Here is a 144,179-nt window from a genome sequence, read left to right on the forward strand (position 1 = left end):
ATGACTGGTTTGTATTTTTAGAAGAGTGGACAGGGAGATCTCACCAACCCCTGCATGAGTATCCACTACAGAAACTTCCCCTCTTTTCTCCCTCAGAAGGGAAACCTGGCTTTTCTTCATTCCTGAGAACTGCCCATAGTCTAGGAACTCACTGGGAAGAAGGAGGCAAACCAGGAGAAAGGAACGTTTGGCCTAGGGCATTGTTGGGAAATCCCACAAAGTACTCTGGACTCTTCCTGTATTTCCATGAATAATAATTGAGTAAAGCCAGGTAAACACAGAAAAGGATTTCTGATGAAATAGAATGACTGCAGAAATAGGAGAGGATATTAACTTTTCATTAGTATATTCAGTTAAAGAGGCTATTAATAATTGTAAAATAAGATGGGCAGCTATAAAAGTGATAAGAAAAAATGCCTATAATGCTAAAATATTTATTTTACAATTAGATAAGATTCTTTAAAAAATCTTTATTTAAGCAAGTTAAACAAAGCTAAGGCAATAATTTTGAAAGTAAACTAATATGTACTTTTTAAAATTATTTCAAAGTCACAGGTAAATGTGACGAGGTTTTGGGGTAAGGTGGGGGGTCCAGAGCTGATGACCAAGAATGAATTCTTGAAGACATCTTTGGTGCAAAAAGGTGATTTTATTAAAGCACGGGACGGGACGGGACCCATGGGCAGAAAGAGTTGCTCTGGGGTTGTGAAGAATGGCTGGTTTTATATTATGGAGTTGGGGGTAAAGTCAGAAGGAAGGCCTCTGATATGCTAAAGAAACTCCTAAGATACCTGAGGCCTTGCTATTGTCAAGCTAAGGTTGTTTTCCCTCTTGTAAGGCATTAACAGTAGGATGGTAGGGCATTCCTGGAGAACTGTTGTAGTCTGTATTTGCCTCAAGCATTTGTCAATGGGCTGCAGGTTATAAGGAAATTTAATTTTACCTGCCATTTCCTTCTCCATATCACTGTGGAAGGGTGATGTGGGGCTACAAGTTTCTCGAGATTAGGCTATTGATAAGATTGCCTTTTTCTTGTAATTTACCAAGGCATTTGTAAGCTGATGGAGACCCATGTCCTGTATGACTGCGATCTCTATCAGTTGGCCACTTGTTTTCTTTCCTTTCTTTTGTCCTCGGGCAGCCAGGAATGCCTAAAGAATGTCACACACATCCCACCTTGGGGGGAGCGGGTGTGCCAGTTTGTACTTTGTCCTCTGCCCGCCCCACGCTACCTCATGAAAGGGAACCAGAAAAATAACAGACATCATTCTAGATGGATGTTTATGTTAGGAGGCAGCAGCAATTATTAAAAATATTCTACTAATTTTCACAATAACTCATCAAGTAATTTTCATTACTTTTTTTTTATAAATGAGAAAGAGTATCTCATTAAATTTACTTTATTTGATAAGGGCCAGTATGTGGCAACACCAGAATTATAATAAAAGTCCACCTGTGATATAGAAAGAGAAATACTGCATGATCTCACTTACATGTTACACTAGGAAGTAGAGATTAGGATGGTGGTTGTCAGGGGCTGGGGGCGGGAGGAAATGGGGAAACACACACACACTCACACTCACACACACTGGTAACTATGTAGAGGTGATGAACAGGTTTATTAGCTTGCTTGTGGTGATCATTTCACAAAATATACATGTATTCAAATATCAAGCTGTACAGCTTAAAAGTTTATAATGTTTATGTCAATAACATCTCACTATCTCAAAGCTGTTAAAAAACTGAAAACAAGTATGCCTATGAGGTGTGTGTGTGTGTGTATCAAAGGCAGAACTGGAAGAGTCTTCTCAGTAGCGTTAAGGATCTGAAAAATGGGGGAATTGAGAAAAGTGTGTAAGGTATGTCTCTGGGTTATTTCTCACACCTGTATGTGAAGCTGCAGTTACCTTTCATTTAAAAAAAAAAGTTGAGGGGCACCTGGGTGGCTTGGTCGGTTAAGCGTCCGACTTCGGCTCAGGTCATGATCTCACGGTCCGTGAGTTCGAGCCCCGCGTCGGGCTCTGTGCTGACAGCTCAGAGCCTGGAGCCTGCTTCCGATTCTGTGTCTCCCTCTCTCTCTGACCCTCCCCCATTCATGCTCTGTCTCTCTCTGTCTCAAAAATAAATAAACGTTAAAAAAAATTTTTTTTTAAAAAAAGTTGACAATTTTGGAAATTCTTCTCTAGGGTACAAGTTTTCCTTCGGTTTTGTATCCTCAGCTGAGCTTTGCTTCCAGGTGGGCAGGGCCCAGGCAGAGGCACAAGTATCCAGAAATCTGTCGGTTTTTCCAGAGGACTGGGCACTGGGCTCAAGAGAGCTGGGTGAAGAGAGGAGAGATTGCAGAACTGAGCAGGGGCCCAGTCATCAAGCCTCCTTTATACAGGTAAAGAGAGTGATGTAGGGGAACAAAGGCTGAAGGAAATGACAGATAAAATAAAATTTCCTTATAACCTGCAGCCCATTGACAAACGCTTGAGGCCCGGAGAGTACAACATTCCTCCAGAACTCCCTACTGCCTTAAGGTTAATGCTTTGCTAGAGGGAAAAAAACCCTGAGCTTATTAGCCAGGCCTCCAGGATCCTGAGTCTTCTTGAGCATATGAAAGTCCTTTTGGCAACTTCCCCCTGACTTTACCTCCCCCAACTGCCAAGTATATAATCAATCACTCCTCATAACTCCAGGGCAACTTTTTCTGCCCATAGTTTCTGTCTTTGTGCCTTACTTTTTGTTTAAAATTTTTAAATGTTTATTCTTGAGAGAGAGAAAGAGAGAGAGGGAGAGAGAGAGCATGAGCAGGGTAGGGGCAGAGAGAGAGAGAGGGAGGCACAGAATCCAAAGCAGGTGCCAGGCTCTGAGCTGTCAGCACAGAGCCCGATGCGGGGCTCAAACTCATGAACTGTGAGATCATGACCTGAGCTGAAGTCGGATGCTTAACCGACTGAGCCACCCAGGTGCCCCATGTCCCTGTACTTTAATAAAACCCCCTTTTTGCACTGAAGACATCTCAAGAATTCTTCCTTGACCTTGGGCTCAAAACCCCAACACATTTCCACATCAGAAAGCACTGAGAATTTCTCTAGAGGATCACAAACACACTATATATTTACAAGTGTGAAGAGTAAGGGAGAGGAAGCAATTGGATTGGCTTTCCTAGATCCCTCTGGAAAAATGATAATGAGGTCTCCTCATTTCCTTTTCTGTCCTGAAGCGGGGCAGAGACATCATCTGCTGTCCCTGACTACAGAAGTGACCCAGATGTGGCTATCAAAAGGAGGATTGCCTGATACACTTTGGACACTTGTAATTTCATAATTTTGCACATACTTTCGTTATTATGATCCTATGAAGCTTTCTGCTACTTCTAGAAGATATTTTTGTATTTCCCCAGATTACTCATTGTAGCAATAGGGTGACAGGAAAACAGAGGTCAAAGGGAAATTTTAGAAGAACAATTTCCTCCAGTTTCCATGGATGAGTGCTGATAGAGATGTGTGAATGCACGCACGCATGCACACACACACACACACACACACACACACACAGGTTCTAGAAATATTCACCTTGGAATCCCTTGTGTTATCAAAGGTCATCCAGAGATGAAGCAGATGGGAATTTTGTGGACAAGCAGAAATGAGAGCAGATCCTGTTTAACCAACAGCCCACTTTTTCTCTCTGTAGCTCTGAACGTAGTTAAGAAAGAGTTGGAAATGAAAAAGCTAAAAGACACAGGGATCCCACCAAGCCTCAAATGGACATCCACTGCAGAGATAACTCCCCTCTTATCTCACTGAAGGAGGAAAGCAGGATTTCCCTCTTCCTTCCTGAGAACTTTCAAGTCACTGCAAAAGGAAAGCTGACCAGGCAAGCAAAACACTTACCTACACCATTGCTAAGAAATCCCATGATTGTACTTCTCGTACTGTATCACTGTGAATAATAACTTTTAAAGCTGGGCCAACATCTCAAATGAATATTTAACTTCAGTGAAACAGAATTACTGCAGAAAAAATAAAAAAAAAGACTAGGTACCTATGCAAAAAAAATTAATTTATTTTACAATCAGCTAAAATTTAAAGAAAATTGAAATTCTTTAATGAAGTTATTTTATTTCTTAAAACAAAATGAAGGTACTAATGTTGAAAGAAAGCTAATATGTATTCTTAAGATCATTTATTTTGGTCACAGTGAGAGGGAGCCAAAAAATGAAGACACCTTATTGGATCCTGTTTATGTACTAGAAAACATTGTTTGTTAATTTTCACAATTCTATATCAGGTACTTTTTTTTTCTTTTCTTTTTACAAATGAGAAAACTGAATCCCACAGAATTTCATGAGACACTGACACAGCTTATATTTTTTAGGAATTAGAGCAATTATTTATAATATTTATTAATAATTTGAGACACTTAAGATGCTTTATTTTTATTTTTTAATGTTTTATTTATTTTTAATTTTTTTTGAGAGAGAGGGAGAGACAGAATATGAAGCAGGCTCCAGGCTCTGAGCTGTCAGCACAGCACCCGACGAAGGGCTCAAACCCATGAACTGCAAGATCATGATCTGAGCCAAAGTCGGACGCTTAACCAACTGAGCCACCCAGGTGCCCCTAGATGCTTTATTTTTAATGACATTTATTTTCTCACAATGATCCTAAGTACAGTGCAGTTTTCACACCAAGCTTATTTTAAGAAAATAAACACAACATTAATGTATGTTATTCAAGGTTGCATTTGCTATGTGTGGAGAGAGGACAGGAACTCAGACACGCTGAACATAAACTTCCGTTCTTACTATTTATGATATTTTCTCATTTTCTCCCGAACTCTTTGATGAGTAAGAGGCATCATGAGAACACTGACACACCACTAAGGGTTCAGTCTTTAGTGAATAATTCCTACACTTAGGTCTTTGATAATACATCAAAATTGTTGAAAAAATTTCCTTCATCTTTTTAGTCATGACAGAGGAAATGGGATTGTAACAATCTGGCAGAGTTGTTCCGTCAATAATGATCTTTCTTTATGAGGCATCAGCCCTTTTTTTTCCGTTGGGACTATGGAAAATTATGAACAGATATTCTTTCCTAATGCAAACATCACACTGGGAAAAACATTCTTCAAGGCAAACTGTACACCCTGCTAATGAATGAAGGTGTTCACGTAGAGAAAAGGGAGGCAGCAAGGGACACACGGTGAGACAGACTCAGTGCATTAGGTGTACCTAAGGCAAACGCAACTACAAAGAAATAAGTAGGGGTGTAAGAAGGTTCAAGAGCTTGGCGAGCACAGAGTCATGGGGGTCAGTATATTTCCCAGGGTTGAAATACAGAAAAGCTTTCTGAGAAAAGGAACATGAAGAGAATTTATAGATGAGAAACCTATAGTTTGTGACATTGTAAAAGGAGACGGTGCCAGCCTTGTAGTCTAGGAAAACTCCAACACAATGGGGAGGAACAGGCAAGGCCAGGATTAAGATGAAGGGGTCAGAGAAGGAGGACTCCTCAAAAGCATTATATTCAAGTTGATTCTGTAACCCTTTAACGCAGTAGCCATATTAGGTTGATACCCAGAGTAAACATATTGGTAATTTTAAGTACGTCTAACATGAAATTTCATATTGGATTCTGGGCATGTTCTATCATATACCCCCCAAGATCAAACTCCCAGTAATGTTTCCCCGAACTGATAATCAGGGGGCCCGGGACACCATAATCGCTGTTACACGCATTATATGATTTCCAACAGCACATATCTCTCATTGGTCTTCGTCCCGTAGAAATGCCAAAATACGTCGTATTTTGGGGTCAGTGTGGAATCACGTGAGCTGCAAAAAAAGTACAGGGTTGGGTGAGGGATATGACATAGCTTTATTTGTGACCCTGTGAGAGGGATCTGATCTTGGGAATAACTGGAGTGGGAACTATGAAAAATCTGTCTTCGGGGAGCAGTATAACACTGAAGAAGCACAATATGTACGTTATGTGTTACAGGGGAAAATATGGGTCTCAGAACATAAGACCTACTAGGAATGAAAAATTCTGAAAGATGGTAAGTACAAGGTGGCGTGATGATACTGATATCTCCTTACCTTGCTAGTGCTAAACATGTGTCGGCTCTCAAAAAACAAAAAACAAAACAAAACAAAACCCCATAATCAACATAAGCAAGGGAGGCAGCCCTGAAATCTCTTTCCCCTGAAGATCAGGGGAAAGACTGGGGATGATGGTGAGATAGTGAACTGGTGAAGGAGAGTATGAACCAGACACCCAATGAAATTATGACCATATCATCAGCACAGGACATCCAGTCTCCTTTGTCTTCTCTCTCCATACCCAGAAATTGTGCCCTTTTCCCCATTTAGCCCCTGCCATCACAAGACTCCCACAGCCACCCACTTGCTCTAACACTCCTCACCTTTTTTAAAGGCTTGTATTATCTCTTTCAGATCAAGAGCTCGGAATGTGTTCCTTTGTCCCTTGAGAAAAGTTTTTGGTTTCTTCAGACTCAAGACCCTGCTCCTAGGGATGACAAAAATTGAACCCCACACTTCTGACTTTTTGTCCCTCCACACAACTTTTTATCTTCACCCCATTGAAGCGCTTGAACCCTGAATACCCTGAGAAAGAACAGGAAACTTGTGACCTTAGAGTCAGGGAAAAGTGTTCACACCTACCCTCTCTCAGTTGCCTTCTGTGTGACCTTAGGAAGGTCTTGACCTCTCAGAGGCACAGTTTCCAAAATTAAATCATGAACCTCTCCCTCTCTAAATCCTAGAAATCATGCAAAATTACATGAAATAATGGATATAACAAAACAAAACTTTGGTACCTTTAAAAAAAACTTAAACTCTGCTTCCCAGCAGGAAAGCCCTCAGAATAACATCTGAGCTTTCAGGTTTTCTGGGAAAGTTTGCAAACACTTGGAACTTGAGCACCAAACTAACGATGGCCTGAATTTCCTGTGTTAGGAAAAAACTCGATGTTGTCACATAGGTGTGCAAAATTGAGACACAAGGATGCCACCTTTCCAATCTGGCTTCCAATGTATGAGATCAAGATGGATCACTTGTGTATACTAGGGCCAAAATATTTCTTGAGATTCGAGTCTGTTTTTGGAAATCTAAGAGCTGCATAGAAGGTCTCTTCCATTCCAAGGGCAGAAATTTAAATATAAGGGAGCTGTCTCCAACTCTGGGTGCTTGGCAGATAAAGAAGATATGACATTCCCAGGATAAGCCAAGCGCCTAAGAAATATGAGAACCTGAGTTAGATATGGGCATGCAAGGTGAATAAAAGCTATCATGTCACAAGGGTCTGCCACGCCTTAGCCTTGATACTGCTACTGACCCAAACTGTGTGACTTCCCACCACCCAAATTCTCTACCACAGAGCCTGGTCTATTCTCAACAGTTACAGAACACTCAAACCACAATTTGTGAACAGAAATTTCACATAAAACTATACATCCAAATTGTCCGGCCCTGAGAAATGTTTTATTCTAACTGATCACCACAGAACTCTAATGCCTTTAAACCTCTTTCACCATCTCTGATCCCCCACACATACCTTTCCATGAGGTGATTCACATCCTAGGGAGAAAAGGGAAAACATGAGTCAAGAGGTAACAGGTCCTCCCCACTTACAAAGCATCATCACATCCCCACCAACCCTACGGTGGGAATAAAGATGGTCCCAATGTGAGAGCAAATAAGTAAAGATAAGACCCAGGCTAATCATTCCAGAAGACTCATGTGAGGTTGTCAGATTTCCTAAAAGGTAGAAACAGCTTTGAGCCTTGTGGAAGTAAAGCATGAAGCTTCTAGTATCTGGAGTGGAGACATATTTACGAGGAAAACAACAGTTCCATAATTTTTTCCCCAAGTGCATGAGATGATATGAATAATGCATGGCTCTTTCATTTATTCAATAGAAACGTAAGGGGATTTGCTATTATTTGCCAAACAACAGGATAGTCTTTGGAGAATCAAAGATGAGTAAATAATATCCCTCAAGAGGTTTCCATGCCTTTGCTGAGGATACGAGCAATATATGAAGGTAGGCATTTTTCAAGTCTCTCTTCTCATTACACGCTATCTGTAAGTGACCTTGTCCACTCCCTTAAGTTCAACACACACCCATGTCCACTTAATTTCCAACCCTATGTTTTTACTCAGTTTTGTCTCTTAAACGCAGGTTAATGATTTCAGTAGTGAACAGGCCACAGAAACAAGTAGGTTAGGATGTCTAATATGTAACTTACCATTCACCAACCAAACCGTCTCCTCCCTTACACTCCATTGTTCATAAGGTTGCCAATATCCATTCAGTCACTGTCCTAAACATTACAATATTTACAACGCACTTCAGTCTCCACCAAGCAATTCAGTCCACATTCTTTGTCTAATTTTTTAAAGTTTTTATTTAATTATTTTTAATTTTTTAAATGTTTTTGAGAGAGGGAGAGAGAGAGAGTACAGGAGAAAGGCAGAGAGAGGGAGAGAGAGAATCCCAAGGAGGCTCCATGCTGTCAGTGCAGAGCCTGACACGGGGCTCGATCTCACAAACTGAGATCATGACCTGATCTAAAATCAAGAGCTGGACACTTAACCAACTGAGCCACTGAGGCGCCCCAAGTTTTTATTTAACATTCCATTTGGTTAACATACATACATAATACATACTCATAATACATACATACATAACTCATACATAGTATGAGTTCAGTTTAGTCCACTTTCTTAAAGGTTTTAGCCATCTGATTTTCTTTATCATCACAGATATTGCTTCATTTGTTTGAACAAATATCTACCAGTATATTTGATGTCCTCTACCTCAGACTTCACGTCTCTCATGTCACCAAAAACTAGGCCAACAGGTGGGTCTACAAGGGCCATTAAAAATAAATGCTCTCTGTATTAGGGCTTTTGTGTTGTATATGACAAAAATCAAAACTAGATTAAGTAGAGAAAAGGATCTGGGGGCAGTTATAACTTTAATGAAAGCTTAATTTTGAAGCTCAAACCCTGTCATCAGGACCCTATGTCTTTCTCCAAATTCTACTTATTCCCTCTTAATTGACTTTATTCTCAGTTCATAAAGGAAACATGAATCTCCTGATATAAACTCCAGAAGAAAAAAGAACTTCTCTTCCCAATTAAAACAAAAAAAACCTCTTATGGCTGCATGGCACTGCCCTGCATTGGATCAGGTGCCCATATTAAAAGTATCACTGTAGGGGCGCCTGGGTGGCTCAGTCGGTTAAGCGTCTGACTTTGGCTCAGGTCATGATCTTGTGGTTTGTGGGTTCAAGCCCTGTGTTGGGCTCTGTGCTGACAGCTCAGAGCCTGGAGCCTGCTTCAGATTCTGTGCCTCCCTCTCTCTGCTTCTCCCATGTTCGTGCTCTGTCTCTCTATGTCTCAAAAATAAATAAACGTTAAAAAAATTGTTTAAATCATGTATCCAATAATTAAAATTGGTATTAAAATTAGTATTAATCTGAGGTAGATGATGATAGGGTAAGAGGCATGCTGTAATCACTTGAATAACCACTATGGGGGAAAAAAACTAACACTGAAACAAAACAAAACAAAACTCCCACAGAAATAGGAAAATTTAAAATTAAACTTAAAATATTTGTTTAACTCAAACAAAGCTAGTCAAGGGAAACCAGAACAATGAAAACTACAGGCAACATATGGAAAGAAAATAGCAATATGATAAATTTAAATACAACACCAAAAATTGTATTAAATGTTATTGTTTTAACATCCCAATTAAAAGGCAATGATTATACGGGTGCTTGGTGGCTCAGTTGGTTGAGCATCCAACTTTGGCTCAGGTCATGATCCATATTTTGGATCCAAAGACACAAATACAGTAAAAAGATAGAAAAATATATACCATGCAAGCAGTAATCACAAGATAGCTCAAGTATTTATATTAATACTAGACAAAATAGACTTTAAGACAATAAATATTATGAGAGAATGAAAGGGAAGTTTCAGAATGATAAAAGGTTCAGTATGTCAAGAAAGGATATAACAATTATAAATGTATGTGTACCTAACAGCAGAGCTTCAAAATACACAAAGCAAAACTGAAAGGATTAAACAAAAATAGACAATTTAGTAGTTGTAGATTTCAATAGCTCACTCTCAATAACTGACAGAATAACTTGTATGAAAATCTGCAGATACAGAAGACATGGATGATACTATCAACCAACTTGACCTAACTGACATCTATAGACTATTGTATCTAACAAACGCAGAATATACGTTCTTCTCAAATTCATATAGAAAAAGTTTGTGGACATACACTATTTTAGTCCATGAGACAAGTATCAATACATTCAAATACTGAAATAATAAAATATGTGTTTTCTGACTGCAAAGAAATTAAATTTGAAATCTGCGGCAGAAGAAAAAGTGAGAAATCAAGTATTATTAAATTAAACGCACACTTTCTAGGGATTTACCCAAAGAATACAAAAATACAAATTCAAAGGGATACATGCACTCTAATGTAGCATTAGAGCTGCATTATCTACAATAGCCAAATTATTGTAACAGCACAAGTGTACACTGACTGATGAATGGATAAAGATGTGATATCTATATGTAACGGGATATTACTCAGCCATAAAAAAAATGAAATCTTGTCATTTGCAACAACATGGATGGAACTAGAGAGTATTATGCTAAACGAAATAAATGCAATGCATTTATATCATTAAATACTATTATCAGAAAAGATGGTCTCAAATAAGTAATGAATGTTTCTACTTTAAGAAACTAGAAAAAGGATGGCAAACTAAACCCAACACACACATACTCACATTCATGCGTGCATACACATACATACACAAAGGAAACAATAAAGATAAAAGCAGACACAAATGACACAGAAAGGTTAAAAAAAACCCTAAAGTCAATGAAATAATAGTTGATTCTTGAAGAAAATCAAGAAAGACAAATTGACCAAAGACAACTAAACTGACCAAAAAAAAAAAAAAAGAAAAAAAAAAAGAAAGAAAGAAAGAAAAAGAAAAAAGCACACCACCAAAATCAGGAATCAAAGAGGGGACATTACTGTGAGTGTTGGAAAAGCTAGAGGTATTATAAGTGATTATTACGACCACCTTTATGTCTATATATCAGGCAACTTAGAGTGGAATGATCCCTACAAAGACATATATTACAAAAACTGACTTAAGAACTTCAACAAAATGTAAATAAACCTAATACATATTTTTAAATATTATTTTAAGTCTTTTACAAAAGAAAAGCCCAGAATGAGATGGCTTCACTGGGTGAATTCTATTGAATGTTTTAAGAATAAATAATACTAGTCCTTCACCACTTACTTTTTGTTTGTTTGTTTTCAGAAACTAGAAAAGGAGGGAGAAGAAAAATCTTAGTTCATTCTATAAGGGAAGAACAAGTCTCAGGATGTGAAGTTCATTTGTCTGTGACCAAGCTGAATCGGGAAGAGGTACCAGATAAGTCCTTAGCACTAGATCACAGATAACAGAGGCCCATAGACTATCCCTGGATACGAAGCAAATTCTCTCCACAGTCAGATTTCTGCACTGCACTTGATAAATAAATATGCAATTGTTCCTTGCTATTTATTCCTATAAGCTCTGACAGAGATGCAGGAAAGGGGTACTCTGCAGGGCCAAAGGAACCTTAGAGTCACCACCAGGAAGAGCAAAGCAACACAGGAGAGAAGGAAACTTGGTCTTCATTTTTCTCAAATCTCAGGTGCTGGCGCTTCTTCCCGAGTCTTACCTGCAGCATGTCCATCGTTGACCCCTGCAGCTGATGTTCCAGATCCGAGATGAGGTCGGTCAACAGCTGGCTGTGCCGGGCCAGTTCATCCTCAGCTTCAGCCAGGCTGCCAAGAACAGCTTTCTCCTCGTTTTCCAAATTCTGCAGCTCCCTCAGCTCCTCATACTCCAGGATGTCCTTCAGTTTTTTAAACTGTGCCTGGATACTTTGTCTCTCAGTTTGCATTTGTTTCTTCAGGAATGAGAAAGAGAGAGAGGTACCTGGGCTATCAGGCCGAGACTAGGAACCAGAAAGAGAACTCCTTTCTTTGGAAAGTTCTCACAGGGAAATGAAATAGAAGCCAGGGAGCAATCCTTGGGAAAGCTAACTTTTCCTATCATCTTTTCTCCATCACATTCCAAAATAATGGCCTCAAGTTTGCATTATTGAGGCTAACCCTGAGCCCCAATGGGATCCCTGGGAGTGGCTTAGCTTTCACACAGCTGTCTAGGACAACCAAGTCTCCTCATATTATTCTTGACCCCCACCCCTTCACCCTTGGCTGAAAACTGAACGGTGCGGACAGAACCATGAGTCATTGCTAAATGTCTTCCCCTAGAAAGAGAAAAGACTCAAAATCACAACAGGAATGTAGCACAGAATTCACTAGCCATCTTCTATGTGAATACCTCCTTCTAAACATCTGTGTTCATTTATAATAGGTTCACTTCTCAGCCCCAACCCTTATCAGGGAAAGGATAAAGAAGAGGACCAATCAAATGACTTTTGGACATAGAAACTATCAGGGAACAAAAAGGAAGGAGGCTCTTTGTTAGTAAGGCCCAAGGTCCTGTCTAGATTTTTGTCAAACTCCCTCAGGAAACATCTCCCACCTTCCAGGAAGTTCTCTCTTCTCCGATACCAGCTTCCAACATCCTAGTTTCCTGCTGGTCTTCCTTCAGCTTCCATAGAGCTTCCTGGAGCTTCTTCTATGAGACAGGAATCACACCATAGTCAAGCTATGAGATTCCTCAGCATTAGCATAGGGTATAAATGAGGGGAAAAATCAGGCTGATCTCCGAAGAGACAAGAGTTTACAGAACCGGTGAAAATAGCAATTAGAATCCATGAGTTGGAAGAAAACTGGAGGTGGTGGTGAATGTGTTCTTTAAGACTCAGGTGATGGACATCACCATCCCCTTGTCAAAAGAGTGACTGATTCTCTTTGTACCAGAAGAACAAGCTGAATCCTGCAGCCAGGAAAGAAATTACATCTCAATCTACCCTACTGTTCGACTGTTCGACGGAGTGATGAGAGCCTCTCTTGGGCACGAAATCTCCACCCATCTAGCGCAAGATACAAAAGTATCTACTTTTGGTTAAACCTGTGTGGTAGGGTTACAGAAAGTTGTAATTGAATGGAACGGCCAAAAATGTTCTTTAGGCAAAAAACAAAAACAAACAAACAAAAAAACTGTCTTTCAGGTCTTGGAAGGTGAGAATAGAAAGACAAAATCACAGGCTTGGGCACAGCTCTCGGGTCTATGGTGACAAGGGAATGCAAGTTGAATACAAAGTGCTCATCAAGTATCGTTTTCTGCCCTGTATTTCCTCCATCCTGGTCTCTTACCTGGTAGTCCTGGGCAATCTCCTCCACGAGGACCGTGTGGTGACCGCGGTGCTCCTGAGACCGTTCGCAAAGCCAGCAAATGACCTTCCCATCCGTCTTACAGAAAAGCAGAAGTTTCTCTTCATGGCGCTCACAGAGATTTATCTTCTGCCCCTCCTCGGGGCTCACCTTGACCTCTCTGAGCCTCTCCACTATGTTGGCCACATGCCAGTTAGGCCGCAGCTCCCCAGTACAGTACCTGATTCGGCACACAGGGCATCTGCTTTCCCCTCCTTGGTTAGTCGTGGACTCCTTGGTCTTTGCAGTGATGCAGGCCTGGCAGAAGCTGTGGCCACAGTCTAGGCTCAGGGGCTGTGTTAGGATGTCCAGGCAGATGGGGCAGGTCACTTCCTCCTGTAAGCATTTCAGGAGTTCAGAAGCCATAGCAGCTGCTCCCTGTCCTGACTTCTGTGGCTCTTCTTGCTCACAGATCCCTGCATGATTGGGAAGGTTAAAAGGGGGCAGAATAAGAAAGGTAGGAATAAAATTACACTAATTGCGCAGAAATCGAGGACAGGCCAAAATCATATCGAAGGACAAGAAAGAAAAGGTGGAGAAACAAAAAAGGAGCGTGGGGACCTGGTAAACAGGACTTTTCTGTTTCAAGTGCATTACTCCTGGTTCATGTGACATGACAAATCCCATCTTTATCTGCGACGACTATTATTTTCCTTTTATTTTACTAAGCAAAAAGATGACCTGAGGCCTCCTCTACCAAGACCCTTGTGTGACCTACCATCTCTCTTGCTTTTTCTTTGCCATCTCCAAAACACAGCCCCACTGTAAAAAGCACCCATCCACATATGCCTTTGGGTTTTTATACCTGTCTTTCACTCAGCATGGATACTGCCCCTGACATCGGTATGACTCACTCTTACACTTCAGTAAACTCTCAACAAGTTCTCTTATCAAAAAATCCTGCTCTAACTTACAGTGTAACCATTGACATCACTTACGAGAAGTTTGCAGTGATTTCTCTTATCATGACATAATATATGACAGTATGTTTGTGTACACGGCAAAAGCAAACCCTTCATCAGACGTGTGAACAGAGGTGGTAAGTGACTTACAAAGATCATTTATCTTCAATACAGAGTTGGGATCAACTTAACGTATTCAAAGCCCTCCTACAGAGGTCTGTCCCCTATCCCAAAGAGCTCATCAAAGGCAAACAAAAGGACCCAATTAACACCCAGAACAATGGAAGGTGTGGGGATGAAGAGATCCAGACCAGCTGAGAGGTTCTGGGAAGTCCAGTGTTTATAACCAGTGAGATTTCAGCGTGGCCAGGAAATAAACCAGGGCCATTAACAGGAACCTAAAGGTGTGTATGTAGGGGGACAGTAGGGGAGATGGTATATACTCATAGGATCATATAAGTCAAATACCTGAAAAAAAAAATAGAAACACAGATGAAATGTTAGTCTTGACAAAGAAGTCTCAAAATATTGGGCAAGTTTATTGAATTAATTATCATTAATGATGAATTAAATGCCAGCAACTTGACTAATACCCATAAACACCAAAACAAGTCTAAACAGAGTGTTTAACCTAAACGAGCAAGGGGGGGGGGGGAGAGGGGGAGAGAGAGAGAGAGAGAGAGAGAGAGGGAGAGAGAGAGAAAGACTGAGAGAGAGGGAGAGAGAGAAAAATCAAGAAACAGACTCTTAACTATAGAGAACAAACTGATGGTTACCAGAGGGGATGTGAGTGGGGGATGGGTTAAATAGGCAAGGAGGATTAAGGAGGGCACTTGCTGTGATGAGCATAATGTGTTGTATGAAGCGCTGAATCACTATATTGTACACCTGAAACTGATATAACACTATATGTGAACCATATTGGAATTAAAATTTTTAAAAACAGAGGGTTTAAACCACTATGGACTTGGCATTCATAAATTAAATAATAGACCACACACACATACACACACACACACATACACAGCGTGTGCAAGAAGATGTGGAAAACACTAGTAGAGAGATGCACATACTATTGGGAAAACAAATAATGGGGTAAATAAAGGGTTATCCAAGAATTCCAACTTGAAAACAGAAGGGTTGAATTGAAAGCTGAAGAAAATGAAGGAAAGATGGGATGAGACAGGGGACACAATGTACTGGGTAGAGGAAGTGATCTGGTCAGAGAAAACATGTCACCTTGTATGAGTTTTAAAAGGTCAGTGTGGCTGGGGTGCAGAAAATTGCTGGGCCTTTGACATCACATGAGCCTTCAGTGGCCATCAAATAGAACACTCCCCAAATTACACAACGTTTAGGGAATCTTTTCCAAGAGCAGGGAGAAATTATCAAGGTTTTCTCATCAGAGAAGAGTAGGAGTATATTTAGCTCTGCACTCAGGCTGTGTGACAGATTAGGTGGATTCAGTGTGGAACTGGGAAGGTCAGGTGGGATGCCCACACAGCAACTCGGAGAAGGAGGATGATAGCTCGAGGGACAAGTTGATGAAGGAAATGGAGGGCAGCAAGTAAGAGTGAGAGATAAGATGAGGTAAAAGGATAGGGTTGGGAGTTGGGAACAAGGGGTTAACATCAGGCTTGGGATCTTTCTTCTGGTAAAGGTAACACTGGTTTACTCTTCTGGCGGGTAGTTTCTTGTTCGTTTTTCTGGGAAACCTACCAGGTTACAATGAAGCGGAAGGTCAGCTGTCTTGCAAGGCCACAATATTAACAGCAAAAATGGCTTGATGTGTAAAGTGCATTGGGACTAGGAAGACTTTATACACACCTTAAATGCCGGCTGGTAAGCAAAGACTCGCTTTTCACAAGGGGATTGTGACTCTTAGGGCCAAATAGGTCTTGTTTAGGCCCCTGGAAGCTGTACTCATGGGATTTCACCAGGTAATCAGCCCTTTGTAGCACTAGGATTATGGATGGCAGGTTCACCCACATCTACCTAGTCTGGTTTCTTAAGAAGCTGAGATACCAGGGATAAAATACCTCCTGTATCACTGTAAGGGCCATCACTGATGGCTCACCTAAAGCAGCCATGCCAGCATGCTGTGCCTCCTGTCCTCTGGCCCCCAGATAAGCTAAATGAACCTGGAGGTTTGCGTCTTGTCAGGTTGCATGGATGGAAATGGTGACCCAAAGTGGAAACTACTGCCAGTGGTCAGTCACCACAACTGCAGCTGGTGGGTGTCACACAGTGGTAGCACAATGACACTCATTCTCTGATGGCTCTGTGGCCACAGTCTAGATTCAGGGGTTCTGTCAGGAGCTCCAGGCAAACAGGGGTATGTGGCAAAAAACAGAGAAAGGGAAGATCTCAGTAATGATTAAGGTTCTGATGGCTGCCAAGGTTTGATGGTAAAGAACGATCTCCAGTATGAGACAACCGATAAGGTTTCCCTTTGCTCCACACAAGGGAGGGGAAAGCTATGAAGGCAGCATGGAGATAAATTTAAATCTACTAAAACTGTCCACTCATGCCACGTTCATCATGCATAAAGGAAACCTGATGAGAATAAGGCAGCCATGCCCTGCAAATATAATCCAGCTAATGGTAAAGATACCGAAAATAGTTCAAAGACCATATGAAGTAAGCCCCCAGCTGGAGAGACCATGGGTCAGATGAGGCTCTGACAAACAGGAAGATGAGAGGTAGGTATCTTATCAGAGGTAGATATTATATTATATGTACCTATTACATAATAAAATCTACCCCTATTACATGATAATATCTAGCCAAGCTATGTTATGAACATGGAGTGAGCCTCCAGTTATTTCTCATCCCATTCAAGATACAATCAGTGCAGAGAAGCATCAAGAGCCTTCTACGGGAGGGAGCAACAGCGAATGCATCCTGCTGTAGGGCTGTGGGGTTTATTTTCACACTAGGGCTATAAGGAGCTAATGACAAAGCAGCTGCTGTCACCACTGACACAGGAGGAGGAATGGGCAAAGGGGCTGGAGTTGCCATACATGGGGGAGGAGCTCACTGCTACTTAAGCCGTGACCCAAGGGCTCTGTGGCAATCTGGGAGATAGATACGGGAACATGAGTGGTATCTGCCTGATAGAACTCCCGGGTCAGCTGGCTGCCACAGGTGTCAGGACCCTACTCATGGGTCTTCTCCATACATCTGAGCTCGTGAGAATGCAAACTCGACGTGTTCCAGAGGCGAGAGCTAAGGACAAGCAAAAGGACATAAAAAGACAATTAACTATGTAAAAGTCCAAAGAGTAAAGATACACACAAAATTTGATTCTTTTGTGACTAAACCAAACTGTTTCTCTAAGTATGATGAAGCCACGAGTTATGGACATATATGGGAAAGAGTCACTTTGCTTAAGTAGAATGGGAAAAGAAAATTGTGCTGTTTCATTTGCCAGGTAGTCATCTAATACTATTTAATATGAACTCCTTATAAAACTAGCAAAATGAAAAAGGAAGCAGAAAAGTAAACAAATCGATTCTAAAACCCTGTGATCATTGGCATGACAAGAGGTGTACTATTTGAGTTCAGAAGTCGGGTGCCAGTCACTGACCAGTGGCTGAGAGGGGCACAAGGAATATGCAGCAGAGGTAATAACCTCCAAAATCAGCTTTGATAAAGTGACGTTTGGTCAGATGAAGTAAAGTCAGGCAAGGTGGGAGAAGAGATCTGACGTGACGGGTGTCCCCCATCCCGCTGTAAGGGGGATGCAGCTGTACCTCCTATGGAAGGGGGTGGAGTAAACAGAGGCTCCCCTGCTGTAAACTCCCTTCCCTCCTGGCTCTCAGGATTCTCTAACATACTTCTTCCCACATCTTTTTACATCGTTAACAACAATCAAACTCATTTTGTTTATTAAAAGTTAGAAAAGACCCCACGTCTGGAGAATGCTCCCCTCACTCCTGATCTCTCGGGCAACCTGTTTCCGAGGCAGATAAGGCCCGGGAGAAGGATGAGTAAGGTTGGTCATTCTCAAGGACCTTCTAGACGAGTTCACAGATGAAGGCTGCAGGGACTGCCGGTTATCACCCCACCAAGCTCCTAGGCACAGACAGGCCAAGGTAGTGAGAATTTATCTAGAGTCATGCAGAAATACTTTATTGTTAGGCGATAGGCATTCAAACGTTAGGATTCAAAGATCCTTCTGCCTTCGCTCTTGCTGTGGAGAGCAGGAACTTTCTACCTCTGAAAAATGGAGGATTCTGGCTTGTCCTCAGCAAGGTGCAATTCACACTTGCAGAATGGGAAGGAGAATCTCCAGGGTAGACTCTGCCTGGAGAAATGAAGGTTCCTTCCAAGAAAGAACAAAGCCCTTCCATTCCAGTCTTCACAGCTCCCCTCTTTGAGGACTGCGCCTCCTCCAGCCGGCCTTCCCCACCCTCCCCGCCCCCCACACCCCCTCCCCTACTTGCACCCCTACCGGGCACTCTCAGCAGGAAGGCTGCAAGCTGGGCGTTGCCCCGCCCTTCACAGCAGCTGCGAGACCCCACGTTAGACTCACCCCAAAATTCGGATCTTCTCCCCACCTCTGCCCTCCGCAAACTACTGCACACAGCTTCCGACACCAGGGGAGAAGTCGTGCCTCGCCGAAGAAGAGTAGAGGCAGACGTGGTCAGGATCCTGTCCCCAAACCAGGCGCTAATCTCCGCTGAGACCCGGAGGAGCAAAGTGAAAACGGAAGTTGAATTCTTGGGGGAAGGCAGGACAGGAGGAGAGGCCACCGACCAATGGGAGGCCTCCGCATAGGAACCCCCGCCCCCCCCCCGCCCCCCAGGAAAATGACCAGGTTTCCGAGCCGCGGCCGGATGGGCCCGGGATTGCGCTCCTGCTGCTCCCGTGCTTTATCAGGGTTAAGGCGGCCTTTGGAGAAGGAGGCTTACCCGAGCAGTGTAACTTCACACACACCTGCGTTTCCTTTTTCCGCTACAAATGAGCTGTCATGGGGAGGGAATAAAATTTCTCCTTTCCCACAAGGAGGACTCGCACTTGAGGCTGGCCTGGGGCGGCCACATGGGCAGGCTGTCTAACAGTTCCGCATCCCCCCGCTGGGGTCTGTGAATCTGACCGGTGTGTGTCCTCATCGGCGTGTGAGAGGGCAGGACTGTGCAAATCTGGCATTACCTCACTCAGGTGGTCAGTCAGGGGCTGTCACAGAGTGGTAGCACAGCGAAGCTGACCTTCAGATTGTGGATTCAAGACGGCCAAAAATGACGCTTTTTCTACGGAGGCTGGGAAGATGGAGCTGTTTCAAGTGTCACGTTGGGCAACGCATCTAATACTTTTCAGCATATAATCTCTAAAATCCTAGCATAATAAAAACGAAGCAGGAAAATAATCGTGAAGGTTAATGTCATGTGTCAACTTGACTGGCCCCGAGGTGCCCAGATTAAACATTTCTGGGTCTGTCTGGGAAGTGGTTGTTTCTAGATGAGATTATCATTCAAATCTGTCGACTCAAGTTGTCTTCACCAGTGTTGTTGGGCATCATTTAATTTGTTGCGGGGCCTGAGAAGAAAAAGGGATTCATCCCTTTTATTTCCTGCCTGCCTGCCTGCTTGAGCTGGGATACAGGTCCTCTCCTGTCCTTGGACTGGAATTTACACCATTACCCACCCCAGATCTCGAGGCTTTGGTCTCGGACTGACTTACACCACCAGCTTTCCTAGGTCTCCACTTCGCAGCCACCAGATCCTGGAACTTCTCAGCCCCAAATAATCATGTGAGCCAATTCCTCATAATAAATCTCCTTCATATTGGTTCTGTTTCTCTGGAGAACCCTAACAATTCTGAAATTCTATGTCAAGTGGCATCGGTGGTGAAGTGTGATAATGACAATGATAACGAAACAGGGGAGCTGTGCAGTTTCAAAGAATGCATGCCAAACAGTGATGTAGGAGAGCCAACTGTACAAGGAGGGTGTTGTAAGAGTGATAATGTTTAACATTTTTTTTTAATTTATTTTTAAAGGAGAGAGAGAGTGCAAGCAGAGGAGGGGCAGAGAGAGAGGGAGACACAGAATCTGAAGCAGGCTCCAGGCTCTGAACTGTCAGCACAGAGGCAGAGGCAGACAGAAGGCTCGAACCCAGGAACGATGAGATCATGACCTGAGCTGAAGTCAGACGCTTAGCTGACTGAGCCATCAGGTGCCTCTGATAATGTTTAAAAAGTCAACTTTAATCCCAAAAGACCTGGTCAGATAAGAGGAAGTCACTGTAAAAAAAAAAAAAAAAAAAAAAGGAGTTTTGATGGGATCTGCAGTCTGAATGAGTCAGTCTGGAGTGTAGCTGTCATTCACAGGAGGAAAGGTAGTTAAAATAAAGAAGCTTTCCTACTCTCGCTTTTCTCATGGGTCTTAGGATATTGTTAACATGCCCCTTCTTCTGATGTCCTTTCATATTATTTAACACCAAACAAGCATCTCATTTTGTTTTATTAACAGTCGTCAAGATGCCCCTTATGGAAATCCTTCCTATGTGCTCTGGCTGATCTCCCAGGTGAGCTCAGTTTCTGGGTGGCAGCAATGACCCAAGGAGAAGGATGAGCAAAGTTAGTAATTTTGTGTGTGTGAGCTGCTGGAGATCTCGGAGTTTGAATTTGGAAAACTTGTAGAACTAGAAAACACCAAAGAAGCTGTAGAGGGACTGACTGTCACACCATTAAGGTTCCCAGACCCGGGGACAGGGTGCTAGGAATTTATGTGGAGAGCACTGCAGAAATCCTACATGATTAATACTGACAGGCGTTAAATTGTTAAGCTTCAAAGAACTTTCTGACTTTACCCTACTGTCTTCCTCATAGCATCTTTTGCATCCCTGAGCAAAACCAGGCCTCTCTCTCTCTTCTGTTCCACTCAGTGCACAACTGGTCCAGAGTCCTGGGCCATGGCCCACAGAGATGCCATAAGTTCTTTATCTAGGGCTTCCTTTGTTTGAATTTCTCTCTGGCAGTCCTTGCTGAAACAAGGGTTACTTCTGGAGGTGAGGACTCAGCCACTATACCTTGAGTTAGAAAATGAATATGCAGGGCGCCTGGGTGGATCAGTCAGGTGAGCGCTGATTTCAAGGTTCATGGGTTTGAGCCAGGCATTGGGCTCTGTGCTGACAGCTTGGAGCCCGGAGCCCACTTCGGATTCTGTGTCTCCCTCTCTCTCTCTGCCCCTGCCCCACTTGTGCTCTCTCTCTCTCTGTCTCTCAAAAATAAACATTAAAAAATTAGGGGAGCCCGCGTGGCTCAGTCGGTTAAGCATCAGATTTCAGCTCGGGCCATGATCTCATGGTCTGTGACTTTGAGCCTCGCATCAGGCTCTATGCTGACAGCTCAAAACCTGGAGCCTGCTTTGGATTCTGTGCCTCCCTCTCTCTCTGTCTTTCTCTCTCTGCCCCTCCCCGGCTTGTGCTCTGTTTCTCTATCAAAAAAAAAATAAACATTAAAAAAATTTAATTGAATATGCAGAAGTGCAAAGCAACAGAGAGAAATGCAACAGGAAACCTACTGTATTACTGATATTATCAGTGGCAATATCAGTGGCCACCCCCAACTTCAAGTTTCATGAGGTTAGGCAGGGACCTTCCCTATTTTGTTGCTTATTGCCTCAGATCTATTAGAAGTCATTTCATATAAAGAATGATAAATAGATAGATACACAGATATATAATTTTAAAAATATTTTTAATTGAATGGAACATCTTGATGATAAATCATGCTTCTATACACTGTTCTTGCTCTGAACACAGTTGCTGCCACATCATAGAATTCAGTTACTCTTCTGGTATCAATAACATATATTGGATTCCCCTTTGATCATTTTTTATTGAAGTATAATTGACATACATTATATTAGTTTAGGTGTACAACATAATGTTTCAACATTTGTACACATTGTGAAATGTTCACCACAATAAATCAAGTTCCTATCTATCACCATAGGGAATCAAGAAAATGTTTTCTTTCCTGTGATGAGAACGTTTAAGATTTACTTTTGTAGCAACTTTCAAATTTGCAACACAGTATTATTTGCTATAGTCATCAGGCTGTATGTTACATGAGTTATTTTATAAGTGGAAGTCTTTACCTCTTGATCCCCTTCATCCATTTTGCCCACCTCCAAACCCCCATCTCTAGCAACCACCAATCTGATCTCTGTATCTATGAATTTTGTTTTATTTGCTTGTTTGGTTTTTTAAATTACACATATAAGTGAAAACATATGGTATTTGTCTTTCTCTGTCTAAATTCACTTAGCATTACACCCTCAAGGCCCACCTGTGTTGTTGAATGTCAAGATTGCATTCTTTTTTATGGCTGAGTAGTATTCCATTGCATATATCTCACATCTTTTTTATCCATTCATCCATTGACGGGCTCTGGGTTTGTTTCCACATTTGACAAATTTTAATCAATTTTTCACATCTCCTCTTTTCTTCCTACGGTTTACGTGGATTGGTGTTTTATCTGTTTCCACCGATATACTTTAACCACGTTAACTTTTGCTTTATTTACCCTAAGATTTTCTCAAATGCAAAAAGTATTAAAAATCCACGGGCCAAAGGGGGAGATATTTCATTAGATTCCTCTGCAAGCAGGAGATGTAATGACTGGAGGGGAAATACAGAGCCCCAAGAAAGATTTCTTTTTCCCGGTAACTCAGAAGATAATAAGCTGGAATGTGGAACATAGACACGTACTCCGCTCTGGTGAGAAAATATGTTTGGTGGGAGAAGCATAGTAAATTCAGATGTTCCGCTTGCCCAAGTTTTCAGGTATCTTGACAGGACCTGACCTCGCCACTGATTTCTCTCAGCTGCAAAGCTAATGTTTCCTAAGAATGTCTCAAGATACTGACCATGGATGTGGGGTCATTTCAGAGATTCAGATGAAGAGGAGTAAAACCATGGATATTGGATCTGTGCAAGGATTGGCAAAGGAAGAAGTACTGGGTAGAGAAGAGGTCCTTGGGTGAGGAAGCTCATTTCTTGTGAACACTGCAATCAATACCACTATGCTGCACTCGTCACACAGCGAGACTCTGAGCTCTCCAGTCCCCTCCAGTTTTAACCAGATATACGTAAAAACACATCTATTCCTACTATGTCTGCATTAACCATCCTACTCCATCCCATTATTCCCTTTCTGAAATATGTGGGAATGCAAAATGGTATAACCACTTTGAACAAAATCTGGAAGTTTGTATAAAAAAGAAAAAAAATACTAAAATTCAACAATTGAACTTATAGCTTAGGATACCCAGGACAAACAAAACTTGTTCTGTTTCCACAAACAGAGGTATTTATTCTAATAAAACAGTACCTGTTACCTATGCGTCAACACTATGAACCTTGAACAATTGTAAGAACAAAACAAAAAAGATGAAGGCACTAGAGAGTGACAAACACTAGAATCTACAGTGTAATCGACCATGGGAAGAAGGGAATACTACTGGAGGAGTTTCCTGGTTTTGTGGGTTTTTATTTGAAAGCAAACCTCAATTAGTAGTAAGTAGGACATTAAAACTCAGCAACATACAGACTTATTAACTTGAAGAGCAAGAAGAATAATTTGAGGATGTACCTGCAGCTGAAAAATGGCAAAAGAATGTCTGTAAAAGAGAGATCCAGAGAAGGAAATCCCAAACTGTACGTACACACTCAGCAACAATCAGAACTACACATGTTTGAGACAGATACCAAGTAGCCCAAATAGAGCTACAAGAACTGACTAGAGATTTCACCTGCTGCAAAATGCAGGGCAGAATTTAGGACTTGAGTTCAACCAAGTTAACTACCTGAAGAAAAAAATATTCTCCAGAAAAATTAACAGAATCCAGAGTCTTTACATCCCATTCACAATTCCCCTGGGGGAATTTTAGGTACATGTTAAAATTGTTTAACATACAAAGAAAATAGAAAACATGGTCCATACTCAAGAGCAAAAGCAATCAATAGAGATCAACTCCAAGATAATCCAGATATCATATTTACAAGGATTTACAACAAAAAAAGACAAGGACTTAACAGTAGTCCTTAAATCTAAGGTTAAGGTTATGAAAGAAAATATGGTTGTACTAATGAGCAAATAGGAAATGTCAAAAGACAAATAAAAATAGTTTTGTTAGTTGAAATTCTAAAACTAAAAGCCATAATCACTCAAAAAATAATGTAGGACTGGCTTAAGAGAAATTCAGGATCACAAAAGAAAGACTAAGTGAACTTCAAAGTAGATTAATACAAATTATCCAATATGAAAACAATGAACAGAGCCTCAATAATCTGTGAAAAAAAAATATCAAGGTACTGACATAGGCTTAAACCACAGAACAACTACTAAAATACAACAATAACAAAACTATAAAGGTAGTTGAATTAAATGAGAAACAAAAAGGTAAAAAGTGCACATTCATTTTACATACATGCAGAAAAGCATGCACAAAGACATTCTAAAATAAAAGGAGAAAGGATGGAAGCGGGTAAGCTCAGGTGTAGATGAGCCCAGGACAAGAGGTGCCACACAGAAGTGGATGAGAGACTAAGAAGGTTCAGGAGCTCGGTGGGCACAGGGTGATGGGGCCTGGACAGTTCAAAGGATTAAAATATGGATAAGCAGTCTGAGAAAAGCAACATTTAGAAAATTTGTAGATGAGTGATCCATGGTTTGTGACATTGAAAAATGAGACAATGCCTGCTTCATAGTCTAGGAAAACCCCAACATGACAGGGAGGAACAGCCATGGAAAGAGTCAAGACCTTGGGATCAGATGTGTAAGACTCCTCAAAGGCTTTATACTCAAATTTATTCTGTAACCCAATAACCCAGTAGCCAAATTGAGGTTTGTATCTGGAGAAGACATTTTGATAATCTGTGCCTTGTCTAACAGCATATTTTATATTACGGAAACATGTTCTACAGTATACTCCTAGGATCCAAGCAGTCTTCTTGGACACATCTATTTCCCAGTAATGTTTCCCTGAAGAGAAGTTTTGGGAGCCCAAGATACCATAATTATAAAATTTAACAGGCCAAATTGGCATAGGTATTACTTGTCTCTGATCTTCTGAAAGGACAAGGTTTAAATTTAGGTTGATTGGATTCAGTGTGATGTCCACTGTAGGGAAAAAAAAAATTATAAGATCAGGTAAGATATATGAGATAGATTTATCTAGTGAAGAGGGACCATGGGAAGAGACCAGGTAGAGCTTGTATTATGGGTTGGGGAAGGGGGCAAAACACTGGAGAAATGTATTTATATATATATATATATATATATATATAGAGAGAGAGAGAGAGAGAGAGAGAGAGAGAGAGAGAGAAATATATAATATTATATATATTATACTAAATATATATAGAGAAATATATAATATTATATATATTATACACATATATAATATAGATAAACACATGGGGCGAAGATCATGAGATCTCTGAAATCACAAAAAAATTCTTTAAAGTAAGCTTCACACCCAGCACAGAGCCCAACATGGGACTTGAACTCACGACCCTGAGATCAAGACCTGAGCTGAGATTAAGAGTTGGACGCTTAACTGACTGAGCCACCCAGGTGCCCTGAAATCACAAATTTCTGAAAGGGGATCAGAACCCAGGGATTTGAAGAACCAGTAACTTCTTACCCCAGTAGCACTGGACATGTGTTAGCTCTGAAATGATAAAAGATTCAATGATGTTGATTAGAAGCAAATGATTAAGCACCAATACCTATCTCTTCTCCAAAGAAGGGCCAGCAGACGGGAGCCCTGGTAGACCATAAACTGGTAATTGAGATGATGAACTGGACACCTAGCTATTCCCCCTTAGATATAACCACATCTCCTAAAGCAATATCCCTCCTTCTCTGAAAACCCTCCTTTCTATCCTCTCTTTGAAACTATACCAGCTCCCCAGTTAAGTCCCTGACACCACAGGGCTCCCATACCCGCCCTCCTGTCCTGGCTCTCCTCACCTCTATGTATGCGCAGCATTGCCCTCAGATCTGGAGCATGGAATGAACTCTTCAGTCTTCTTGAAACAGTTTTTGGCTTCCTTAGTGTCCAGATCTCACTCCTAGGCATGACAAAAAAATGTTGTTCCTGTATCTCTTTCCTTGTATCCTAACAACACAGCTGCCTTCCTCTCTCCTTCCATGCCACTGATGCACTTGATCCCTCCTCCCTCAGAAGCCTGACCTGGGAGGAAGGGAGAATCCTGATGCTGGAGCCAGAAGCAATGTGCTCATGTCTCCCTTCCCATTTGCCATCTGTGTGACCTTGGGAAGGTTTTCATCTCAAAGAAACAGTTTCTTCTTCTAAAAATGGAATAATTAACCCCTTTCTTGATACCTCGTGGACATAATAGAAAATTTGATGAAATAATGTATAGAAAAAGCCTTAGCTACCTCTAAAAAAGGTAGGCAATATGTCGGAAATTCATCACGGTGGGTCTTTCATGGAGAGTTCATAGATGTGTGCTCCCAGGCAGATAGATCAGTAGTGAGGCTGAGGATCCTATCTATGATGTGAGATCCATAGGTCTCTTTTTGAGAGCCTGTGAACTTGTGCCTTAGTCCAAAGCCTGAACCCCAGTGGTATGACCCACAAATAACATTGGAGATTTCTGGTGTTCTGAAAAAAGTTAAAAACCCTTGGTAAAGGAGAAGTATGACCACCAAACTACAAAGGTTAGTATTTCATGTGTTTGTAAGGAATTTAATGCTGTCAGGTGGATTGGCAACTTAAGCCACAAGAAATACACTTTCCCATATAAGCTTCTAATGTGTGTGAACGGGAAAAAATTAATTATATCACTAAGGTCAAAGTCACTAACCCTGGGGCTCATGTTTGTTTTTGGAAATCTAAAGAGAACCTTGTAAAATGACCTAATCTTTTATTTAAAAAAATTTTTTAATGTTTATTTATTTTATTTATTTTTTTTTATTTTCAACGTTTTTTATTTATTTTTGGGACAGAGAGAGACAGAGCATGAACGGGGGAGGGGCAGAGAGAGAGGGAGACACAGAATCGGAAACAGGCTCCAGGCTCCGAGCCATCAGCCCAGAGCCTGACACGGGGCTCGAACTCACGGACCGCGAGATCGTGACCTGGCTGAAGTCGGACGCTTAACCGACTGCACCACCCAGGCGCCCCAATGTTTATTTATTTTTGAGAGAGAGACAGACAGAACATGAGCAGAGGAGGGGCAGAGAGAGACAGAGACAGAATCCGAAGCAGGCTCCAGGCTCTGAGCTGTCAGCACAGAGCCCAATGTGGGGCTCAAACCACAAACCGTGAGATTGTGACCTGAGCCAAAGTTGGACGCTTAACCAATTGAGCCACCCAGGCTCCCCAAATGACCTAATCTTTTATATTCCCATGTAAGCAAAGTAACTATAAAGGAACTGCCCTTATAACCTATTTTAGGACTTGATGAAGCCCTCCATGTGATAGGACAAGCACCTGTGGAGTACAGGAAGAAGAGCAAGGACAAAGTGAAGTCACAGGACTCTAATAGTGAAATCCCTGATCCTTATTACCCTGACTGGCCCTACCTCTGTGACCTCCAGCCACTGAATTCACTAGCATAGAATCTCGTCTATTTTCAATAGATAAGGAACACTTAAATCCTTGTCTATGACCAGCAATTTAAAAAATACTACATCCAAATTTCCCTGATTTGGAAGATTTTTCATTCTGATTGACCACCAGATCACTCTTATGGCTACAAACCTTTCTTCAGAACACAAAAGTACAACTCCTGGTCACCCATACGCACCATTTCATGATTCCACTCATGTCCTAGGGAGAAGAGAGAAAACATGAGTCAAGGAGTATAAAGAGTAACGCAGGATTAATTAAAGAAAAAATAGAAAAACACTAGAGAAAATCAGGGAAATCAAAAGTGAACTATTTAAAAATATCAACACATTTGACAGATTTTATACAGACATACCATGAAAAAAGAGAAGAGAAATTATTAAAATCAGGAATAAAAGGGAAGACATCACTACTGACTTTTGCAAAAATTAATAAGAATATAAAGGCTATGAACAACTATATGCCAACAACTCATATAATCTAGATGAAATGGGCAAATTCCTCAAAACACAGAAACTACCAATACTGATTCAAGAAGAAATAGAAAATCTGAATAGACCTAACACATGTAGTGGTTAGATTGGAAATCAAGAACTTCCTACAAAGAAGTCAGGCCCAGATGGTTCCAGTGGTGAATTGTAATAATGGTTTAAAGAAGAAATAATTAAAAAAAAATACTTCACAAATTCTTCCAAAAAATGGAAAAAAAGGGAACAATCCCCAACTCATTCTATGAGGCCAGTACTACTATGATACTAAAATGAGACAAACATCAGAATTAAAGTGAACTACAGGCCAGCATTTCTTATGAGTATAGAGGTAAACTTCACCAAAATACTAAAAAACTGAATCCAGCAAAATATGGAAGATTATCTATACACCATGGCCAAGTAGGATTTATCCCAGAAATGCAAAGTTGATTTCACATAAGAAAAACAATTAATGTAATTCATTATATTAATAGAATAAAAGTAAAAGTCACATGAATAGACACAAGGAAAAAAACATTTGACAAAATTCAATATCCCTTCATGAAAAAAAAAAAAAAAAAAGAATAGTAACAGCCCACTAGAAATAGTGGAGGAACTTCCTCAGCCTGACAAAGGGAGTCTATGAAAAACTCAAAATTAATGAAGAACTAAATGCTTTTTCCCTGAAATTAGGCACAAGAATGTCTACTCTTACTACTTCTATTTAAAGTGGTACTAGAGGGACTCCTGAGTGGTTCAGTCAGCTGATCTTGACCAGCTCAAGTCAGGATCTCACGGTTGATGGGATTGAGCCCCACATCAGGCTCTATGCTGACAGCACGGGATTCTCTCTCTCTGCCCCTCCTCCACTCTGTCTCTCAAAAAAAAAACCTTTTTTTTTAAACAGCAAAAAAAAAAAAAAAAAAAAAAAAGCCCATAACACTATGGTACTAGAGGTTCTAGTCAAGGCAATTAGCCAATAAAAACAAACAAAAAAAAGCATTTATGTTGGAAAGAAGTAAAACTAGCTCTATCTGCAGAATACATAGCTCATATACAGCAAAACTCTGTTCCATACAGTGCTTATTGGTAACCTCTTCCACTTCTTAAATTTCAGCTCACATGCAGGTGTCACGGATCCCAAACTTTACATAACCTGATCATGGCCTATTGTCTATAATCATGTATACAGGATAATACATCACACAATGAAGAAGAAACAGGTACTAGAATCTCAAAATATCTAAAATATAACCTACTATTCACCAACTAATTGTTTTCTCTCTTATGTCCATTTGTCAAATACGGTACCAATATTCATTCAGTCCCTGTCCCAAACACTAAAACACCCTACCAAGCCAGTCCATTCCACATCCTTAACTTCTTTCAACTAATTTGCATTTCCATATCATCACCACTATGGATTTATTTGTTTTCAACAATATATACCAATATATTTGGCCTTACCTTTAAATGCCACCAGCTGGGTTCACAACGAAATCAGAGGAATAGTTTTGCTTCTCTGTATCAGTATAGTTTGGTCGTACATGACAAAGAAGCCAACTAACATTGCCTTAAACTCCTCGCCCCACCCCACCCCCCCAAAAAAAAAGATGTGGCCAGAGAGGTACTATTTCAGTCACAGATGGATCTTGAAGCTCAAATACTATCATGTATCTAGTCTTTCTGTGTCTCATAATTCTCTTTCTTCTCTGTCTGTTGACTTTATTCTCAGACTGTAATTGATAGCAACTTTAAAATCTCCTGGTTTACATTAGTTTCAGTGATATAATTCCCATGCAAAAGGACAACTTTCTTCACTGTGACAATACATTCTGATGCTCCAAGCCACTGACCAAAATTGGGTCATATGCTCACCTGCATGGTTTGTGGGAATATAGGAATTAGGTAAACTAATTTAGGTAAGATTAACCCATCCACCCTTGATAATGTTGATTTTCTCAGTCCCAAACAAGTAGATGTACAAAAATAGACATATTGGTGTGTCATCAGAAAAAAAATCCCAGGTGTTGTTACGAGAAAAAGCCAAAGGATACTAAGCAGATAAAATAATAAGTGCCATCTTCACTCCATCATTTAATTGCCTATCATCATTCATACATGTGTAACTCTACAAAATTTCTAAAACGAAAATGACCCAATATAATAACTATGACAAAAACATTAAGAAGTACTTCCTTTCCTAAGGGAAAGAACCTAAAATCTCATCTAATTTTTCATCCATTTTCAAATACAGCATGTCTCTGTTAGCTCATTCTTCCCAGTCAGTATTGAATGTAGCCCTCATGCAAACAACAGCCCCTCTAGCAAACAATAGACATATAATGTCCAAAGAACAACAATGAAGATTTGGATAAAAAGAGCTGTTATAAGAACTTTCAGTAGACAGGTTATGAGGGGACAGCACCACAATCAATAGTATATATCTTAAGATTTTGGAAAAGAACATCCAAATTCCCTAATCTAGTAAAAGAGTAAGTTCCTCCCTCTTACACTGTTGGTGGGAATGCAAATTGGTGCAGCCGCTCTGGAAAGCAGTGTGGAGGTTCCTCAGAAAATTAAAAATAGACCTACCCTATGACCCAGCAATAGCACTGCTAGGAATTTATCCAAGGGATACAGGAGTACTGATGCATAGGGGCACTTGTACCCCAATGTTTATAGCAGCACTCTCAACAATAGCCAAAGTATGGAAAGAGCCTAAATGTCCATCAACTGATGAATGGATAAAGAAATTGTGGTTTATATACACAATGGAATACTACATGGCAATGAGAAAAAATGAAATAGGGCCTTTTGTAGCAAAGTGGATGGAACTGGAGAGTGTGATGCTAAGTGAAATAAGCCATACAGAGAAAGACAGATACCATATGGTTTCACTCTTATGTGGATCCTGAGAAACTTAACAGGAATCCATGGGGGAGGGGAAGGAAAAAAAAAAAAAAAAAAGAGGTTAGAGTGGGAGAGAGCCGAAGCATAAGAGACTGTTAAAAACTGAGAACAAACTGAGGGTTGATGGGGGGTGGGAGGGAGGGGAGGGTGGGTGATGGGTATTGAGGAGGGCACCTTTTGGGATGAGCACTGGGTGTTGTATGGAAACCAATTTGACAATAAATTTCATATATTAAAAAAAATAAATAAATAAATAAAAATAAAAAATGCAAATGGAAAAAAAAAAAAAGAGTAAGTTCCTTGGTTGGCCCATTTGTCATTCTTTGAAGATTTTATCTAAATATGGGATGTTAATCCCACAAAACTTATAATGTTTATCTACTGAGTATTGTTTTTATTACAAGTAAACAGATACAACTTAAGCTAGCTTAAGTGAAACAAATGCCTGGACAAGTAACATAAACACAATAGTTGTGTGAAGTTGGCAAGTGAAAGAGTTGTGAAGAGCTTGTGGATGAATTATAAACAAGGGAAAAGGAATAAATAAGCCTACATAGTTTTTTGTTTTACTCAGATGTAATTAAAATACCATATAATTCATCTTTTATAGTGCACAATTTAGTAGGGTTTAGTACATTTATAATGTATATTTACCATCACCACTATTTAATTCCAGAACAATTTCATTATTGCAAAATGAAACTGTACACTCATTAGCAACCATTTCATAATTGCCTCCTCTCCAGAGCCCCCTGACAACCAGTAATCTAATTTTTATGTCTTTGGATTTGTCAACTACAGACTTTATATAAACAGAATCCTATAATAGGGAACTTTTGTGTCTGCCTTCTTTCACTTATGTTTTCAAGGTACATCCACGTTGTAGCATCCGCTAGTGCTTAATTTCTTTTTAGAGCCAAATAATTCCATTGTTTGGGTATAACACATTTTGCTTGTGCATTCTTCGCTTAATGGACAATTGGGTTGTTTCCACTTTTGAGCTATTATGAACAGTACTGCCATGAACTTCTGTATACACGTTTAGTTGCGGACATAGGTTTTCATTTCATAGGTATGTACCTAGGAATGGAATTGCTGAGCCATACGGTAACTATCTTTAACGTTTTGAGGAACTGACAAGCAGTTTTCCAAAAGTAGCTTCACTATTTTACATCTTCACTAGCAATGTATAAAAGTTCCAATTTCTCCACATCTTTGTCAATCCTTGGTAATGTCCATTCTTTTTTTTTTTTTTTTTGGTGGTATTATCATTGTGGTTTTGATTTTACATTTCCTTGATGGCTAATGATATCAATCATCTTTTCATGTGCTTATTGACTATTTATATATCTTTTTTGGAGAAATATCTATTCAAGCCCTTTATCCATTTTTAAATTGGGTTGTCTTTTGATTATTGAGCTGTTAGAGGTTTTTTATACGTCATGAATACTAGGCCTTATCAGATCCATGATTTGAAAATATTTTCTCCCATTCTGTGGGATGTTTTTTCACTTTCTACATGGCGTCCTTTAAAACACAACAGTTTTTAATTTTGATGAATTACAATTTATTTTATCTTTGGCTGTTTCTATTTTGGGTGCCATATCTGTGAAGCTATTGCCTGGTAAAAAGTCACAAAGATTTATACCTATGTTTTCTTCTAAGAGTCTTATAATTTGTGTCCTTACATTTAGATTTTTGATCTGCTTTGAGTTAATTTTTGTATATGGTGTGAAGTAAGAGTTTAACTTCATTTTTTTGCATGTGGATATTCTATTTTCCCAGCCCAACTTATTAAAAAGACCTATTGCAGTTTTTACCAAAATTTGTTTGGTATCATAATCACTTAGAGAACCTGGTAAAAAATGCAAAAGCTATCTTACTACAATGGGCCTGAGGAGCTAAGGTTTTTTTTTTTTTATTTTTTAAATTTTTATTATTATTATTTTTTTACTTTTATTTATAGCACTCTAGGTGATTCTGATACAAAAAAAGAAAGGTATGATGCAAGCATCAGAGACAAAGGAAACCAGCCAACACATGAAAATCAATTATCCTTCTGCTTGATATCAAGAATAAAACAAAAGAAGTGTTTGGAAATCCAGCAAAGAAAGGCAAGAAGATATACAAGAAGTCAAGCAAAAATATGAAAAGTCTGTAATTCCCTGAATGACCATCATGCTTCATGCTCAGGACCATAGTCAGACTATTAATGCTTAAAAAAAAAAAAACTTGTCTAAATTTTAACATTAGTTCAAATTGTTCCCTCAAGTCTGTAGATATATAGTAGGGGATGCCTGGGTGGCTCAGTCTGTTAAGCATCAGACTCTTGATTTCGGCTCAGATCATGATCTACAGTGGTTTCATGCACCACCTTGGGCTTTGAGCTGACAGCACAGGGCCTGCTTAGGATTCTGTCTCTCCTCTCTCTCTGCCCCTCCCCCACTTGTGCTTTCTCAGTCTTTCTCAAAATAAATACACTTTTTTTAATTTAAAAAAAAAAGTGGGGTGCCTGGGTGGCTCAGTCGGTTAAGTGTCCCACTTCAGCTCAGGTCATGATCTCACCGCTCTTAAGTTCAGCCATGTGATGGACTCTGGCTGATAGCTCAGAACCTGGAGCCTGCCTCAGAGTCTGTATCTCCCTCTCTCTCTGCCCCTCTCCTGCTCACACTGTCTCTTTCTCTCTCTCAAAAATAAACATTAAAAAAAATTTTTTTAATTAAAAAAATAATAAAGATTTGCACCAGCATGCTTTCCTGACACCAGCAACCTTTCCTGGCACAGACACATTCACACTTGCACAGAGATTCACACGACTCAAGTATAATACTTTCTATGCATATGTGTGCCGATCCTCACAAGAAAAGGCTCAGTATTCTATCTCTTTGTGTTAAAAAAAAACTAACAAGAGAAGTTTGTGATAATAAATACACACTTTTTAATTAAAAAAAGGATATATTTCTGAAAGCTGAAAATTCATGTATTTGCCTGTGGCTAAGATGAATGAAAAGAACTAGACAAATGTCCAACACTAGATCAAAGATAATAGGAGCCTAGAGAATATCACTGGATACCATAGATCTTCTGTCCAAGGTCAAATGTATTCCCTTACTTCATAAAATAATAAAGTAGGACACTCCCCTGGAATGCTTATATTCAACTGCCCATGATATATATCTCCAATAGAGAAGGGCTCCAGAAGACCAAAGGAACCTTTTAGTGTCAACACCAGGATTAGAGCCCAAGGACACAGAAAAGAAGGTAACTTAGACTATGTTTGAAGAATTCCAGACTGAGGGATTCTTCTTACCTGCAGCAGGTCCACTGTTGGCCATTCACTGCGATGCTCCAGATCTGAGATAAGCTCTTTCACCAGTTGGTTCTGCTGAGCCAGATCATCCTCAGCCTCAGCCAAGTTATCCAGTATTCTCTTCTCCTCTTCTTCCAATTTTTGCAGTTCTCTCTGCTCTTCACTGTCCAGGATGCTTCTAAGCTGATTAAATTCTGTTCTTATCCTTTGTCTCTCAGTCTGTATCTGGTACTGCAAGGTTGGACACACAAGAGAGGTAAAGAGTCTATTAGCCTGAAAGCCTACCGTGGAAGGGATTAGAAGCCAGTAAAAGAAATATTTTTCATTGAGTTCTAACCGATAGGAGAATAAGGGCACAGGGGCAAATTTTGAGAAAGCTGGGTATTTTTCCTGCTATTTTCCTTTCAGTACATACCAAAACAGGCCTCAGACTGTCTTATCTAGGCCAACCCTGGGATGAAATGCAAAACCCAAGTGAGTTTTTACATTTAGGAGCGCCCGGGCGGCTCACTGGGTTAAGCGTCCAACTCTTGATCTAAGTTCAGATATTGATCTCAGGGTTGTGAGTTCAAGGCCCAAATCGGGCTTCGTGCCGAGCATGCAGCCTACTTAAAAAACAAAAACAAAAACACTAAATGAGGTTTATGTTGTAGATAGCTGTACTGAACACTCATGCCTGCCTGCATTACCATGTTCCCAAGTTTGAACCTGGGGGGAAATCTTGGTCCTTTGCCTAGTGTCTTCCACTGGAAGTGTTGGAGCCTCACTGGAAAAGAGGAATTGAAGACAGAATTTTCCACTCTTCCTTGCCAAAGAGTCTGTCTTTGTACTCAATTCCAAATACCTGCATGTACTTGTAACATATCCACTCTCCAGCCCTCAACTGCAACAGAGACTGGACAAAAAGGAGAACTAATTAAATGGCTTCTGGATGCATTCTGTGCCAGGGAACAAAGAGGAAGGGTCTTCCTTGTGATTTGAACTGAAGGTCCTGCCAAGATTCTTTTGTCCAAAACCTCTCAGAAAGAGTCTCCTCATACCTTCCAGGAAGTTCTCTCTTCTCTGATGTCAGCTTCTAGCTTCTCAACTTTCTGCTGCTCTGTCTTCAACCTCTCCAGAGCAGCCTGGAGCTTCTCCTATGAGGAAAAAGTCACATCAAAGTCAACCTATGAGTTTTCTCAGCAAAGAATAAATGGGGAAGAAATCAGGCTGATCTCAGAAGAGACCAGGTTACAAAAATTGTGATTAGAATCTAGGATATGGGAGAAAAGCTAAGGAGAATACATCCTTTGTTCCTGGGCGACAGAAGTCACCATTCCTCACCACAAGTAGCCTAATACTCTCTTTTCATAAGAGATCGACTGTGCTGCGGCAGGAAAAATCCTATACTTACTGGCACTCTTTCTACATCCAATCCACAGTGTTAAATAGCAACCATCCTGCTGAGGGGGAAAATGAGAGCCAAGCTTGCGAAAGGAATTCCCCATCCATATAAGAAAAGGGCAAAAAGGAAAACCTCCCACTCATGGCCAAGGGTCTAGGCTCTAGACTCTAGGCTTATTCTTTACGTAAGTGTAAGGAACATACAGAAATGTCCTTCAAGCATTGGAAGCTGAGCACAGTGTAAGAGATACACATGGAAAGAGATTACAGGGTGCCAAGGTGAGTAAAGAAGGACTGAAGGGTGACATTTCCCAAGTACCATCTTCTACCTCTCTCCCTCCGTCCTGGGGCCTACCTGACATTCCTTGACTACTTCCTCCACAAGGAATGTGTGGTGACCATGGTGCTCCTGAGACCGCTCACAAAGCCAACAAATGATCTTCCTATCTTCCTTACAGAAGAGCAGGAGTTTCTCTTCATGGCGCACACAGAGGTCTCTCTTCAGCTCCTCCTCTGGGCTCAACTGGACCTTTCTGATTTTCTCCACTATGTTAGCCAGATGCTGATTAGGCCATAGGTTTTCAAGGGAGTATCTGACACCACATACAGGACAGCTGTTTTCCCCTTCTGGTCTGATCTCTGCCTCCTTGGTGTTTGCAGTGATGCAAGCTTCACAGAAGCTGTGGCCGCAGTCTAGGCTCAGGGATTCTGTCAAAAGCTCCAGGCAGATGGGACAGAACACCTCGTCTTGTATGTTCAGGATTTTTAAAGCCATAGTACGTGTCCACTGGCTTCTTCCTGTCCTTACTCCCGAGGCTCTTCTTGCTTAAAAGACTCCTGGATGGCTGAGCAGATCGAAAGGGGATGAGGTAAGAATGGCATGAATAGCAAAGATTCTAATTGTGCAGATACTAGGGATCAACCAAGACTAAAATATTAAAGGACAAAAAAGAAGAGGGGAAAAATAAAACAGAAATGAAATTCAGTAGCCTGGGAAAGCTGCTAATGCTTCAGGCTTCTGCATTTGTTCTCCTTTCAGCCTGGAACTGACCTCCCCTTGATTTTTGCATGACTTCTTAATACTTCATTCAACGCCCTCTTTAAATATCATCTCATCAGAAGGACCTAATATGATTACTTTATCTACAGAATAATTACCAATATATTATCTGTTGTACATTTGCCATCTTTTTCTTACTATCACTATATAATATATATCTTTTCCTTAAATATCCTACTCCGAAAATGTCATCTGCACATAGATCCAACACTTTGTTTTTGTTCACTGCCGTATCCCTAGTGCTTAGAACACAGGAACGTAACCTTTGATCAATACATAAAGACCCTCCTCATTTCTCCATAGATGATTAGAACTTTTCTTTTTCTTTCTTTTTTTTTTTATCACACTTTGTCTTTTTGTTTCATTGATTCTCTGTTCTCCAATGGGTAAACTTTGGGACCACAGATATGGTTTCAACGTAAGTGCTTACCTCCAAATGTACCTGTCCCATTCAGAACCCCTCCATTCCCTCATATTCACTCCCAGAGACACTTACAGAAACTGCAAGGGCTATGACAGAGAAGACATTTTACAACTAAGAATTTTAGAACCAGTTACAATTTGTAAATCACATGACCTATTTATTCTTTATACCAAAGTCCTTGAGAAATCAGAGTACTTTCTTTATCGAAATGTGTAAATTGAATGAAGTAGCTTATGAAGATTATTTCATCCAGTAAGTTGATTTGGGGTGAATACAATTCCTCAGGGTCTTCTTTCAGAGGTCTGGAAAGTATGATAAACACTACCACCCAGAGGGGCATGTTTTGGGGGAACTAATAATTTCCCAAATAGGAGAATATCAAAGATATCTCCCCTTAAATAAGCAAAGGTTGACCTAAAAGGTGTGAGAAGGGATATGGAATGAGAAAGAGGGAAAATATATTTTAGAGAGAAGAAGTCACCTATATGAATGCCTTGTTGATGGAAGATACATCTTCTATAGCTTTTAAAATGCCTATGGGGCACCTGGGTGGCTCTGTCGGTTAAGCGTCTGGCTTCAACTCAGGTCATGATCTCATGGTTTGCGAGTTCGAGTCCCACGTCAGGCTCTCTGCTGTCAGCACAGAGCCCACTTCAGATCCTCTGTCTCCCTCCGTCTCTGCCCCTTCCCTGCTTGCACTGTCTCTTTCAAAATAAATAAATAAACTTAAAAAAAAAATGTAAATGCTTATATGGCTTAGGGCCTGAGTGGCTCAGTTACGTGTCTGATTCATGATTTGAGCTCAATTCGTAACCTCAAGGTTCATGAGATTGAGCCCTGCATCAGGCTCTGCACTGACAGCATTAAGCCTGCTTGGGATTCCTTCTCCCTCCCTCCCTCTCTCTGTTCTTCCCCTGCTCATGGTCCTCTCTCAAAATAAACAAGTAAACAAAAAAAAAAAAATAGGGATGCCTGGGTGGCTCAGTCAGTTAAGCATCCAACTTCGGCTCAGGTCATGATCTCACAGTTCATGGGTCCAAGCCCCACATCGGGCTCTGTACTGTCAGCTCAGAGCATGGAGCCTCCTTCAGATTCCATGTCTCTCTTTCTTTCTTTCCCTCCCCCAGCTCATGTTCTGTCTCTGTCTCTCAAAAATGAATAAACATTAAAAAAATTTTAATAAAAAAATAAAAATAAAATAAAATGCCTGTATGGCTGGTGTGCAGAGGGTTTCTAGGCTTTTGGCATTAATATGCCTGCAGGGACCAAAAATGTGACTTCCTAAATGATGCAAAAGAGACAGCTTATTTCCAAAGATCAGGGATCAGTGAGGAAAGGCTGCTAGAGGAAATAGAGAAGCAGATGAGGGTAAGAGAAAAGGTAAGATAAAAGGGACAGGACTGGGGTTGGGTTGAATGTATGGGAACAAAGGGTCATCGTCAGGCTTAAGTCCTTTCTTCTCATAAAAAGGACATTGGCATTACCTTCTCCTAGCACTTTGTTTTGTTTTATTTTTCACTTATTTTCAGTAAGCACAGACCTCAGCTTCCACAAGTGGGTTGTGACTCTTGTAACGAAATTTGTGCTGGTTGGGGCCTGGAAGCTATGCTCAAGGCTCATACAAGGCAATCAGCTTATTGGACCAAGACTTACCTATGCTATGTTAGTTTCAAACATATCCACCAGATCTTACAAATGACCTGATGAAGGGGATACGGTACCACCTGCAGCACTGTACAGACCCTCATTGAGAGCTCACCTGAGGCAGCCATGCTGATATGCTGTGTCTCCTGTCCTGTATGCCCCAGCTAAGCTAAGTGAACCTGACTGCTTCTGTCCTGCCAAGTCACATGAGTGGGAATGGCAAACCAAGCCAAAAACTATTGCTGGTTGTCTGTCAGAAGGCATATCACACAGTGGTGGCATGGGGATGTTGCTGATTCTTAGAACCTGGACTCATTCTAGACAAGGAACTATGAGGCAAAAAAAAAAAAAGAAAGAAAAGAAAAGAAAAAGAAAAAGAAAAAGGAAGATCTCAGTGGATATTTTTGTCATGATACTTGTTCTCATAGATTGAATTGTATCCCCCACGCTGATGTCACCGGTGTGAATGTAATCTTGTTTGGGAAATAGGCCTCTGCAGATGTAATCAAATTAAGATGAGGTAATACTAAATAAGGTAGGTTCTAAATCCAATGACCAGCGTCCTTTAATAAGAGAGGGCACACCACACACAGGGAAGACAGCCATTTGACAATGGCAACAGAGACCAGAGCAATGCAGCAACAAGGCAAAGAATGCCAAGGATTGCTGGAAACCACCAGAAGCTAGGTGAGAGACATAGAAGAGGTTCTCCCTCAATACCTACAGAAGAAACCAACTCTGCGAACACCTTGATTTTGGACTTCTGGCCTCCTGAACTGTGAAAGAATAAATTATTCCAGTCATAATTTGTTACAACAGGCTTCGGAAAATAATTTGGAAAGGTTTGATGATGAGGTTTGTAACAAACTATAATCTTCCCTTTGCTCTAAAAAGAGAGAATAAGGGCATAATGAAAGCTGTGTGGAGATAAATTTAGGTCTAGAAATATACTCACTTCTCCAATCATCCATAAAGTGAAACAGAAAGCTGTGGGCTGACCAATGTAATCTAGCCAATGGTACAGACACTGAAAATTGTCCCAAAACCATATGCTTTTAGCTCCTAGCTCCAGTGACAATGGTCAGATCAAGGCTCTAATGACTGGCAAGACCAGAGGTTTACACAACATAATGTCCACCCTTGCTTGCAACTGAAGCTATTAGCCAAAAGTGGGGCTAACAGGAGTGGGGTTCTCTGCTATCTTTCACAGTATCCAATCAATGCTGAGAAATACCTAGAGTCTACAGGGGTGTGGACCATGCATTCTACCATGGGGCTATAAACCTTCTTTTCACAGTGGGGCTATAAGAAGTTGATATCAAAGCAGTTGCCACCACACTGGCCACAGAAGGAGGAAAAGCCCCCATGCATAGGCAGGGACCTCTCCAATGTCCAAGAGTGACCCGAGAGCCCAGCAGCAATCAGGAAGATAGGAAGGGAGTACAAGTAGTATCTGCCTGATGGAAGTCCCAGGTCAGCTGACTGCCACAAGTGTCAGATGATCGTATCCTACACTTGATTCTTCTAACATCTGGACTCTGATAATGCAACTCTGCACATCTTTGCAGGTTGTATAGTAAAATAAAATATCTCCAAGAAGTGGAGTGCAGGGAAAGATGTTCCTTAAAGTTTCCAGATGGCATCCTAGACACTTCCCTTGGTTTCCTAGGCCAGAAACTGCCAGTGGGCAAAGCAGGACCTGTTTTTGACATGGAGAGACCTGGGCAACTCAGGTTGCATATAATGCAATCTCCTCTCCCCATTCCTCTGTATTCAGAGTTCCTACTTCAGGAACTCCTTAGAATCCAAAACTAAATATGTCACCAATCCACACTATTCATGACCCTCTCTTCAAGAGCTCTAGCTCTCTGGTAAATATGTTTTTGAAAAATCATATTTTTAAAAAGTCTTTTTGTAGCATAGGACCACTTTTTATAAAATTGCTTCTGGCCTCATTAGTTCATCAGAAGTTGCTAAGAGTGGGGCGCCTGGGTGGCTCAGTTGGTTAAGTGTCCAGCTTCAGCTCAGATCATGGTATCACGGTTCATGAGTTCAAGCCCTGCGTGGGGCTGTGTTCTGACAGCTCAGAGCCTGGAACCTGCTTTGGATTCTGTGTCTCCCTCTCTCTCTGCCCTTCCCTTGCTCACGCTCTCTCTCTTTCTCTCTCTCAAAAATAAAATAAACATTAACAAAAATTTTTTTAAAAAAGTTGCTAAGAGTGTTTTCTTCACGTTAGTTCCAATCATTTCCACTGCCACCATCCTGGAAGGAGCCACCTGTGTCTCCTGCCTGAATTCTGGAAAATCGCTCTCCCTGAAACTATCACTGATTGCTCTTCTTCAGTGTGCTGCCATGGCTGTTCTTATGTCACGGACCAGAGTGCCCTTCAAAGCAGACACCAGTCCTGTCTATTCAAATGCATGTCGTCCAATATCAGCTGGTCATCATTATGCTCTAGGTAAGGCCACATTAGACACCTCCTCCTACTGTCCTACTCTTTCCCAAAGCCACCTCCTTCTCTTCCCCCTGCATACTCTACCCCAGCCCACACTGGCCTCCTTTCAATCGCAGGAAGAAACCCATGCTAAAGCCTTTAAATCCCTCACATTCTTAAGATTCTACTCAAATATCTCCTCACAATGAGGCCTTCATGAAAACTACTTAAATTTGCAAGGCCTTTACCATGTCACTACATTCAATACTTAAAAACTGTTCCCCAGTAATATTAGTCACCTTCTTGTGTACATATCAGTTATCTGTTTGTTTACAATCTCTCCCCAACCAGACTGTAAGTTCTTATATGTATTTAACATTTACTGCAAGTTGAATGCATATTCATTGCACTTTTTTTTTTTTTTTTACAACAGCAGTGTTAGTTCCTATGAATTAACTGTTTAAGTGAATAAATAAATAAATCCATTTCATCCTATGGGTTGGGCCTTGTTTTGGACCCTGGGGAGACAATCAGTGTCTGGGCAAAAATGGACCCATTTCAGGAGCAAAGCATAGGCTCCCAGGAAGACCATAACCATGACTCCTGAAAAGTGGGAATACAGGACAGAATGGGTGTGTCAGAAGGTATGTAACAAATCCATCAGTGTGCAAATTGCTCACAGGTGAGCTCAAGGTGGGACACAGTCACCATCAGTCACGGAGCAAATTTCTTAGCAAGACCATTGGATCTCTGGGCCCCTTCTGAGCAATAATCAGCTCCTGTTAATTAGCTCTGAGTAAAGAACAATAGTGAGAATTGAGGTAAGCATGCAAAGGTGTGTCTTCAGAGAAGAATGAGGAAGAAAGAACTCTCAGGCAGGTAAGGATGTGGGGTCAGTGGACTACTGGAAGGAAGTGTATGCTCTTCAGGGAAGCGCCAGGAGACTCCTGAGACTGAACTTCAAAGGACACGGGATAAAAGGGGGCCACAGAGGCAGGTGGCAGGCCAACAGCTGAGATTCAGGAAGGCCACAGACCACCCCGCAGCTGGTTCTCCGTAAGGGAGTGAGAGAATCCTCCTCTTCAATATTATCCAGCCATGTCCCCAAAACTCCATTCTGTCTCCTGCCCCACTCACTCTAGGAGCTTGGGTTGCTATACGTTTGGAAAACAGGGACCTCTTTTGTCAGCTTTTCTTCAAGGAGGTAGTGGTGGGCAGAGGAGAAGACACTTTCTATTCATCTTGGAGAAAGAGAGAGAGAAAGGGAGAGGATTCCAGTTCTCCTCAGCAAGGTAGACAATTAAAATTATAGAATAGGAAAGGGACGAGTGAAGATGGACACAGCCCAGAGAAAGAAGGGCCCCTCCAGGAAAGAAACAATGCCCTCCACCTCTTGAGAACTCCTTTCTCTCCAGGCCATCTGTCTCCAGAATCTTGGCTTCCGTCTGTCTGCGCTCAGAGCAGGAAGCCTGAAGACTGGCTTTTCTTCCTTTCAGAGCAAGTCTGAGCCACATACTGAACTCACACACCTTTGCGTAGCACCTTCCTTCTGGAGTCTCCCACCCTCTGCCCCTCCCCCCAACCTCCCCACGCACCTTGAGGCCCCAGCGGAGAAGTCTTGATTCCTGATTTTAGTGGCGAAGCAAAGCCAGGGCGGGCGTGGTCAGCATTTACTGACTGAACAGGGAACAGGCGCTGGGCCTGCATGTAGCAGCTCCTGACCAGCCGACTGGGAAGTGAAAGTGAAACCTCAGGGCTGGCAGGAAGAAGGAAGGGGAAGAAGCTTCTGGGCCCAAGGGGCTACAGTCCTGTAGGGCCACTGGGTATGAAATGTTTTACCTCAGTGGTTCTCTAGTGGGGGAGGGAGGGTTTGCCCTAAGGGACATTTAACCAACTCAGAGGACAAATTTGGCTGTCATAACTGGGGGATGCTACTGCCATCTAGTGGGTAGAGGCCAGAGGCACTGCTAACCACTCTGCAATGCACAAGACAGCTCCCACAGCAAAGAAACATCCAGTCCAAAATGTCTACAGTGTGAGGCTGAAAGTCTGTTTTAACCCTCTCTGCTTCCTGGGCCAGCTAGGAACCAAGGGTCTCCTACTCCTTTCATGGTTGTGCACAGGCCCTCAGTTTGGCCTTCCAATTTGATCCCTTCAGGTACCATGTTCCATTTGCCCCCAAAGAGCACACCACCACCTCCTAGGAAATAGATGGGACTTGGGCAGACGAGGGATGGAGGGTTCTGGAAGAGTTGGCTACAAAGGACCAGAAGAGCTTTTTGGAGTATTAGAAATTCTCTGAAGTCTATTTGTGTAGTAGTCACACAGGTGTAAAACTTTGTCAAAACTAATCAAACTGCATACTCTATATATTTTTTAAATGTTTATTTACTTTTGAGAAACAGAGTGTGAGTGGGGGAGGGGCAGAGAGAGAGAGAAAGACAGAATCCGAAGAGGCTCCAGGCTCTGAGCTGTCAGCACAGAGCCCAACGCGGGGCTGGAACTCACAAGCCGTGAAATCATGACCTGAGCCGAAGTCGGAAGCTTAAGCGACTGAGCCACCCAGGCGCCCCTCAAATTGCATACTCTAAAAGGGTGTATGTTATACCCATAACACATACCACAACAACATTGATTACAAAAGAAAATTATGTTTTCTGTTTCATTATTTTTTTGATTTTTTAATTTTTATTTTAATTCCAGTTAGTTAACATACAGTGTAATATTAGTTTCAGATGTACAATATAGTGACTCAACAATACCATACATCACCCAGTGCTCATCCCAACAAGTGCACTCCTTAATCTCCATCACCTATTTAACCCATCCCCACCTTGGATGGAAGGAGGAGCAAGTTTGGTGTGTTTGGGAATCTCCAAATAGTTTCATGGGACACTACTTGGAGCTCTAGGTAAGCAGAAGAAAGGCCACAAGATGTGGACAAGCGTCACGTCATCAAGACTGATTTCCACAGGCAGGGAGAGAGATGGGGAGTTATCTGAAGGAGGATGACAGCCACCACCTAGATCCCAGTGCGGGAGTAAAGTGTCAGCTTGCCAGGTCCCCTGACTTCCCTCTCATCGTGCCCACAGTACCCACACCGTCCCACGGCAGGGCCCAGCGGGGCTCTCTGCTCTTCGAGCTTGCACTCGCAGAAGGAAGTCAGAAGCCTGGGTCTCTTCAAATATCAGCATGCATGAGGCCCAATGCACATGGAGGATAATTGTGTACATCTTGTAATTTTTATTTTCTTATAAAGCTTTTCTGTTTTTTTTAATAGACTTTGTTCACAGAATTCTAAAGCTTATTAGTATAGAATTATGTATTTTTTTTTACTATTTTTAATTATCTGTAATGAACTACTTTCATCCACAATTTCATTAGTTTGGGCTACCTTTTGCCTTGTTAGTTTGTGTAAAATGATCACCTAATTCTTTCTACTGAAATTTAGTTTCATATATTTTATATGTTAATATACTCTTTCAAAAGCAAATTTCCCTGGGTGAGGGAAAAATGATCACCTAATTCTTTCTACTGAAATTTAGTTTCATATATTTTATATGTTAATATACTCTTTCAAAAGCAAATTTCCCTGGGTGAGGGAAGATGGAGGTTTGCAGACAGGAAGGGGCTGGGCAGCTCTCTAAAACTGGAACCCTCGGGGCGCCTTCGTGACTCAGTCAGTTAAGCGGCTGACTTCAGCTCAGGTCATGATCTCCCGGTTTATGAGTTCGAGCCCTGCGTCAGGCTCTGTGCTGACAGCTCCGATCCTGGAGCCTGCTTCGGATTCTGTGTCTCCCTCTTTCTTTCCCCCTCCCCAACTCGTGCTCTGTCTCTCTGTCTCTCTGTCTCTCTCTCTCTCTCTCTCTTTTTCTCTCTCAAAAGTAAATAAACATTAAAAAAAAGCTTTTTAAAACTGGAATCCTTGACCCAGCTTTACAGAACACCCTGTGCTGTTGCATTTGCCTCCAGTTGTGGTCCTTTGAGAGCGAATGATTCAGAAGGGAAGGGGCAGGAGATAGGACACTGCTGATACCAACCAGCACAGCACAGTGCAGACTCACAGACTCCTGGGCCCCAGCTCCACGGACGCAGCTCCAGCCCATCTCCAGAAGACATTTCAGAACATTTGTATTCATCAGTGCCAAGTGGCACATTCACCGAATGAAGAGTAAAATCCGAGGTCTCTGAGAATATGTGAGGGACCACAGATACCACCTGCAAAATGTGATGTTTGCTTCAGCTTTCTTACAACACAATAGAAAGGTATTCAGGGGTGACTGACAGCTCAGAGCCTGGAGCCTGCTTCAGATTCTGTGTCTCCATCTCTCTCTGCCCCTCCCCTGCTGGCACTGTATCAAACTCTCTCTCAAAAATAAATCAACATTAAAAAAAAGGTACTCGTATCCCACATTAAATAGAAATATTCTAAAATTGTCTGAGTGTGTTCAAGATGACCACGTGACACAATAGCATTTCTGGTAGAAAGATAATTAACACTTATTTATGTACTATGAGGTGTCCCCCCACCCCCCAACCAAACAACTTGAAGACAATTATGACCATGCTTCTTAAGTCTCCAATATTCTCAAGAATAACTTAAAACATTTAGGAGATAGTACCTCACCTGTAGGGTCTCAGCTACAAAGCAACCCTGAGGAGAAAAACAATTCCTCTTTCCTACCCGAGGGGGACTAGATGAGTCACTTGCACTGGGTGGTGCACAGCCTGAGAGAGGCACTGCAGAGGGGGGAAGGTTGAAGGTGCTGAGATTAACAAAAACAAAATAGATCTGGGGTGCAGTCAGGATCAAGAGATTGCCCAGCATCATCTTCAGATGAAATGGAAAATCTCTAGAATCTCACACAATTGAGTGCAGATCCTATGTTTATTCCAGTGAGGGTCTCAGGTTCCCAGGGTTGAAAAACTTCTGATCGCCATTTGGTGATGGCTCTGTATACTGCTGCTTGCTCCTTGTCCATGAACAGTCTTGCAGACTGAAGGTTCCTTATGCCCTGAGATTCTCCTGAGCCCACCCAAACTTTCCATGGTGGATACCACATCCCTAATTATGACCCAGCATAGTCCTAAGGCCCCAGAAATAAAAGATGGCCTTATAACCACATATACTTTCAGAGATGATGGGAAAGAGAAAGCCGTAGGATGGATTCCTGGATGGTGAGAATCCACACTTGATGCCCACTGGATTGTGTATTTTGAATTCAGATTGCTTCTCTGGTCTTTTCTTCAAAATGGAAATTTTAGAAGCAGCTCACAGCAGAGGGCGCCATTTCTTGGGCCAGGATGCTCTGTGAAAAGATCATGGCCCTTAGCCTGGAGATTTCTTTGTTGGGGTTTGCTAACAAGCCCCCCCCTTCCCCCCCCCCCCAACCACTTTCTCATCTTGAACTCGGGACTAGGAATTTCAGAGGATGAAAGACTTGAATATCCCTGGAGAGTTGCCTGTCAATAATTCAAGAGAGTGTAGGATGTCCCTAGTGAGCCAGAGCCTCATTGTTGCAATATACTGACTGGTATGCAGGGGTCTAACAGAAATAGACAGAAGCTGATTTCTGCCAGTTTCCATGGATGAGTGCTGGAGATAAGGGTGTGTGTCCACACCCAGAAAGGCTGGATATATCTGATTTGATATCCCTTCCCTCATCAAAGGTCACCAGGAGATGGAGGGGTTGAAGACTCCCTGGCAAAGAAGGGACCAGAGCAGAAACTGCTTGGCCAAACAGCCCATTAATTCTATTTGTCTCATTTTAGGTGTCGGTAAAAGGATAGTTGTCAATGAAAATGCCCAAGACCTGGGGATATTACCAAGTATGGCAACACCATTTGACCTTCTCTGTCACTGGAGACTCAGAACAGGCCTTTCTTCATTCCTGACAGGAAAGAGTGAGGCTCATCAGGAGAGGAGAAACACTGACCCACTTACACCACTGCTGAGGGCACCCGTGCGTCCCAGCACTCCGGAGTCTTCCTGTGTCACTGTAAGTCCTAATGTGAACAAGCCAACTGAAAAATGGAGACTTGGCTGGGCAAAGAAAGGAACAAGTTTCTAGTGAAACATAATTACTGAGAATTAGAAAAGAATATCGGACACTTGCAGTTTTAGTTCCAACATGTAAAGAATTTAAAAGCCATTACTTCCAACTTTACAGTAAGAAAAAAACCGAACAGAATGACTAAAATCCAAAAGACAAGAAATAACAAGTGTTGGTGAGGATATGGAGAAAAAGGAACCCTCGTGTACTGTTGGTGGGAATGCAAAGAGGTACAGCCACTGTGGAAAATAGTATGGTGGTTCCTCAAAAATTTTTTTAAAAAAGGGGGTGCCTGGATGGTTCAGTCAGTTAGGCATCCAACTCTTGATCTCAGAGTTGTGAGTTCAAGCCCTATGTTGGGTTCTGCACTGACTGCGAAGCCTACTTAAAAAAGTAATAATAAAACTAGGACTACCATATGATACAATAATTCCAGTACTGGGTATTTACTCAAACAATATGAAAACACTAATTCAAAAAAAAAATGTATGTACCTCTGTGTTTTTCGTAGCATTATTTACAATAGCCAAGATATCGAAGCAACCTAAGTATTCATCAATAAGTAAATGAATAAGAAAATGCCATTTGCAACAAAATGGATGGACTTAGAGTGTATTATGCTAAGTGAAGTAAGTCAGACTGAGGAAGACAAATACCATGATTTCATTCACATGTGGAATCTAAAAGAGCAAAATAAAACAAAACAAATGAACAAACAAAAAGCAGAATCAGACCTATAAATAGAATAAGCTGGTGGTGACCAGAGAGAAGGGGGGAGGGATGATGAAGGGGAGCGGGAGATACAGTTCTCCCGATATGGAATGAATAAGTCATGGGAATAAAAGGCACATCACAGGGAATATGGTCAATGATGTTATAATAAGTTTGTATGGTGACACATGGTAGCTGTACTTGTGAGCATAGCATATACCATATAGAGAAGTTGAATCACTATGTTGTACAGCGGGCACTAAAGAAACATTGGGTGTCAACTATACTAAAAAAAAAAGAAGAAGAAGAAGAAGAAAAAGGAAGGAAGGAAGAGAAAGAAAAGAAAGAAAGAAAGAAAGAAAGAAAGAAAGAAAGAAAGAAAGAAAGAAAGAAAGAAAAAAGCTGAACAAACAACATCAATGTCTTTTCCTGGGTGCCACAGAGAACTGAGGCCATAGGATAAACCACCACCCTCGAATCTAGAGTCAGAAGATAGGTAAATGCAGACAATAACAGCCTCCATCTACTTACCTAGAGAAGTTGCATGAGTCATCAACTAATAGGTGCATTAAAATGGTAATTTTATTTTTTAGTAATTTTTTCCGTTTATTTATTTAGAAAGAGACAGAGACAGCATGAGTGGAAGAGGGGCAGAGAGAGAGAGAGAGAAGGTCAGCACAAGAACCCAATGTGGGGCTCGAACTTGGAACCATGAGATCATGACCTGAGCCGAAACTGAGAGTGGGACACTTACCAACTGAGCCACCCAGGTGCCCCTAAAATGGTAATTTTAATGAATTGCTAGAGGCCAAGCCTGGATAGCTTGAGAGTGAGAAATTCCTGGGAGAAACCAAGTTAGGGGACTACCTCACACAGTCTGGGAATTTATTTCCAAGAAAACCAAATCAGGTCCACTAATGAAGAGCCAAGGGGGAAAAAGAAAATCTTGTCTTTTCTCTGGCAAAGGGAAGGTGAAAGAACCATTATGAAATATGTCTAAAGAATTCCCCACAATAAAATGAAATGCAAGGGAAAAAGGAATGAAAAGGGGGGAGAAAAGAAAATATCCAAAGAATTGTGGGTCAATTTCCTAATATGTAATATATGTTTAACTGGAATACCAAGAGAAAAAAAAGAGAATGGACCAGGATCACAAAAAGTATTCAAAGTAAAAATGGCTAAGAATTTTCCAAAAAAAACCCCAAAAAACAAAAAAACAGCCAACATCAAATAAGAGATCTAAGAAGCTGAGATAACGTCAAATAGGACAATTTTGTGTTAATTCTACACCTAGAAAATGAATATCACATCACTTTTTAACTATTATGTTCAGTTTGCTTAAAAAGGCAGCAAGAAATAAGATATAAGGAAGTTTTTGTTTGAGAATAAAGTTTGTTTGTTTAGTTTTTTTTTACAATGATGAATTCTTTTATAATCAGATCAAATTTTAAAATTATCTATGATTAGGGCACCTGGGTGGCTCAGTCAGTTAAGTGGCTGACTTCGGCTCCGGTCATGATCTCACAGTTTTTGAGTTTGAGCCCCGTGTAGGGCTCTGTGCTGACAGCTCAGAGCCTGGAGCCTGCTTCAGATTCTGTGTCTCCCTCTCTCACTGCCCCTCCCCGACTCACACTCTGTCTCTCTCTCTCAAAAATAAATAAACATTAAAAATTTTTTTTCATTATCTGTGATTTTCTAATCAACTTACTCTATTTCTTGAAATAAAGCCAAGGTAACAATGTTTAAAATAAACCAAACTGCATTCTAAAAAGGATTCATTTCAAAGCATAAAGAAAGGAAGCCAGGATAAAATCAATCAACAGCTATAGATTTAGATAAATAGATCACCTCAGTTATGAGCTATGTTTCACACTGCAACATGCCTTTTTTCACACCCACGTGACAAATACCCCTCTCACAAACTGCATAGCCAGGAGGACTGTACTGTAAGCCTAGATTTAAGGTCAGTTCAGAGATTCCAGAAGAGATAGGATTAATAATGAATGTGGGTACTGTGGGCAGGCTGGAGAGGCAAGACAGTGAAGGAGACATGCATGGTCTCAGTCATGTCTGGGCACTGCTCTCCCTCCACTGGGGCCCCTCACACAAACCCACACAAATACAAGAAACCACCCACCCTCCACATGCCATCAGAAGATATATATCTAAAACTCCATCTACTTTTTTCGTTCTCATTCTAACACTATTTTCCACACTGGCATCACCTCTTTTCTGCCCTATGGCCTCCTGATGATTTTCCTGATTAACACACTCTACATACCCAACATACATTCTTTACAGAACAACCAAAATTATCTTCTGCAATGGAAATATGATCACGCCATGTTTGAAAACAAAACATTTCCTTGGGTGTCCGTTGCTTTTAGGTTTACAATTTAATTCAATTTTTTTAATATTTATTTTTGAGAGAGAGAGAGAGAACACGCTCTTGTGCACACACATGGATGGGGGAGGAACAGAAAGAGGGAGACCAAGGATCTGAAGCAGGCTCCACACTGTCAGCACAGAGGCTGATGTGGGGCTCCAACTCAGGAACCACGAGATCATGACCTGAGCCAAAGTCGGACGCTTAACCCACTGAGCCACCCTGGCGCCCCTTAAACTTAAGTTATTAACAATGTCTACCTGGCACTTAGTGAGGGGATCACGGAGAGTTTCTGGTCTTAGTTAAAGCCGATCATTGTATTCCATTCCTGCTGCCCTTCTTACAGTACCTCACCAGAGTCAAGCTCCTTCTCATGTCATGTGGTTTTGTCTCCTGAACTCTCTGCCCCTCCTAATTTACTTAACCAAGTCCAACTAATCCTTCATATCTGTCATTAAAGTCTCCTTCTTCAGGTAGGTATCTTTGACCATGGGACCCAACAAGGTCCATTATCACAAGTGTTATTCAAATGCTTATTTATATCTTTATTTGTAGTGTCTGTTTTCTCAAGTCAGCAAACTCTGAGTTTGCATATTCCTCTCATATCCTAAAAAATATGTGGAGATTGAAACGAAAAAGTACCATTTTCAAATACATCTAAAGAAAAAAGTGCTTACATATAAAGTTAGCAAAATATGCATTAGATCTGTATGCTGACCATTAGAAAATGCTGTAGAAATAAGCCAAAGAAGACGTAAATAAATGGAGAGGCATACTAGGTTCATGAATCAGAAGACTCAGCATAATAAAAAGATCATATATCAATCTTTCCAAATTTTATCTATATATCTAATGAAATTCCTATCAAAATCCCAGCAACATTTTTGGTAGTCATAGACCCACTTATTCTAAAATCTATAAGGAGAAGCAAAGGACCTGAAATATATAGAACAATTTTAAAGAAGAATGATGTGTGAGAAATCACTCTACTTGAAGTTAAAGCTAACTATTTAGCCATAATAATCAACAATAGTGTGTCAGTGGCAGAGGATAAATGCAGAGATCACTGGAACAGAATAGTAAACCCCAAAACAGGCCTACATAAATATGTCCACCTGATTTTGGACAATTAATTATACAGAAGTAATTTAATGGGGGAAGAACAGCTTTTGTCAACAAATGGTGCTGGAGCAATGAACAATCATAGGCCAAAAAGAAGGGAAGGGAAGGGGAGGGAAAGGAAAAGAAGGGAAGGGTAGGGAAGAAGGGAGGAAGGGAGGAAGAAAGAAAGAAAGAGGGAAAGAGAAAGAAAGAAAGAAAGAAAGAAAGAAAGAAAGAAAGAAAGAAAGAAAGAGAAAGAAAGAAAGAAAGAAAGGAGGAAGAAAGGAAGGAAAGAAGAAAAATGGAGAGAGAAAGGGAGGGAGGAAGGAAGGAAGGAAAGAAAGTTAACTCAAAATTGATCATAGATTTAAATATAGAATGAATACTCATAAAACATTTGGAAGAAACAGAAGAAAATCTCTCCAAAATCTGGAGCAAGATGAAGAGTTTTAAGATGACACCAAAAGCACAACCTGTAAAAGGAAAAAATCAATAAACCGGGCTTATCAACTTAAAAACTTTAAAAAGTTTTAAAAATTAAAACTTTTTACTCGGAGAAAGTCCCATTAAGAGAATGAAGACAAGCTATGGGCTGGGAAAATTTATTTGCAAACCACACATCTGCCAAAGGCCTTACGTTTACAATATGTAAAGAATCCTTAAAACTTAGCGGTAAAAACACAACGAATTCAACTAGGAAACAGACAAATTACACAAACATATTTCATTGAGAAATATGTCACAGGAGAAATGTGACAAACAAGCACATGGAAAATGCACATCATTAGCAATTAGAGAAATGCACATTAAAACCACAATGGCATAGCTATCAGAGTGACTGAAATAAAAAATACCGATGACAAAAAAAAAAAAAAAAAAAAACTAGGACACCAAATGTTGGTGAGGATACAAAGAAACTAGATCACTCACGTGTACCGGTAGAGCCACTCAGGAATACAGACTTCTGGCTTCTTATGAAATTAAATATTCATTTAGCGTGCAACCCAGAATTGCACACTGAAGCATTAATCTCAGAGAAATGAAAACTTACATCTACACAAACACCTATGCATGAGTGTTCATAGCAGCTTAATTCATAGCCCCAAACTGGAAACAACTGAATCGTCATTTAACATATGAATGTTTAAAAACACTATGGTACATCCCTTGTACATCCATGGTAGAATAACAGGGAATTCTACACAATAAAAAGAAATAAACAATAAATTGATACACAGAACTATGTGGATGAATACCAAGCAAATTATGTTGAGTGAAATAAACCCAGTCTCTAAAGGTTATGGGCTGTATGATTCCATTTACGTATCATTCATAACAAAATTTTAGAGATGAACACCCAATTAGTGATTGCCAGGGGCTAGGTATGGAAGGAGAGGGATGTGGATAAGGCAACAAAAGGTATCATAAGTGGTGATGAATAATTCTGTATCATAACTATGGTGGAGGTTCTGTGAATCTAACGTCATAGAATTATTTACAACTACAGGCATATATGCTCACACACACTCACACACACACAAAGAACTATACACACACAAGCACACATACAAATCGTACACATAAAACTGATAAAGTCTATTAAGTTCTGTGGTTTGTACCAATGTCAACCTTACAGTTCTGATATTGTGTTAACTAACATGGGGTGTTACCATTTGGGAAAACAGGTTGATAGAGAGAAACATGAACTTCCAGTACATAGTTATTATGCAACTTTCTGTGAATATATAATTATTTTTATTTTTTTTTAATGTTTATTTATTTTTGAGAAAGAAAGAAAGACAGAGCATGAGCGAGAGAGGGGCAAAGAGAGAGGGAGGCACAGAATCCAAAGCAGTTTTCAGACTCTCAGCTGTCAGTACAGAGCCTGTCGAGGGCCTGAAACCCATGAACCATGAGATCATAACCTGAGCCAAAGTCTGACGCCCAACCGACTGAGCCACCCCGGTGTCCCTAATTAATTCAAAATTAACAGATGTTTTGTAGGGGCACCTGGGTGGCTCAGTTGGCTAAGTGTTCAATTCTTGATTTCAGCTCAGGTAATGATCCCAGGGTTGTGGGATGGAGCCCTGCATTGGGCTCCATGCTAAGCATGGAGCTTGCTTGGGATTCTCTCTCTCTCCCTCTGCCCTTCTCCTCTGCTTGCATGCACTCTCTCTCTCTCTCAAATTAAATTAATTAATTAGCTAATTTAAAAAAGATGTTTTGCAGTTGTTAAATGTGAAAAAAGGTATCTTAAGATGAATGAAAATAAAAAACAATAATTATAATAGCAAATATACATAAGTATATGTTTAACGACATTCTAAGCATATTACATATAGTAACTCATTTAATCCTCATAAGAACTCTATAATGTTTATAAAGTAATGCTAATTTAGAGATGAGAAAATGAAAGTAATGAAATTAATATGAATAATACTCAAATCCTTGCTTATAGTCAATTTTCTATGATTAAGCAATGTAATAAGACAGAAAAGATATACATATAGCTATTAATGTATTTAAATGTTAAATATTTAAATCAGTTTATAAAAACAATAAAAATAAAAATTTATCTAGACATATTGGATAAATACTTAAAAATGAGACTGAAAACATGTATTGTTATAATACAATTTAAAATTAATGAAAAGAGATAAGGAGAACCCAGAGTTTTGAGAGTTAAATGGCAAAACCAAAAATAACTAAAATCATCTGGGGGATTTAGTAGTCAAGAGCACAACCTGACAAATAAAAATAAAATGGATTTGTCTTTGCCTCTGACATTTTCCTTGGTAGAGTTTCTGTTTCCCCATCTGTAATACCTATTTTATGAAGTGCAAGTGAAGGTGATGTGAGGTAATGTATATAAAATGTTTTGCATGGGACCTGTAAAGTAAGTACACAAATGATTGTTACTATTACTTTATAAGATGAAATATGGTCATCTAATATATGTTTAACCTCAATGTCAATTAAAAATATAAGTAAAAATTGCAATATACAGCAACTTCTTACTCAACATGTCTCCAGAGGCAAGGGAAAAAAAGCAAAAATGAACTACAGGACCTCATCAAAATAAAAAGCTTCTGCACAGCTAACGAAACAATTAGCAAAACTAAAAGGCAACTGACAGAATCGGAGAAGATATTTGCAAATGACATATCAGATAAGGGGTTAGTGTCCAAAATCTATAAAGAATTTATCAACCTCAACATCCAAAAAACAAATAATCCAGTGAAGAAATGGGAAAAAGACATGAATAGACACTTCTCCAAGAAAGACATCCAGATGGCCAACCGACACATGAAAAAATGCTCCACATCACTCTTCATCAGGGAAATACAAATCAAAACCACAATGAAATACCACCTTACACCTATCGGAATGGCTAACATTAACCATCGGGCAACAACAGATGTTGGTGAGGATGCAGAGAAAGAGGAACTCTTTTGCATTGTTGGTGGGAATGCAAGCTGGTGCGGCCACTCTGGAAAACAGTATGGAGGTTCCTCAAAAAACTAAAAATAGAACTAACCTACGACCTAGCAATTGCACTACTAGGCATTTATCCAAGGGATACAGGTGTGCTGTTTCGAAGGGACACATGCACCCCATGTTTATAGCAGCACTATCAACAATAGCCAAAGTATGGAAAGAACCCAAACGTCCATCCATGGATGAATGGGTAAAGAAGATGTGGTATATATATACATACATATATGTATACACAATACACAATGGAGTATTCCCTGGCAATCAAAAAGAATGAAATCTTGCCATTTGCAACTTCGTGGATGGAACTGGAGGGTATTGTGCTAAGTGAAATTAGTCAGAGAAAGACAAAAATCATATGACTTCACTCATATGAGGACTTTAAGAGACAAAACAGATGAACATAAGGGAAGGGAAACAATAATATAAAAACAGGAAGGGGGACAAAACAGAAGAGACTCATAAATATGGAGAACAAACTGAGGGTTACAGGATGGGTTGTGGGAGGGGGGATGGGCTAAATGGGTAAGGGGAACTAAGGAATCTACTCCTGAAATCATTGTTGCACTATATGCTAACTAATTTGGATGTAAATTTAAAAAAAAAAATAAAACAAGCTAAAATAAAAAAAATTGCAGTATAATATGTTTGTCCTTTTAAATGGCAAAAAAAAAAAAAAAATAAGGAAAACTGTGCAACTCCATTATTAGTGCAGAGATAAATTATCCTCATCCTTTCTGAGGACATTTTTATAAGATTCATTAAAAAAAATCTATAAAATCTGCAATAGCATATCTAGGACTCCATCCTGAAAATAAAAAATTGAAATACCCAGAGTAAGATGTATGTTCAGGGAAGTCTTATTTATATAGTTAAAAATGGAAAGCTCCAAATGTCCAATAATATTTAAAATGTATGAAAATATATATGCAAAGAACAACGAAGGTAAAGCAATACACCAAACTGTTACCAGTGGTTTCCTCCTGACTAGGGATTTTCTTTATATTTTTGTTGTTTTCCAATTGTCTTACATTGAGTATTTACATCTTATATTAAAAGACAATATGTAAAACTTTGATATGTGAGCATAACTCGTTCTGGAAACATGCTTGTAATCCAAAGCACTTGTATACCAAAGCAAATTTCAAGAACCCTTGGCTCCGTTGTGATCATGTGACATTGGGCGTCACGTACTACTCCAATTGCAAGACATTGCTCATTTATCCAGTTAAAATTTATTAGAAATGTTTACTCGTCTTGCAGAACACTCATAGAACAAGTTATTCGCAATCCAAGGTTTTACTGTTACTTACAAATAATTTATCTAAACATATCTGGTCTGTAAACTTAAGTGGCAAATAGAAGTGAGCCTTAAATTTGTAAATATATAGTCATAATGCTATGCAAAAAGGGCTTAAAATAATAATGCTTCATTAAATATAGTAACACTCTGCAGTAAACTACTTCATAGGCATAGTAATTGATTGTATAAATGCATATGTATTAGAAACGATGCCAACAAGTACTGCCAGAAAACTAGTTATACATAGTGGAAAAGAAACATATATAGTACAATCAGTATTCTGTTTATGTATCGTATGATACTATTTTCCAGGTAGATAAAGGAGTAGATCAAGCTTTAGATACAGATGGAGATAAAATACAAACACAGACTCAGATACAGGAGTACATGCAGATATAGAAGTATATAGATATGGATAGATAGCCATAGAAGACAAATTTTTAACAATAAAATTATTCAGGGGCTGTAAAGTTTATGGGTTTATGAGTTCCATTTCATGTTTGTCTTTTTTCTTAATTTCTAATATTTTCTACAAGAAACATAGATTTTTAAAAAGATACATATTTTAAAATGAAATATGGACAACACACTATCTTGCTCAGGAAGGAAGTATCAATTAAAGAGCATACTGGGCAGGAGATGTGGTTGGAGAAAGGACCACAGAAGAGAAGAGATGAGAGGTGGGCATGGAAGGAGGAATAGGAGTTTCCCACAAGCTGATGGAGGTTATCCCAAGGCAGATCAGGGACATGGAGAGCATGGCATGATCTGGGGAAGGTGAGGCATTAATGGCCCAGTGTGTCTGATGCTCGGGTTGCTTGGAGGTGACATGGCAGTGCTGCTATAAAGGAAGTCAGAAATCAGGTCATTAAAGGCCTTGAATGCCCTGCTGAGGAGGGGATCATTGAAGAACATAGCCTGACGTTGAGATAGGAGGGTCCCTGTTCCCAGCACACACCACCCCCCAGAAACTACAGGAGAGACCATTTTCAATCCCCTCAGTCTCCTCAGGGGTTTTTCTGCCAAATACAAAACACAATTCATTTATTTTCTCTTATTACAGACATGCATGCTGATCGGATATAAATTATAATGTAATAGGAATAACTGCAAAACACAGGGATCACTGATTCCAAGAATATCATTAGCCAGAATGAAGGCCATTAAGGAGTAGAGGTTTGTATGTGATTGTCTATAAACATCAGGAGATGTCTCAGAGCTTGAGAAACTCAGTGAGAAATAGCTGAGCAAAATCCCAGGCCAGAGCACGGCTCTCACTTCATCCATTTCTAAAGATCATCCTAGAGTCATTAAGGACATATGACTTCTGAAAATCAATGCATCCTGTCCCAGGGTCTTTGCAGGAGTGGGCTTGCTCAGTCCAACATGGTGCTGAGCTCAGTTGTTTTGACAATGAAGGAGTGAGTCCTCCAACCTCCCTGGTGGTCTTGCTCCATAGACAGAACCCACTGAGCTTTCTCCTGGTGTTTCAGCTTATCTCTCCCACCCACCACTTCCACAGACCACTTCACATATGGCTAGAGATTCCGAAAACTCAGTTCTTCAACCAAAGTGATTTCTGCTTTGTAAACAACATGTGAACCACCTGCTCTCTGATTTGCTTGGTCTTAATCCCGTAAATGATGGGATTCAGCATAGGTGGGGCAAGCATGCAGATGTTGGCCAACAAGATGTGGGTATGAGGAGGAATGTGGCGTCCAAACCGCTGAGTAAGTGTTGTGAAGATCGCGGGGCTGTAAAAGAGGACAATGATGCAGACATGGGAGCCACATGTGTTAAGAGCTTTGTGGTGAGCATCTCGGGAAGGGATGTGGAAGACAGCACGGAGAATCAGCACATAGGAAACAAAAATTAGCACCACATCTAAAACCACTGTTAACATTAGGATGGAAAATCCATACCAGATGTTCACACGAATGTCATTACAAGCATATTTGGCCAAGCCAATGTGTTCACAAAAGGTGTGTGGAACAATATTATTTTGGCAGAAAGTCAGTCTTTTCAAAAGAAATACTATGGGGAAAAGTGTACAGAAACTTCTCAGAATTATAGTCACGCCAATTTTTCCAATCAGTGCACGTGTAAGAATCGTGGTGTATCTCAGTGGGTAGCATATGGCAATGTAGCGGTCAAACGCCATCACCAGCAAGATCCCTGACTCAGACATGAAAGTGCAGTGGATGATGAAGAACTGAGTTATGCAGCGATCCAGGGATATCTCCCCAGCACGGAACCAGAAGATGGCCAAGGCCTGAGGTACTGTGCACGTGGAGAGGACAACATCTGCTCCGGCCAGCATGCAGAGGAAGAGGTACATGGGTTCATGGAGGCTACGCTTTGTGAGGATAATGCAGATGAGCAGGCTGTTCCCAAGCAGGGTGATGACATAGGAAACGAAGAAGGGGATGGAAATCCACACATGCTGGTCCTCTAGCCCGGGGATGCCCAGCAAGCGGAAGATTGTATGGCTAACAGCAGTGTGGTTTATGGTTGTCATGCTTGGAGCAGATGACCTGGGATCTCACTTTCTGTTCACAAAGAGATGAAAGAATTATTCTAATATTCCTTGTGAATATTAAGACTTTTGTCATATCTCACACTCTTCATCTTCTCAGAACATGCAAATAGGAAATACGCAAGGATGAAGGATATGGTCTGCACCACAGTGAGTGACAGTCAATTATCCTTACCTCCAACTAACCAAAGTCAGAGACATTACTGTCTGTATTTCACTTTCAAAGAGGATTATGCATAAATAGAGAAACTCATTATTCATGACTGGGAAGAGTGTAAAAAGATACTTGAAACTGACTAATTTAGTAGACAAGAGGCAGCATAAGAAAAGGCGAGCATACCAATCAATGCACAGTATGTTCATGAAACACTTCCAGCGTAGGGTGACAGGTGCATAGGGACTTGCACAAGCAGTGAAGAACCTGATCACAACTTCATACTTAGACCTCACCCTTCACACAGGACACAGCCATCAGATGTCTTAAAGCTATTAGTGTTGAATGATAACCCGTGAAGGTTTATTGGAATAGTAATTGAAGAGAATGGATGCTAAAAGGTAAGTTGGGTTCCAGGAATAGAATGGATCTGAATGTAATACAGCCACAGAGGAATTAAACTAATATTTATTAAGCATTGTTTTATGCCAGGAATTGCAGTATGCACATTATATGTGGCATTTTGTATGCTCTTCATGTAGGGAGCAGACATCCACTCTAGGGAGTGGATATTGTCTCCATTTCACACCTAAAGAGGGACTCAGAGAATATGAAATTCTTGTCCAATTTCCCAATCAATAATTGATAGAAATGAGTTTGAAATTTCTCCGACTTCAGTGCATACAGTTTGCTCATTTGTGAAGAGAATCAAGAGAACTTCAAGAGGTAACAGGGCTTGTGTGTCTCATGTTCATACCTTGGGGAGCTAAGCCTAGAAATGACTGAAAGTGGAAAAAGAAAGGCATTATTTCTGGGGATGGGGAGTCGTAGTACTTGACATTTCTAAGATTCTTCTGATAGAAACTAACATGTAATTTTACCATTTGTTTCCTAATACACCTTCCTTCATTCATTAGCTTAATCATTCAGCAAGCTTATCTGGAGCATGGGCTGTTTTTCAGACATCATGTCCTGTGCTTGAGTCCTAACTGGGCTTATAGATTGAGAGAATTGTGGGTAGGTAAGCAGATGAGAGCAGTAAAATGTTACAGGTGTAATGGGCTCAGAGGGCACCTCCTGAGAAGACAGCCATGTCTAATCCCGTTTTCACCAGAATGAAGAAGAAATGGAACCAATAATAAAATACCTTCATCCTGGGGTTTCTGAAAATGTTAAATGACAAGGTATCTTAAAATATCTAGCTCAGGGGCTAAGATAAATCTTATGCTCACTAACAGTATTTCTTCCACTCCAGCTCCCTCTTTTGGTGCTGCGATTTTTCTTTCTGGGGAGGAAAATCGGCTCCTGGTTTTTCACACCTGCCGAGATGCCCTGGCCCCTTTCCCAAAATTCCCTCCAACATCTGGCTTGGGGCAGGTGACCCGTCTGCTGCCATTCTCAAGGCTCTTTTCATGGTTTTCCAGTAGGGGTCCATAGTCTAAGTAAATGTGTTTTCTGTTTTCTCATCTCTCGTAGAACTATGAGGCACCTGCCATTAACTGGATTGCTTCTCCTGATTTGCCACCCTACAGGAACTTCCATCTGGCCCATACATTCTCAGCTACCCTCCCAGACCTCACTTTCCACAGCTGCTAGAACCGATCAGATTTGTGCTTCTGGTCTTTACCATTCTTTGTCCAGATGTATCAATAGCCTCCAAGAGGCCCGTCACCTCCGGCCTTTTGGGGACAGAACACCAGCCCAGTCCTTACGTGGATCTCGGAACCTCTCCACCCCCAGATGTCTAATTCACTCACCAGCCTTAGGCTGAGTCTCCAGGAACAGAGGCCATGAGATCCATAATAAAAATTGGCTGGTGGGTCAGGAGTTGGGCTGTTTATCCTCTCTTGTGGAACTCTGGAGGGAAGTATTTATACCAGGGCTCCGGGGACAGAGCAGGTCTCCACCAGCCTCACCTTCTTCCCAAATGGGCTGGGTCTCTAAAATCATTTCCCATTACCCTCCCTTCCCCCTGACCCTCTTACTCTCTTGCTTCTCTCAAGATGCTCTGATAAGAAAGCCTTTTCTACCTAATCTAGTCTTGCTAGAGGCTTATTTAATGAATGTTGACTCATTTTCAAAGGGAATATTAAATACTCACAATTACTATGTACCAATGATTTCTATTTGTAGTTTTTTTCCTCACAAAAAGACTTAGGTTGAAGTTATATTCATTCCCTGGATTTTAATAAGTTGGAAATTTTAGAATCATGAATAATGATGTTTAAGTATTGCCCAAGAGTATATGAGCATTTATAAACTGTTAACATGCTTAACAGTTAGTGGAAGAGGTGTGAGTCTTAATTACCTTAAACATTTGTATTTTATTTGCCTGCTCCCTTTGGCGGCTGTTAAGATTTTTCACTTTATCTCTTTTTTACTTTATCTCTTTAGTGTACACAGACACAGTTTATTGATTTGTATTCTCTTTGAGGGTCAATGAGCTTTTGTAATCTGTAAATTTATGACTTTCATATAATTTGGAAAATTCCAGTAATTATTACTTCCAAAATTATTTTCTACCTCAGTCTCTCATCTCAATTTTGGGATCCCAACTACATATGTTAGACCTTCTGGCATTGTTCCATCAGCACCTGAGGGGCTCTTCATTTTTTTTTTTTTCTTTTCCTCTCACATCTTTAGTTGGAAAATTCTACTGATAAATCTTATGGTTAATTATGAGAAGTACAACTATCAAGGTCAAAGAATAAATGTATTCATAGATTTGTTAGGTATTAAAAGTTCCCTCATGGTGGTTGTACCATTGCCATCTGTCATTCTGATTGTTTATCAAGTGTGGCCATTTGCAAGAATGGCTGCCAATAATTCTTCCCTTGGCTGCACACACAAAGCAATTCCCCCAATCATGAGGTGTAGTCTATTCTCTGACCCATCGAATCTGGGATCACCTTATGACTTGCATTGGCCAATAAAATAGACTTGAAATGAGGTGTGCATTCCAAGGCATATGGACCTGGCAACTTCCATTTTGCCCTCTTGGAGGCCAGCAGCCATTTAAAAAGCTGAGGATAGACAAATGAATCAGAGAACATGTGGAGAGAGATCACACAGAGGACAAGAGAAGCATACCAGCTGACAACCATAAAGGTAAGGGTTTTGCTTTAAAAAAAAATTTGTTTTAATGTTTATTTATTTTTGAGAGAGTGAGAGCACAAGTCAGGGAGGGGAAGATAGAGAGGGAGTCAGAGACTCGAACTCAGAACTGGGAGATCATGATCTGAGCTGAAACCAAGAGTTGGAGGCTTAACCAACTGAGCCACCCAGGTGCCCCTAGTTGCTTCTTTATAGCATAAACATGAACTGTTCTTGGCATACAGTAGGCACATGATAAATATTTATCGAATGAAATATGACAGAATGAATAAACTTTGAGCAATAGAAATACGTGACTTCAGTTGCTGGGTGTCATTTAAGGTGCTTGGATACCCTGAAATCTGGTGATTCCCCAATCAGGGAGAGTTTGGCAGAGTTTCAGAATGTTTTATGGGTGTTGGATGATGCCAGGGAATGGGATTTGGGAGCCTCTCACTATTCAATTCGTCGAGGAATTTATCAAGAATTCCCACCTCGGGGCGCCTGGGTGGCTCAGTCGGTTAAGCATCCGACTTCGGCTCAGGTCATGATCTCGCAGTTCGTGAGTTTGAGCCCCGCATCGGGCTCTGTGCTGACGGCTCAGAGCCTGGAGCCTGCTTCAGATTCTGTGTCTCCCTCTCTCTCTGCCCCTTCCCTGCTCATTCTCTGTCTCTCTCTGTCTCAAAAATAAATAAACATTAAAAAATATTTTTAAAAAAATGAAAATTGCTTAAAAAAAAAAAAAGAATTCCCACCTCAGCCTGGTACTTCAGGCGGTGAGGCATTTCACTGCAGGCTACATTTACAGCAATATTTCCCATTTCATTTTTTGTAACTGCTCCTCAGACACAGTGCATAATTCATCCTTCACCCCTCGTTTGTCATGCCATGCACTTCTACTACCTCTGCATCCTTACACTCATTGACTTTTTGCCAAAAATATCCTGTTTGATTTTTTTTGAGTCATATAAAATCATGAAATTTTTACTTTAATTTTTTTTAAGTTTATTCATTCATTTCTACAGAGACAGTGAGCGCGAGTGGGGAAGGAGCAGAGAAAAAGGGAGAGAGAAACCCAAGCAGACCCTGCACTCTCAGCACAGAGCCTGAGGCAGGGCTCAAACTTACAAAAACGTGAGATCCGGACCTGAGCCGAAACCAAAAGTCAAATGTTTAACCAAATGTTTAACCGACTGAGCCACCCAGGTGCCCCCTGAAACTGTCACTTTAAAATAATAGTAATGAAATGCAAAAAAAAGGACAACTGTTGCTAGTGAGGTTTAATTTACTTTTTCTTTGCTCTTTTATATATATGTTTTTACATTCATAACCATACTATATCTTTTATAGAGATTTATAATAGTTATTATATTTCAAACATACGATTTTATGGATGCAAAAGACATCAATTTATGATAGAATCATATTTTACCCATCCATTTCATAACTGTTTTTAAATTTTTAATAAATTTTCATTGTGATAAATGTATATAACATAAAGGTTACCATCTTGATCATTTTTAAATGTACTGTTCAGTAGTATTAAGCATGTTCACACTGTTGTGCAATCGATCTCCAGAACTTTCCATCTGCAAAACTGAAACTCTATAGTCATTAAACAACTACTCATTCCCTGCTTCCCCCCAGCCACTGGCAAACATAATTCTTTTTGTCTCTATCAGTTTGAGTACTCTCAATATCTCATATAAGTGGGATCATACACTATCTGTCTTATGACTGGCTTATTTTATTTGTCAAAACGTCCTCAGGTTTCATCCATTTTGTAGCATGTGTCAGAATTTCCTTCCTTTTGAAGGCTGAATAATCTATTATATGTAGAAACAACTCATTTACAGGTTCTCAGACCCAATTCCAACATGGGGGAGGTCCTCCACAGAACACAAAGCAATTCTAGGCAATGACCAGGGTGTCCAAGAATTAACTTCATTCTGACACCACCTTCCCAGAGATAGCATCAGATTCCGCAGATTACGTGTTCAGTCCTACAAGACTACCTACCCCTGCCCCCATCTGAGACACCAGGTGCAAGTCCCAGGCAGTTACCTGGGCTTCTGACTTGTACAACCACAACCTCCTCCTTAGGTTCTTTTAAACTCAGGAAAACATTTACATTTGTCAGCTGAAGGATGGAATCAGCATCTTCATGGAAGAGATGCGTAGGATGAGGTATGGAGAAAAAGCGAGGAAATTCCAAGCTCTCTGAGTGCACCACTTTGCCCCAAACACCTGCTGTTCACCCAGTCCTTTTGGGTTTTTATAGAAGCTTCATTCAAAGTCATGATTGACTAAGTCATCGGCTATTGGCTGATTCAACCTCTAGCCCCTCAGGATGTCAGGGGTGGGACTGAAAGTTCCTACCCTCTAATCACAAGTTAGTCTTCCTGGCTACCAGCTTCTTGGGTGGTGTCCAAAAGTCACCTTCATTAACATAACTAAAGACACCTTTATTACACTTAATCACAGGAAATTCCAAGGGTTTTAGGAGCTGTGAGTCAGGAACCTGGAAAGAAGACCAAATACATATGAGGAATATATTTTGGTTGTCTGGATGACCAAATACATACGTTTCTAATAAATCACAATATTGCAACCACATCACGTTTGTCCATTCATCCATTGGTTACGATTTAAGTTGCTTCCACCTTTCGCCCATTACCCACAATGCTGCTATGAACACAGGTATACAAATATCTCTTTGAGACCCTACTTTTAATTCTTTCGGATATATACCCAGAGTGGATTTGCTGGATCATGTGGTAATTCTATTGTTAATTTTTTTTTAAAGAACCACCATACTGTTTTTCATAACACCTGCACCTACCAGCACTGCACAAGGGTTACATTTTGTCCAACACTTAAAATTTCCTGTGGAGATATTTTGTTGTTTTTTTTGTTTGTTTGTTTATTTTGTTTTTTTTTTTAATAGCAGACAACCTAGTAACCCTGACTCACAAAGGTAATGTAAACAGATTAAGAAAAAATGTAAATCTTCCCACATAAATATTAAAGCGTTATCAAAAATGCCAAAGTTTAAATGACTTGCTCACTAAGGCATGTATTTAAGTTCAAGTTTTTTCTAAATTATGAAGGAATGTATTTTTTTAGAGTTAGTGTTTTAAACATATACGGATTTTCAAATTATTTGTGCTGATTTAAAACGGGATGAATCTTTACTAACTACCATTCAAATGGAAACAAGACTATTTGGTGCACTAATGCTAACAATGCTAACATGTGTAAACCTGATTTGGGGATGGTATTGTGGAGGAGGGGATGCGCAGGCTTGGAAAGCCATAAATATCTGACCTATAGATGTGGGTCAGAGGGAGAGATACTAAAAGGCGGCTCTGCTTCTGGGCTCCCTGGGGTGATACCTGTCCTTGAGACCTTGAGGCAAATATATAAACTCACCCATCACTCTAATAATTCCTGTGGTGATTCATGCCATCCTAACCCACAGGAACTCCACTTGAAGCAAATAGGTGATATTTTCTTTCTATGGAGTATAATTTCAGGGTGGAAGACCCTAGCCAGACTGTATGTTATTGGATCTAAGCCAGGTGGTTAGCAATATTAGGACTGTCGTCGACAGTGAAGTTGACAGAGTTGGAAAGACTTGAGCAGTTGTATGCTAGCGCCATAGTCACTGGCTGGCAAAGTCAACTGTGTGCAGGTCTCTCAAACGCACCATTCTGTGACATTACGCTGACAATGCGAAATTGGCCATAGTAGGAGAATAGGCACCGTGAAAACTGGCAAATACTACAAATTAGGGCCCTGTTTCTATTCATTTTTTTAATGTATTTGTTTATTCATTTTTTTATTTTTCTATTTGTTTGTTTATTGGTGAGCTGGTTTACCAACATACCACGACACTAGACTCACAAATAAGGGCTGTCCAAGTAGAGTGGAAAGTATTATCTGGGGGGCAGTATGAATATTCTGGGCATGAGGACCCTCTTTAGATCTCAGGGTGCCAAAGATCTCTGAGCCCCTCCAATGACGTTCCACGGTGGCCTCCGATCCTTTTTATTATAAACATCCAAGGATTTAAAGGGGCTTATTTATTATTTCCTTGTCCTGATCCTTCATTACACTCATCCAATATTTGCCACTCGGTTGTTTTGTTAAACATTTTGAAGACTTACACCGTGCTTCAGCATACTGGGTTCTGGAAACACACAGAGAAAAAGGATAATTTTGTGAGCCCTCACAAAATTCACTATTAATCAGAGGAACATGGCCAAGTAGTCAGATATGCTCCTATCTGAGAAAGGGCTACTGACTGACCAAACTCCTTGTGAAAACAAGGGAAAAGAAATGGTTTACGGGGAGATGTATCAGTAAGCACATTCCTGACATACTGGGCAAATGATAAGAACTTCCCTGAAAAAAGGTCTTTTTCTCAGCAAGACAAAGCAGGGAGCTAGAGGTGCATTGTCCAGGATTGTGAAAGTACCTGGATCAAGGCTAATGAAGGATTCATGAGGCATCTGAGAAATTATCTTCAGTGACCCTGAGCTAAACAATCAGCCACTTTAGTACATGCAACTTCAGCTGTACAACAGACCCCAATTCTGGGCCTCTTAGCCTCTATATTCTTCCTCACAGTAGAAAAACTCTCTTTGCTCCCCCCAAAGTATCCAATGAATACCACTGTTTGTAATCTCTTCAGGCTCTTATTCTGCTTCAGATTCATCTCCTTTTCCTGCTATTTTTTCACGAGCGTTGCATGAACAGCCGGCCACCAACCTCAATAGTATTATCATGTCTATTTTCAATCCTTCCATCTCCTCCAGCAGGATAGCTTTCCTCAGGGATGTGTGTTCTCAAAGCGGTTGTGTGGCCACTGAATGACCTGGTGGTAGTTGTCCTCAGCAGGCAGGTCCTCACAAGCCTCTACTGGCAATTCTTTCACATGATTTATTTTCAGTGGTTTCACCGTTACCGAGAGTTATAGGGACAGAAACAGGAGGGGATTTTCCTACTGCAGAAATAAAATGCAGAGATGAGGAGAGTAGAACCCAGAGAGGGAGACAACTATGTTGACACGTACTCACTGTGTGCTAATATTTGAGTCACACACTAAGTCAATGCAGAGATGATGATGGTTGTTTATCTGTGAACTTCACCATAGCTCAGTTCAGATCCTGAACTTCTCACTATCTGAGTTCAGCACCAAGCTCCTCTCCTGAGAGCGGAGATAGGGATGTCAGGTTCAACACACAGTCAGAGAGGGCATGGAAGTGAAGCCCTAGAGTGTGGCCTGGATAATATTGGTGGGATTTCAGACAAGTAATTTCCAAACCCATATTCTATTACCCCTACTCTTCATTCTATAGCAGAAAGGTTAGGACATGGCTACCTGCCCAGGGAATGCCTTTGTTCTGCTCTTTCTCCGACCCCCTAATCATAGTCAGAAAAACCTTCTCAATTTCATTCAGTTCAGAAAGGTCTTTTGCCCCTTAATCCACTCACAGAAGATGAAAGAATGTATAGTAAGTTACAAAAAAATCTTCCATTCCCAGCTATATTCCATGGAGCTGTGACAATGTTCTTGAACCTCGAAGTCCTATTTGGGAAAATTGGTGATGACAATATCTATTGCCTTGTACTATTACAAGCCATTACAGATGCCATGGGCAGTATTTTTATATCAGTGCCTATCACTGAGATACAAAGGATCACTTTCCAGATCTTATCTATTTCACTGGGCTAGTAATCCTTCGGTTTATGTTACTAATGTAAACACTTCAGTGTCCAGATATTCTAGTCTTTGTTAGCTTTCCCCCTTCTAATCTATCCTCAACTCAGCTGCTAGATTAATATATCCAATTAATGTTTTCCAGTTTCTTTTTTTTTTTACATTTTATTTACTTTTGAGAGAAAGAGAGACAGAGCATGAGTAGGGGAGGGGCAGAAAGAGAGGGAGACACAGAATTGGAAGCAGGCTCCAGGCTCCGAGCTGTCAGCACAGAGCCCGATGTGGGGCTCGAACCCACGAACCATGAGATCATGACCCGAGCCGAAGTCAGTTGCTCAACTGACTGAGCCACCCAGGCACCCCAATGTTTTCCAGTTTCTTAACTCATCATGGCTGACCATTTACTCACAGATTAAATCCAAGATCTTGAATTTGTACTCTGGGCAAATATGCTTTGGCCACCATCTTCCCAAATTTACACTGCCACCACCACACGGAGCTGAAAGCTGTTTTGTTTTCCCCAGAGTTCAACCCATTCAATGTTATCCATAACTAAGGCCCAAGAGTCAAAATAATCTTATATTTGTCTCCATTGTTTTATAACCATGTCATATGTCAATAGCCATATACAATGTATACGGTTCATCGTACTAGGCTGATTTTCTCACTTCTTCTTTTACTTTAAAGTTCCAATTGACATCCCCGACTGTGGTGTCAAAATATGCATATGGAAATATTTTACTTTCTTTCCCAACATAAGCTTTCAACTTAAATTTTTTATCATTACCTTAGTCAACACAAACTACAATTCAACTTTCGTATTTCTTAGTATCATTTTTAGGTAAGGTAGCTATTGAAGTCTTTTCCTACATTTTGAGTATTATGAATTTCTTTTGACTCTTTTGTAATACCATTTACATTTCAAATGGTTCCCTGACTTGTCTTGGAATATCCATTATTGGTCCAAACTAAAAGAGGATAGTCTCTAGGTACTGTGATTGACAGGATCAAATTGTTGGTGGCCATTAATAAAGTATAATTTTCAAAGACTATACATGCTCCTTAGCAGATCCAAAAGCTCACAGATTGTTTTGTGCTGTCAGCGCATGGCCACTGGCACACATTCCAATTACCATCTTCCAATGTGTCTTTGACATGGAAGTCACAGGGATTTGGATTTATTCCATGATCCTAAGGACAGAGCCATCTGAACATTCTGTTGTAGCACAAGGATGCCCTTGTTGCTCTAGAAGCCACTGAAATTAAGCACAAGATATATAAGAGAAGGTGATATCATTGATATGCTGCATGGAATGTAACCCAATAGTGCTACTATTGAAATGCCATCATAAAATGAAATACAGAAAAGGGAAGTCTATTAGACATTTATGTAGTAGATTAAAATAACAAACAAGAGGCTCCAAGTAACCCTGGAGTAAGACTGTAAACTTACACTGTGTATGAAGACAAATTGGCTTTATTGATACGAATAATAACAATAACAACAGCAACAAAACAGTCAAACATACCAACCCCTTTTGTTTTGTGATATCAACAAATCTTCAAACATGCAGTACGACTGGTCCTAATTTGTTCTCTATCCAATGAACTATTTTGTTAATTCTTCTTAGTCCATTGACAAAATTTAGAACCTCTTCAATGGTTATTAAAGATGATATAATGACTCAAGTCTCTCTAGCCCTTAAGTTATTGTGTAGTTTCCTCCAATACACTGTAGTAATCTTTTTTTTCTGTATGACTCATTTTGGCTTTGATAACATTAGCAGGTCAGTGTGCAAATGTCCTATAGTAATAAGCATAGAACAATTATTGCAATTACCTTATTTAGAAGCTGACATTAACTTTGTTAGAGAAGTACATCAATCCAAGACTATAGGAGAAAACCAATGACCATAATATTTAAATCGTATGGGTATAGCTTTTCTTTAGCAGGATTTATCAACAAAACGTGCTATTACATTTTAATCTCAAGAACATCTCTTGATACTATCTTCTACAATGGTACTTTTACTAATGTTGTAACATTGTCTTCCTATCAAGCGTTATATTATTATTGGTGAATAGAGGTTCTACTTCTTCTTGTGATATGGAATTATCATAATAAAGGAAGGCAGAGGAAGCCTGCCCTCTCATTTTCTTTCCATAATCGTCTCAGTAGTTTATTGATATTCAGCTCCTTGTAATTATTTAACATCTATTTTTCCCCCTTTAACTTCATTGTTCAGTAACTAAATGAACATCTCTTTTTTTCCTTGAGCGAGTGCACAGGAGTTGAGGCGGGGCAGAGAGGGAGACAGAGTATCCGAAGCAGGCTCTGCACTATCTGCTAGCAGAGAGCCATTATGCAGGGCTCAAACTCTCGAACCGTGGGATCATGACCTGAGCTGAAACTGGAGGCTTAACCGACTGAGCCACTCAGCCACCTCTGAACATCTATTTATTTAAGTAGGTAACTTTGTCCATCCATATTTTTTCCTCTAGTTCTTTTTGAATTATTTCGTGTCTTTATGTATGTCCATAGGCCCAACCCCCTCAGCTCTCATTAGTACTTCATCTCTGCAGATGTCTTCCTGGCAGTGACAAGATAAGAGACTGAACAGAACCCACTTACAATCTGTACAGGAGTTCATCCAATCAGATCAGAGTATACATTCCAGATCTGGTTGTCTCCAACCTCCTGAAAATCCTGATAATACTCTCTACCAGTTCTATTTCTCTTATTCTATCTCCTTTAACTTTGATCGTAGCTTGGCCTTTAATTTAAAAAGATGGTTTTTACTTAGCTTATGCCTATGCGTATGACAACAAAACATCTCATCTCTTCCCCTTTTCTTTATGAGTTTTAGGCTACAAGATGGAATAAACATCGTTCCAGAAAAAAAGCTAAGATCCTGAGTCTTTTGTAATGAGGAAGAGGAATTGCCTTAGGTTCCAGGCACTCCTGACTGTCCCACCTAACAGACCACTAGGTCTCTGCAAAAATCTGCACTCTCCTTCCCTTGAAATTTGATTGTACACGATTGCATGTGGCTAGACATTTTTACATTTTTCCTTGCAGTTAGGTATGGCCAGATGGCTATTCTCAGCAACAGAAAGTGAGCAGAAATTACGAATCCCGTATATAACTGAAAAATTTAAGAAGCAAACTGCCTGTCCAGGCTTTTTTACCCTTCTGCTGGCTTGATGCTTATGACAATACTGTCCTTGGGGATGGCAGAGACTCAGGAGGAAGAAAGCTTGGTGCATGAAACTCACATGAAACAGTGCCACACAGCACTAATTACACTCGTGTTTGATTTTTATAAGAAATAAATGTCTTTAGTGTTTGATCCTAAGTTACGTGTTTGGATTTACTTTTCACAGCAGGTTTGTCCTGCTGTGCCCAAAATGTCAAGGCCAGTAGGCCTCTGCCCAGATTTCCCCAGGAGTCAGGGCTGCAAACTCATTCCTCCAAATCTCAAATTGGACAACCTTCCCCAGACCTCACCGACACAATCCCAGCTAGTACTATGTGTTTCCTTATTGTCTACGGTCATTCATGGAACACTTCTGCTGGCAGACGGCAGCTGGGCTAACTCCTTTTTCCTGAAATTTATTTCCTGGGAAACTAAGTGAGAAGGGAGCAATCACTCAGGCCGATTCCTTTTTATCATTTGTCATCCGTGAACACCCACCAGCTCTGTGGACAACCATTTGCCGGCTCTATCTCCTTTCACATTTCTTCCAAGTGAAATGGAAATCAGGATGAAGAGTGTGCACTTGGCCTCTGGTCTCCCGCAAATTTCATCTCTCAAGTAAAACCCTGCCCTACAGCAAGCCATTATTGAGCTCTGATTATATCCTGTACTTCATCTCCCCCCAGACACCAGAGCTGAGCCTGAGGATGAACTTGTTAGGATTTCCTCAAACCATGAAAGAACTACAAAAGTCCAGCAGACTGATGGCTAAAGACAGGGACCAGACTAGGCAGTCATATTCTCTGGCCATGATCCCTTGCTACGATTTCCCACATTGTAAATATCTAGATATGTTGAGATCTTCTCTCTGCCATTACCTTCTTCTACAAAAATGCCTCAGAGGGGCAGGAGGTCTGTGTAGAGATGAACATATCTGCCTACACAAGGCCCCCATAGGGATAGAAATTGCATTACAATAAGATCTATTCAATAGAAAAGCTACGTGAGCCACATATGTAACTTTAAATTTTCTAGCATTTACATCAAAAAAGTGGAATGAAACCGGTGTAGTTAACATATACTTATTTAATCCCGTATATGCAAAATATTATCATTGCAATCTACAATAGAAAAGTTGTAAGATACCTTACATTTTTTTAAAACTAAGTCATTGGGGCACATGGGTGGCTCAACCAGGTAAGCATCCGACTCTTGATTTCGGCTCAGGTCATGATCTCGCAGTTCATGAGATTGAGCCCCATGTGAGGCTCTGAGCTGAAAGCACAAAGCCTGGCTAGGATTCTCTTTCTGACTCTCACCTACTCTCTGTCTCTCTAAATAAATGAATATAAAAAAATAAACTAAGTCCTCAAAACCAGGTGTGCATTTTACATGTACAGCAGACTTCAATTCAGAATAGTAATACTTGAAGTGCTCAATAGCCACTGGTAGCTCTTGGCTACCATATTGGACAGCTCTAGCTAACTTCTGTTTCCACTCTCACATCCACCTCATAATTTCTTGTACAGCTGGCTCAAAAGCATATAGCACCTCTGCCAAAGTCATAGCAGCTCATTCACAAAGCTGTTCACATTTGAGCATAAAGAAAGGGGGTAAAGCTGGAAAAAATCATTCTCTTCCTTAAAATTCTTTAGATTATTTTCTTTGTATGTTTCCTCCCATTCTGGGAGAAAAACTTGTTTTGGATTTATCATTTTCTTCTCTCCTTTTTCTACTTCAATGAATTTGGGAGATTTGTTTTAAATTTTCAAACACTACGTTTAAAATTTTAAATCCATGAAGGTTGTAGTAAAAACTGAAGTTAAAATTTCTTTCTTTGAATTTAAATCCATCAAAATTAACATTATAATGGTTTTTAGCACTCAATCCTATATATACTTACACAAAAATACAATACTTTGTTCATTTGTTGCATTTTATAAAACCTGACAATGATGTTATAAGAATGTAACATTACAGGTCAATTTCTTTCATAAACAGAGATGGGAATGTAACCTAAACAATGTATTAGCAAAAATAAATCCAGTATCGCATGTGAAGAATAATAGTGATTTATTTCAGGACTTTGTGTTGCATTTAAAAATGGAAACAAATCAGTGTACTCCAATAACAGAATAAAAATGACACAAGAAATCTCCATCTTATAGACAGTATCTGTTGAAATTCAATTTTCCATTCAATATTTAAAAAATATAGAAAATAGAACAGAACTTCCTAAAAATTTGATCCCATGAATCAACAACAACAAAAAGAACTCCATCAAATATCATGCTTAATGGTAACATGTTGACAGCTACCCCCCACCCATCCAAAGGTCTGTAATTAACTAGTCAGGGATGTTCACTATCACCTCTGGTTATAGTCTAGCATTGAGTACATGTTCAAAGTGAAAGGCGTGAGAGTGCAGGAATACAGAAGTTCAGAAAAGAGAGACTGAGGTACAGATGGACCTCAGACTAGAGGGTACTGCTCAGGTGTGAGTGGAGATGGCAGAATGTTCAAGAGCTTGGGCGGCGCAGGGTCATCGGGACCACACAGTTGCAGGGATTAAAATATGGAGAAAGGGTGCTAGGAAAGTAATATTTAGAGAAGGTGTAGATGGGAAAGCCATGGTTCGTGACATTATAAAAGGAGACAGTGCCAGCCTCGTAGTCTAAGAAAATCCCAACCCGGCGAGGGGGCACCATCATAGAGAGGAGCAGGGAAGTGGAAGATTCTTCATAGGCTCTATATTCATGTTTATGATGTAGCCCAATCACCCAGTATCCACTTTGAGGTTGATATCTGGAGTAAACATTTCGATTATTCGTAAACTGGTTGAAACAGTACGTGGGTTCCGCTGAATTACTGCACACCCCCAGGATCCAGTCAGTCTTCTTGGCCACATCTACCTCCCAGTAGTGTTTCCCAGAGGAGAAATGTTGGGAGCCCAGGATACCACAGTCATAATGCTCTTCCAGGTAAGACCCAGGCAGCGTGGCACCCACAAATCTCACTTGTCTCCGGTTTTTAGACATGACAAGATTTAAGTTAGCCGTGTGTGGATTCAGAGTCACGTCCACTGTGGGAAAAGATACAACATCAGCAGGGAAGGATAGGTACGTGGGTCTTAAGACACTGAGAAGAGGAAACACAGAAGTGGAGGAATTGGAACTACATGGGGGTATGGAGGGATGGTATTAACACTTCGTGCCTTAGAGTATGTGGGTATGTCAGAGTAGGGGGGGAGCATGTGAAAGAGAATAAGGACATGTTGCTCAAAGATGCCATGCTGGCTACTTACCCCAGTAGCTCTGGACATCCGTCAGTTCTGTAATGATAATCAGAGTCAATCATGTTGCACAGAACGGACAGTCTCAGGTCTGCTGTCTCCCCATCATGGATTGATGGGGGAGGCAGGGACTTCTGTAAGGATGCAAGTTGGCCATCTCATTCCTCCTTAAATATGAACAGTTATCTTTTGCAGCATGCTATGTCCCTCCCTCTCTGACCTCTCTCTGCACCACTCTCCCCAAATATCAACTCTTCGCTCTATTCTATTTATTGCTTGGGCTACAATAATTCCACATCCAAAAGCTGTCCCCTGAATCTCCTCACCTCTAAACACTCGCAGCATCCTTTTCAGATCTGGGACTCGAAACATACTCTTCAGCTTGGTGGGCAGAGCTTCTGGCTTCTTTAGGGTCCAGAACTCACTTCTAGAGAGAAGAGACCTTATGAATCTCCTGCACTGCTGCCCTTGGGTTCTTCCAACACCCGTCTCCCTCATCTCCCAGGTCCCTGGGAGAACTTCAACATTCTTTCTTGAAGAAAATTAGCATAACTCAGCAAAGAGCCCTAGCACGGGAACCAAAGACCTGGACTAGAAACTAGCTTCTCAGCATCTGTGTAAACTATGATACGATCTAACCCTTCAAAGCCTCATTTTGGTTGGTTTTGTTGTTTTGTAAAATACAATCATTTTCCCTTCTCTCTCTACATCTTAAGATTATATAAAATTAAATAAAATAGTGACTGGGAAATCCTTCGCTTCCTCTAAACAAGATACAAAATGCTTACAAGTGCCACCTCAGAGGGTCTACTACAAGGGGCTGTGTTGAAGGGAGACTGCCAGGAACCTGCTGCCAGGGCTCTGAGAGTATTGAGTAAAGGGCTTCTTCTGAAGACTGAGTTTAGGCCTTAGGGTCTCCCAGAGGCCTAGGGAGAAAGGCCTTCAAAAAGAGGCCTGTCTCTAGGAATATTACGCCAGTTGGAGAAAGGAGACATCTCCAAACTGAGAGTGAAGACTTCAGAAAGGACAACAGTCTCCATATTTCATGTGTCTGTGAGGAGCGTAAAGGTACCAGGTGTGTGGACAACCTTAGCCGTCATCTTGATGGATGAAATTCTAGAGTATGTGATAGAGAAGTGAACAGCTTTTGTTCCAGGCCTAAAACAACTCTTCTCAAGATTTCACATCTATGTTTTTATTGGAATTGAGAAAAATGGAAGTCTGAGGAGAAATAGGTAGCAAGGCAGGACTGTTCTAAAGCTAAGGGAGAAAGGGAAATTGAAGGCAGATGCCCCAAGAACTGATTCTTGGACCTTGGGAAACACAGATGGGAAATTTCCCTCTGATAAAAGACATGGACAAAGAAAATCCCTGTGTAGATTGAGGTAGCTATAAACTACTGGAATCAGGGCTGGAAGCAGGTAGAGCTTTGTGGCAAAAAGGTTCTATCATAGGATACTAGAAGAGTAAATGATACTGTAACCTTTTATTCTTAAGAACCACTGTCCCCAATTTGTGACATCCATCCCCACCCCATCACTCAAATTCTCCTACCATAGAAACCAGGTCATTCCCTTTAGTTCAGGGAACCCAAAAATCCTCATGATGAGCAGCTCAGGACATCATAGTCCTAAATCTCCCGTCTTGTGATTTTTCTTCTTTCCTTTTCCATTGACCACAAGATAATGCTATGGGTATCGGAACCTTTGTCAATCCAAGGGAACCACCCTGTATTCTCCTACACATACCTTTTCATGACATCACTCACATCCTAGGAAGGAAAGAGAAATTGTTAAGGCAAGGAGTTATAGGTCTTGTCCTCTAACACAGCCTCATCCATTCCTTATCCCATTCCCACAACCCCATGATATCACAGAAATAAAGATGGACCCAATATGGAGGCCACAAAGTGGAGATAAGAACTCAGAGTAGACTGTCCCTGAGCCTCTATGTAGGAATGTTGGGAGATGACTCAACTCATCAATAGCACCTTTATTTTGACAATAGTGTATGTGTGTGCGTGCGTGTGTGTAATGTTATATATGCACATCACCTATTAGCACTAGAGAATCTCACATGATTAAGTCATAATTTCTGTCCTTGAGATGCTTACATTCTAGTTGCTAAGGATACAAGAGTCTTAACTATGGTTATTTTTCAAACTTTGCCTCTTCTAGCCCTCTAAGCTATCCTTGCTGACTTCTTCCAGTTTTCTTGATTTTGACACACACATGTGTTGATTCCCAAATCTGAACTTCTGCTCAGATCACTCTCATCTGCACCAGCAAATGAGCCACCGACACCACAAACTCAAAATGTTTAAAGGAAAACTTACCTTTTCTGCAACCATGAGGTCTCGTATCTTTCATCTTCCTCAGTGTTACCAGCATCCATTTAGTCACCACATTTAGACAAAGAATCATCCTAAAAACTACCTTACATTCATCCTGACATCCCATCTTAGGCCAAGCCAGTCCATTTCATGCTGGCAACTTCTTTTAGCCACCTGGTCTTCACTGTCATCACTGCCACCTCCTGCCTCACTTGAGCAGAAATGCCTCATAGCCTCCCACTTGGTCTCCCTAACTTCTGCCTCGTTACCACAATGACTGAAAAAAAGGCCAACGGTTTCATCTATTTTCTCTGTGTCGGGGCTATCTTTAAACTGGCCTGCATGTGGGAAGCAGTGGAGATGGTGGATACATGTCAACTTATACCAAATACCCAAGGTTGTGTGGGCCCTAAGGCATGGCTGTACTGAGGAACCCAAATGGGCAAATCAGGGTGCCACTTCATGGCTCTTTTTCTTTTGTTAGTGTTATTCTCAGGGGTCATATTTTGAAACTTGAAAGCTGTGGGCTTGCAGCAGCTATCAAATCTTACTGCGCAGCAATGCCCCATAGATACAGAAAAGAGAAGAGGAATGTGTTTGTGCTGGACAAGCTCTAGAAAAACTGACTGTGAGACAGCACTCAAGTTAAGACGCCCCCTGGGCAAGTCATGCTAATGGGTGTGAGAGTATACACAGGTGCCTGGGCGAGCGACATACACTGATGATCCCTTTGCATGTACGGAGCAATTTTTACATCTTGAGGGGTCTGTGGAGAGGCAAGAATGGGAGCAGGGAGAAGGTCAGGGTAACCCAATGTCAAAGACGAAGCAAAAGGGTAAGAAGAATAAAATGAAGATGGAAAATCAGGAGGAGTGCATAAGAATGTCATAGTGACATTCTAGGAATGACCCCAGTAGTAGGGTGCAAGAATAGGCAATGATTATTCTACCACCAAAGGGAGAAGAGGAAAGCAAGTAGGCAAACAGAAAGTAAGGAACAGCCTGAAGGTTCCAGAAGGTTACAAAGTACATCCTGTCTCCACTTCATAGTCACCCTATTCACACTATGTAGAAAATACCTGCTCAGATTTCAACTTCAATTCAAGCTCCTGCACGAAACCTCTCCAGATTTGACACCTGGCACCCTCCCAATACACACATACGCTCACACACACACACCCCAGAGTCCAGTCTTCTCTGTGCCTTAAAAGGACCTGTTCGAACTTCTATCACAACACATTAAATGATTCTGCCCTAAGAAGACAGTAAAGCAAAGAAGGGTTGGTGATTACATACAGAACCTCTAAGTACTTGAGCTTTGTAGGTGTTTGCCGGGGACTAAGCTGGGTGAAAAGTACCTGACAAATCCCAAGTCAGCATCAGAGACAACAGGTGCCGAATGCCTACCTCTTCTCAACAGGAGAAGAGGCATTATGTGCCCCACAAGGGATATTTGGCAATATCTGGAGGATTTCTGGTTGTCAGAGCGGACAGGGGTGGGGGGTGGGGGGTGGAGCTACTGGCATCTAGTGGGTGGAGGCCAGGGATCCTGCTAAACATGTTACAATGCACAGAGCAGCCCCTCCCAGCAAAGAATTCCCAGCTCAAAATATCAATAGTGCCGAGATTCAGAAGTGCTGCTGTAGAACATCAATGGATATAACAGATCTTCTCCACTGTATCAAATAAAGTTTTGGACCTCAGTTTATACATAATAAGTAAAAATGAGACATTCCCCTAGCATTTGTACTTTAATTATTCCATTCTTTATCCATGACCTCTACACAGTTTAACAGGTAAAAGGCCCAAGTGGGCCAAACGAATTGTTTTCTTGCCCCCACCAGGTCATCAGTCCTGTGTAAGAAGGGAAGGAGAGTTAGTCTCCCTTTGCCTGGACCGTCAGATCAGGGGCTCCTTCACAAGTCTCACCTGCAGCAGCTCCATTGCCGACCCCTGACACCGAAGTTCCAGGTCTGAGATGAGCTCCCTCAGTGACTGGCTCTGCTGGTCCAGCTCATCCTCAGCCTCTTCTAAAATACTCAGCCCCTTCCTCTCTTCCTCCTCCAGCTTTTTCAACTGTCGCTGCTCTTCTTTGTCCAGGATGCTTCTCAACTTATTAAACTGTGTCTGGATCCTGTGTCTCTCAGGTTCCATCTGATTCTTTAGGAACATGCAAGAGGAAGAGGCTGCTAGTCTGTTGAGCTGAGGGTCTCCTCTCTGGAGCGGGGATGCGGGGCGGGGGGGGGGGGGTGGGTGTCAGGCTCAGGACTGCTCTTGGGGCCAGGTCTCACCAGGAGAGGGTAAATGGGGGAGGAAGTCCTGCAGAACCTGTTCTTCCCTTCTGTTCTCTTTTCAGCTCTTCCCAGACCATGAGCCCCAGGCTACCTTATCTAGGCCTCCTAGATATAGACTATGGCTCCTGGGTGAGGTCTAGATTCCAAGCTGCCTCCATGGCCTCCCATGCATCTGCATTGGCCTCTCCTTCCAATTCGGAGTACCAAGGTGGGAATGATCGGCCTGTGTGAGACCTGTCTTTCCAGCAGCTTTCAGAGCTTAGAACCATAGAACAAGGTCTGGAATCAGGAATTGGGGGCCACCAGTGGCCTTTCCTCTCCTATGTAACTATCTTCAAAAGCCTGAATTCCTTTCTGATGTATTCATTCTCTGACTCCTCCTTCCCCAACTCCACAGCAAGAACAATACCCTTGTTTGTAAGGGTCACAGTGAGGATGGGGCAAAGGGAAGTTCTTCCAGTCAAATGAGGGAACAGACAGGACCAGGGCTCCTTTGCCCTCGGTTCCTATGCCCTGCCCTGATTCCTGTCCCAGGACACCTTCAGGAAGAAATCTCTCTTACCTTCCAGGATGTCCTCTTCCCTATGATAACAGCTTTTAGTCTCTCGGCTTCCTGCTGCTCTTGCCTCAGCTTCCTCAGAGACTCCTGGAACTTCTCCTTAAAGAAACATCAGGTCAAGCAGGGTCAAGCGCTAGCTTGTCTCCGTGCCCAGAACAGAGTAAATGGGGAAGTGATTATGCTGACCTCAGAAGCCTATCCTGCTGGGGCTGAAGAACTGAGAAGGCCTGAGGATCTTTTATGTAGAGTGGATGCAGGCTGATTGTCTCTCCTCCCAGGGAAAAAACCTGCCCAAAGGACTTTCCTCTCATTGCTGCCATATTCCTCACACTTGATCCACCAAGGCCCCTAGCTGCGTCCCCCCTCCCCCCACATCATCCTCTGTTCATGCAGAGCAGGTCTTGAGCAAGAAAGAGATAAAGTTACCCTTGGGCAGTGAGGGCCTTTTCTAGGTTCATCCTCTAGGTAAACAGGAAAACTATAAAGAAATTAGGTTGCAGCATGAAGAAAAGTTACAATCTCCTGCCAAGGCCCCCTGCTCCTCCTGCCTTCCTGCCATGTGGGCTCCCACCTGGTACTCATGGGCAACCTCCTCCATGAGGACTGTGTGGTGACCACGGTGCTCCTGAGACCGCTCACAAAGCCAGCAGATGAGCTTCCCATCTTCCTTGCAGAAGAGCTGGAGTTTCTCTCCATGGTGTGCACAGAGACTCGCCTTCAGCTGCATCCCGGGGCCCAACACCACCTCTCTGAGTCTCTCTGCGATGTTGGCCAGGTGCCGATTCGGCCGCAGGTCCCCGGGCCGGTAGCCGGTCTGGCACACAGGACAGCTGCTTTCCCCTTCTTGGCCTATCACCCATTCTGTGCTGTTCCCCGTGATGCAGGCCTGACAGAAGCTGTGGCCACAGTCTATGCTCAGGGGTTCTGTCAGGAGCTCCAGGCAGATGGGGCAGGTCACCTCCTCTTGTATGTCCACCAGGACTGCTGAGGTCATTGTAGCTATTCTCCTGGCTCCCGCCCGCCTAGCTGAGATTTCTAAGACACCTCCTGCTCACAGATCCTGGGTAGATGGGCAAACAAAAAAGGGTCAGAGTAAGAAATGAGGGTGAATACTGGGTGGCCCAGTCAGCCAAGTGTCCAACTTGGGCTCAGGTCGCGATCTCACAGTTCATGAATTCGAGCCCCAAGTTGGGCTCTGTGCTGACAGCTCAGAGCCTGGAGTCTGCTTCGGATTCTGTATCTCCTTCTCTCTCTGCTCCTTACCCACTCATGCTCTGTCTCGCTCTCAAGTAGAAATAAACTTACAAAAAAGAAAGAAAGAAAGAAAGAAAGAAAGAAAGAAAGAAAGAAAGAAAGAAAGAAAGGAGGGTGATTAAAAGGATGTTGGGTATTCTGAACAAAGAGATCAGATACCTGGGGCAACAAGGGCTTCTTATCCTGGCTTCAGACATGTAATTTACCCCAACTCATACCAGACGTCAATTTGTGCTCTCAGTAGAGCAAGAATTATAATTTCCCTTTACTCCTACTGGATGGAGGGACCAACTGTGGCCCATGAGAAGTGGCCTTGTGTGAGCCACCATCTGTTTGTTCTCATCCACCAAAACATACCCTCGGTACTAAAAGCACCAAACAGGGGCTCCTGAGTGGCTCAGTTGGTTAAAAGCACCAAACACGCGGCTGCCTCGGGATGTGTGCACTTGCTGTTACTGCTTCACAGAAGACCGTTCACCCTGATATCCGCCTGACTCAGGGACTTCATTCCACACTCTGCTTTCATGCTCTCTTATCAGAAAAGTTGGCTCTGTCTACCAACTGAAGCACGGCCACTCTTATAAAAATCACTCTTCACATACTAACCTGCTTCATTGTTCTTTTTATCACCACTTAAATGTACATCTTTAATTGCCTGAATTCTCCCACTAGAATATAAGTGCTAGAGATCGGAGACTGTTTTTGTTCATTACTGTAGCTCAGAAATAGCAGTGCCTACACATAGATCCTCAACTTTATTTTTACATTTTAATTCCAGTATAGTTAACATACAGTGATATATTGGTTTCAAGTGTAAGGTCCTCAACTTTTGATGAATAAAAATCCAGAACCTCCTTTTTTCATGAGCTTTCTTGTGAGATTCATTTATTGCGAAGACACTTCCACCTTCTTACAGCTCTGTTCCATACAGAGCCCTTTCATCCCTCATGGTCACCTTCCCAGAAAAAACAAAAACACCAGCAATGACCACAATAACATGACGTAATATTTTTATAAAACTTTTATACCTAGCTGTGATTTAGAAATCACATTCCCCTGACTTCTTTAACCCTCATAGAAAAAACCCTGAATAAGTAAGTATTTTTGGCTCTTTGATAAAACAATAGAGACAGACACTAAGTGACATAATAAAATCAAACAGCTTATAAGTCATAGAGTTGGCAGAACTTAACATGTCCATAATCCTAGTCCAAGGCTCTGTCCTCAAAGTCAGAACTTTAAACAGATGTTCGGTGGTGAAGGTGGTAAAAATCAGACACAGACCCGGGGCTTTAGGGATGTGGAAATGAGAAAGGTCCTGCTTGATGAAGAAATTTCACCAGGGCCTGTCATAAATTTTGACAGGAGACTTAAGGGATGCATGTGTTGAGAGAGGAGAGGGGAAAGGTGGGGCTGTTGAGACCACGTGCCCTTCTAGTGTAGGACTAGTCCCCAGAGAAAGACCTAAGGAAGATGTATGAAGGGACAAAGAGGTCTTATGGCATTTCAGGCAAGCACTGAATCACTAATGGGATAGAAGTGTGTAAAAGTGGGAGGAAGGCAGGAATGAAGTCCTGATACATGCTGCAGCGTGAATGCCCTTGACAACATCAGGCCAGGTGAACGAAGCCACACACAAAAGATCACATATTATAGAATCCCATTTACACAAAAGGTCCAGAGTAGGTGAATCTTAGGCAGGGAAAATAGATTAGTTGCTGAGGGAGAAAGAATGGGGAGTTACTGCTCAGAGGTTTAGGGTTTCTTTATGAGGTGATGAAAATTCTGGAATTAGATAGTGGTGCTTATTGAATACATTTGTGACTATACCAAAAAATATGCCTTAAAAGGGTGAAATTCATGATATGAGAATTATATCTTAATAAACAAAGTGCATGAGAGGAAGAAAGAAGAGGAGGGGGCTTACCCATGACCTCCAGTGCAGAGTTCTCCCCGCCTCTCAGCTTGTATAAAAGGCATGTGATGGGAGAGTACTGGAAAGTCAAGCATGGTTCTATAGCTGCTGTGGGGAGATAATGATGAATGAAACAAATACTCCCCAAGGGCACATACTATTTAGACTCCCAGCAGGAAACAAATCTACTCTCGAAGACACAAAGATAGATAACCGTGATTAATGCAGACAAGTGTATATGAAATGTGTATGAAGGAAATAATTATCAATACCATTTTCTGATCACTTCTATGTGCTAGGCAATGGCTGAACTCTTTACAGATATTATATAAGCAATCCCCACAATAATCCTATCAGCCAATTAATTGACTCTATAGAGCCAATTAATAACATCTATTTTCTGAATGTGAAAAGTGAATTTCTTAAAAAGGTGTTTAACTACCAAAAGTCTCAGAGTGAATAAGTGACAAAGTAAAGATAACAATCCAGTTTTATGCAGCTTCAAATCTCAGGTTATTAATCAGAGACCCGCCTGGTCCTTCAAGGGAGAGAATGTTTTCTTCATGCTACCCACATCACCTGCAAGGGCACTCCGGTCATGAAGTGGCTCAGCTTGCTTCTGTCCATATCCTGACCAGCGCTGGTCTCACTTTTTGGCCACACTGCTTCAGGATGGAATCCCAGTTCTTCCTAGCATTTAAAAGCATCCAACAGGGGCGCCTGGGTGGCTCAGTCAGTTACGCGTCTGACTTCAGCACAGGTCATGATCTCACGGTGCATGGGTTTGAGCCCTGCACTGGGCTTTGGGCTGACAGCTCAGAGCTTGGAACCTGCTTCCGATTCTGTGTCTCCCTCCCTCTCTGCCCCTCCCCCACTCATGCTCTGTCTCTGTCTCAAAAATCAACAAATGTTAAAAAATAAATTAAAAAAAAAAGCATCCAACAGCTCTTTCTAAATTATCTACAGGCTCCTTCCCCAGCCCAACTCTGCTTCATTCCTGGCATTACATCTTGCAGACTCAGGCTGCCTCCTTTACCCTGGCAGTATAGGGCAGAAAAGAAGGCATTGGTACTAGAGTAACATGGACCCAGGTCTAAATCCTGAATTTATCAGTGTCTAGTTTTGGAACACTGGAATAATTCCTGATCTGAGATGTGGCTTCATCTTTCGTGCACTGCTGAAATCATTCCTCCCTTAGGAGTACAGTTGTGATAATTGTCTGAGCCAATGCAAAAACTAGTTATGGTTACACCTAAGCTGGCACTGCTCTCTGATCTTCTGGTGCTCTTACCTCTCACCACAAGGAAAAGGGCCTCTGGATATTTTTACTGGGGACAGAGCAAAGTCTGGTAGATAGATAGCCCTAAATAAGTATCTGTTACAAGAATTCATGAGGCACTTTCTTACCACTTGTCATATCTTCTTACTTCTTTTGGACCTACGATGAAAATCCACTATTGCCATTCATAACAAGATTTAATGAGATGGCATTTAAGGACAACATGAGAAAGCTCAGCCTGAGCCAGTTGCCTCTGTGTGCCTGGGGTAAGGGTCAGTTAAAAAAGCTAGAAGCTTCTCTAACTAGACAGCTAGAAATGCTAGAATTTACTCTAATTTTATTTCTTGCCTGTGCTGAATTAAGACAGATGTCCTTCTCATTGAAAAACACTATTTTATTCTCATTATTAGAAGTTTTCAGTTGTTATATTACTATTGTCTTAAATCACAAAGAGAATTTTTTAAAGACATCTTTCTTCTGCATGTATGTATGTATGTATGTATGTATGTATGTATGTATAGAGTGAGTGTGTGTGTTCTGGCATTTAATCACTTTCCTTGGAAGCCATTTGTCTGCTTGCCTAGCTGGAGCCTTGTCTGGGACATGAAAGAGCCAGTTCACAAATGCACTGCCTCGCTGAAAGCACACTAGCCCTGGGCTCCCAAATGTGACCTTCATGTACAGGATAGGCCACGGGGCATTTCTGCCTCCTGAAAGCAATGTAATGCAATAATAGCCAAGTCCTGGAAATAATCCATAAAACCATTAACTGGTAAATGAACACATTTTGGTATATCCATACAATGGCATATTACCAAACAATAAAATGGAATGGATACTTAACCGCAAGATATACTTCAAAAGCATTATATAAAGGGAAAGAAGCCAGATACCAAAGGTAAGTTTCTATATGATTCCATTTATATGAAATCTTAGAAAAAACAAAACTACAGTATACAAGTTGAAAACTGACTAGTGGATGCCAATGTCCAGGGGTGTAAGAAGGGGATTACTTGCAACGGGACACAAAAACTTTTGGGGGTGATGGAAATGCCCTTTATATAGGATTATGTTGGTGATTACCAATTGTCTACATATCAAAGCTCATAGAATTGTGTGCTTAAAGTTAACTTGATAGATGTAAATTAGAACTCATTAGAGCTGACAAAAACAGAAAGAAGAAATGTATTGAGAAAAATTGAAGGCGTGGCTTTCTATCTTTAAGCATAAATTAGAACTGAGCTGTCAAATATGGTAGCCACTTGAAGTGTGGCTAGTCAAAAATGAGATCTTTTAAATTTAAAATACACACCAGATTTCAAAGATTTTGTTAGAAAAAATAATCTAAAATGCAACATTAACTGTTTTTATATTGATTACTCATCCTAAAAATTGACACATTGAGTTAAATAAAATATATTAAAAAATCCGTTTCACCTGTTTCTTTTTAATGAGGCCACCAGAAAATTTAAAATTATACATGTGGTCCAATATTTCTATAGTTATTGTTCACCTAATGCAGTACTATAGATATTCAAGACAAAGATTTTTGAGCAGAAAAGATGATGTAAGAGTTGATGTCGCTTCTCAACGTGTATAAAGTTGAGGCTGCAGAAAAGAAGAAATTGTGAAGGAGGGGAGCACAGAGCTAGCATGTTTGAGTAACCCTTGCCCACATCCCTGCAGGCCTTTGACCACCCGCAGCAGCGGAGCGCAGCCCAGAGAGGACATAACAGGTCAATTCAGCCTCCCTTGGAGGCCGGTCTCAAGAGCAGTGTGGCCAGGCTGAGATGACAGCCCGGCCGTGTGAGTGCAGATCCCAGAGCCTGAGGTGCCTGAGTTCAGTGGGTCAAATTTGCAAATGAAAGAGGCCAAATTCATGACCAGGCAGAACTATTAAATCAGAAGCAGATGCCTGAAAAAGAAGGTCAGGTGGTCAGCTAACTATCAGCATTGGCATCCAATGGAACTCTTTATGCAGAATCTCAGCCTCACCCTGGCCAATTCAGTTTCTGCAATTCAATAAGATCCCCAGGTGATGCCTATACACAGACAGGAAGGCTTCAGAAGCACTGTTTTAGATAAGGGCGCTTCCTCCACAGGCAGATGCAACACAGGGGGCAAAGTGGCTAGAAAAGGGTGGGGAGAGGAAGAATCAGAGAAGGGCTGATATTTAGATCTGAAACATCGGAAAGAATGGAAGCTCACAATTCAGTATCAAAATGGCTGCAGAAAAAAAAAGCCAGTGACTGGGCAGGGAATAGTAAAGGTTAGCGCAGGCTGGGGGCTCACAATAAATTAGAAATAAGATGGTCAGGGCTGCCCACCCCCCCACTCCAGCTGGTAGGTCTACTGAAAAAGCAGCAAAAACCCAATCGGGTGGAAACTGCTTTCATAAGTGAGTTTAGTTTCTCATGCTTAGGGAATAACGGTATTTTTTTTTAACCTGGGTGTAGGGTTATTCTACTTTAACCTGTTATCTGGAATGGATTATCTAACAGGTGGCACTTGATAAATATTTGAATTGGAATATTATCTGCTTCACTTTTTTTTTAAATTTACATCGAAAGAATCTCTATCCCATGCGTTTCAGAAACTTGTAATAACTTTGCAAATTCTTAAAATATTGTCCTGCACAGGTTTTCTTCTTCTCCCTGAGTTTTAGATAATCCATTAACTGAGGGTTTTTTTTCTAAAGAATAGTTCATAAAATCCTTATTTTCCCCTTGCATTTGTGAATCCCACTTGAAATCCCAACTTTTAAAAACTCTTAAATTTTTAACTTTAGATGTTAGCCATATCCTTCTTTATTATTGTGCATTTTAACATATTGTGTTCCCCACTCTATTTATTCTTGCAAAAATCGTTTTAATTGTGGATTTTAGAATCTCAGCATTGAGTTTGTCAAGAATAATGACTTGATAATTTACTATTTGTAGTCGCCTATGTGTTTAAACCCTCAATAGTCACCCAAACTGTAGGGTACAAATATTTCTCTGTCCATTTTATAGATGGATGAAACCTAAACTCAAAAAGGTCAGGGTCGGAGGCAGAATTTGGACACAGGGGGTTCTCAAGCACACATTTCTGCCTCGATTAACTAATCAACGTTGTCACTAATTTGAATTCACTGAGTTGGGGTGAGGATGAAAAGAAATAACGATCAAGTCATCTATATCATGAGCTCGGAAAAGGAAGGGACTTCATGTCTTATACTGACTGCCCTGTCACCTCGGCCAGAAGTGACAGTAAGTGGCGCGTCACAGAAAGACAGACATCTCCCGGTGGCCGGCACGTCGAGAGAATGAGAAGCCGGAGAGGATCTGGCTGTGAGCAGCCCCGGGTGGTCAAGACTCTCCAAGTAGTTTTAAGGAGATTGGAGGGCCAGAGGGTGCGGGGCCTGCTCGGTTCCTCGACAGGCAGGGCTCCAGGGCCAGCCCCGCCTCCGAACGGACCCGCAGGTCTGGCGAGGGCGGAAGGCTCACCACCCCCCCCCAACCCCCTGGCGAGAGGTCAAGGCCTCCCGGGTGGAGGATGAGCGGTGTCACTTCCTGGGGCAGAGCGGCCGAGACGGGGGAGGGGGTGCTGACCTCAGAATCCACGCCGTCCCACGGTTTGCGCCCATTCCCGAACCCAAAACTTCCAGGGCTGCACCCCCCTTCCCCCGCATCCTTACCGCCCCCTAACACCACCCTTTACACAGACTACTCCCGGCTCCCAAGCCAGGGGTCGCCGGGCCTTCCGCGCTCCCTTGCCAAACTCGAGTCAACTCGAAACCGCAGAGGTCTCCGTCGCTCTGGTCCACCCGCGAAGTCCCCCCCGCACCCCAGCCTGCAGGGCGGGCGGGGCTCCCAGCGCCAGCGGGGACAGCGGTGGCTGGCCAGAAAGAGGACTTGCTCACTAACCTGGACTCTGGGTCTGGATCGGAGCCGAGGACTCGCAGGAGTGGCAGCCTCCACCCACCCCCGCCCAGAGACTCCGAGCCCAGAGGCGGGGCGAGGCGAGGGCCAGAGGTTGCTGATAGGGCCGGCGCGTCCCGCTGCGCGGGGCCCGCAATCCAGGGGTGTGGTGGCCGGGGCCCCAGCTGCCAGAGGGGGCGCTGTTCCGCTCACCTGGGAGCCGCGAGTCTGGGGCCTGGGAGAACACCTGAGCGCCAGAGAGGGCATTTGTGCATCGTCTTCACTTTACCGGAGTCTTCCGATCTCACGTCAGTGTTGAGTAACACTGATAATACACCCGTACGCTCTATTAATTAAATTGTCTGAATAAAAGAATCCAAACGTATACGTGTAGGTAAAGATAACCGCCTCGCACCATAATGGTATGCTTTGCAAAGACATCATTAAAAGGTATTAACTTAAAAACTGTATCTGCAATTTTAACCTATGTGACCCATGTACACTATGAGAGACGATGGATACGTGTATTTAGGTCCTTGTGAATACATGCAAAGCTTACGAAGACTGAGAGCTGTAGCTGTAAGGTTTCAATGGCACAGCAACTCTTAAGAAGAAAAGGAAGGGCAAACTTTTTGCCCCAAGAGAACTGAGGAGAGGAACCTGACTCGGTCTGGGAAAGAGGGTTGGGGGATGGGAGCCTGCAAGGAGGAGGGTGTCCAGATCGAAGTCAGGACAGGGGATTGGGCAACATGGCTTTTTTTCACTTGGCGTACTACTTCTAATGTTCATTCATGTTGTGCCATGTATGAGTACTTATTCCTTTGAGGGCTGAATAGTATTCCATGGCATGGATTTTCCACATTTTGTTTATCCATTCATCAGTGTTTAATTTTTTTCTTAAATGTCCATTTATTTTTTGAGAGAGAGACAGAGAGACAGACACAGAGGGTGAGTGGGGGAAGGGCAGAGAGAGAGAGGGAGACAGAATCCAAGCAGGCTTCAGACTCTGAGCTGTCAGCACAGAGCCCAACCCAGGCTCAAACTAAGGAGCAGTGAGATCATGACCTCAGCTGAAATCTAGAGTCAGATGCTGAACCAACTGAGCCACCCAGGCGCCCCAGTTCTTAGACATTTTAGACTGTTTCTATTATTTGGCTTTCATGAATAATGTGACTATGAATTTTCTTGTACAATTTTTTTTTTAACTTAGGCCTTTTGTTTTTCTTGGGTATATACCTAAGAATAGAATTGCCAGATCATGCATTTACTGTTTTGAGAACCTTCCAGATTGTTTGTCAGCACCATTTTACATTCCCACCAGCAGTGTAAGAGGATTCTAATTTCTCCATATCCTTGCCAGTATTTCTTATACTCATCTTAGTCTTTTATAGTCATCTTAGTGGGTGTGCAGTGGTATCTCATTGGTATTTTAGTTTGCATTTCCCTAAGGATTAATGGTGGTAAGCATTTTTTCATACACTTTACTATCATTGGCATATCTTCTTTGGAGAAGTGTCTATTCAGATCCTTGGCCTATTTTTTTTTAATGGGTTGTCATTTTATTATTAAGAGTTCTTTATATATTCTAGATTCAAGTCCTTTATGAATTCTGATTCATAAGTATTATTTCCCATGCTAAGGATTGTCTTTTCATTTTCTTGATTGCATTCTTTAGAAAAACAAGTTTTGAATTTTGATGAAACTCCTTTTTTGTCACTTATACTTTTATTGTCATTCCTGTGAAGGCATTACCTAATCCAAGGTCATGAAAAATTATTCCTATATATTTTTTAAAAACTTTTATAATTTAGGGGTGCCTGAGTGGCTCAGTTGGTTAGGCATCCAACTTCAGCTCAGGTCTCGTGAGTTGGAGCCCTGCGTTGGATTCTGTGCAGACAGCTCAGAGCCTGAAGCCTGCTTCATATTCTATTTCCATCTCTCTGCCCCTCCCCTGCTTGCACTCTGTCTCTCTCAAATATAGAATAAAAAAAATTTAAAAATTTAAAAATTTTTGTAATTTAGCTCTTATATTTAGGTTTACAATCTATTTTGAGTTAATTTTTATTGTGTGAGATAGAGGTCCAATTTTATTCTTTTGCATGTAGATATCCAGTTGTCCCAGGACCATATTCTTTCCCCACTGAATTATCTTAACATTGTTGGCAAGCCACTAAAGAGTTTTAATAAGGGGTGTGTGTGTGTGTGTGTGTGTGTGTGTGTGTGTGTGAGTGATGGTATGGGGCAGGTAGGGAATGACATGTTCTGAATTTGTAAATGTCATGTAAGAAAAGATCACCTGGCTGCAGTGAGCAGGGTAAAGATGTCTGGAGGTGACAAATTCCTCTGTTCCTTTAGTACAGAGGAAAACATGCTTAACTAGATGCTGTTGAGTTTGGATGAAAGAGAATGGATCTGGGAAATAATTGGTTGTCTCTCCATGTGAGCTGATGATAATGTGTAGGTGGGGATTAAGGATAAGTAACTCTAGGTGCATATCCAGATTTCTTACTCTCACATCCTAATGAAGGACATGAAGAAGAAGAGGTGAGCTAAGAGAAGAATGCAAGTAAGAAGAAGAGAAATGTGAAGTGATATTCAAGGGAGCACACTGAAAGAACATCTTTCCAGGGAAAGCACCCTGAAGAAACAGAGCAAAGGGCCAAGGAAAAAGCTCAAGGGAGCCCTGATGTTAAAGAAGGCCTGGGGTAGGACAAAATAGATAAAGGGAATTAAGAGGTATACATACTTCCAATTATAAAATAAATGTCACAGGGATGAGAAAGTACAGTATAGCGAATATTGTCAATAATATGTAATAACTTGGTATGATGACAGATGGTGACTACGCTTACTGTGGTGAGCACCGAGTAATGGATAGAATTGTCAACTACGCTGTACATCTCAAACTAATATGACACTGTATGTCAACTATACTTCAATAATCAAAAAAATTTTCTTAGGTTTATTTATTTATTTTGAGAGAGAGCAAGAGTGCACATGCAAGTGGGGGAGGGACAGAGAGAGAGGGAAAGAGAGGTGCAAGCAGGCTCTACACCATCAGCACAGACCCCAGTGTGGGACCCAAACCCATAAACTGCGAGATCATGACTTGAGCAGAAAACAGACGCTTAACCATCTGAGCCACCTGGGAATAAAACAATTTTTTAAAGGAAAAGTCTGAGCTCTAAGTCTGGAAAAGATGCAAAGGAAGGATGGTATCTAGCATAGGAATTAGCTCAAAACTCATTTCATCAAAGGCTTTTTAAAACAGGAGGATAAATCAGTAAATCAAATAGTAGATAATTGATCCCATTCAATACAACTTGCATTTCTTCTCTGACTTTTGTTTTTCCTGAGATTAGCCACTCTGAAATTCCAAGCCAAGTGGCACACTGTTGTGCTGTTTTTAAAATGTCTTTTTATCTTTCAAATCAGTTCAAGTTCTCTTACCAAGGTTTTCTTGATCTCTCTTATTTCATTGACTCTTATTTCCCTGCAATGTTGAAACCCTACTTCATGCAAGCCCAATCCACCACCCTCGCTCTTTACAGGCCTTTAAAAACTCAGTGTTTGCTCCTGAAATTCAGCTTATCACAGAAAAGACAGTGAAAGATGGAAATCCGCTTTACAAAGAAACTCTGAGAAACTCAACTTACGTATGTTTGCATAAAGTTAACTGGCATATTAGGTACTGAGTAGGTGTTGTCCTGTAATGTGTCTGCTAGTTTACTTTCCATTCAATAAGTATCTTCTATGGGGTTTGATTTTTATCATCTTATAGGCAGTGGAAAGTGCAATTATTTGTATTTTGGGTAGATCTTTTGGGTGTCTGGGTAGGTGGCAGCTAGGAGGTACACAATGCTGAAATCAGGGAGATCAACTCCCAGATGATTGAACTGGTCCAGATAAAACTAAATTAAGGCAATATATTGAGATATGAAAGAACTGATAATACAAGCTGCTGAGCTGGAAAGATTAGGCTTTGTGACAGCAACATATTTGAAGGAGGAGAAGGAGGAATCTGAGGTAGATTTTTACATTAAGCAATTGGGAGGATGGTGAGACTCTACACCAAGGTGGGGAATGATGGAGATTAAGCAATTTGCTGGGGGAAAAATGCATGTTTGTTTTTGCTTTAAATCAAGTGTGCATTATGTGGATATCATTCAGATGAGATTAATACGTTCTCATTTCCAAGTGTCTAGCCATTAGACTCAGTATAGATTTGTGAGCCAACATAATATGTGGGCGTTAAAGTCAGAGGATTCACTGAGATCTCTGAGGCATATGTAAGAATGATAGGAAACAAGGGCTGAAGAAAAATACACTGAACTCTAAGGTAAGGGGAAATTTCTGCATTCTTATGTGTATATCTAGGGTGTCGAACAATGTACAGAACATATTAATTATTCAGAGTTGGCTTGTGGAAGGAAGGTAGAAAGGAAGAAGGAGGGAAGAAAAGAAAGGCATGACTCCTTTTTGCTTCCCACAAGTATCTCAGGCTCTAGACACTAGAGATCACATTTTGCATTTTTCATGTACCCTGGTGGGTTTCCAGAATAGTCTGCCTGGGTCTTGCTTTTCTGACCTCAATTTTAACCCTTTCTAAAAGAGGGTGTGTTCTGTGATTTCTGGACTTAACCGGTCTTTCTTTGCTCTCACAGGAGGAAGTGCAAAGTGTCCGAGAAAGGAATACATGGACAGGGTTGGGGTAGAGACTGTTAGTCACTTTGACTTGTGAAGTCTGGTATGAGCCCTTGTGAGAATCACAGGGCAAAGAAGATGGGATATTGAGCACTTAGCAGATACAGGTCACTGATCTGGCTACCAAGGAGTCACGATCAGCAGGAATGGACAGATGTCTGTGGTAGGAGAATTTGTCAAGATCTCAAAGTCAGTGGGGGAATGTAGAGTAAAAGGAGTCTCAGGATTAGTAATTCTCCCAGATTCCTGTGTCCTTACATTATTTTTATCACTGCAGACTTGGTTATTGGTCTGAGCCATACTTTACCTGTTGATCTCATCGTTGGGTGCTCATTTGCCTCTTCAAATTCTGAATCGCTTCTGGGACTTGTAGCATTGTAACTTGTGCTTTCCATCATTGTGGAGGGAAGAACCCGTCTGGCCCTCAGACCATACAATACCCATACCCTAGATGCTGGAATTTCTAGCGTTTTTCCATGTTTAGTTTCCATGCTTACTGTAAAAGCCTCTCCTGTGGGGTTGAGGTCACTTGAGTTAAAAGATCCTTCTCTGACTGCTTTTAGCTCTTTCCATACTCACTTGAATTGCCAGGCAATTTGTCCTCTATGAAGCTTTGGCTTTAGTTCAGGAGCCAAAGATTCTATGTTCCTCTGGACTATGGGAAAGACCCAGGACAACTTGAACTGTAGAACACACTGCTGCATTCCATGTCAGCAAGATGTTCTACACTTGTATCCAGAGACTTTAAGAAGCAAAATGAGGACAGACTTATATAATGGTCTTCTAGTAGAGTCTATCAGTTATCTCTGTGTCTGACATAGGGAGAGAGTGGAGAAAGAGGTATCTCCTTTTAGGTAGGGAAGAGGCTGGGAGCCAGAGCTGTCTTCTTTCTTGGGCAATCAACCATGACCTCTCCTGTAGTCCCTTAGCATCCTACACAGGGACCTAGAAATTTACTTGAACAAGCACAGGAATATGGTGATTTCTATACCACAGTTCTACACCACACTGAGTATGCCTAGAATACTGCTTTTGCTGTACAAATATCTGGTCTCATCTAGCTGGAAAGGCCACTTTTGTGAGCAAAATCTCATCATTTTTCTTCCTCCATGTTTGTATCATACATTTTATTTTACCAAATACTTTTAAGCCATTATTCAACATTCATGACAACTTGGGGAAATACAATGGGCAAGAGATTATAATCTTGTTTAAGAGATGAGGACGGAAGCATGGCTCCCAGAAAACTAGAACATAAGTCTAAGTATAAGGCATCTACTATCCTAAATGAATTGGATTCACTTTAACATATTTTATTCATTAATCTTTCTAACATTGTAGTCCCATTCCCAGGAGTATAGATGAAAACTAGCTGGGGACTTATAAGAAACAGGGCTTACCACCATTAGCCATTAGGGACATACAATTCAGAGCCACAATAAGATACTATTTCACACCACTTAGAGGGCTAGAGTTGAAAAGACAAATAACAAGTTTTGTCGATTCTGTGAAGAAATTGGGACCATCATACACTGCAAGAGGAAATGTAATATGGCATAGTCACTTGGAAAGCAGGCTGACAGTTCCTCAAAAGGATAAATATAGCTACCGTATGACTCAGCAATTCTTTTAGGTATATACCTAAGATAATGAAAACATAATTCCACACAAACACGTGTATCTGAATGTTCATAGCAGCATTATTCATAACAACCAAAAAGTTGAGACAACCCAAACACCCATTAATTTATAAATTGGTAAACAAATGTAGTATATTCATACAATGGCATGGTATTCAGCTATCAAAAGGCATGAAGTACTGATACATGCAACAACATGGAGGAACTTTGGAAACAGTCTGCTAAGGGAAAGAAACCATAGAAAGGATCACATATTGTATGATTCAGTATGTGAAAAGTCCAGAATTGATAAATCTGTAAAAAAAGAAAGTAGTTTAGTGGTTGCCTAGGGCCAGGAGGTGGGATGGAAGAAAAAGAGACACTGGTTTTGTTGGGGGAGGAGGGGAAATGGGGATGTTCTAAAATCGGTTGTGGTGACAATGGCACGGTTTTATGAATACAATAGGAGATACTGAATTATACACTCCAAATAAATGAATTGTGTGGTATGCGAATTATATTTCAGTAAAGCTCTTACTTATATTGGAAGAAAGAAAAGAAGGAAGGAAGCAAGAGAGGAAGGAAAGTAGGAAGGAGGGAGGGAGTGAGGAGGGAAGGGAGGAAGGAAGGAAGGAAAGAAGGATGGAAGGAAGACTGGACTTATTTCTTGGAGCAGGAAAAGAAAGAGAAGAGTGGGCCACGGGCCTTTCAATATTTCTTATCTGGTGGCTCCATGCCTTTATTCAGGGCTTCAAGCCTGCCTCTTCCATTCCATTTAGTTTTCTGTATCAGGGTGTGCTGGACAACAGCCTTTACACAGCTACTTCATGGCCCAAGGTCAGCTTTTCTGCGCTCTGTCACCAAGCTTGGATCACATCGTAAACTTGCAAAATTTCTACAATTCTCCACTCGACACAGTCCACTGCTGAAGTCTGACAGAGAGGCGAAACTTTCTGTAGGAAGGTTGAAGGACACCTGGCTTCACCCACCTATATTTGCATATACAGATCAGGACCAGAAGCTAGGGAAAGTTCTGGGGATGGGGGAGGGGTAAAAGAGAAAAGAATGGAATGGGGCAGTGTCTTAAAGCGATGGGAGGAGCAGGAAAAGCCTGCTATAGGGAGGAATTCAAAGTACATCCAGTCGTTCTCAGTCTGTGGTTTTCTCAGGAATGTTGCAATACCAATCAGAAAATTGAAAGAGGAAGGAATGTGTATCCCAAGCAAGGAAGAGCTGTGATAGGACCTTGAACAGCAAATACAAAGGGCTTGGATATTGCTAGAGGCCAGTAGATGGTGATGTTGAGGCCTCGGCCTCAGGGATGTTTATTCTTCCTTCCTGATTTAACACAAAGAAAAACATCTTAAAAACTTAGATCAATCTGAGGGTTGATGGGGGGTGGGAGGGAGGGGAGGGTGGGTGATGGGTACTGAGGAGGACACCTGTTGGGATGAGCACTGGGTGTTGTATGGAAACCAATTTGACAATAAATTTCATATTAAAATAAAAAAATAAAAAATAAAGAAAAACATGCCCACATCCCATATGTTCAAAATAATTAACTAGGAGAGTCGAATTGAAGCATAACAGCATGGTTAATAGTCAAGTATTGATTAAGTTTGGTTTTACAGCTTAACCTTCCCCCATATCACAGAGTCAATACATCCAATTGTTTTTAGGATCCAAATATTTTTTTTAAACGTTTATTTATTTTTGAGACAGAGAGAGACAGAGCATCAACAGGGGAGGGTCAGAGAGAGAGAGGGAGACACAGAATCGCAAACAGGCTCCAGGCTCTGAGCTGTCAGCACAGAGCCCGACGCGGGGCTTGAACTCACGCACCGCGAGATCATGACCTGAGCGGAAGTCGGACGCTTAACCGACTGAGCCATCCAGGCGCCCCAGGATCCAAATATTTTTGTAAGCATCTAGGAAGTCCCAGAGTCCATCATTATGCATTTAAGACACAAAGGAGCCTGGGAGAACTCGACTGGCTTGTGGAGAATAGCTGAAGCCCATTTTGTCCAAAAGGGGCGTAGAATGTTGGAGTGATGCCCCAGAATCAAGTGAGCGACCCTCTGCTTCAGAGAAGGCCAGCCCTTCCCCCACCGAAAAGACAACAATTAGTTTTCCATCATACCTCCATCCTCAGGATGCTCACCACCACTCACTGCTTTGAGACCTTCACAAACAATGTCACTATGCATTTTATCTCTGTTTTGTCACATACAAGAAGCTCATGATTCGAAGTCATTGCTCAGACTCTCATCTCCATAAGGCCCTGGATATCCCTAGTTTTGATTCCATATACCACCCCTCTCCAAATTTTGAAATTCTTCACTGGACATTCTGGGACTTATAGTCAGCTGTCAGAAAAACTCAATTTCTTGGAATATTTTCTTTCCTTTCTTGGTCTTGCTCCTGACTCTTTGTTTCTGTCTCTGTCTCTGCCCCCCCATAATTCTCTTATCATGATTCTTGATATTTCAAGACCTAGGGGTGTCTAGGTGGCTCAGTTGGTTAGGCATCCGACTTTGGCTAAGGTCATGATCTCACGATTCCTGAGTTCGAGCCCCACAGCAGGCTCTGTGCTGACAGCTCAGAGCCTGGAGCCTGCTTTGGATTCTGTCTGTCTGTCTGTCTGTCTGTCTCTCTCTCTCTCTGTCCTTCCCTCACTCACACTGTCTCTCTCTGTCTCTCAAAAAATGAATAAATGTTAAAAATATATAGTTTTTAATTCAAGACCTAAGCTGAAGTTGGACGCTTAACCAACTGAGTCACCCAGGTGCTCTGTCAGCACAGAGCCCACTTTGGAACTTCTGTCCTTCTCTCTCTACCTTCCCCCCCACTCAAAAAATAAACATTAAAAAATTTATAATAGTGACAAATTTGGTAGCAACAAAATATCCATTAAAACACCATTTATTTTGTTTTGTCAGGCTAATCTCTTAAATAATCAAAACAACTCTGCAGTAGGTGTTGCTACTTTTTTACAGAGAAGGAAAAGAAATTTAAAGAGGTTCCATATTGCCTAGTGACAAACGGCTGGTATGTACTGAATATGGTGACTTTCTCTAAGTCAAGTCTGAGTGGCTTTAAAGCCTTTGTGGAACTTGGGGAAGTTTCCACTCCTAGTAAGCATATGGGTATGGCATTGGGGCTCAGGGATTCAGACTTCATTCAAGTTTTTCAAATACATTAGTTTGTATAATACTATGGCAATTGTACTTGCCATAATTACTAAACTTGTGCACATGTTGTTTTGTATCTGTGAAGGTAAGTCTGGAAAGCAATTTCCTTTGTGGTTGCTGGATCAAAGGAGAAATGCATGAGAATTAGGTTGAGGTATTTCCAAATTCCACAAAAATTCTGTTGTATTTTATATTCATGAGTAATGTATGAAAGAGCTTGTTTTCTTAATTGTTTGCCAACATGATGTTGATCCTTTTCATTATTGCCAATCTGATAGGTGAGGAATGGTAACTAGGCTATAGCCTTAATTTCATTTCACTTATTAATAGTTAAGCATATTCCAACTGACTTTGTCATCTTTCGTCAGACTCTTGATCATTTTTTCCCCCTACGCTTTATGGGCTCCTTGTGTATTAGGAAAAATTAACCATTCATCTGTAATATAATTTGAAAATACTTCTTCCCAGTTTGACATTGGCTTTTGACTTTCCTTATGGTGATTTTTTTGGTTTTGGGTTTTTTTTTTGCCATGAAAAAAAAAGGGGGGAAGGCATTTTTTATTGGAAGATCATAGTGATGTCTCTGTGGAAGAGACATATAAACAGAAAACTGAAGGAAAGGAGAGTAATGTAAAGATTAAGAAGAGAGTGGATCATCAGAGTGCTCAGTTGGTTAAGCCTTTGACTCCTGATTTTGGCCTTAGGTCATGAGCATGGAGCCTGCTAAAGATTCTCTCCCTCCCTCTCCCTATGCCCTTCCCCTACTTGTGCATGCACAGGTGCTCTCTCTCTCTCTCTCTGTCTCTGTCTCTCTGTCTCTCTGTCTCTCTCTCTCTTTCAAAAAATAAAAAAGATATAGGAAGAGGATGTTTCAGGCAACCAATTAACAGGTACCAGGGATTTGAGGAGGAGATGAATTTAGTGTATCTGCAAAACAGTGATTAAGTATATGTGTTTTGTAGTAGGTGTACTTGTTTATTTTTGTTTTTATTTTAGAGAGAGAGAGAGAGAGAGAGAGCGTGGGAGCATGCACACAAGTGGGGGAGAGGATGGGTGGAGAGAGAATTCAAGCAGTCTCCATGTGGAGCCTTGTGCAGGACTCAATCCCACAATCCTGAGATCATGACCTGAGCCAAAATCAAGAGTTGTGTGTTTAACTGACTGAGCCACCCAGGTGCCCCTGGAGCAGATGTAATTAAAGCAACATCTACAACAATTTCTAAAGGCATTTAATTTTGATATTTAAACATTATATTTGGTTGAATTCAGTTATTATAAAAATTAGATTTTTTTAAAATCTTGTTTTCCCTTTCCTATTCCTCTATGTAGAAATAAAATTCATGTATGATTATGCAATCTGCTTGGGTCTCGGGACAACTTTTTATTAATTATGAGATAATGAGCTATTAATTGAGTTGAATGAGCTATTAATTAATAATAATTAAAGCAAGAATACAAATAAAGCTATCATTTGTCAAGCATTTATTATATACCAAACACTTTTATACTATATATATATATATAATATATATTTATACATATTGTATGTATTATAAAATATATATTATAGAATATATAATACATATCTCTCATACACACATTAAGGAGAAAATGCAAGTGGATACTGAGAAAAGTCCTGTTTGGATGGGAAACTCCAAATAACTTATCACCCTTACCCTAACCAATTTCTCCTGAGACGGTGGAGGACCAGAAGATATTGAATAATAGGTAGAAGAAGGTGGGGTGGCTGTTACTGTAGATTTCTAAGAAAAGAAATCAAAGGTGGGTTTGAGTAGAGCATGTATGTGAATTAATTGGGACATAGATGATAATAGCATAGCGATAACTGGAAGACGTAGAGATGAGGTTAGGGTGAACATAGGATCAATTAATAGATACAGAAAGGGATTAAGTTAAGGTCAAGTTGAGAACACTTATTTAGATTCCTTGGCAAGATGTGAAAACATTTGTTTAGCCCCTTCCCAAATCTGCTTGGTCCTTGCTCCATAAATAATAGGATTGAGCATAGGCGGGATGACCACATAGAGGTTGGCCAGGAGGATATGGACATAGCGTGGGATGCGTCTCCCACCGAACCTGTAGGCAAAGACAGAGAAAAGGGCAGGGATGTAGAAGAGTAGGATGACACAGACGTGGGAGCCACATGTGCTCAGGGCCTTGGACCGGGCATTTCAAGAAGGGAGGCGGAAGACAGCTCGGAGGATGTGAATGTAGGAAACAGCGATAAGGATGATGTCCAGGCCTGTGGAGAGTAGGGCAGCTGCCAACCCGTACCAGACATTGATGGAGATATCAGAACAAGAGAGACGGGCGATGCCCATGTGCTCACAAAAAGTGTGTGCAATGATGTTGATCCGGCAATAGCGCAGGCGCTTGAGAAGAAAGATGGATGGAAACATGATGATGAGGCTGCGGGTCAGGGTGGCAGCGACGATCTTCCCAATGACGGTGCTCGTGAGGACTGTGGTATATCGCAGAGGGGAGCAGATGGCCACAAAGCGGTCAAAGGCCATGGCCAGCAGGACTGCAGAGTCGGCCACAAAGAGGAAGTGGATGAAGAACATTTGGGTGAGGCAGCCATCAAAGGAAATGTGGCTGGAACCTAGCCAGAAGTTGGCCAGTGTTTTGGGCATCGTGGAAGTGGAGAGCAAGATATCTGCACTGGCCAGCATGGACAGGAATATGTACATGGGCTCGCGCAGGCTTGGCTGCGAGAGGACGATACCAATTAAAATGCCGTTGCCTGCCAGGGCGGCTACATACATGGCGCAGAAGGGGATGGAGAGCCAGATGTGCAGGTGCTCCAGCCCAGGGATGCCAGTGAGGAGGCAGCCTGTCGTGCGAGTGTCAGAGTCGTTCACGGCAGCCGTGCTCCTGGCAGATGAAAGGGCCATGATTTTCTTCAGAGCCCTCGCCTGTGCCAGAGGGGAAACATAACTTCAGACTTTGTACACACTAGCAGAGTGAACAGTTGCAAACTCTTGCAAACAACCACAAGGTCTGTACACACAGGTCCTACAACCACTATGGGGTCGGCACAGGCATATTCTCTGTAGACAATTACACACGGGCTCTGCACGATGTGCACGGTTATAGACCCTGCCCACAGAAAGGCTCTGTGTTCTTATTCAGAGGTTTTCGACATAGTTCTAAGAGCTTTGTGGGGCTCGAAAACCTTGCCAGACTCAGTACAGTGTCACAGGTTCTGAAAAGAACAGGAATAGCTAGAACACCAAAACAATCTCTATAATCTCTCCAGGTATGTGAACTGTAATGAACTCTGCAAAAGCTCAGGCTCTGCACAGAAGGGCCACAGTCTGCCACCAAGCAACAGTTACCTCTTCTTATCAGACCATGTGGAAGAGTAGGATTGGGGGCTGTGGGCACTGCAGACACTATATCTCTTTCCCCCATCACTGATGCTCTGACAAGTATGGAGGCGGTGAAGGCAGCTGTGGCATTTAGAAAGAACACTAGACATTATGTGCAAAAAAACAAAAAAAAAATCCTGGGTCAGAGATCTGCTCTGTCAATTACACTGTGTAATTTTGGACACTTCACTGTGGTTTCTAAGAAACAATTTTCTAATCTTTTAAATGAGCATGATTGTTGTCCTATTGGCATATCACATGAGAATTTGTCTTTGGAAGCCTTATTAAACTGTGTGGTGCCTCCTTAATCACCCATCTGGCTCTGAAGTGTGATGCAGTCACCAGGAACAAGAAGGAAGGTGTGGTGTGATGCTTCAGAAGGTGAGGTCCTCTGATCAGCATCACCAGCATCATTAGGGAACTTGCAGATTCTTGAACCCTACCACAAATCTCATGAGTCAGAACCTGGGCTTCGAGGCAGCAATCTACTTTTTAGCGAGGCCACCAGGTGACTCTGACTCATGCTAAAGTTTCCGAGCCACTGATACAAGACTTTTTCCCTTTCCTCCGTGTCTGGTCCAGATGCCCATCCCATCTTCCGGGATCAATAGCTTCTCAGTTCCGACTGGTTTTGCAGCATTCTCCCTGGAAATGCCTAGACTTCTGCTGCATCTAACCAGTGTGATCCTCAGCTCACATGGTCAGGATGTGGAGAAAATGACAGGACCATACAGTCGGTGCTACGAATTAAGCCACTTGACCCCTCAGCCCTCTCCAACGTTCTCACAACGAACGTTCCTTGGGCAGAAGGAACCCCACTGCCCAAATTCCTATTCTTCTATCAACTGAACTTTCCTCCTGTATAACCCAGACCTCAACTTTGTCGGGAGCCAACTCCTCATACAATTATTCCACTCTTACAGACTTATCTCTGCACCCATTCTCCTCTCATTTCCTCCAGTTTTAGAGAAAGCCGTGTGACTGTTTTTCCTGTGCTTCAACGATTCCTTTGTTAGAGCTGGAATACATTTTACTTCACTTAGGTATAAAAAAGCCCCTTCAAGTTATTTTACTGATTTATTTAGAGATAATATAAATCAATTGTGACTTTCTATGCTGGCAGCAAACAACTGGAAAATTAAATTTTAAAAGTTCCATTACAATATAAACATAAAAGCATACAAAATGTATGTTAACAAACCACATACTTAAAAATAAATGTAACTGAAGTTTGCAAAGCCCCTACACTGAGAGCTGCAAACTACTGCTGAGATTTTTTAGAACATAAAAAGATGGAGATGTACACCATGTATACAAGTCAGAGGACCCAAGTGATTGTTAAGACATCAGCTTTCTCAAAATAAATCTATAGTTTGCTTTTTAAATTTTAACTTATTTGAATAATAGGCAAGTAAAAATTGTATATATTCAAAGTGTACATTGTCAAATTATTGCCACAATCAAGTTAATTAACTTATTATCCAGCACCTCCCATAGTTACTTTTTGTGTGTGTGGTCTTAAATTATTTTTAAAACCAGATGGATAAATACACACACCTGTATACTTGTACATGTGCATATATACATATGTGCATATGCGTGTAACTGTGTATGTATGTCTAAAAGGATAATTTCCCCATCTATCCTCTGAATCCCCTCTTTCCTACCTCCTCAGGGACTTTGTTCTGCCAATGTATCCCCTCTCTTCTATATCTTCAGTTTCTCCTAAATTCTTGGATCTTCCTTCTTAGATCTTTTGCATTTATAAACATTCAAATCTTTATAACCTTGAAAACAAACAAAAAATAACAACAGCTGTCATAAAAATATCTTATTCTACTAATCTGTCCCACTACTTACTGTTGCGTCTTTCTTCCTTTTTTCCAAAGTCAGTCCTTCCAGCGACGCCTGGGTGGCTCAATCGGTTAAGCGTCTGACTTTGGCTCAGGTGTGAGTGTGAGTGGAAACCTTCCTATTCTCTCATTTTTGTTAGTATTCACTACATATCAACTCTATCCCAGACACCAGTGAATAAGACGCAGCAGTTCATGAGTTCGAGCCCCACGTTGGGCTCTGTGGTGACAGCTCAGAACCTGGAGCCTGCTTTGGATTCTGTGTTTCCCTTTCTCTCTGTCCCTCCCATACTCATGCTCTGTCTCTCTCTGTCTCTCAAAAATAAATATTCAAAGTCAGTCCTTCCATACACATCTCTTTGGGCTTTGACGTCTCTACCCTCCCCTGGTGCTTTTCCAGTCTCCTGATCTTCGTTTCCAGTCCATATTAAGGGTGATTCTGTCCCAGCAGGATTTGCTGTCAGGTATTTGCTATCAGGTGTCTCTAACCTCTCCTTACTGCCCGTTTCCCCTGGCTAATCGGGTCCACTGCCTTAGCTTCATTTAGCCCACCTATGCTAGTACTTCCCAAATCTATATCTGCCATCCATATTGTTTTCCAGGCTTCAGATCCACTTACCCCCATCCTCGCCCCAACTAGTCTGCAGTCCTTCCACTATCTAAGCCAGATTCTATGCATAAGTTATGTTTCCTACAGATAATTTTGAGCATGGTACTTACTTGATTACAGATACTAATTTCCTTCTGCCTGAATGATTCTCACAAATAACTTGCCCACTTGCTCTTCTAATACTGGATCAAATGCATGCCTCTGAGTTTACAATTTGCTTCCTCTATCTCCTTCCTCACTTTTATTTACCCAGTTTATATTTCTCATTCAGGAAGACTTTCTTCATCCCTCAAGGCTGGGCTATGTGCTTCTTCTGTGCACCTATGTTCCCCTGCAATTACCTCTCTCTCCACTTATCACATTGAAGTATTTTCAGCCCTAATATATTGTGAAGCTCCTTCAGGGTCGGGGCTGCGTCTTATCCACTGGTGTCTGGGATAGAGTTGACATGTAGTGAATGCTAACAAAAATGAGAGAATAGGTAGGTTTCTACCCACACAGCCGTATAAGTTCACACTGTCAGGGACACACACTCATGCCATAAAAATCATGGGTTTGTAATCACAGATCCTCTGTTCTCACACCCTCTTCTTGTCCTGTGCCTTTTGCACTCATGCTTTCCACATCACTCACCACGTGCATCCTCCGCCACCTGCTCCCACCTCTGTGGGTCACGTTGGCCCCTATGCAAACTTTGCTTCTCCAGTTCCGGTTCTCCTCCTAGATAGTCAGCTTCCAAGGCAGCCTTTGTTGACAGCACCTCCCTATCGCTAATCCATGGGACTTGTGTTTTCACTCCAGTTCAGGCACCCTTGATGTTCCTGCACCCCCAAGCTGGGTAGCATCCCCAAAAGCCCCACTTTAGGTTTTTTCTCCGGCAGCTCCTGTTTTCAGACCCTCCGCTGCTTGTATGCCCAGTTCTCTTGCCCTCTCATTCTTGCTTCTCTGTGCTTTGGGGAAATCACCAAAAAACGTGTTCCTTCTATTCCAATGAATTTGTACTCCCACTTGTTTTTGAATCCTTTACCTGACTGTTCCATTCAGGAATGTTATCCTTTTTTTTTTAATTTTTTTTAATGTTTATTTATTTTTGAGAGAGAGGGAGAGACAGAGAATGAGCAGGGGAGGGGCAGAGAGAGGGGGAGACACAGAATCTGTGCTGTGTGAGCTGTCAGCACAGAGCCTGATGCGGGGCTTGAACTCATGAACCACGAGATCGTGACCTGGGCTGAAATCTGATGCCCAACCAACTGAGCCACCCAGGCGCCCCGGAATGTTATCCTTTATAAATGCTCCCCCTCCCCCTACACCTGCAATAAAATAACATTTCCCCCATTGTTTCTCAATGTCTGAGGATAGAGTTGTGTGTCATTTATGATTCTTGCATCCTCCTTACCAGCCAAGGACTATTTGCTCATTAGTCTCACATCCTCACCTGTAAAGTGACCCTTCAAACTGCTCTTCCCCCATCTCACTCCACAGGAGAACAAAGTGACCTAGCCCATTCTTCCTCTTCACCCATCACTTCTCCTTGAACGTTTCTACAAAGCTGTCTACTTATCTTGTACCCATTTCCCATCCATTCCTCCATATTAGTCACCTCTTCTCCATCCTGAAAATGTGTGACCCACACTTACCTCCCTGAGGCCTCCTTCTCAGAATCACAGTTTCTCAAGTCAACATTTCATACACAGCTCAACTTCCTCCATATATAGAGTTGAATCTTGGGCCTTGTTCCATATGGTGTTTATTTCCTCTTCTCCTTTGGGAATGGGGATTCTCCTCCCTTGGTGTCCCCTTTCCTCCCTTAGTTTCAAATCCCTTCCCTGCCATCTGGGCCAATATGCTTCTGTTCAACACAAGGATCTAAGGCAGGCAAGGATATGCTCTGGCATAGAGCCAGAGAGAAGAAATCTATTGATAGACACTGAGCATCTTAGGGAGTGGGCAGTGGTGGTCAGCACCAACTCAGAGGCTCTTAGCATGAGAGTTTCCTTTGAACCTGTTTTTGCATTTCCTGCTTCAATACTCATTCTCCTCCATGCCTTCAACCCCCCTCTCTCTTCTCTCTTCCTCTCATCATTTTGTCTTCCCTAAGGCATTTTCCTCTTGGGCTTCTTTCATTCATTATCTGCCTAGTGTCTGTCTTCAAATCTCTGTGTCTTTTTAACCTTCACTCTCTTTTCACTCCTTCACTGCCCCTAAAAATCTATTGCACTCATATGGCATCAGGAAGGAAAGGATATATAGGAATCCTTGTCCCTAGTCTTGCTCATTCAACAATTTGACAAGATCGATCCCTTTTTTGGTAAGCATTTCAGGTAAATAGGTAAGGGAATCATGTCCTCTTACCATGAGCGGGTACTAGTAATTACCATAAAGTAGTGATACAAAGTGCTATGGAATCCAGAGGCCAGAAGAATAATTCTGCCTGGTAAAGTTAGGGGAGGCTTCACAAAGTGTCAGATTGCAGCTGGGACTGAAATGGATGTGGTGTGCACACATGTGTGTGTCCATGTGTGTTTATGACTTTTTAAAGTGCCAACTGAGACAATGAATGTGAAAGACCTTTAGAAGTTTCCATTGATTGAATTGCCTATTCTTGTGCTAGCACCACATGTTCTTGATCACTATGGCTTTATAACAAGTTTTAAAGCCAGGAAGTATGAGGGGCGCCTGGGTGGCTCAGTCTGTTAAGCATCAGACTCCGGCTCAGGTCATGATCTCACAGTTTGAGAGTTCGAGCCCAGCGTGGGGCTCTGTGCTGACAGCTCAGAGCCTGGAGCCTGCTTCGCATTCTGTGTCTCCTTCTCTCTCTGCTCCTCCCCTGCTCATGCTCTGTCTCTCTCTGTCTCAAAAATAAATGAAACATTAAAAAAAAATTAAAGTCAGGAAGTACAAGTCCTATTTTACTCTTTTAGAGTTGATTTGAGTCTTCTGCATCCCTTGTGACTCCATATGGATTTTAGAATCAGTTTGTTAATTTTCTTTTTTTGTTTGTTTGTTTATTTATTTATTTTGAGAGAGAGAAAAAGTGCAAGCTGGGGAGGGGCAGAAAGATAGGGAGAGAGAATCCCAAGCAGGCTATGCACCGCCAGCAAGGAGCCCGATGCGGGGCTTAAATGCACAATCCGTGAGATCATGACCTGAGCTGAAGTCCGACGTCCAATTGATGAACCACCCAGGTGCCCCTAGTTTGCTAATTTCTGTGAAGAATTCTGCTGTGATTCTGGTAGGGATTGAGTTGAATCTGCAGATCAGTTTAGGAAGTATTGTCATCTTCACAGTGTTGAGTTTTCCATCCCTGAACATGGGAAATTTTCCCATTTATTTAGATCTCCTTTAATTTTTTTCAACAATATTTTCTATCTCTCAGAGTATAAAATTTATACTTCTTCAACTTCTTCCTAAGTATTTTATTCTTTATGATGTTCTTATAAATTGAATCATTTTTCTAATTTGTTATTAGATTGTTCATTACAAATGAATAGAAATATAAACAATTTTGTATATTGATCTTAAATATTGTATATTGACCTGCAACCTTGATAAACTCATTTGCTAGTTCTAATAATTATTTTTAGTGGATTCCTTAGGAATTTCTATATCAAGGTCAGGTCCTCTATAAATTGAGATAGTTTTACTTATTCTCTTCCAATCTAGATGCCTTTTATTTTTTATTTTTGCCTAATTTCCTTGGCTAAGACCTCCAGTACACTGTTGAATAAAAGTGGCAAAAGCCTGTATATACATATACGTATATGTACAAACATGTATGTACATATGTGTACACGTATGTGTATGTACATATATGTATATGTATCCTGTATATACATACATATATATTCTTTATTATATACAAGAGCCAATAATAATAAACATTTTTTGAGCATTTACTACATGTTTTGTAAGTTCAGGAAGTAACTCATGTTTATTAGAAAGAGTTGTAACTCAAGGGGCACCTGGGTGGCCCAGTCAGTTGAGCATCAGACTCTTGGTTTTGGCTCAGGTCATGATCTCAGTGTTCATGAGTTTGAGTCCCGCATCAGGCTTGTGCCAACTGTGTGGAGCCTGCTTGGGATTCTCTCTCTCCCTCTCTCTCTGCCCCTCCCCTGCTCTTTCTCTCTCTCTCTCAAAATAAATAAATAAACATTTTTAAAAATTAAAAAAAAAAGTAAGAGCTGTAACTCAACACTACTTATCATGATATAGCATTCTAGAATGGTATATATCTGCTCCATTTTCAACAAGTCATTTTATAATTACATTTGTTTGTTCCAAAGAATTATAATATTGATGGCTTAATAAAGAGGACAGACAATAGTAAAGATAGTTTTTATGTCTGTGAGTCACTGTTTCTTAGGGATATTTTGTTTACCTGTTTTTCCACTCAGAGTATATTTATTTTATATCCCAAATTGTCTGTGTCAAGAACTGTGAGGAGTATGAAATTTTCTTCTACTTGCAAACTAACAAGTTATTCATTTCATGGTGGCTGGTGGAAGACACAGGAATCCTAGGTCAGAGACAAAGGAGAATTTAGTACAAACAGCCATAGTAGATTTCTCTAGATTTAATTGATGTCCTTTTTCTGACCCAGAGTCCTGTCCAGGAAACCTCATTATATTGAGTTGTCATGTCTCCCTTAGGCTCTTCTTGGATACAGCAGTATAGTTTTAAAATGTTTCAATGTGTTACTATTTTACTTTGATTTTTTAAATGGAGTTTTTATGTATACCATGTGTTTTTAATTTAAAATGTTAAATTTCTTTTCCTATATTGTTGGAATGAACCAGATTGGTGTCCCTGTGTGCTCAATTTGATTTTTTGCTACAGAATTTCCACTCTGACTGGTTGAGATGAGAGAAAGTCAATTTCATGTAAGTTGCCGAGAGATCTGCAAGAACTCGGGGACATAGCAGAGACAAAAGAGTATATTTTTAGGGAAGCAGGAAGTTACTTTACCCATTTTTCTGTGCCACAGTTGATACACCCAGCTTTACAACCTTTAATAGCTGGTCTATTTTCCCTGAAGGTATTCTGAACTTGTTATTTTTATCTGATTCAGTGAAATGGAGAGCTTAGTTAGCACCACAAAATTACAATGTAACTTCAGCTCTTTCTGTAGTATGCAAAGCTTGCTCTTCCCTATATGTTTATTATACTGTTACACAAGACAATTCAAATGTGAAAGGTGTAAGACACTAAGACTAGAAGTAGTTCTTTTTAGCGATGCATTTAATAGAATCAATAAAATGAAAGAAAACAAGGGAAGTGAGAGAAAGCTGTTTCAAGAAGAACTTTAAGGTTTCTGCCATAAGCCTCTGAACATTAATGATACATCTCCAGCCCTATGGTAAACATTGAATAGTCTGCAATGACCTGAGGAAGTGGTTTATGCAAAAGTTTAACTCTTCTTGCTCAGAAGTCAGAATTTCTTCAGTCTAAGAAGTACCTCGATGCAGTTACAACTAGAAACCGGAAAGCCCTATCCAATGGGCTAAAAGGTGATGTTTATATCTACAAGCATATGATCAGAACTTACCCACATCCCTAACCAGTCTACTGTCTTTTCTCCAAACATTCACATAAACATTTGGGATCCAGAATTTAAAGGGTTATTATCACACCATTCTCCCCAGTCAGAACCAGGAGCCTAGTTACTTTAATTTGTTTTTTCTTTCAAAAATTATTTTTTGATGATCTGTGAATGACTAGTCTACACAGGAATTCTAGCACTTCCTGGTTTCTCCTCTCTATCTAAAACTCTGAATCAAAGCATGTTTATATATGATGTCATTTCTAGATCAGGAAAATATTAATGTAAACATTTACGCACTAATCCTAATAGTATTCACTGTTGACTGGAGTCCCTGGAGTCTCCCTATATTTCAGAGCCCTCATTTTGAAGTCTTTCCATCCCCTGAGAAAAACAATGAGAAATAAAAAGTTATGCTGTGCAGGTGTGTCTGTCTTTCCTGGGCGGAATTAAATTTCTTTGTTCCCATCCCTCACCTCTCATCTAGGTATGCTTCTTTCTTTTTACATGTCCTCCCCAATGGTGTTACCTCCTGCACCTTTCTGTTCTCATCTTGAACTTATCCTCTTCAAGCCCTTTATTGGTTTTCTAACATCAGAATAAGGTGTCTGTGAGTATTATCTGAATGTGGTAATTGTGATAGGGGTCTTGGGGAGACAGATGGGGAAGATCCAGAAAAAGGTTATGGTAGCTAGATTAATGAATGGCCCTGCAAAGATATGCATACCCTAACCCCTAGAACCTGCTCGTAAGTTATTTATATGTCAAAGGAGATTTATGGTTGCTAATCACTTGACTTTAAAATAGGGATATTATACTGGATTATCTGAGTGAGTCTGATGTAATTGCAGTGGTCTTATAAGTAGAAGAGGGAGACAGAAAAGTTTGTAGAGAGAGACAGAGATGTGACTACAGAGGTTAGAATGAGATTTGAAAAAAAACACTCAATTCACTTTTATTGTCTTTGAAGATGGTGGAAGCAAAAATAAGCCAAGGATATTTGTATGTGTGTGTGTGTGTGTGTGTGTGTGTGTGTGTACACAGATATATATATTCAATACTTTCTGGCCCAAAGAGGACACAGTGAAAAAATAAGTAAACAATGGAATAACAGTTTTATTCCTTAGATTGTATGAATGGTTATTCTATGTGAAATCTTGCCTTCTTTTACTCTGGAAGAGAAACATGAGAACAGAAAATTTGTCTTCGAGAGGGATTCCCAATCATTAACAGAAGATGCTCATATATCTAGGAAAGAGAATCCAGGAAAATCATGTAAAATTCAATACAGCCATCTGATTTTTTTTTGGTAAAATGATTAAGAGCTGTGATTTTAAGCAGGGGAATGGACTGCATGGTTTAGGATTACTGGAGAAGGTTTCCTGGAGACATTAGTGCTTGTAAGGATCAGGAGCAAGGAATAGAATTTACACATGTTGAGAGAAGACAATATTGCACTGATAGAAAAGGCAGCAATCCAAGCAATGAGATGTAGGAATGATGGAGAAATCTATGGAAGCCTATATGGATGCCTTGTAGGGAAGAATGAGAGACACATTCACATAGGTAGAACTAAAATATGAAAGGAAACTATTGCCTCCCAAGCAGGAGATAAAATATATTCTGTAGGTGTAATGGCAGTTACAAATTTTTAAATAAGGTTGTGAGTGTCTTAATAATTTCATATTTTAAGAGAGAAATCTGGCAGCATGAGATAAAGAAAAACGCTTGCAAGATACTGAAAGAATGGAATGGATGTCTTATTGCATGGCTCCAATAAGCGATTAATGATTAATGATTTGAAGCGATTAGGTGAGGAAGTGGAGAAGAAGTGGAGTAGGCAGATCAAACAGGGATTTTAAAGAGGATCAGAAGAGCTGGCAGATGAGACACAGGGACTGAAAGAGAAAGAAGAGCCCCAGTCAACACTCAGATCACCATGCTCCAGTGGTGGGAGAATGATGTGATGAAAGAATAAGGTAGCTGGTCAGGAAGTTGGCAGGTGAAAAAATAATGGGTTGTGGAGAATTGTTGAATTGACCGAAGAATATTTAGGTGAAAATTTTCCTCCAGATATTGAAGAAGTGGGGCAAATAGGCAGTAGTAGGCTGGTTTGCCAGAGTCCTAATGATGCACTGGCAATAAGGAATGCAGATTTGCTAATTCGCACCTGACCCCTGTTATTTCTTTGAATGGATATCTCAGTAAGATGTTACTGAGACTTATGCCAGGTAGGATACTCAATACTTACAGCTTTGAGAAATTTCAGACTGAACTTGGAACTTTAGTTGACAACAAGGGGCCAGTAATGATCCCAGGTCATGGATCTGGTGGGACATAGTCCCAATATAGTAACAATACCGTTATGGTAATGTCTATAGATAGGGAATTATTGATTTAGTTGATGTCTCTTGGCAGCCTTTGGTAAATGCTACAGAGATTGTGACAAGAAGTAGGTTGTGTTTGCCTTAGTGTTTGTTATGTGTTGGGAATGAAAGGATTTTAGTTCTGGAAAAGACTTAAAGGGAATTTATGGCCACTCAGTTCTAGGAAAAAAAATTACATTTTGTCTTCAAGGAATTACAGTTACCACGATGGCCACATTGAATCTGACAAGTTTCAATCCAGGTTCTTTCATTTTGGTGGGGATCCCAGGGCTGGAGCAATTCCACATCTGGATTGGGATTCCTTTCTTCACTATCTATCTGGTGGCCCTTGCTGGTAATGGCATCCTTCTTTACCTCATCACTGTGGACCACAGCCTCCACGAACCCATGTTCTTCTTTCCATGTTGGCCTCTGCAGACCTCGTATTGTGCACCACGTGTGTCCCCAAAACACTTGGCATATTCTGGTTGAAAGCTCAGAAAATCACTTTTCCTGGTTGCCTTACCCAGTTGTTCTTTCTTCACTTCAGCTTTTTTCTGGACTCCGCCATTTTGTTGGGCATGGCATTTGACCGTTACATGGCCATTTGCTGCCCTTTGAGATACACAAGTGTTTTGACACCAAGGACAATTGTCAAGATCATGGTGGGCATTGTGGGTCGGAGCTTTGGTGTCATTTTGCCTGTTGTTTTCCTGGTGAAGCGTTTGCCCTTCTGCAAGTCACATATCATCCCTCACACATACTGTGAACATATAGGGGTTGCCCGACTCGCCTGTGCTGACATCTCCATCAACATCTGGTATGGTTTTGCTGTGCCTGTGATGACTATTATCTCAGACCTGGTCCTCATTGGTATTTCCTATGCTCTCATCCTTCATGCTGTTTTCCATCTTCCATCCAGAGATGCCCGCCAGAAAGCCCTCAGCACCTGCGGTTCCCATGTCTGTGTCATTCTCATATTCTACACACCAGCCATGTTCTCTGTCCTCACTCATCGCTTCGGACACAATATCTCTCGCACCTTTCACATCATGTTTGCCAACCTCTATGTGGCAATCCCTCCTGCACTCAATCCCATCATTTATGGTGTAAAAACCAAGCAGATCAGGGACAAGGTCATCCTCCTACTCTTTCCTAAAGGGATGAAGTGACTCTGGGCTGAGAACATGGAGAGAAAAAATTATGAAAAGTCAAGTAATCATATTGATTTAATAGAATTTCTTATGTAAATCAGTAGCAGGAAGCCCTCCAATACGGATTCAATTCCCATGAATTTCAAGACCTTAATTCTGTTGGAGAAAATCATTGGTAGAATTACAGTAAGAAAGGTAAGGATTTTTCAAGTCCCTAGAAAATGGCAGACATCAGATGGAAGTATCCTAATTTTCTATGATCAAAAGTATAAATGCAAGATAGGTTTACACTTCCTTTGGTCCTTTTATCCTGTTTCAATGTCCTCTTTAAATACATTTTGAAAAGGAAAGAAAAGAAAAAATAGTACTTTGTTCACAGGTTGTTTACCACTCAGTAAGCTCATAAATTCAATAACCATCTGCATTCTGAAAATTCCCACATCTAAAGCTCTACTCCCAATTCTCTATCCCACATAGCCAACTCTGTATTTGGTAGCTCCTCCTCGTTATCCAACTGAAACTTCACAATAAACATGAACCAAAATTCACTTATTATTGATTATGTCTTCTGAATATCCATTAAATTCACTCACATGTTTCACATTAAAATACGATTACCTCTTTCTCTGTGTGTGTCTTGAATCTTTTCAACAGCCCCATTTGGAATTTGCTAACTACAAATTATTCTCTTTCCCATCCATTTTTTACTCAGAAACTAGAATGATCTTACTAAACCCCAATTAGATTATGTCAATCCTCTACTTAAAAATTATTCACGGGACACCTGGGTAACTCATTGGGTTAAGCAACCAACTCTTGGTTTTGGCTCAGGTCATGATCTCACAGATCAAGGCCCATGTCAGCACAGAGCCTGCTTGGGATTCTCTCTCTCTCCTTCTCTCTCTCTTTCTCCCCTCACGCCCCCCTCCACCCATGCTCTAGTGTGCATGCGCACGCTTTCTCTCTCTCTCTCTCAAAAAAAAAAATCATTCAGGTTGCCCATTTTTCTTGGAAGAAAACTCAGATGCCCTAATATATCTTCAAAGCCTTTTACAACATTGTTGGTGCTAACCAGTTTTTGCATGGTGTTCGCTGACCACCTCTCCCCTTTCCTCTCCCCTTTCCTCTCCCCTTTCCTCCTTACATCCGCCTCATGCTATAATCACCCTGTGTGTCTTATGCTTTTTCAAACTCTATTCTTCCTTCTGGACTTCCACACATACTATTTCCTCTGGAATCTGAAGCTGAGCTTGAACTTGGGTAGGAAAGGGAGTGAAAGGAAATAATTTTTCAATTCCTTCTTATTGTTCTATTTCACACCCACCAGGATGACTGTAATTTCTTAAAAATGAGAAATAACATGTTGGTGAGGATGCGGAGAAATTGGAACCCTAATTCATTGCTAGTGAGAATGTAAAATGGTGTAGCCTCTGTAGAATACAGATTGGCAGTTCCTCAAAAAGATAAATGTAGAATTATCAAATGAACCATTCCTACTCTTCAGCATAAACCAAAAAGAATTGAAAACAGATGTTCAACCCAAAACTTGTAAATAAATGTTATAGTGGCATTATTTACATTAGCCCCCAAAATGGAAACAACTCATATCAAATGCATATCAACTGATGAATGGATAAAACAAATGCATTCAATCTGAACAATGGGGCCTTTGTCAGTCATAAAAGGGAATGAAGTTGTGATACATAATATAACACAGATGAACCTTGAAAACACTATGCAAAGTGAAAGTAGCCAGACACAGAAGACTACTTCTGTATCAGATGATTCCATTTATGTCAAAAGTCCAGAATAGCCAAATCCATAGAGACAGAAAGTCAGTTAGTAGTGGCGAGGTGACTGAGGGAAGGTGAAATAAAGAGGAACTTCTTAGTGAGAACGTGATTTCTGTTCAGGGTGATAAAAATGTTCTGGAATTAGATGGTGGTGATGCTTGCAAACATTGTAAATGCACTAAAAGTCACTAAATGACACACTGTAAATGGTTGAGATGGAGAATTTTATGTGATGTGAATCTTACCTTAATAAAAAAGTTAAATAATATGCTCAGCATCATATAAATAATAAATGAGTATAAAGCTAATAAATCTGTCTGATTTCTTAATTTTTTTAAATGTTTATTTATTTTTGAGAGACAGAGAGAGAGAAAGACAGAGACAGAGCTCAAGAGGGGAAGGGTCAGAGAGTGAGGGAGACACAGAATCTGAAGCAGGCTCCAGGCTCCAAGATGTCAGCACAGAGCCTGATGCGGGGTTGAACTCAGGAACCGCAAGATCATGACCTGAGCCAAAGTCAGATGCTCAACCAACTGAGCCACCCAGGCTACAGGAATAGAATGGGGAGGAGAGACAGGGACAGGGACAGGCACAGGGACAGCAGCCAGCCAAGACTTACATGGTTGATTACATGGTTGAGTATTGTGGAAGTAGAAGACCATTTATACTGGAAGTTTGGACTGAGCATGTGTGATTTTTTTTTTCATGTTTATTTATTTTTGAGAGAGAGAGAGAGAGAGACAGAGCATGAGCAGGGGAGGGGCAGAGAGAGAGGGAGACACAGAATCTGAAGCAGGCTCTCGGCTCTGAGCTGTCATCACAGAGCCTGACACAGGGCTTGAACCCATGAACTGTGAGATCATGACCTGAGCCAAAGTCTGACACTTAACTGACTGAGTCACCAGGTGCCCCAATCATGTGTTGCCTTTTAAATACTCATGTTATCAACCTTGTTCTGAATGCACAGGCAAAGTGTTCTCGATCAGGGACAGATGATCATTATTTACTTAAAGAGCAAATAACTCTGTGGTTCCCCATATTTGATTCTTACTAGTAGGGCTTTACAATGAAGGCTAGGTCACATGTCCTATACATACAAATGTCCTATATGTGCAAAATCTAAGATTAAAGAAAAATGTATTTCCTCTGCTTGTAGAAGCCGGAGAGACTATTTTTCCTCTCCTTGTCTCCCCCCTCTTTTGGGGGAAAGTTTCCTGAGAGACTGATGAGGAATAAATCTCTCCAGGGAAAAGATGAGACACTCATCTTCAGCTCTAAACCCAGCCACGTCTTTGTACTTCTGCAATTAGCTAAATCTCTCTGGAGTTTTCTCACTATCTGTAGTTATCGCACTATTGTAAATTAACTTCCTAAGACTTGCTCTTAGCCCAGGATGCCAAGATTTTGGCAAAAGTTCTTCAGAAAACCCAGCTCAGGAAAAACAAAAATACTTTCTCTATACCCACAATACGCCAGGATTCTGAGCAGACAGCTGAGAAGGAAGTTCTGTGGTTCTGGAGCAAGGTAGAATTTCCTTGAAAATTCCTAGATGGGCTTCTGAAGGAAGTAGGAAGCCAGCCCACACTGCCTGGAATAGGGACAGTGCAGCCTGAGTAGCTGAATAGTGTCTGTCGTCGTCCCCCATCAGAAGTGGGTGGCGCACCTCTGATAGGGACAAGCCTTGAGAGGACACCTCCCTGTGGCTAGATTCACCCTGCTGGGAAAAGAAGGGAGGCAGGAGATAGAAGGACTTTGCTGCAGACAAAGGAGGGGGGTTTTTTGCTTTGTTTTGTTCTTAACCTTTGGCCATAAGCAGAGTGAAAGCTCAAACCAGGGAACTTAATGCCATTAACGGCAGTGACACAACACATTTGTATAGCATTTTATAATTTCTAAAGTGCTCTAGTGTTCAGTTTCTCTTTGGCTCTTCATACCACAACCCTGTGAGATAGATGTTAAGGAGTCTGAAAAGAGGGTTACTCCAGTGCAGATTAGAAGGGTTGCACAGGACACCCAGCATCCAAGGCAGTTCGTGTTTCCAAACACTTAATTGCCTTGTCCTTTTTTTCCCTTCCTAAATCACATACTCACAGCAGTAAAGATTTCCTTTGTGCGGATTGCATCATCAAATATTCCCATTTGTGTAATGAGATTGTGAAGGTGTTCTTTTGTTAATAAAATGAGATAGAAGAGGGAACCTCAACATTTCCCTTATTTAAGGTGTGCACTCTAGTTTGTTTTCTTTAATGTTTATTCATTTTGAGACAGTGGGAGATTGAGAGTGAGGGAGGGGCAGAGAGAGAGGGAGACAGAGGATCCAAAGCAGGCTCTGCATCGACAGAAGAGAGCCCAATGTAGGGCTTGAACTTAGGAATCACGGTGAGATCATGACCTGAGCCAAAGTCAGAGGCTTAACCAACTGAGGGACACAGGCGCCCCTGTTCACTCTCATTTGTATTTAATATAGCAGTTGGGAAGGACACATAGAGATGTATTCTATGAATCTTATTTTTGTTTGATAGAAATAGAAATGTTACTAGTAAATAGTGAAGAACCCTATAGACATTTAAAATAGTAGTTTTATGCCTATGAATACACAGGTTTTCAAGAACCTGTTTACCTTTGAAATAAGGGAGTCATACAATTTGGGTCATTTCTATTGAATGAAAAAAAAAAAAAAACTAATTCCATAGCAGGTAGAGTCTATCCTAAATGACAACTTATCTGTCCGCTTTTTGAAATAGGATCCTTCCTCCTCACCTCTAAAAAATCACAATGAGAGCCAATCATCCTTAGCAACACTTCCTTTTTGAAGAAAACACAAGGGCCACCCTTTCACGAATCTGTTTGGTCTTTACTCCATAGATAATTGGGTTCATCATGGGGGGAACAAGAACACAGAGATCGGCCAACAGGATGTGGACATGCTTAGGGATTTTTCGGCCAAAGTGCTGAGCAATGACAGTGAAAATCCCAGGAAGGTAGAACATGAGGATGACACAGACATGGGAACCACAGGTGCTGAGTGTTTTCATCTGCACATCATGGGATGGCAGCCTGAAGACCGCCTGGAGAATGAGCCTATAGGAGACGACTATTGTCACCATATCTAGCATTACACTGAGTAATGGCACAGAGATTCCATACCAAATGTTGACGGTGATATCAGCATAAGCCAACTTAGCCAGCCCCATGTGTTCACAGAATGTGTGGGCAATGATGTTTGTCTGGCAGAAGGGCAGGTGCCTCATTAGAAAGATAACGGGGCAAACAGTTGCAAAACTCCTGAGCACTACAACACGCCCTATTTTGCCGATGACACCATGGCTAGGAATGATGGTGTACCTCCGTGGGTAGCAGATGGCCACACAGTGATCAAAAGCCATGGCCAAGAGAATGCCTGATTCCACCACAAAGGCAAAATGCATAAAGAAGAGCTGGGTTATACAGCCACCAAAAGAGATGTCCACATCATCAAATCAGAAGATGCTCAGGGCTTTGGGTACTGTGGATGTGGATAGAATCAGATCCCAAAAAGCCAACACAGAGAGGAAGAGGTACATAGGTTCATGAAGACTTTGCTCCACTGCCACCACACAGATCAGGATAACATTTCCTGACACAGCCACCAGGTACATCAGGCAGAAGGCGATGGAGATCCACATGTGCAGCTCCTTCAGGCCAGGGATGCCATTGAGGACAAACATATCATAATTGACAGTGGAGTCATTGGGATCAACCATGCCTGAATTATGGTATGGGACCTTCATCACTTGTCTATAAGGAGAAAGAAAGTTTGAGAGCTAGCCCTTCACAATCAACTAGGATATATTTATTAGTTAATGGACTCAGACATCTGCCACGTAAAATTTCCATTAGTAAGTTTTCTCCGATGCAGACCTAATTGTGTGTAGTATTCTACATTGTGGAGAAAGGTCCTAAAAATTCAAAGTAAGATCAAAGAATTTCATAAAGATGCTTCCGAGGAAAATCCTGAGCCTGGTACTGTTTTCTCACACAATGGTCATAAATGAAAAATGATGGTCATGCAAAATTTTAAAACTTGTAATAATAATTTGTAGTCTCTGACTAAACATTTTAAGAAATGGAAGAAAATTATAAATTTTTGTAAAGAATATTAAAAACCAAATAAAAACAAGAGTTTTTTTTTCTGATTGAACTAGTTAAACAACAATCCTGTTATCTGGCACATATATTTACCTAATCACCTATTGATCTATTGATCAACTAAACATCTATTAATAATCTACAATATGTATAGAGATAGCTCCATGTTCATAATAGGGAAAAGGAGTTCAAAGCCTGTAAAATAGAAATACTGTGTATCAGGGTATAGTTTATACAAGCACGGTGCCAGTAAAGGGGTTTTGTGTTTGTTAAATAAATTACTAACCATTGATTACAGATATCCTTTGGTGTGAAGTTTCAATAGTGAAAGATTTTATTAAATTACGAACCACCATCATTACAGGTGGGGATGCTGCTACTTGAGAATAGATGGAGTTGTTTTACAGCACAATACTTTTCTGAAACTCAGGATGAGGCTTTCACCCAGATTATTCAAAACATTGTTTCTATCTCAGTTTTCTTTGTTAATACATCCTACCTTCATTACTTTAAAGAAATGTGATCAGAAATAAGTAGCTTGAGGAAATTAAAAACAGAAATCATAGAAGTAACTGGATGCTGCTACCAACCGCTTCTTATTTAAACTCCTTTAAAAATAGATTTGATAAAAAGAAAGGAGGGGCACCTGGGTGGCTCAGTGGGTTAAGCATCCAACTTGGTTCAGGTTCGTGAGTTCAAGCCCTGCATCAAGCTCTGTGCTGACAGCTCAGAGCCTGGAGCCTGCTTCGGATTCTGTGTCTCCCTCTCTCTCTTCCCCTGCCCTGCTCACACTCTGTCTCTGTCTCTCAAGAAGTGAAGAAACATTGGGGCGCCTGGGTGGCTCAGTCGGTTAAGCGTCCGACTTCGGCTCAGGTCATGATCTCGTGGTCCGTGAGTTCGAGCCCCGCGTCGGGCTCTGTGCTGACAGCTCAGAGCCTGGAGCCTGTTTCGGATTCTGTCTCCCCCTCTCTGTGCCCCTCCCCTGCTCCTGCTCTGTCTCTGTCTCTCTCAAAAAATAAATAAACATTAAAAATTAAAAAAAAAAAAAAAAAAAGTGAAGAAACATTAAAAAAAATTTAGAAAAAAATAGATTTGATCATTCCTTTCTTCGTTGGTTTTTAATTCCTTCACGTTTTATTTCATATGGTGCAAGCACTGAATTTGAATAAAACTAGTAAACAAGAAAGTTCTATCCTTCAGGGAATGTAATGCAGTTGACTTTCCTCAAATCTCTCTTCCCAGAGATTTTTCAGTAACCCTCCACCTCGTACTAAATGGGTTTGATCACTGAAATGGTAAGAGATAATGGAATATACTATACTCCTTAAAGAAAGTCAAAATAAAATGTCCAATCCTGCCCTCATTTTGAATAGCCTAAAATTTTCACTAAAAAGAAAGTTAATTTTCATTAAAAAACAAAATTAATTTTCTTGCTAACAAAGAAAAAACCTTCTCATTCTGCATCAGGAAAGATCAGCTTATACACAAAGATAGCTGAATTAGTTTTATTTAAAAAATGAATCACACTTAATATTTGGCACTTGATATTAAATTTTAAAAAGTTCACAAAATGCTTATGCTTAATGTCATTGTTGAACAATATCAATGGTACATAAAAATACATATTTTCATAGATAGGATTTCTGAGGGATAAAACATGGAAATAATTATTGTTATATCCATGTAGTAAACTAATAGGTGATTTTATTTTATTTTTGTTTTGTCTTGATAGTTTCTATTTTCTATTATATGGAAAAGTATATTGTTTTACTATTGTAAAATATATGACAATAATTTGATGAAGTCGTTTTGTTGTTATTAAAGAGAGCACTAAAAGTGCAAGCTTTCATTAAAAGTTATTTGATTTGGGGGCGCCTGGGTGGCTCAGTCGGTTAAGTGTCTGACTTCGGCTCCGGTCATGATCTCGTGATCCATGGGTTTGAGCCCCGCGTCAGGCTCTGTGCTGACAGCTTGGGGCCTGGAGCCTGCTTTGGATTCTGTGTGTGTGTGTGTGTGTGTGTGTGTGTGTGTCTACCCCTCCCCCACTCTCACTCTGTCTTTCAAAAATAAATAAATGTAAAAAAAATTTTTTTAAGTTATTTGATTTATGTCTTCCACCTTTAAAATTTTTAAACGTTTATTTATTTTTCAGAGAGAGAGAGAGAGAGAGAGAAAGAGGTAGGGGCAGAGAGAGAGGGAGACAGAATCTGAAGCAGGCTCCAGGCTCAGAGCTGTCAGTGCAGGGCGTGATGTAGGTGTGAACTCACCTACCGTGAGATCACCTGAGCCAAAGTAGGAAGTTTAACTGACTGAGTCACCCAGGCACCCCTATATCTTCCATCTTCAGAGGATTTTCCCCAAATCCCTTCTAATCCACAGTAATCTAACATTCTGTTGGGATAGCTTCAGGCCAATGACCCATCTATAGTTGCCCTTGGACTGTTTAAAATAAGCTGATAAGTCTGGTCTTGATTACCATCACTTGAAATATTCATTGGCACCATAAATTGGCATGGAAAAGAATAGCGAATTACATTTACCGAAGAAAAGAGGTGTGTATAGAGCAATACATAATACACTTGTTCTTTACTTCATAGAAAGATATCTTCCTAATATTATTCAATGTTAAAAATCAGACCATTTTCCTTACTTACAAAGATTGACTTGCTGAACAAAATAACATGTCTCATGTGGTGTTTCATGCTTTTAAAATGGAAGAAGCTGTGGGCGTGAGCCCAGACTTCATAGACAGGCAACCAATAAGTCAAAGTCAGGGTTTAGCCACCCACAGAGGATAAGATTTGAGGAGCAACCATAGAATCCATTACTTCCCTGATCTATCAAGAGCTCCCTTTCCCCAGACCACCTACTCAGGCACAGCTCAGATCTGAAGTCCCATCTAGGGCTTAAAAGATCAGAACAGTCTCTTCAAATAGATCCTGTTAAGAGACCGTCTCCTTCCGGGGTGGACAGCTGGTGTCCTCATCGTGTTCTCTCTTGTGAGTAACAAACTAGAATGAGACCGTCTAAAATATCACTGTGGGAGGCTCAGAGAGCAAGGTACAGGTGTTATTATTACTCTTGGAAAGAGCAAGAGGAGGCTGAGCCTAGAGGTAGGGAGAAATTGCTGCAAGGAGAGCAGAGGGGAAATGCAGATCCAGAGAATGAAGATCCTGAGGAAGGGTAGTCAAAAACGTACACTGAATACTTGCTTCCTTTAACCTCCGGTTCATGTGGCCAGTCCACAGACACAGGAATGGCTTCTTGCAATGCAAGTTATTACAGTAACTGCTACATGTCTGTGTCCAAGTTCACCGGCAACGGTCCACCTGTTAGCTGCGCCACCTAACTCGGTCAACTTCCATCCATTTCCTCAACAGAAGGGAGACTCCCACTGCATAAAAAGCAGAATGAGCCTAGGATCATGTATTGTTCATGGAAAAGGCTGAGGGAGTGACCACTGGGACTTCCTGCTCCTGCCTCCCCTTAAACTGCAGACAGGGACAAATGAGTCAAGAAAATACTTCACTCCTTTCCTGCTGAACTGGCAAGAAGACCTTGAGCCCCATCGAAGTGCCTGGGGCAGAAAATTTAAGAGAACACCTAAGACCTTGAGAGTGAATTCAGCCTTAACATTTGCATCCTCGGCACCTCCCTAGCCTCAATTGAGCCCCGGCTCTGGAGGCGGCATTATTTAATTCATTCTTGTGTCCTCTCAGCCCGCCTAGCTCCTCCTCATTTCTGCCTAGACTCCAGTGAAAATCCTCAGACTAAGTTTGCTCCTTTAAAGCTTCATTCCAAGTGCATCTTGCTCCAGTCCACCAGTAAGTCCATGGACTTTCCTGTATCAATTTTATTCTGTCATCTCCCAAGCAAAACCCTCCACGAACCCCTTCATCCTGTAGCCTTGAGAATAAGATCCAAGCTCCGGAACATAAGGGGCAGTTTCTTGCTGCCCTCTCCAAGCTCTTGTGATCTCCCAGATCCCTCTAAGCCTTGCCCACTTCCAGCTGTTTCTCCACTCTCACCATGTTCTCACCTGCTGCTGCACATTTGAAACAATGTTCACTCTGACTAGCGCGGTTTTCATCCCATGATTTGCCTGGTTTTCCTTGAAAACACAGCTCGAACGTAAAATTCTTCACCATCTTGCTCTCTCCTTTAATTATATCAGCACACTCCTCTGTGTCCTCACAGCTCCCAGTGCCTTTTAAGGTCATATTATTTCATCACTCTGTCCTGGAATTGCCTGCTTCCCCAGGAATCTGTGATCTCCCTGAGTACAGTTAAAAAAAAAAAAAATGCCTTGGCCATATCTGCATCCACAGCCTCTGTTACACAGTTACTAGAAGAAAATAAAACAATTTAAAAGCGATTGTCCTGTAATGTCCCAAACAATGTGTAAAGTGCCTTACATACAGCATCACAAATCGCTTTTCAAACGTTGTGAGCTGGGGAGATCTCCACACACACACAAAGAGACTGGAGCCTGGATATTTAATTCATCCAATGGGCCTGCTGGAATTGTACATTGCAGCCAGCAGTCAGTGCTTGGCCTCAAGCCTTTCTCCTCACTGCCCCCTCCATGCTGTCCCATAGACTTCACCAACAGACGGTGGTTGCGTGAAGGCATACACGAGAATGGGAAGCTGGGGCAGGGAATGCGCCCACTAAGCTGAATGTCATCTTTCAAGATGGTTCCGTGAACAGGCTATTCACTTACTAAAAATGGCGTCTGTTGCCCATAACTTGTTATACTCCTATTCAATTTTGTTTAAGTATATGAGCCCAACTGAAAACAAAATACTTGCTTCAAGGAGCTTGTATTCACATCTTCCTCCTTCTTGCCTAAGGGTCTTTGCATATACTTTTCTCTGTGTTTGGAATGTTGTCCCCTTTTCCTTGGGCCTACTGGAGACAATGTAGTGTAATGTGAAGCTGAAGTAGGATTCAGGAGCCAGACTATCTAAAATAGAAAATTCTCTGTTAAGCAGCTGAGCAGCTGGAAGAACTTTCTGTGTATCATTGTTCATGTCTGTAATATGGAAACAATAAAGAAATCTACCTCGCTGGGAGGGAGGAAGGACTAAATCTGATAATGTTTCTAAAGGATTTGGCCCTGTATTTGACATAAAACAAGAACCCAGTATATATTACCTATTTTATTAGCTTTTAGTTAAAATTGACATCCTTTTAAAAATACTTTTCTTACAGAATCTTTTCTCATCTTCCCCAGGTCTGACCAGATACCTCTGTCAATTGACTTGCATAACATCCTACAGATTTTCATAACAGTTATCAAAGGTAGTGATTATTTTTACACATATACTCTGTTGATTATATGAAGAACATATTCTTCCTCCATGAACTGAAAGCTCCATGAGGAGAGGTATTATATCTTCTGGTGGCTAGCAGAGTGCCTTACTCCTAGCAGGGGCTCAGTATATCTGTATTGATACACTGCCTGCTTGATTGGTTGCCTGCCCCTCAGGCTAGTTTCATTTCTCAGCACTTTAGTAAATGTACCTGAGTCTGATAAGTAACACACATGACCCAGAATGTCCCCGGGTCTGCTAAGTGACACCCATGTCCCAGAGCACATCGTATCCCCTTACACCTCTAGTCTTTTGCACATGCTGGTCTCTTGGCTTGAAGTGTCTTTTTTTTCTGTCTTCCTTTAACTTTTTTCCATCCTCAAGACTCATATTAAGTTCACTTGCCCCTCAAGATCTTTTCTTATCCCTGGACTGTGGTATTATTCCTCCATGCAGTTTCCATGCACATCTTTGGGTTTCCTATGAGTCACATTCTGTATTGAAATTTCATTTTTACAAGCCTGTTGAGCTTAGTAGATCATGTCTTCAAGTGAAATACTGATATTTATTTCTGAATATCCAGGGTGTAGCATAATGCCTGGTTTCCTGAGCTTGACATATTATTCTTACCGTCATAAATGTTTGTTGTGTGAAGAAAGTGATCTTGCAATCCTTTTACAGATATCACGCCTGGTGCTTACTGTATCTCACACATACTGGTGACTTCTCTTGTTGAGGTAAGTTTCAAAGGGAGTGATTTAAATAGAATTACAGTGGATTATCGTTAAGTAGCCCAGTGGCTAATAACAGCAGTTACAATGTCCTGACCTTTAATTCCTTATCCATCGGTAGGACTATACAGGATAACCTATGTTCCTTTTCATATCAGTTATCTATACTGTGTAAGAAGTTACTTCACAAGTTAACAATAAACATTATCACAGTCTCTGTATGTCAAGAACTCAGGAGCGGCCCACCTAGAAGGTTCTGTCTTGGGTCTCTTACTGGTTGCAGTCCGGATGTTGCTGGGGTTGCAGACATAGGAAGGCTTGGCTGAAGCCTAGGAGCTATTTCCAAGATGATCACTAGGTAGCGCTGTTTGTTAGCAAAAACAAAAACAAAAACAAAACCCCAAAAATGGTTCAGCTCCTCCTCAGGCAGGTGGTTTGAGTGTCCTGTCTCAAAGGCTGGCTTCTCCCAGAGTGGGCAATTCAGGAGAGATAGCAAAAAAAGAACTTTCAATGTCTTCCACAGCCTACTCTCAGAAGGCACACATCCACCATATGCTATTTGTTAGAGATGAATCACTAAGTCCAACCCATATACAACTAGAGGGGAATTAAACTCTATCCCTTGAAGAGAGGAGTATCATAAAATTTGTGAACATACTTTTTTTTTAAGTTTAGTTATTTATTTTGAAAGAGAGAGAGACAGAGGGAGATAGAGAATCCCAAGTAGGCTCCATGCTGTCAGTGCAGAGCCCGATGTGGGGCTACAACTTATAAACCATGAGATCATGACCTGAGCGGAGATCAAGATTCAGACACTTAATCACTTAACCAACTGAGCCACCCAGGCGCCTCTATGAACATATTATGAAACCACCATTCTTGTTTATATTTATAACCTGAATTCTTTGTCTTCGTGATGCTTTGTCATCTGACCTTGGGGGCCCCTATGTACACCAGGCTATCAACATTCAAATGCCTTAGGCTCCACATATAAATCATGACACTCATACTGTGTCTGGCACCATTGATTCTACTCAGAATAACAACTGTTTCCCAAAATATGCTATATGAATAAATGAAGCATTCATAGAAAACATGGCAAGCGCTTCCTCAAGAACAAAAGTAAATCGAGGACAGCAATTAGATGCCACAATTCTTTATTTCCTCCCTACTAATCATACTTGTCATAGGATGTAAAGTTTTCTGAAAAAGAAAGGTAGGGGTTTGAACTGAAAGAAGACTATAGAACTGTTACAATAAAAGAGAGGTTTTCCTGTAATGTACAGTTCTGAAAATATTCTACTTTAATCTGAGTTTTTTATATCACTGTAAATTAATTGTTTCTTAAGATTCAGCAATTAGTCCTATCTCTTTTCTTCTCTATATTATGCTATGACTTTAGGAAGACAGCGACCATGAAGAGTTTGTGAAGAGGTGGGTAATTAAGGAGTGGGGATATTTGTAAAAATACAGGTATACATTTCAGGCCTTTTCCAGATGCATTGAGCAATGTAAAATTAGTTTCTAATTGGTATTAGAATAGTGACTTCAATGTATAAAATGCTATAAAATAAGTGTCATAAAAATAGATGCTATAATATTGCTTTAACTACTAATAATTGAGAACATAGTTGAATGCTTACTTTGTGAACAACCAGAGAAATCTGATGGCAAACATCAGGAGTAAGATCCTTGTCATCTAGAAACTTGCCTTCTAGAAGCAGAAACAAAACGTTAAACATATCATTGTAACATAGTGTGATTAGGGCTAAGGCAGGCATAAAGTCAGGGGGGCATGATGGGGTGAGGGGTGATTTTCCAAATGGGTGATGCTAAATTTTAGGCTGAGTCAGCCAGAAAAGAATAGGAAGGGTATTCTATTTTTTTATTTTTTGATGTTTATTAATTTCTGAGAGAGAAAGAGACAGAACACAAGCAGGAAAGGGGCAGAGAGAGAGGGAGACATAGAATCTGAGGCAGGCTCCAGGCTCTGAGCTGTTAGCACAGAACCCAAGGCAGGGCTTAAACCCACGAACCACGAGATCACGACTTGAGCTGAAGTCAGATGCTTAACTGACTGAGCCTCCCAGACACCCCAAAATAGGAAGGGTTTTTTGGAAAGAAGGAATACCGTATGTAAAGGGATGATGCTTGCAAAAATTTAATGTGTGTTTGGGACTCCAAATATATTAGTATGGAATTTAGAGTGTTTGAGGGGTGAGTGGCAAGAGGTGTCACTGCAGAGGAAGTCAAGGGCCTGAAATCGCTAGATCTTGCATGTGATGCCAATGAGGATTTCTTTTATACCAAAGTCTTTATCAACTTGGCAGGAATGATGATCATATTTCTATTTTAGAAAGATTATTATGGCTTGCAAGGAGAGGATGAATAGGTGGGGTGGAACTGAGATCTTTAGATCAATGAGGAGGGTCCAGTCACAGAGGTGACAAGGGACTGAAGAGTGGTGACAAAGGAGGAATGTGGTTCTAGAAATATTTTAAAGTGTCAGTTGCTAGGGCTCGCCAGCATATGTGTAAGGAGTTTTACATGTCGGTTCAAGTGTTTGATCCATAGGACTGATCTGTGATAATGAAGGCAGTCTCTTTTTAGGCTTGAATCAGAAACCAGAACCTGTACCCCTCCTCCCATTTGCATTTTTATACTAAAATGCATTTTAAAATGCATACTAATATGTATTTGCATTTTCATACTAAAATAACTGTTACATATACCTACACAGCTGACTGAATGCTTATAATGTAAACACAGTAACTCACAGAGACATATGAGTCCTCTCTCCCTCTCCCTCTCTGTCTCTCTGTCTCTCTTGCACACACACACACACACACACACACACACACACACACACACACAGTGGTGGAGACTGGCTTGCCATCTTGCAAGCCCCAGGGGACTCTGCTGGCTCAGGATGCTGCCTGAACTAGAAGACAGGAGTCTGCAGGGACTCAGACCACCACAGGACGTCAGAGTGTCAGGAGCTAGACCCCCGGGAAGTGCTTCCTGTGCAGTCCACGGCTCACTGATTGGGTGCGTGGCTGTGGCCTCTCAGGGGCCCACAAGTATTGAGTGTTCCCTCTGAAGTCCAGGAAGAGGAATAAGAGGATTGGTTGCACGGAGGTGCCATTTCTCCGCATACTTGGTCCTCCTCAAGGGTCTGGGTTTGGTGAGTGTTGGAGAAAACAAAGGCAGAGCTCAGGTTTGGATCCTGGGACAGCTAACTGAGGGACATACACGGGACCCAAGAAGAGAGGCAAGGAGATGCTAGGAAAAGACAGGGGTGGCCTCAATCCGGTTTTCCCCATGAAATACAGTCTGCAGGCCTGGGTGCCAGATTTAAACAGTCTCAGGGGTTGGCATGAGGATGGACGAATGGAGCAGAAGGGAACAAGTAGGACTGGAGCTGTCTTCAGGACACAATCCAACAGCCACGACCACATGGTCTGGGAGCTTGGGTCTGGAAGAGCGGACTCCAACTCTGTGTTTTCTGTGTGATTTGAAATTTTCTGTTACTGTGCGGGTTTCTGGCATCCGTGTATATTTGCAAGTGTTTGTAATAATAATGACCTCATATGATGGTCACTATTTATTGGTAGGTTAACACTGAGCTGAGGACTTCTCTCATTTAATGCCCACGAAAATTCTGTGCAGAAACAGACCCTTTAGAGACATCAAATAACTTGTTTGGTGTAATGAAAAAACAGTCACTGATCAATGCAAATTTGATACTTGACTCTAAAATCTGGGTTCTTAAGAAGTAGCAATGATGTGACTTTGTGTAAACTTTGCCTAGCATTTCATGTGTGTGTGTGTGTTTGTGTGTGTGTGTGTGTGTGTGTTATACTTCACTCGTTCATTTATTATATTTTAGCCACGTATTAATTAAACTGTACTTTAATGGAATATAAATAGAAGGGAAAGCAGAGGTGGGGTAGGGAGAGTCGTGGCTGAAAAAGTACAAAGGTCCCATATCAAACAGGAGCTTGTGTGCAATGATTTAAACATTATTTATTTATTTAATAAATCTTAAGAGTTTATAGAGATTAAACTAGTGTCAGAAATAAAATTATTTGGGGTGCCTTGATGGCTCAGTTGGTTGAGTGTCTGACTTCAGCTCAGGTCATGATCTTGCGGTTCATGAGTTCAAGCCCCGCATCGGGCTCGGTGCTGACAGCTGAGAGCCTGGACCCTCTTCCAGATTCTGTGTCTACTTCTCTCTCTCTGCCCTTCCCTGCTTGTCTTCTGTCTTTCTCTCTCTCTCAAAAGTAAATAAACATTAAAATTTTTTTAAACAGAAATAAAATTGTGATTATGAAAATGCCTTTACATACCAGCTGTGTGTGTAAATATGAGGACTCAGTCTTGTGGTTAAGAAAAAGTTTTCTGGAAGAATTTTCACCTCAGCTGAGACAAAGGGGGGTGAGCAAAAGTAAGCAGCCTTATTTCTCTGGATAAAACTTCTTGAGCCATGTTAATACAACTGTTATGATAACCGTGATCTTTAGATCTTTAGTGGAAATGCCTTTAACATTCTCCTGGTTTGGCATATTATTGGCTGCCAGTTTGCATAGGTTTATTTTCCTTTATTTATTCATGAACAGATATTTAATGATTTCAAATGTATTTCCAGAGAATATTCTTTTTGTCTTGACTCAACAGCAACATTCAGTTCCAGAAATATTCACTGAGCACTTTTTAAGTGCCACCATCCTGAAGAAGTTGAAAGCATTTTTAAAACCATGATAACAACAAAAGCAGGAAGAACAAGATTTGCATGATCTTTGCCTTTACAGAGACTGCAGTCTAAGGGAGAAAATAAATAGTAAACAAGTGGTTGCAAGTGTGATGAACTGCAGAAAAGAAGGGATACAATTTGGAAACAGAATTTTCTGACGCGGAGAGATCAGGAAGACTGTACCCAGGAAAGTAATATTTAAATTGAATGAAAGGGGACTTAGAGACCTGAATGATAAGTAGAACCTGGCCTTGCTTGGAGATAGGAAGAGGGATGAGGATATTTGTTCTAAAGTCAAGGAGGAAATATTTGCATACTCTTACAGTCAGGAGACTTTGGCACTGAGGGAACATGTGTTAGCTCACCTGTATTCACATAGCACATTATCTGTTTAGACTTTTATTTATCTGGAATGGCAATTGTTCAGAGAAGTGCAGGATCAATGCATGACAGCTCACTGCATGGATACCTCTTTGAACACCTTGCAGTGCGATTGCTCCCCTGTAGGGATAGCAGTGGTCTCGTTTGTCTTCATCACGTGGCTTTCCAACATCTCTGGCCTCATTTCTGTTCATCTGCAGAGAAGAAGTTTGGGTATCAGCAGATACTCAAGTCAAAATTCAAGGAAATACGTAAATACTATAGTTGGAACCCTGGAAATAAAGTGGTGGAGGAACTTACTGTTATTTCTTACATGGAAATTGCTTCTAGCATATACATTTTTAGAAAAAGCAGGACTTCTTTTTCTGGAAAACATTCCTGGAGTGTAACAGGAAGACTAAAGAGGTAACATGACCAGATTGTGGAGACCTTGTTAGCTATGTTAAAGACCTTTAATTTTGATTCCAAAAAGATTGGATTACTATAATTGATTGCGCATGGGGGGTTAAAAAGGGAAAGGTATAAATGGTGAAATTCTGATTTTTGCTTCGGGTCATTTAGTGGATGATATTGGTATTCTGTGAAATATGAGACACAGTAGGGGGCATCAGGTTTGTGAAGGAATATGATGAGTTTTCATTTTGATTTTTGAGAATTAAATTTGAGTGCTATGAGATATCCAAAAGAGGATATCCAGAATGGAGTTGAATGTATGTGTCTTGTTAGATGTAAATTATAGGTAAAGAATTGGTAGATGTCATGTATAGCTATTAATTGGGATCTTGGGAGTGGATGATACAGATTAGGAAAAGTGTGAAGAGAAAAAAAGGGGGCTTCAAGCAGAGCCTTGAAGCACCCCAGGACGTAAGACACACAAAATAGGAAGAACAGGCAAAGGATGAGATGAGATGTCAGGATGGTTGAAGAAAAATTCCAAGTGTTGTAATAAAACATTAAGACAATATTTCAAGATTGAGGAGATAGGAAATAGGGTCAAATGCTGCTGCTAAGTCCCGCAAGGACTCAGTGTGGGATGAGGATTTCATTGGTTATTTTAGGAAAAGCTGCTTTGGTGGAAAGATAAGGACAGAGGTAAGATTAACATAGGTTAAAGGGTAAGCAGGAGATGAGAAGAACGTAAGTGGTGTAGACAAGTACATATCTAGCTATGAATGAGAGAATATAATTGTTTCTGTGTAATTTAGACCAGAAAATACTTGAGCACATTTTAATTGTTTAAATGTTGAAGGAGTAAACTTCCTGAAAGGCTAGGTAGAAGACAAATGCGTACACACTCACACACACACAAACACACACACGCACAGATGTGAGGCTGTCTTACATGATTTCACATACAATGGCTTTGAATTTCTCTGTGAAGTAAAATGAAAGGTTATCTGTTGAGAAAGAGGGAGTTGGAGTTGGTGGACGTGCTTGGAGAAAAGTAGGGAAAAAAGTCATCCAGGGAGACTGAGCTGAATAAGATCATGTTGCTGGGTCATCGGGCAGTGTTGGGGGTGAAGTTGAAGGTTGATGATCATGAACTTATGGGAACACAAACATGTCTAGTTAGGTGCCTTTCCATAATGATCTGAAGGACTTATTATATTGGTGAATCTAGGAGTTGAGTTTTGCCTACATACGTGATGGAAAGTCAGTGGATCAAGGGCAAGCAAAATATGTGTAAGAGAGTGCTTGATGTGATGAATTAGAATTTAACCTAGAAAGGAGGAATGCAGAGACACTAGGATAATGAGTGAAAAGTACGGAAAGCATCAATACCTTGGAGAGCTCAAGGTTGTTGAAGAACAAATGATAATCACTGAACCACATACCTGAGCAGATACAAGTAGCATGTCTGCAAGTGTGATTTGTGGGGCAGGTCAGTTCTAAGTTCTAGTGCTTCAAGATACACCTGTGGAACTGGACACCTGACTTCACAGTAACAAAATGAAATTGTCTAAGATGATGTTATGCTACATTGAGGGAAAAGTTTGGGGTAGATGAGTGGGAAGGATGTTAAACTTGGTGCATAATGATCACCACAATACACCCAGTTACACATATTACCGCACATAGTTGAAAATTTTTTTTCTTGTGATGACAATTTTGAAGATCTACTCTCTTAGCAAGTTTCAAGTATGCAATACATTTATTTATTTATTTGTTTGTTTGTTTCTATAAATTTACTGGCAAGTTAGTTACTATATAGTGCAATAATTATTTCAGGAGTAGAATCCTGTGATTCATCCCCAAATATAACACCCAGTGCTCATCCCAACAAGTGTCTTCCTTAATGCCCCTTGCCCATTTAGCCCATCCCCCACCCACAACCCCTCAAGCAACCATCATTATGTTCTCTGTATTTAAGAGTCTCTTATGTTTTGGTCCCCCCTCTCTGTTTTTATATTGTTTTTGCTTCCCTTCCCTTGTGTTCATCTGTTTTTACATTACATTATTATTATTAACCCGAGCCGCCATACTGCACATTCCATCCCCTCATTTATTTTATAACTAGAAGTTTGTACATTTGACGGTCTTTACCCCTTTGACTCACGTCCTACACCCGCCACTGTCAATCACCAATCTGTTCTCTGTGTCTATGAGTTCCATGCTTTCGTGTTGTTATGTGCTTTAGTTTGCAAACACAGCATTTGTCTTTGAGATCATACAATATTTGTCTGTATTTTCTTCATGTGGCTTAAGTTTATATCCTCTGTTATGCAGATATCATGCATGTGCCATTTGCCATATACTCTACAGAGAATTTTATTACGTGTCAGTTTATGTAAAGGCTTCTCAGTTTTAATGTGGAGCTCTAACATTTGCTTGTCATGTGGCCTTTGGCGGGTTACTTAACTTCTCTGTGCCTAAGTTTCTGCACCTTCAAACTGTAGGTAACATTATTTCCTTTCTCATAGGGTTTTAAGATGATTATGGAAGTTATTTCACGTAAAGAACTTTAGACTTGCATAGTATTGTGGAGGTTTCCAAAAATATTAGTTTTGTTATAGAAGTTGTTTGCTTGCTTTTTATCTTGACCTGGTTTTCAGAATGTAGCAATTCTATATTTCTTTCACTAGAGGGCCCTCAATCACTCTCTTTGAATACATGTCTTCAAGAGTTTGTTCCCCTTTCCTTTTTTCAAACCACGTGTGTATAGTTTGAGGAAGAAGTATGATAGAATAGTTTAAAACACACAATTTGAAGTCAGAGGTATCTGGATTTTGGTCTCACTCAAATAGACCATTTATCATCTATATTAGTCTCTATAAAAGGGGTATAATGCTACTTAGGGGTGCCTGGGTGGCTCAGTCGGTGTCAGACTCTTGGTTTCAGCTCAGGTCATGATCCCATGGTCATGGGATCAACCCTGCATTGGGTTCCACACTGATCTTGGACCCTGCTTAAGATTCTCTCTTCCCCCCTCCCCCCATCCCCTGCTTGAGCTCTCCCAAATAAATAAATAAATAAATAAATAAATAACGTTGCTTATATCATACTGCTATTGTGGATAGTTTATTTTCCTTCAAAACATGATAAAGATTATTTTTTTTAATTCTAGGAAACAATGATGATAAATGGGCTAAAATGACAAATGTCAACTACAATATTCCTACATATGTTAACCTCTTAAAATATTATTTATTTATTCATTAATATTATCTTAAAATGCAATAATATAAATACATATTTAAGGACAAAAAAACAGCACACTTGAACCAATTTCCTCAGTAAATCCTAAGAGGGGACTGGAGGTTGAGCTGTATATCTATTTCCATATTGTTCTCCATGGTGAGGTACCAAACATCAGTCTCAGAGAACATTCTGGTCTGAAAATGCCAGATGCTATAGTATAAGGGATATCAGGAGAGTAAGTGCAGTCAGAATAGGGTTAGTGTGCTGGGCACACTGCAGTTTGGTGTTAGGTTTTTCCGTACTGTCTTCTTTCTCTACAACCCATGCCTCTCCTCAGTCCTTGGCAACCTGTAGTGTGTCACCTGAGACAATCACCTGGACTGGCACCACAGCATAAATGATTATTAACTGAGGACTGGGATGTGCTAGCTCTGCCAGTTACTAGAGATGAGATCTTAGATAAGATCATCTCTCAGGTTTCAGATTCTGTAAAAAAAAAATAGGTGGATAAAAACACATATCTGAGACCACATCCATAGTCATGCTGAAGCACAAGTCTTCCATGGACATGACCTATGAAGGCTGCTCTAAGCAGTCAGTAGGGTACTCGATATGGTGGGAGGAGTTGAATTTGACATTGACCTGCCCAACAAGAAGGTTTGTATCAACTCTGAGCACAGTGCGAACACTCTGCTGGAGACCCTGGGAAAAAACACTAAAGGTTCTTTCCTACCTGGGCTCCAGGTAGGGAGGGCCTGGACCCCTGGTCACAAAATGGACCAAATGGGGCAGGACGCTGATCCTCTCCTGCCTTGCAGACAGACCTTGGCCTGGCAGTCCTACACAGCAATGGGAGTTCCTGCAGAGACCCTCACTTGCCCTGCTCCTTCTTAGCTTTCTTGCAAAAAAGTTGAACTGCTTTTGTTGGGAAAAAGATACATATCTCAGAAGACTGTTTTAAATGAGATAATACTTTGTAAAGCCTGGACTCTATTATGTAATAGGAGTCATAATTGTCAATTGTCTCCTTATTTTCCCAATTGTTCCCCACTTCCTTCGCTTCTTGCTTTCTCTGCATGTGGTTAGATTGTTTTTATCTATACTCAAGTCTATACAGAAACAATTTACTTTGACCCAAGGAACACTTGGTCATTAACATAGGAATACAATTTTGTTCAGTTGGAAGATTCCAGAGTGACTGAGTGATTACTACCAGAAGTATCATGCCTAGGGAATCTTTTCTTTTCTTTTCTTTTCTTCCCTTCCCTTTCCTTTCCTTTCCTTTCCTTTCTTATTTTTCTTCCCTTTCCTTTCCTTTCCTTTCCTTTCCTTTCCTTTCCTTTCCTTTCCTTTCCTTTTTCTTTTCCTTTCCTTTCCTTTTTCTCTTTTCCTTTCCCTTTTCCTTTCCTTTCCTCTTCTTTTCTTATTTTAATGGGAAATCTTTTTCAAGACATGAGTATTGCTCTTACTAGAACTGGGAGGTTCTTTCTTGGCAGGTAGGGAAGAAGAGAACTAGCCTGAAGGAGAGAGTGGAGGAAGAATTATACAATTTTCTCGGGTTTATTATACAAAATTTGTGTTTCAGACACAGAATCTATGTATCAGACCACACCGGCCATGTACAACCTGAGTAGCGACCACACAGGTGACTTCACCCTTTTGGGCATCCCTGGCCTCGGGCAGTACCACGTCTGGATCAGCATCCCCTTCTGCTTTATCTATCTCGCGGCCATTGTGGGCAATAGTATCCTTCTCTACCTCATTGCTGTGGAACATAGTCTTCATGCACCCATGTTCTTTTTCCTTTCCATGCTGGCCATGACAGATCTGATACTGTCTACCACTTGTGTCCCCAAAACCCTTACCATCTTCTGGCTTGGTCCCCAGAAAATCAGTTTTCCTGGTTGTCTGACCCAGTTATTCTTTCTGCACTGCAGCTTTGTGCTGGACTCAGCTATACTCTTGGCCATGGCATTCGACCGCTATGTGGCCATCTGCTCTCCCCTGAGATACACCACTATTCTGACTCCCAGGACCATCATCAAGATTGCAGTGGGCATCTCCTTTCGAAGCTTCTGCATTATCCTGCCAGTTGTATTCTTGCTCACACGCCTGCCTTTCTGCAGGACACGCATCATACCGCACACATACTGTGAGCACATAGGTGTTGCCCGGCTCGCCTGTGCTGACATCTCCGTCAACATCTGGTATGGCTTTGGTGTCCCCATCATGACGGTCATCTCAGATGTGATTCTCATTGCCGTTTCTTACAGCCTCATCCTCCGTGCCGTCTTCCGCCTCCCCTCCCGGGATGCCCGCCACAAAGCCCTTGGCACGTGTGGTTCCCATGTCTGTGTCATCCTCATGTTTTATACACCTGCCTTTTTCTCCATCCTTGCGCATCGCTTTGGGCACAATGTCTCTCTCACTTTCCACATCCTGTTTGCCAACCTCTACATTGTTATTCCCCCTGCACTCAACCCCATTGTCTATGGAGTGAAGACCAAGCAGATCCGAGATAAGGTCATACTTTTGTTTTCCACCAAGGCTACGGAATGATGTTTCAATGTGCTATGGAAAAGCTGACGTCATTCTATTGGGGATATTAATGTAGTAAGATAGAAAACAAACGTTCTTTTTAAAATGAGAACTGCCTGCAGGTGCTTTTGCATATGAGGAAAATGGTGTGGCCTCTATGAAGGAGACGGTTCTACGTGTAAAAATTCCTTGATGACCTGTTTGCTTGTGGAGCATGAAGTTGCACAGAATTTGATCAGGAAGAAGAGGTGAAAACAGAGAGCTGGCTCACTGTGAATGGACCAAGCAATACAAATTTGGAAATTGAGATTTGCAACTGGGCGGGAGGGAGAAAAAATGTGTTAAGTGAGGCAGAGAAACAGAAGAGAGACTAAAAGTGAAAATATCAATGAGGAATTCTTATTGAGGGCATTTGTAGATGAATTAGGAGCATTGGTGGTTATATTCAATTATATTATTGTCCATGATATGCTTCTGCAGGTCTCTACCAATGCACCCCGTCCCACCATGACACATAAAATCATTTAGTACAAGGGCTAGGAGCAGTGCCATCTACCAGCAGTGCTGTGACGGGGAGGAGAGAGCATGTATTTCTCAACACCTGCATTCTAGCTCCAGTGCTGGCAGAAGAGAGGAGCTTCTAGGCTCCAAGACACTGAGAAAGTGAGCCGCAGAGATGTGCCAGGAGACCTCAAGCCAGTTCACTGGAACAGTAAACTAGACGTCTAACCCCATTGGCCAAAGACTTTGAGGCCCTTATCTACAGTGTGTTTCCTGGACTGGAAGACTGAATCAATTACAAGACACATCAGTGCAGTGAAGGGGGATGAGGAGAGAAAATCTACAAGAAATTGACGCATACATGGCAAGATGCATCTAATTCCACAGGATTAGATTAGAGACAACACTGCCGTGTTCAAAAAAAGATCTAGAGTTCTTACAATAAATCTTTTTTCTTCTTTTGACCATTATCCGCCGATTTGGAATTATTTGTTGGGTACCCACTGGATTGCAACACGGTTCTAAGCATTCGGGAAGTGAAGGTTAACGATACAAAGACTCCGCCCTGATCTTGTGGAGCTTATATTCTCAGGAGAGTGACACACGAGAAACGAGAGAACAAGTTCTACACCTTCAAAGAGGGATGTAACCGATGGAAAAATGCAGCGAATACAGTGATGCACTACAAGTGGACGAGGAGGACAGGGCAGCGAGGACCGCAAAGGCAAAAGCCCTGGGGCAGGACACAGTGTGACATGAGTGTGCACAGAGCAGAGGCCAGCGTGTCTGGAGCAGAGCGAGGCGGGGATGCAGGAGCAGGGAGGAGGGGGGAGCGTGGCCGGGTCCTGTGGGGCTGGAATCATCGGAACCTCATTGTAGGAGGAGGAAACTGATGCCAGCAGAGTGAATGTGACTTTTCCAAGGCACACAGCGGGGCGGTCATCAATGTGGAGCTACACTAGACTCTGCCAACCCCCAGTTCAGAGTTTTCCCCACTTGACACAACCTCACTCTCGTAAAAAAGAAAACATGAGTAGGAGTATCAGAGCCCATTTTTCTTGTTTCTGTGAAGCCTCTTGTCATAAATCAAGTCACATCCTTCTAAGGGAGGAGACTGCTTTCTGTGCCAGCTGCTAGAAATGCCCTGAAGAGATGATTTCTTACTCTCTTCTGATTATTTCCATTCTGCTGAGAACATGGATTAGCCAAGAGCTGATATTTTTAAAAGTTTACTAAGGAAGGGATAGTAAATAAATAGATTCTGAGCTATTTATTTTGTATTTTTATTATTTTTATTTATTATTATTTCATAAGTTTATTTATTTTTGAGAGAGAGAGAGAGAGAGAGACAGAGAGAGAGAGAGAACACTAGCAGGAAAGGGGCAGAGACAGAGACACAAATTCAGAGCAGGCTCCAGGCTCTGAGCTGTCTGCACAGAACCTGAATCAGGGCTCAAACTTGTGAACCAGGAGATCACGAACTGAGCTGAAGTTGGACTCCTAACCTACTGAGCCACCCAGGCGCCCCTAGACTGAGCTAATTTAAAAGTACATACTTGTTTCATCGTGGTAGGGACTCAAACCCGTGGTTATTCACCAACAGGCATGAATGGCTCACATGAAAGCCTAATGACCTAGAAAAACCAACATAGGAAGCAATTGTCTCCTGCACTGTCTCCCTTACCCTCTCCCACTATCTTTGAGCCAGTTATATGTTCTTATGTTTCTACTTCTTCCCCAGGACAGTTCATTTATTTCTGTGACTTATGGCCTCTTTTCTGGTAACTCTCTATCTCAGTTTTCAAAAGAGCGTCCTGATAAATCTCAGTGTCTGTTTTCCTACTTCATAGGCTTGGTATTAGGAGTACATGAAAAATGTAGATCAATGTGCATTGCAGACTGTAAAATACTAATCTAATGTCAGGTTAGTAGTTGACTACCACTGCCATTCTCATCTGGAAGCAGAATCTCAGCAGCATGTGCAACTCTGAGCTCATCATTGTCACTTAAAATCCTCCCTCCACTGTACTGTTCATTGGAGGAAAAAACAGGTTAAGCCTGGTGTTTCTCTTCCCTCAAGGTCCGATCTCCTCCCTGGCTGCCCCAATGGTTCTTTGTGGTGACACTGGCTGCAAACATTCCGTTCCAGTGTCAAACTATGAATGAAATTATGTGTTCTGGCTGGATTTAAAAGACAATAATTATGCAAATATCAGCAAGTAACTTTCTCATACGTAAGTTATTGTTTCCTATCCGTTGTTTTTATAAATTCCCCATCACTTATATTAAATATAAAATACGTTGACCCTATCAATGGGGGATGAAACTGTTTTATTATCCCATCATCAGAATTTAGAGCTGTATTCTACAGATATAGGGATCCATGAATGTGTCTCTCTAAACCCTCTCCTCCAAACTTTCCACATGTGACCATTCTCAAGGTGTCTGTGATTCCATTGTGTTGCCTCTTATATTTTAGCTCTCGATGCCTAGTCACCCCACCGTCCTGTTTACCCGCACCTTAACCAGACACTTGCACACTGTACCTAGACCAGATAGTGTACTTATGTCTTATATTGTAAGAAAATGACAACTAAATGTAGGTTTGTGCTCAGAAGAATAATGTAGGGCTTATTAAAAATGAGGAATGGAATAGATTTCAATGTCTGTCTTAGAGGTAAGGAGGCAGTTGGAGATTTTTATGTTATATACCTGCCGCTTTGAACATATACTTTAAAATAAATAAATAAATAAATAAATAAATAAATAAAATTCAACAGGTAAAAAACTCAATTTAAAAAATAAAATAAAATATTGCTAAATTCTATGTGGAACTACAAGTTTATCTTACTACCTATTTGATGATTACAAAAAATACATAGAAATTCAAATGTCCATTGAATTTTATAATTCTTTAAGTAGGCGTATATGCATATCTCTAAGAACCAATTTGTTGATTAAAATAATTGCATAGAGATATTAATTATGGCTATTTAGAGAATTCATCAGTAATGGTGTATTATTGACATTTATGTCTCTCAGCTAAATCTGTATGGAATGTTAAAGTAAAAATTTTTTTTAATTTAAAATTTTAAAAATTAATATGTCCAAAAAAAACCTAAAAGTAGAATTACCCTACTACTGCACTACTAGGTATTTACCCAAGGGATACAGGTGTGCTGTTTCGAAGGGACACACGCACCCCCATGGTTATAGCAGTGCTATCAACAATAACAAAAGTATGGAAAGAGCCCGAATGTCCATTGATGATGAATGGATAAAGAAGATGTGGTATACATATATAATGGAGTATTATTCGGCAATCAAAAATAATGAAATCTTGCCATTTGCAACTACGTGGATGGAACTAGAGGGTATTATGCTAAGTGAAATTAGACAGAAATCATATGACTTCACTCATATGAGGACTTTAAAAGGCAAAATAGATGAACATAAGGGAAGGGAAAAAATAATATAAAAACAGGGAGGGGGACAAAACAGAAGAGACTCATAAATATGGAGACCAAACAGAGGGTTACTGGAGGGGGTGTAGGAGGGGGGATGGGCTAGACGCGTAGGGGGCATTAAGGAAGTCACTCCTGAAATCATTGTTGCACTATATGCTAACTAATTCTGATGTAAATTTGAAAAAATTAAACTAAAAAAAAAGTTTAAAACTATTTTATAAGGCATTAAAAAAAATAACAGTCACTCCGCTGTGGTTTTAATCAGCTTTGGGGCCATCGCACAATGAAGACAGTAATCTGGAGTTAACACATTTTTACAATTCCCCATTCTTATTCCTTATTCTGTTTAGCTGATCCATTTTTCCTAACAAGACTTCTGATGTAAGCTTGTTACAATCTTGTTAGCACTGCAGTTCTTGTCCATTGCTGCCACTGTTCCATCAGAACAACTTTGACACCAAACTTAAAACCTTTGTTGGTACTTGTATCCTTCATAGTTTTATATCAGTTTAGAGTTAGTTGGGTTTGTTGGCAACTTTAGAAAGAATAACTCCTCTTTCAAGTCACTGCTATGTGCAAATCACACATATAATAAAATAATTATGTTGGGCAACGAAAAATACTTTAAAGCTTTATTTGCTCTGTGAGTTGGCTTCTGTAACATGACCTAGTTCCCAAACATGTGGTGCTGTGCTGTCATTGTAAAATGGGCAGCCGGCCTACAGCAACCACAAGTGCAGGGTGGATTCCTCATTTAGGACTCTTAGGAAGAAATCCTCATGTTTGCACAGTGGGCTTGCTGTTGACAGTCTCCCGCCTTATATCAACGGCTGCTTTTACAGTTCCCATTACAACGTATCCACACTGACTCCACAAGGGAAAGGCTGGACATGAGAGGAGGTTACTGGACTGTTCTAGAATATTAAAAGACACTTTTACAATAGTACAGAATTGTTTTGATAACCTGTAAGTTTGTTCTGTGACAGTGTGAACAGAAAACAATTCATTCAAACTAGGTCTCCAAAAAAATCCACGCTGTGGAGGAAATGCCGTGAAAGACCTGTCGTTACCACATCCTCTCAGGCCCTGCTACGTGGAAGGGAGGGCACTTTTGAGGGAGGGGCGATGTTGTGAAAGGAATTATGTCTACCCCAGGGTCTGGCAGGACCCCATGTGGGCCCAGCAGGCGTGTCTGACAGCCAGTTTTCCTCAGCTGACTCTGCAAGCCACGGCCTTGACTGATGTGGTGTCCGCTGTCCTAACACAGGCACCTGCTGGGGCTCCACGCTCGCTGCTCATCTTCACATCACCTGTTTGGGAAGATCCGGGAATCCTCATTGTACAAAGGAAAACACTGGGGTCGGAATACTTAAGTAACTTGCTGCAGGCTGTCTGGTAGTGGAGCCTTAATCATTCCCAGTCTGCACGACTCAACAGCCCAGGCTCTTCCCATCACACTTCTTTGTCTGTTTATAGGGCTGGGGGGCAGAAAGGATGCCAAGTGACAATGACGGTCCGTGTCTGGGTGGCACTCGGGTGTGTTATTTGTGTATGGTGAGGCACATCTCCATCTGAGTTCTCTGTGCCCCTTCCAGTGGTCCTGCCTGGTCTCTTCCTCTTCTGGGTCCTGAGCCCATCAGGTATAGAGACCTGGGACCAGGAAAGTCGGCAGACAGGACTGCAGACCGCTGCTAATTCCTCATTAACAGTGCACAGCTGTGACCAGCAGCTTCTCAATGCCCCACCAGGGATGCAGGGTCCAAGCCCTCCCGAGGGCCCCGAGAAGCGACCCATAAGTCCTTCCCACCCATCCCTGCTCTCCCCCAGGCTTGCCCCGGGAGCACCTGTGGAGTCTCCCAGGTCACCAGTGCACTGACTCCTGAATGGACCAGCTGGAGCAGTAGGGACTGAAGCAGCACTGGGTACGTGGAGGCTGGATGCCCTTCCTCGTCTCTAATCGCACCTCCGCAGCAGAGGGGTGAGAGCTCCCGACCCGTCAGCAGCAGGAATTCATCAGCCGAGATCAGGCACCCCCTAGACAGGGTGTGGGGGCTCCTGAAAAGTCTCCTCCCTGTGCCCTACCTGGATTTATCCCACAGTGAGCCAAGCACTGAAGGTGCTGCTAAAATGCCCATCCCCATGGGATGGTCTGAGAAGCCTCTCTGTCCTGACGGAAATAGGTGGTTCAGACTCTTTTTCAGAGAACAACTTCGGGGTGCAAAGGAGAGCATGAGGCAGAGGCCACCGTGGCCATTCAGTTTCAGAACTGAGGGTGCGGTATCAGCACCCCCTTCTCACCGTTTCTGGGTCAGAAAAATGTGGAAGGTGTGGGCTGGGGACCAGGAGTAGGGATCAGAGGACAGCACCACCACATTCTATTTTATGTGGAAGCAGTCTTGTGTTCAGCCCCCTTTTATTGGCTCCGTCGTGCAAGAAGGTTCTTTCTTTGGTTGATGCCGTCTAATCTGATACTTTACGCGGTCTTTTAGCCATTATTTTTTCCTTACATGGGATCACATTGCTTTCAGATACACTTCCTTCAGTCTCCAACTCACAGTTTGGGGTTTGTTTTATTTTTTCTTTTAAGATAATTTAAAGGGTGGATGTTCAGATGATAAAGTTGAGAGCTATGATCACACTGGAAAGGAGCTCAGTAGGAACGGGCTCAAGAAACAATACAAGTGCTTCAAATAATTATGTCCATATTATTTAACATGTATGGGGATTCACTGTCATCCAGGGAGAACTGCTTTACATGTTATTTATTTATCCTTAAAGGATTCCTGTACTGTTGGTGCCTTTATTCTTATCCTTAGTTAGGCAAAAGAAATAAAGGCATAGAGCAGTTGAGTATCTTGTACAAAGTCACACAGCTCGTTTGTGGAATAATTAGGGTTTGAACCGAGATAACACGGCCTCGGAGCCCTCTCTAGATCTAAACGGCTGTGATGACGTGGGAATACTGGGGAACAAGAAAAATGGACCTTTGTGCTGGCTTTCCCTCTCACTCCTCTCCCCTCCACAATCAGGATGGGATGTCAAATTCTGATTAAATGGAGGTTCAAAGTGCTCAGTCAATTCAGGTTCATAGTGGCAAACTCATGTTGCCAGAGTTCAGTTCTGGAACTCTTCCCTTCTGCCTTCTTTTTGTCTTACTGCTGCCAGCCACATTTAATATGTTCTTGTTCTGCTCTTCCCTGGAGGGGAAACTTGTCCCTCAAGCCCCTTGGGCAGGACACAGTACGTGAGCCACTCTGAGGACAGGGAGGCTGTCTGAGAAGGATCCATAGCAAAGGGCGAGGGAGGACACGGGCTCTGGCCTGGAACCCACGGGGCGGAGGCATCAATGGAGGGAGACGGGTCTCAGTCTGCAGCAGGTGCAGGCAGGTCTGTGTGCCCCCAGTGACCCTGCCAGTACAAAGGTGCACATGTATGAATGGAATCAGAGCGAGGACACCCTCAGCTTGGAAGTGAGACCCAGGACCAGATGATGTGCAGAGTCTGTGTGAGTGGCAGAGGCGGCCTCTCCTGCCCAGAGGGAAATTGCTGTCAAGTGAGGAACAGGGTAAGGCTTCTGGGAGAGGAAGCAGTCCTGGACTGGGATGCAGGGGTCCTTGTTCCGTATCCCAGCTGTGTGTGACCCTAGCTTTTCTGTGCATTGGTGTCCTGATCACGGAAAGGGACCCACGACAGGGTGATGCTATGCATGCGGTAGCACACAGGAGAGGCCCCAGGACTTCAGCCCTTAGCACAGAGACGTTGCTCTGCCTGGAGCTCAGGAGGAGAGGCATCCAACTTCCACCCCCTCAGTATGTCCCTTGGCAACTCCTGACTCAGAGAGGATGCTGAGCTGTGTGAGGCCTGGAGACCATGTGAGACTGGACAGAAAGCAGAGCAGGCAGTGAGAAGCCACGGCTATGCACCTTCACTGAGTTGATGATACAATGTTCTCTGAAATTGAGGGCATGGTGAATAGTGTCAAATGCTCCTGAGACATCAGGAAGGACTGAGTTTGGGACATGGACTTCACTGGTGATCTTAGTAAATGCCCCTCTGGTGGAAAGATGAGGACAGAAATGAGATTGATATGGGAGAAAGGGTAAGCCGGGCATGAGAAGAATATAAGTGATGGAGAAGAGTACATATCTAGCTATGAATGAGAGATTAGAATTGTTTCTATTAATGTAGACTAGAAAATATCTGAGCACACTTTAGTTGTTTGAAGTTTTTAGTTATTTAGTTGTTTTAGATGTTGAAGAAGTAGAATTTTTAAAGGCTGGATTGAGCTTAGAAGCAAGAAGAGAATGAAGGTTAAT

At 41.2% G+C, this 144,179-nt stretch overlaps 7 protein-coding genes and 1 long non-coding RNA gene across 15 annotated transcripts; 3 read left to right on the forward strand and 5 right to left on the reverse strand.

The window, feature by feature from the left end:
• Positions 1-5,419: 5,419 nt before the first annotated feature.
• TRIM34 (tripartite motif containing 34) lies at positions 5,420-43,479 on the reverse strand. Of its 4 annotated transcripts, none has more exons than XM_019438034.2 (13): positions 43,208-43,471; positions 36,406-36,895; positions 35,708-35,803; positions 34,668-34,898; positions 28,153-28,175; positions 26,348-26,448; positions 26,019-26,045; positions 13,401-13,873; positions 12,664-12,759; positions 11,792-12,022; positions 7,566-7,588; positions 6,415-6,518; positions 5,420-5,824 (listed from the first exon to the last, which is right to left on the reverse strand). In XM_019438034.2, the coding sequence occupies exons 2-13, from the start codon at positions 36,823-36,825 to the stop codon at positions 5,805-5,807; spliced, it is 1,845 nt and encodes a 614-aa protein (XP_019293579.2). In that variant the 5' UTR covers positions 36,826-36,895; positions 43,208-43,471; the 3' UTR covers positions 5,420-5,804. The 4 variants fall into 4 exon arrangements, with proteins under 4 accessions (XP_019293579.2, XP_019293578.2, XP_019293582.2 ...); XM_019438033.2 differs by having other exon boundaries at positions 36,406-36,887; positions 43,208-43,470; XM_019438036.2 differs by lacking the exons at positions 5,420-5,824; positions 6,415-6,518; positions 7,566-7,588; ... (1 more) ...; positions 12,664-12,759; positions 13,401-13,873 and adding an exon at positions 22,047-25,492 and having other exon boundaries at positions 36,406-36,887; positions 43,208-43,479.
• On the forward strand, positions 5,988-11,619 carry LOC109260050 (uncharacterized). Its single transcript, XR_002076827.2, has 4 exons — positions 5,988-6,048; positions 7,930-8,054; positions 8,777-8,874; positions 11,386-11,619. It is a non-coding gene; the product is annotated as an uncharacterized LOC109260050 (long non-coding RNA).
• Positions 43,480-58,216: 14,737 nt separating the features above from the next.
• Positions 58,217-67,509, reverse strand: LOC109259984 (olfactory receptor 52B4-like). The gene is made up of 2 exons (XM_019437978.2): positions 67,490-67,509; positions 58,217-59,180 (listed from the first exon to the last, which is right to left on the reverse strand). Exon 2 carries the CDS (start codon positions 59,177-59,179, stop codon positions 58,217-58,219), a length of 963 nt encoding a protein of 320 aa, XP_019293523.1. The 5' UTR covers position 59,180; positions 67,490-67,509.
• A 5,908-nt stretch (positions 67,510-73,417) lies between these two features.
• Positions 73,418-88,327, reverse strand: TRIM6 (tripartite motif containing 6). 5 transcript variants are annotated; one of them, XM_019438040.2, is made up of 8 exons: positions 88,196-88,327; positions 80,414-80,902; positions 79,846-79,938; positions 78,919-79,149; positions 76,407-76,429; positions 74,985-75,085; positions 74,671-74,697; positions 73,418-74,448 (listed from the first exon to the last, which is right to left on the reverse strand). In XM_019438040.2, the coding sequence occupies exons 2-8, from the start codon at positions 80,834-80,836 to the stop codon at positions 73,886-73,888; spliced, it is 1,461 nt and encodes a 486-aa protein (XP_019293585.1). In that variant the 5' UTR covers positions 80,837-80,902; positions 88,196-88,327; the 3' UTR covers positions 73,418-73,885. The 5 variants fall into 5 exon arrangements, with proteins under 5 accessions (XP_019293585.1, XP_019293586.1, XP_019293584.1 ...); XM_019438041.2 differs by having other exon boundaries at positions 74,985-75,082; positions 79,846-79,941; XM_019438039.2 differs by having other exon boundaries at positions 79,846-79,941.
• An 11,095-nt stretch (positions 88,328-99,422) lies between these two features.
• Positions 99,423-100,642, reverse strand: LOC109259985 (olfactory receptor 52B6). Its single transcript, XM_019437980.2, is given in 1 exon segment — positions 99,423-100,642. A coding segment is annotated over 1 exon segment (981 nt). The 5' UTR covers positions 100,619-100,642; the 3' UTR covers positions 99,423-99,637.
• Positions 100,643-111,688: 11,046 nt separating this feature from the next.
• LOC109259986 (olfactory receptor 52H1-like) lies at positions 111,689-112,635 on the forward strand. The gene is given in 2 exon segments (XM_019437981.2): positions 111,689-111,881; positions 111,884-112,635. Coding segments are annotated over 2 exon segments (942 nt in total). The 5' UTR covers positions 111,689-111,691.
• Positions 112,636-117,202: 4,567 nt separating this feature from the next.
• Positions 117,203-118,153, reverse strand: LOC109259987 (olfactory receptor 52B2-like). The gene is given in 1 exon segment (XM_019437982.2): positions 117,203-118,153. A coding segment is annotated over 1 exon segment (951 nt).
• A 16,716-nt stretch (positions 118,154-134,869) lies between these two features.
• On the forward strand, positions 134,870-135,916 carry LOC109260007 (olfactory receptor 52H1-like). The gene has a single exon (XM_019437995.2). The coding sequence runs from the start codon at positions 134,954-134,956 to the stop codon at positions 135,914-135,916; it is 963 nt and encodes a 320-aa protein (XP_019293540.2). The 5' UTR covers positions 134,870-134,953.
• Positions 135,917-144,179: the final 8,263 nt, after the last annotated feature.

The sequence above is a fragment of the Panthera pardus genome, unplaced genomic scaffold (genome assembly GCF_024362965.1).
Source record: "Panthera pardus isolate Hobbes unplaced genomic scaffold, ASM2436296v1 HiC_scaffold_12, whole genome shotgun sequence".
NCBI lineage: Eukaryota > Metazoa > Chordata > Mammalia > Carnivora > Felidae > Panthera > Panthera pardus.

Coding starts and splice junctions, on each gene's coding strand:
- TRIM34 (XM_019438034.2), bottom strand. CDS start 36,825: ATGGCTTTAAAAATCCTGAACATACAAGACGAGGTGTTCTGTCCCATC. Junction 26,449..28,152: donor ATGAGTGGAATCATGAAATG/GTGCGTATGGGT, acceptor TGTCATGCCTAG/GAGTGAGATCTGGACACTAA. Junction 5,825..6,414: donor AATACAAGCCTTTAAAAAAG/GTGAGGAGTGTT, acceptor CTTTTTTTGCAG/CTCACGTGATTCCACACTGA.
- LOC109259984 (XM_019437978.2), bottom strand. CDS start 59,179: ATGACAACCATAAACCACACTGCTGTTAGCCATACAATCTTCCGCTTG.
- LOC109260007 (XM_019437995.2), top strand. CDS start 134,954: ATGTATCAGACCACACCGGCCATGTACAACCTGAGTAGCGACCACACA.
- TRIM6 (XM_019438039.2), bottom strand. CDS start 80,836: ATGACCTCAGCAGTCCTGGTGGACATACAAGAGGAGGTGACCTGCCCC. Junction 79,150..79,845: donor GGAAGAGGACATCCTGGAAG/GTAAGAGAGATT, acceptor ATGTTCCTAAAG/AATCAGATGGAACCTGAGAG. Junction 74,449..74,670: donor GGATGTCCAGAGCTACTGGG/GTAAGTAGCCAG, acceptor CTTTTCCCACAG/TGGACGTGACTCTGAATCCA.